Raw genomic sequence first — 144,179 nt, forward strand, 5'->3', positions numbered from 1 at the left:
ACCCAACAGTAAATTCAGTCACTTGCAGACACTCAACTTCAGATTACCTTGCAGAATGCAAGATGGATGTTTGGGAGACCTAAAAGCTAAATAGTTTAAGTGAACCTAATAAATAAAGACACACACAAACTTACTTTTTTACAGGGCAGAAAGCAGCTGCTAAAGCCTGTATGCATCTGCAATATCTGAATCCATAAACAACTCCATGTATATTTACCCCCAAAACGAAATCATGCTATTGGACTATCAGCTAGTGTAGTTGAGGCAGAAAAGTAATCAAGACTGAACCTTGCTTTACCATAGAAATCTTCTCTCTTTACCCAAAAGCTGTAATTTTGTCAATAAGACTGTTTTTGCCTTTATTACAAGATGAACAGACTACATACTATTACTCCTTTGTCTCTGCAAAAATTCCAAACCAAAACACTAGTCTTGTTCAAGTGTAAATCTAAATTCCTTTTTAGAGATTGGTTAGTTACAGCTGTATTAGTTAAACTTTCCTACAAGATGATCACGCATTTTCTTTCAGCTTTCTAAATCCACCTCCAGCTAGAGGAAACATAACTATTCATAACAGGGAAAAACCCACATAATTCTCAAGTTAATTTAATTGGGATGAAAAATAAAATATTTACATTTTCAGGCATCAACAACAAAGCCAAAAGCATTATGCTTCTACTAGGAAAGTAGATTTTAGCTTCTAATATAGACAAAAATAGTCTTCTGTTGAAAGCAAACTGAAGGAATTATGGAGAAAAAAAATCCCACCACTTAGTGCAGTGTCTGTACAGGAATGAAAGTGATTTATTTATATTACACACAAAGATTTTTATTAAAAAGGCTGGTAATGGAACATTTTATTTTAATGCATTAACTTGATAAAAGGTTAGTTACAGAAATTATGTATAATGTTGTATAAGTCACATGGATGGGTTATTTAAAAAAGGATCGGATAATTAGAGGAGACGCTTCTTATTTTAGTTACATTGTAAAGTGCCTTGTGTAGTCATATTCTATTGTTGGAATGACTGCCTGTACAAATTTCAAGAAAATAAGAAGGTACCTGAGTTTCTTGTTAAGGAAAACATGCAATAGATAGAAATCCTGTAAAACAAAGAAAAAGTCACATTCAATGTTCTGCTCAACACTGTTTCTTGCTAGTAGGAAAATAACACCTAGCAATTACAATGTTAAGAGACTGGGAAATTAATACAGAAAAACTCCAGTAATGACATCTGATGCTTGCTCAAACATACGGACTTCCCTGTTTTAAGTTGAAGCAGAGAACCAGGAGTTATATTGAATAGATCTCAGAGAACAGTACACAAACATTTACAATCCCACTTACATCACATTTGTTATTAACAAATGTCAAGGTGAATTAAATCTAGGAAGGCTAATCCCTAGATACCTTTGTGTAGTTGTAGGGAAAGCAAGCTCCTCCTCAGCATCTCAGTGTCTCAGAAAAAGAAATAGGTTCCTGTTCTGAATTACCTTTTGAAATAACTCTTTCCTGTCAATGAGGGAAAGTGGAGAGATTAGCTTTGCTAAGCTAAGAAGTCTGCCTTTGTAGAGGAGACTTTCCTATCTCCCTTGTGTATATCACCTTCAAATGTATGTTGGGCCAGAATCTTCACTGTGGAGTATACGCAATAATTATAAAACCAAGTGTTTGTCCACCTGGGACTGAGGCAGACAGCAAAGCAAAAATTAAAATAAATCACCACTTTCAGCTGACAGTTAAGTACTGGACATAAGTAAACCCTACTATTTTCGCATGTCAGTCTCATGGACCATTTCTTCACAAACACAAACCAGGGAAGAACTGGCTGTTAAAAACCCCTCAATTTGTTAAGCAATAGCAGAAAAAGTAATCCAAAATCTTGAAAATAAGTCATTTCTAACTACTGAGTAGTAGAAGACTTGGACTACCTTGATAGAAAAGTTATTTTCCAGTTCAGTGTCAGCTGCTTGCTGCACAAATTGAGCAAGTCTCAACTCACACAGCTAAAGAGAATATTACAGGTTTGGGGTCCACAGCTGCTCAGTAATGCCCCCTTGCCTGCCTTACAGCAGCAGCATTATTTTGAAAGGACACACTTCATTATCTCCTAACATGGAGATTTTTTTAGTCAGAAAGCATGGAATCGATTACTACAAAGCATAACCAAGATCAGTCAACTTGTAAAAGCAAATTCTAATTGTGAGGCATTCAATATCAAGAATTGTTTCAGTAGATTTTCATTGTTTTTTTGTCAGCTGAATGTTGTTACCAACATACTGCTCACATGCAGAGTAGAGAATGATGGGACCTCGACATCTTTCAGAAATGAATTTCAGATTCAAATCTAATACAGAAGCTGCTGTACCAAGAGTGATTATACTATGGCTGGAGTCTGTGAACCTCCAGCTTCATCCTCCACTGGGATCTTAGTTTCATACTCAGTTTTATACTCACAGCTTCACACCCCTAAAAACAAGGGCTCAATCCTGTCCCTTCAATTCCACCTACTTTCTGAGAACTGATTAACAGAGCTTGTTTGCACAAAGGAATTCATCCCAGAACTCTAGTAAGTGCTACCACAAGCAGTCGTTTACTGCTTTCACACACAACTGCATTCCAGTTTAGGAACCTTGAGATAACAGCTCCTTACAATACAAGAAATCTTTGAAAATATCATGTAGTAACGAAAAAGGATACATATGAACTCCAAGTTCTCCCCCACCTTCTGCAACAGTCTCAATGATTTTCTTCATGACTTCTGCATGCCTGAAAAACAGATCAGAAACAGTGGAAATATTTTAAGGAAAAAGTAAGCTTCTCTTCATGTCAGTAAGATTAGGTTTTGTGCAAGTTAAATAGTTTTGGACTGTAAGCTTCAGAAGCAGCAAGAGGAACCTTTCAGTTTGCTGATGAAAAAAATCCCAATGGTAACTGAAAGGTAGTATTACATGATGAATGTGAAGTTATTCACCAACTCTTTACATTCACAAGGAAAATGAAAAATGTTCTATGCTACAATATAGATGGAGTCCCACAATAACAAGTACACATTGCTTGTCACTAGTGCTATTTTTAATTGCTACATGCCAAAGACGCCACCAGGTATGTCCCTAGCAGGTAATCCTCACCAGCAGCAAGTCACCAGAAGTCTGTGACCTCTGAAGAAGACGCCTAGAAACTGCTGCAACTTATTTAGCTGGCTCTGCTGTACTCTTAGATTTGTAGAGCTTAGGAGGTATCGAACATTTAAACAATTTGTTGTTTCCTAGGAGAGGCAGGCTAAGCTAAATCTGCATAAATTCAGAATTGTTGCTCTGAGACTGACTTAGGGTATGGAAACTTTCTCTGGCAGTAACTTGGGTTCTATGGTAGGTCAATAGTTTCTACGTCAGCTTCTCTCTCACAACTCCATTACTGTAAAACATACAAAAATGATATTGTAAAACTGAACCACATGACATTTTTGTACAAAGCTGATCCTAGGAATATAACACAGACTCACAGAACAGCTAAGGTTGAAAGAGACTGGTCATCATCTAGTCCAATCCTCCTTGCTCAATGAGCAGTAAATTAGAACAGGTTGCTCAGAACTTTGTCTGGTCTTGAATATCTCCAGTGATGAAGACTTTAAGTCTTTTAATGACCAATTACAATTCAGAAGTAACAGTCTGGTCTTCAGGGTATTTATTATGTCCCATAAACCAAAGGATGAACATCGTATCAAATCAGAAGGGAGAACTACTGTGTGGTTAATTGATGTTTTATTTATATATTTAACACAAGATCCCAAGTTGTACAACTCACTTTTCTTTACACTTTAACTTGGTTTTAAATTCACAATTCTGTAGCAATCTTTAATCAGTGACATCATATAGGGCTATGGATATCCACCTATGCAACACTGCAAGCTAGTTAACAGCAGTAGTTTAAAATACCAATCTGTGATTCTACTGAGGACAAGGTTGCATAACTTTCTGACCATGCTTTGATACCATTATGCAAATCTAAATAGCTGACCAGTAACTGGCATTTAGTAGTTACCTCCAAAGTTAATCATCTTGCCAGTGGCTGCAAACACAAGGAAGGAAGCTGTTGCGAAGTTACCAGGACACTGTGAACAGGAACATGCAAGTCTGGGGAAATACTAAAGGTCAGCATCTGCCATTTGCTGTGCTGTTGGTCTTTGACCCCCACAGTTGATTCCAATTCTGGATCTTCATAATAAACCTGCAGCACACATGCCATGTATTGGGCGCCAAGGCCGGCTGCTTCTATATAGGAACCTGGACTGTCAAGCTTCAACCTTACCCATAACGGTGGACTATTTTTTTGTACTGGCACAGGCCACCCTACAAGCTATTAGAAGTCTTTAACAGGATACTGGCTCAAATTCATACATCTGGATGACATTTGCTCTTTTCATTTTTCTAAGGACTAGTTAGATATCTGGAATTCTATAATGGCCACAGTATTGGTCATTCTTACTGTCATACAGTTACTCATGAAAAGATTTGCAGGTGCTTTATAAACTTTCAAATGTTTGTTTCCTGTTTCAATTTCTTCTATAAGAATATTTTGAGGAATTAATATGAAGTATGTACACCTCCCAGTGGAAAGAAATGAGATGACTTTGGAAGAAACGTTATCTAAATTATCCTGCTATCTAGAAATCTCTCTTTTATACAGAAGTAAAAAAAAAAAATCCCCCAGAAATAACTCTTAACTTCAGATGACTAAAATGCTTGTTCCAGGACCTGTCTGTAGATTGCTGGAGCTATCAAACAGATCAGACATTTAAAACATCTATTAAACCCACCTAATTTACTTTCTGGTATAACCACCTAATCAACTAACTCTTGATGTGGTTCAAGTAATGTAATGGACTTATTACTCGCGTTCTAAGTCAGAAATATTGCTGTTACTATTGAAAATAAATTGAGATACACAGAATTAAAACCATATATTAAGGGTTTAACAATAAGTTTCTTTAACAGAAAGTTAAAAGAAAGTTTCTTAGACTGATTAGATGACCTTTTATGCTCTCATCAAGAATGTCCGCTTTCCTGCTGAAGAATCCCTCTCCTGCTCTGCAACAGACCAAAGTTGTCAGTCAAAATATTTAACAGCTTCACGCTGGAGTTCAGCACACCTGACATACTGACATTGAATATCAGCTGGAAGGGAAATACATACCATCGGAAAAGTAAAAAATACAAGCCTTCCCGACATATGAGGAAAAAAACCACCACCAGAAATGAATCAGTTTTCCTGCCCCCTCAACCCCTTGCAATTCACAGAGATACAAGGCCTTCCAGAGGACTTTCAGTGCAGTGAATAACAACTATCAAGCTTCCATTACAGAGAGTAAAGTGTAAGATGTTTTAGGACAGCATATTTTCTAGAAAAAAAAGTTCCCTATTACTTCAATTAAATGTCTGTAACTGCTCAAACACACTAAGACAGGCGTGGATAACGCACAAATGTTATCATCAGGCAAGACACTCAGAATCCATAACAATCAGTTAACCTCAAGATCTACAATCTGCTGATGCTTGCAGCTGCTTCTAGTCACTTCCCTGCAGATATTGAGAGCACATAAGAACTAAAAAGAGTCCAGAAACCCATTGACATTTATTCTGAAGGAGAGGAAAATAAGTGCTTGGAATTAGTGCAAGTAATTCAGATCTAAATGTAAATATGTTCAGTAGTTAACTAGATGATAGTCCCTTCATAATACCCACATGAAAAAAAGGTTGAGAATTGTAATTAAACCAGTTTGCAGGAATTAATGAGGAAGTTGACTGTGTTCCTCCCAGTACCATAAAAATGCTGAGATGAACTACAACTTACATCAGAGGTGCAAGATGAACAGTTTCAACTACTCAAAATAGGAGCGATCTCGAGCAGCTGATGGTGGCACACAACTGCTGTTTGTTTCCTTTCTCTGATGCACGACATAGTGATGTACACGTCACAAGAAACAACCAAGTTTAGGACCATCTAAATATCCGACATTACACAATTCTTGTGACATGCATGGAAGCAATAGCAGCAGAGCTAAGCAGTGGTATTTCCTAGCTAAATTAAGAACAAACCAACATTTTTGGTTACTGTTTTTCACCTCAGAAACCCAGACCTTCTTAGCTATTAGCCTTAACAATTTAACAAAATAGCTCACCTTAGAGAGTAAGAGAACATACTTAAATCCTCCATTTTAGACATACTGTCAGCCTCTTTCTTCACAGTATCAAGATGACCTTTTCAAACCTTTCCAATGTTAAACAGTTGCCAGTTAAACAGATTGCTTTTTGAGAAGCACTAGACAATTTCCTCTGCATTTAAGGCTACCAACAAGCCTGTCTCACCACAATATCTACACCTCTTTCAGGCTTAAAAGACTAACTGGAACAAGTCTCATGATGCAAACCATTTCTTCAGGTGTAGATGTGGATTACATAACAAAGACACTGGCACTTCATTGTCTGAAGTGAAGGAAAGTGACACATGCACACAGAGCTCTCATCCACGAAGACTCTCAATCCAGATTCACAGCCTAGTATTAAATAAGTTCTTACTCTACAGAGGTGTTTGCCAAATTAAAAAGGTTACATCACAGCCACAGCCCAGGATAAAATCCACAGGCCTACCTAGTCAGCCACACCCAAATATCTGGTCATCTCTGTTTCTTCTGAACGTCTTCCCAGCCTGCATCCACTACATGATCTTCTTCCAACTGATTTATTAGCAGGACTTCCAGCAATCACTAAATTAAGCCTTGGCTTCAGGCTTTTTTTCCCTCCTTTTCTTCTATAAATCATCTTCCTAGTCAGTCTGTTAAGTCTCCCTAGATACATCCCGACACTCGTTCAAAAACACTAATTGCACAAAATGCTGCATCCATTTTTCTGCCCAGAACCATGCAGACAGCAAACAATAAGACACTCAGAGTCACTAACAGGTTTACACATTAAGACTGGTATATTAATATAAGGTACAATAATACCTTCTAGACCAAACCTTGCCCTGCTTATTGTCTTAAGAGTACGTACTCAAGAAAAAGGCCAGTGCAAGCACCTAGTAATGCTTCCTCCAAAGTACTAGTTTCCAGCAGTGTCCAACCTAGGGACTTTCTAGTCCTTTCTAGTTGACAAACTTTCCTTTCGCTAACATCATATTGCTTAAATAAACACTTAAATACGTGCTGTGTGCAGAATTTAATCCTTTTTCTGGCTTTAAGCATGCCACCAGAGAGTAGCATTCAATGTCACCAGTTTACTACTAAAAAGAAAAAAAAAAAGAACACTCATTACTTCACTTTCTGTGGCATTTGTAATGATGGTCACTGAATTTGTAACAATCTCCTCAGCTGCCTTTTCTAAAGCTGAAGGGTCCCAGGTTATTCAATCATTTCTTATGGAAAAGAAGGATAACTCAGTTATCCTGAATAATCCATCTGTATCTTTTTCAGTTTTAGTCTTCCTTCACCTCATAGATTACAGAACGGATGACCAGAGCTGTACTGCAGTATTCAATAGGTGGGTGGTTCCACATATTAGCAGAGGCATTATGCTGTTACCTGTTCTATTCTTTTCGGGCTTTTTTCTAGCAGCTTTCTAAGTTCTGCTCGCTGTACTACTCTTGAGCTCTGAGACTGACATTTCCACAGGTGTGGAAATTGTACTGTATTAATGTAGACTTAAACTTGATGATTTAAAGACCGACAATAAAATTTACCACTTTTAGATTTTCTGTAAGTCCACTAACTGTGAAAAAAAGCTATTTCCCAGTTGTACAATGGCTTCTCTGCTCAGATTATCTAGATACAAGCCTGACTACTTGGTGAAAGCAAAGACTGTTGTAAAGCAGTAAAGAACTATGAACTGGAAGAATCAAGAGATATACATTGACAAAGTCCCTGAATATACATCCTCATAAGACCACCAAAGGTAGCCATAAACTCCTTGGTGCAAAGCTCCCTTACTCTCTCTCTAAAGAATAGTATACCCTTCCCAAGACTAATCTTATGATCAAGTATTCCTAAACCAGAAACAAGAATGTCTTGAGTCTGCAAAAACTACCACAAACTTGCAAACAAGCTGATTGACACCTCAGCTAGTGACACGAATCCCAAAGGTGTTTCTTTAAGTCAAAAGAAATTACAAGACTTAAAGTGGCAATTTGGACCTTTTTTTATTATTATTAACCTATGTAAGACTACAAAGGTGTCTCTCTTCTTAAAAAGAGATAGAAGCCAAAACTCTTATCTCTTAAGAACTTCCCACTATCAAGAAGCTGAGGAGTTACATCATTTAAGACATTGGCTCTGTATCATTAAGACACCGAAAAGGATTTTACATATAAGATGACAGGCACTTTTCAAAGACCTAGGAAAAAAAAAAATACCACTGCAGGTAGTCGGACTACAGAATCCCTACGTCTTGGGTGAGAAATGTGGCAAATGCAACAGAAAAAACCCTAAAAGCACACATGAGTTTTGCACTTGTGTTCAACAAGCATTTCAGCACAGCAATTAGAGGACCTCTATCTGTATAAAATTTCAGGGACTTCTGGGGGAGCAGGAGGCAGATATTACAAAATAAAGAGGTATTTCATGTTCAAATAGCTTTTTCTGCTCCCAAAGTATACATTATAATTTTACCCTCCTCAAAATAGCAGCAAATAAAATATAGAAGAACTTCCTTTTAAGAATTCTAGTAGTCTGCCATCTTCTGGAGTCCATAGGGAAGTGGAGGAAAAGCAAGTTGACTGAGAGGAGACAGTTGTAACTGCAGAATACGCTTGCAGCAGTAAGCACTGGAATCACCAAGATCTTCTTTTCATACTGCCTCAGAAGCTGACACACTACTACAGCAGCCAACTGTGGAAGCATCCAGAAAACCTGAACCAAATCCATAACAAGACCAATGAAGCGCCTTGTATCTACATACTGAATCAGACCTGAAACAAAGACTTACCTGCATGGGTGAACTGAGCACATGGGAGGTGGAGGAAGATGAGGATGGTTTTCAATGGTTACTGTTTTCTTGACATGGTCTTGACTAATATCTTCATACATATGCTCTACTGTTAAAGGCTGCCGCTGCTATATAGGAAAATGGAACAGAACAAAACCATTACTAACAAAGAATCCCTTGCTCCTGCTTAGCAGTTTTAACATCATTAACAGATGAAGCACCATAAATTATAAGCATCTAATATAAAACAGGTCTGAAGGAAAGAACCAAGTGTCTTAAGATCCATATGGTTTAGAATAGTACTAAACAAATTTAGTTTTTAATAAACTGTATGAATGGTAAAGTCAATACGTTTTGAGAACCATCTCAATGGTTCCCACTTAGGTTCCCATCTAGGTATTTGAGCTTTAAGCCCTAACCAACTTTAACTCAAGAAACTTCGTCATGAAAGGGAGAGTGATTTATCTAATCCCCTCCCTCTGAAGATCAGGAAAATACATACCTGCTTATTTGACTGAATTTACTAGGGCTATTACTACCTCTACAGAGCTAATTCAGTCAAGTGACAGAGCATGATTTGGCTCCTTCCAAATGCTCCATCACTAAGTACAATTTCCAGTGAAATTGTTCCTACTTCCAGCAAGTATCCTAAGTCCTGTCTGCAACCCTGACTATATAATGATTTTGTCACCATTTTTTCATTTCAATTTTTACTGTGAATAAGAAAAAAAAATAGCCTTGCTATTTGACACCATGAGTCTAATTTTACAGAAGTGGAAAAAACCCAACAGATTTATACCTCATCATATCCAAATAACCAGAGTCTTGGAGTCTGGTAATATTTGTCATAAGTGATGTAGAGGTCGTAAGTTCTAGTCTGTAGAATTGCATCTTCCCCTCCAACATCAACTTTAGCCTTGTTAGCTTCTACAATCTGTCTTGTGTCAAGTGTTGCCTGGTTCAAGGTGAAAATGACATTAGTATAGTCTTGTCTGGATTTCCTCCTTTCTCATCCTAAGTAGTTACATAAAGCTCTAAAACAGAAATTAATGTTCTTAAGCAAGCATTAAAAAAATCCATAGGCTTTTGGGTTTCGTTTTTATCTTTAAATTAGTTGTACCGGTTTGTCTCCCACCAAGTACTTTTCGGTTTTGGTGAGGATTCTTTTGGTTTTTAAAAAACGTATAATTTGCAACTACAAATGCAATTACATTGTCACATTCCCCTCCCTTCTTTCACCAATAACTTTTGAACCCAAGGGACAATTCCAATGAAATTCAGAAGGCACAGGTCTCAGTTTATGCACTTACGAAGACCTTAGTGGAACACCAAGAATAACAATACCCTTTTTTTCCTGACAGTCTGATGCATCAGCATAATCTATTGAACCTGCAAGCCACTCATATTCCACACATAAACCTCAAGAATTATTGCGTATTTTTATCTCTTGCGAGTACAGCATTGTGTGTAAGTAGAGTGAAAAGGATCAGCAAAAAACCCCACAAAATGACTGTGATCTAAATCTATGAGGATTTAAGGTTACTGCAGTAGGATGGCAGGAGACAAATCCATAGGAAACCAAGCTCAGTAATCCCACTGCTTATAACAAGCTTGTTATATAATCCATTTGTGTTACCATTAGTTTTACTTTGCTTGTGCTCATATTGGTAATAAACATTGCAACAGACAAGATAGAGAACTGTTCACTCACATCATCTGTCTCCAATAGCCCACTCTCTTCATACTCTGAAAAGAAGACCCATAAAATTCTGTGTTCAGCTTGTAGCTAGTCATCATATTTCTCATTCATAAACAACTCCTTTAAAACATTCTACATGTATCTAAAGATGTTTAATTCAGGTAAACTTCTGAAACCCCAAACCAGACTATACCTTTTTTAATAAAAATTTGATCAAGACTACAGTAAGTACATGATGAGCAATCCTCAAGTGGTTTTAAGTAGGCAGATTGCAGTTAAGTGTGGGTATGAAGCAGGAACGAAGCTGTACTAAATCCATAATTTACACTTGCTTTGCTCTGTTCTGCTACTCAAATTAATTTCGAGTCAAAAACATTCATGCATGTTTTCGCACACAGGTTAAGAGTAAACACGCATCAATAAGACCATACAAAAGATGATTAAGAGCGCATTTATGCTGAATTTTTCAGCATGTATTCTATGAAAAGAAAGAGCAGTGTTTTCTTAGAGTGTACTGCTTTAGTCAAAGGCCTGAAATAAATCATGTCCCACCCAATTTAAGGAAATACCTTCCATGTCTGCAGCTTCTCCTTCATCTTCATCTTCATCATCTTCACAAGATGCTGAACGATCTGGTGTATTTATAATTTCCTTTATAATTTAAATTGAAAACACTGCTTTAATGACACTGCATTTACACAGTCTTACAGCCCCAGCACATACAGTGAACCAGAAAAATAATTTCTGCAATATGAACTCAAATATTATTAACCAATCTGTTTCAAAGTCCTAATATGACATTAAAAACCCACTTTAAAAGTCCTCATTTGACTTTGTAATCTGGAATGATTTAATTGCTAAGCAAAGAAAAATAAACATGGGATTAAACAGCCTGTAACTGCTTTTCAAAAACCCACCCATCTTAAATGAAAGGCAATGACTGAACAGCTATGACCAATCTACAGGTTAAGATTTTGTATATCCTAACCCAAGCCCTCAGCCAACTTTTTCTTTTGGGGAGTGTGGGCCTATGCACAGCATTTGAACCCAAGAGACAACCCTAATGAAATTCAGAAGGGGGAGGTCTCTGTTTACGTGGGTTTCGTGAAAGCTGCTCCAATTGCTAAGTATCAGGTAGCAGGTTTCCTCATTAGAAAACCAAAACACCAAAACCAGTAAGAAACTAAGTTGTGAAGTGCCTTAGCAAATAGAACATAAGCAGAGAGCTGTCCTTCTGGACTGGACCTGTGATCCAAGCTTTACAATAAGCAAGTTTTTCAACATACAATATATCAGAAGTGAAATTCAATTAATAACACACTACAGCAGTTATGAATCACAATGACATCCTGCAAGTACTGTGTTTTGCAGAAATAGTGATCACCTTTAGGTATTCCTTCCACCCAGATGTTACTAACTTGTGAAAAAGCAGTACTTTCATTTTCAATATGCAGATGCCTGGCACAAGAGCATACTGGCTAGAGGAATTTCAAAAAGAACACTGCCTCAGTAAACATCTCTTAGAAGGAGATGCACATGCTTTGACTAAAATCATGGGCTCTGAAAGTCACTGTATATCTGTAACACATTTAGTGGCAAAGTATAATTTAATCTTTCATGGGCAGTATTAGATTGCTGCAGGTAAGACTTCTATTACCTGTAATAAAGCAAGAGGAAAATTCAGAACCAAGTACCTTACTGTCTAGTGTGATCTCCTTAACTGCTTCTGTTGCACCCACTATACCTGTTAATTGAACAAGAGGTTTGTGTTAAAAAAGCTTTTGTGTTCGTTATAGTACAGAAAAAGGCTGCCAAGATTTCAGAAAGCAGCATATGATCTTTCCAAGTTGTATCTCACAACAATTTTGATACTTCAAAGGCTGTTTATTTGATACTGGTAGAATGCTTGGTGCTGGACATGCATAAACCATACCAGTAACACAGAGCACAATGGCAGAGTTCTCACACATCATACAGGTTTTGTTGATGGAACACTGCAAAGTAATTTTCATTTTAATGAACTTTCATAGAAGTGAGTTCAGGATAGGCATTCATATCACAATTACAGAACTCAACTTCATGAGCAAAGCATGCATTTATGAGTATTTCTGAACATCTTGGAAGCAAGGAACTGGGGTTAAAAACCATCCCAAATCATAGTATCAACTCTTCAGTTCCTGCCCATTTGCCTTGTAGTTTTACTGCTGCTTTCACCCAGTACTGTTTGGGATGCACAGTAAGATTCTGTTCTGACACAGAATTGGAAACACTGAAATAATTAAGTCAGTTGAGGTCATCATCAAGATAAAGATCTCGATGTGCTTCACAAGCAATCTTACAAAAAAAATTATATATATATATATAAAAATTATATATATAATATATAAATAATATAAAAGTATAAATATAAAATATTATAAAATATAAATATATAAATATAAGTAATATAAAATATAAATAATATGAAAATATTATATTTTATATATATATAAAAATTTGCATGTTGTTCAAACAAATAGTTTAAACCAGCATTCTCTTCACAGATCTTACGAAGGAATGAGCCACTACACAGGTCATTTATAAGAGAATATTGAGCAGTCATGTACCAACCAAGTGGGTGGCTGGCAGTGTAACATATTCAAGAAAGACTTTACTTTCTAGTAATGGAAACTGAAAATCCTTCAGATTACTAAATGCAAAGCCTGAAGCAAGGCTGAATACCTGCATTGTGAAAAGTGTCTACCCATCCCCCATCACCATCATCTTCTTCTATAATTGCTTCCTGCTCATCTGAGTACTCCATCTGCTTACACCTTTTGTAACATGGCACTGCAAAAGAATTGCAAAACAAAATTAATGCAATCATTCCTATACAAAGCCAGACTGAAGTAGAAATTATCCTACAGGGACTTCTGAAATGTCTCTCATATATCCTTATTTAAAGAGTCCTAAAGTTGTATTTCAAATGCAAAAGCATGAACTTAAAATTATATTAATGTGCTGTACCACATTTTATTTCATATACAGTACACTTAAAAGTTCATTCTTCTGTAACCCATTAGAGCACATTCATCCAAATTCTTACAAACTAGAAAATAATTAACTTCTCATTTGCTAACAGCTAAAGACAACCTATTAGTTTTCTTCACATTGCTAAGCAACTTCTATCTTAAGTATCATTTTGCCTGGATTAGCATCAGTTTACTGAACTGATTTGTCTTTACCATTTTGCTAAACGTTTGCAACACCTATTTATATACTAGGTATGTTTAATTATAAATCAACACAAGTTTAGAAAGGGTTAGAATTCATGTGTTATTCTAAATAACTTCAGTTATATGCATTACAGAGCCATAAGAGTTCAGATTTATACAAAGTTTTCAGAACACAGTCAAAGAGAAAATGCAGATCTGATTAAGGCAAAACAGACATTTTCCATCATCATAAACAAGGACAATGTAAAAAATGCTCCTATTATACTAATGGGGGGGGGGTGGGGGGGTGGCAGAACTTCACTGCTGCATGAAGTGCAGAACTTGTAAATTGTTCTTAGACCTTTCAGAAAGGGAGGACAGGCGTGTGAAAGTCACAATGAAGTACCCCAAAGACTTTCAAAATGAGATCTGTAGGATGGCTCCCTGCCTCAATCCATAGCCCACCACTTTTACATGAGTGTTAGGCCAGTGTGTCAACATCAGCAGGAAACACATTATTTTGAAATGTGCTTCAAAATAGAAGGATCAGATCAGTAAGGGTCCTGGAAGTGCAGGAAGGGAGAGGGGGAGGAAGGGAAAGGGAGAAAAAGTGGCAGAGGAAAGAGAAACAAAGTTGATCACTTGGTCATTCAGACATCAGGACCACCTTAGGAAAGCATCCAACACTACTGTAAGCATTTTCACATGACAGCAGACTGCAAGACTCCAAAAGCCAGCAAGTGAAATCCAAGCACAAAATACAACCCACTGCGGGTAAAAATCTCCTCAGGCTGTTCTTCAAACTAAAGATTCATCTAATGGAATTATTTTTGACACTTTTTGACATGAGATCTTTTGAGAAAATTATTTCCACATGCTTATTAGCCGTCTTTTCCATTAAAGAGCAAGTCACCACAGGTATTCTATATACATAGCATTGAAGCCGATCCAAATTTTATTTAAAATTGTATTTTATTGTTATTGACAGGGATAGTGACAGTAATTACATATCTGAACAAGAAGCATCAGTGTCACTGTGAAAAACATTTTGGGAACACTTCAATAGTCTGAGTTTACTGAAAGAGGAAAATAAACACAACTTCCTTTTAGACAAGGAATACAAGTTGAAGGAGAGGAGAAAGACACACAAGGAGTTTTATAGGGCTTAAACTACATTTCTACTTCATCAAGGCAAGCTGTATTACTAGTATAAAGCCCTGCTAACAACTGGTCTAAAGAAAAGACTTTAGATGTGCAGGAAAAGCTGTTTTAATATTGCAAAGCCAAAGCATTCAAAATGCAAGATTATTTGCTTCCCCTGTCAATACAATCAGTAGAGTTGATAGCACAGTCAACCATGCTATCAATCCTAAGAACACTTACATTTAAACTTCAGCCTTACCATTTTTAGTTACCAAAAACTGTTTGTCTGTTGGCAGATAAGCCTTGACTTTTAGTTCTTCTCCTGAAGCCCTGTAAAATGAAGTGCACCATAAAAGGTTGAGAATTTGATGATCTGCAAACAAAAGAACCCTTCTATTTTCACTGCATATCAGGAACATTTTATATACTCTTCTCCACCTATTCTCAGAATCTGTTTGCTATGACTTTACTCTTCCCTACACAGAGACTTTGATGTAAGTGAGGGATCAAAAAAGTTGGCCACCCCTAAACTATGGAACCTTGGATCAAAATTATTTTCTGCTTCAAAAACTAATTTCACTATAAGATGGCCAAGGAATGATGGGCTGATGGAACAATCTAGTCTATATAAAATTTGCTAAGATCAGCAACAATAGAGATCCAAATGTTTGAAGAAAGCAACTTCAGAAAAAGCAAGAAATAGACCTCTATAAACATAAAACCTGCCCATAGTCATTAGAGCTCAAGTAATCTTTGCCAAGTTCACATTACTGAAGCATTTGCTTTCACCTTCAGTGGTTTTTGGTTTAAACTAAGACCAACACTCTAAATAGCCTGTTCTAAACTGCTGGCACATAGGCCAGACTCAATATCACGTTTTCTCTGAAGGAGATGGTAAAAGGTCAAGAAAAAATGATTAAAGCATAATAATTCCTCCTTCAGCCATTCGTGTCCCAGTACAGAGCCAAGAAGCTTGATGAGACCAACTGCACAGACAATGCTTATCTAGGCACTAACTGATTCAGTTTTATAATGCAAGACATCAGCAGAACATGAGGAATCACTCTATTTGCACCCTTATTGTGTATGAAAGATAAGGAATTTCCAAGGGCAAGCACTGCTCAAAGTGATCTGATGTGGGCCAACCTGAATATAATCAATTACTAAACGCTTGTTAAAATATACTAATTATAACTACTTCTTAGCTGCTCGTGGCCTTTGCTTTTTGAATCACTAATCACCAAGACAAGCTCAGGGAGACATGCTGCTACCACAGCTAAGCACTGAAAGCATTCATAGTATGTATCGGCTTATTTCCTCTAAAACCTTAGAAAACAAAAATCCCCAAACAAATCCTCATCTCAACTACTCCTACACACAGCAATAAGTAAGTCCTGCCTGACTTAAAGATAGCTTTATCATAAAACCAGCATAAGTTCTACTGAAAGAGTCCACATATTGTTATGAAATGAGACAACTGTATAGTTGCATTCAATGGAAGCACATCAAAGCATAGCAGGGATGCTAGCTTTCTATAATTCTTCTAATTTTACTTACCATTGCCAAGTAGGACAGTGGTGAACTAAGTGATCTCCAGCTGCGACAAACTGTTAAGGCAAGAAAAAAAAATACTGTTAAATAGAGCCTAAGGAAACAATCTCTAATTTTCCTCAATATTAGTATTTCAGTTGCACCTTCCTTGACAGATTAACTGTGTAACTAGCAATTGTTTAGATCAGTTTGATGCTTTAACTCAATTTCTCAGCTAACCATGAAAACCCAAAGACTAAACTGACTTCAGCAGAAGGAAATGTGTACTAAGCACAACAGCAAATGTAGATAGTTTAAAAAGCTGTGGTATAACCTACCACTCTTGAAACAAGCAAAAAAGTTTCTAGACCCAGTAACATTGTTTACTTTGTGATGAAGAATATGTTTTTATTTGCCACTCTTCAAAGTTTTGCAAAGACAATGAAGAGTTCAAAGTAGAAAAAAACCCTCTTTCGGTGTTTAAAACAATTTTGCAGCAAGAAGAAAAGTGAGACTGACATTAATTCATTGTATTGGTGAAAGAACTGCAACAGAAGAATAAATAGTATACATTTTAAGTAATGACCATCACTGTAATAGTTCACCACTGGCATTAACTAAATAAGGATAACCATACCTTGAAAAACCTTATGTATAACTTTGTTCTGAAGAAACAGGTTTAAAAAAAATCTTCAATCTACTTGTGCTTAATGTCACACCAAATGATTTTATAAAATTACATCATTACTTCGAAGAGATATTGCAAAACTCATGCTAGGCTTGCATACGAACTCAAATTCACCCAGCAAGGTCTAATGCACTGGCTTCTTTTTGTATGCATAAATTGAGACAGGCAGGCCTGCACCTAAGAAAAGCTACTTGTGTGGTCTTCTGCACCAGTTACTTTTGAAAATGAGAGGAACACCCATTGCTACAGTTGCTTTCTTGTCTTAAAATGACAGTTTCTAACAACGGAAAGTGAACATGAGCCGGCAGTGTGCGCTGGCAGCCCAGAAAGCTAACCGTATCCTGGGCTGCATCAAAAGGAGCGTGACCAACAGGTCGAAGGAGGTGATCCTGCCCCTCTACTCTGCTCTTGTGAGACCTCACCTGGAGTATTGTGTGCAGTTCTGGTGTCCTCAACATAAAAAGGACATGGAACTGCTGGAACAAGTCCAGAGGAGGGCCACGAGGATGATCAGGGGACTGGAGCACCTCCCGTATGAAGACAGGCTGAGGAAGTTGGGGCTGTTCAGCCTGGAGAAGAGAAGGCTGCGTGGGGACCTAATAGCAGCCTTCCAGTACCTGAAGGGGGTCTATAAGGATGCTGGGGAGGGACTCTTCATCTGGGACTGTAGTGACAGGACAAGGGGTAATGGGTTAAAACTTAAACAGGGGAAGTTTAGATTGGATATAAGGAGGAAATTCTTTCCTGTTAGGGTGGTGAGACACTGGAATCGGTTGCCCAGGGAGGTTGTGAGTGCTCCGTCGCTGGCGGTGTTCAAGGCCAGGTTGGATGAAGCCTTGTGTTGGATGGTTTAGTGAGAGGTGTCCCTGTCCATGGCAGGGGGGTTGGAACTAGATGATCTTGAGGTCCTTTCCAACCCTAACTATTCTATGATTCTATAACACATTTTTAGTTAACCAGAAGCTGTTGTGGCAGTGTGTCAGCCATTTTCTCACCATGTCCTCCAAAGCGAGGCATATCAGCATAGTAGAAAACACTGCAACACACACTGCATATGGATTAGCAGACTCAATCTCTGCAAAAGTGCTTCCTTTCATACATTTTCCAACAGAAGTCTCCAGCATAAGTGAAATCTTCTCTTTTAAGGAAACAGCAACCCCTCCCAATACACACCAAAATTTTAAAACTCATTAGCCTTTACATAGTAACAAACAACACATGAAATTCCAGAATTATTTAGAATTCTCTGGTCAAGGAACTTGAACCAACTGGCAGCAATGTTACAAAATATTCTTCAAGATGAAAAAAAAGTTAAAGTATTCTTTGTGGGTCTAATAGAGGCAAACCCCTAGAACAATAACTGAAATTTCATTTGCATTTTCTTCAGCTTAGGCAGCAGAATTACCTAGCTGGTTTCTATTTCTCAAGCACTAATGCTATCTCATACCTGAACCAATATTGCAAAAGACATCAATTTCAGGACAACATCTTATTTCTGCTCCTGGAAAGAATGATTTTTAAGATTTGCCTGTACTTACATATAAAATTAAAACAGATGTTACCTTTCTGAGGTATTAACTAGTAAGAACAGGCAAGAATTCGTTGCAATTAAATCAAGCAAAAAGGTATATAAAAAGAGGGAGCAATTGATGAGTTTGAATAATGAGTCATCTTTTGGCCTTATTCCTAACTGATTCATCTTCTGAGGCAAGCTACAGGAACCCCACAAAGTCTATAAAACAGCATCTCAGACTAAAATACAGTTGAATTGAGATTCATTACCCAATAAATTCAGTCATTTGAAGACAATATCCTAGCAACATCAATGCTTTGAATCCTTCTTTAGCAATCATTACTACATAAAGACCAAAATCATCAGAAAAGAAGAAAGGCTGTCAAAGGGACAATCAGCAGATCCATGTTTCAGTCTCACCTAAATGTATCAAAAAAAAAAATAAATCCTGCTGTAGAATTGTTTCCCTTGACTACTTCTTTGAAGGATTCAATTTCTTCTTCCTATCAGAATCTAACTTTATACAGAGAATACACACTATTCACATTCTTAAGGACGTTTAAATGCTGCAAATTAATGTAACATACTGTGATTCTTGCTAAGTTCTACAGAAAGACCCTTTTCTTCCAGTACTACTACAAGGTTCTCTCCCATGATCAAGAAGGGATTAAGCATTAGTAGAACATTTATCTAGACTTTCTCTGTTATATTTGGTTTACAGATAATATAAATTGTAAATCTATTATTGTGTAATATACAACATATAAATATCTATATGCACTAACACACACATATGGTTATCCGAACAGCAGAACATCATGTTGCTAAGCCTGTTTTTCTGAGCTTGCTTGCTTGCCATGCAACACAGCAGAAATACGCTATAGGTACCAAGGTTAGGAAAAATACTTCTGCTCATATTAGCTACCTGCATCAGTCGTCATTTGTTCCATCTTTTTCCATCTCATCTTCACATTTGTATATTTTACCTAATTTCTCTTTCATTCTACCTGACAGTTTCAATATAATTTTCTCAAACCTCTCCGAAGACAATGTATTTTCAGAACAGTAACACTTTAGCATGAGAAAAAGTAGAATGGGGAAGTCAAAATAGCACTGTACAATCAGTATTCTTACTATTCTAGAAACAAAAGAGAAAAATCCTGGTTTTTTCTCTTCACAGCAGACTCCTTAAAAAACTACTACTGCTTGGCAGCAATCCAAAACACAACCAGACTGGAGTAAGCTATAGAGAAAAGGAGGGAAAAAATAGTAATCATTGGATACTTGGCGTGGACAAGCATATGTAATGATTTAGCCAGAGCCTTGGAAGGAAACAAAAGTGAGGTAAGCAAAAGACAGCTTTCAAGATACAAGCTCCCTTCTGAGCTGCTTATGGGAAAGACTTCTAAAATCAATATACTCCTGCTTGAGTCCAGAACTCCTGTGACAAATGGAGCTGCTGACCCAGCACAAGTTTCTTTACAAGCTTCTCATGACATAATACAGCAAAAAAGCATTCCACATTCAGATGTCAAATGTCATCTAAGAGGAATTCTGTTGCTCTACTTCATCTGTCCAGTAAAAAGGCCATTTAGAACTTTCACTTTGTGGAAATTGTTTCAAGAAGCAATAATTAAATTGTAAAGCCATGAACTTTTGAGATTAATACAGTCCTTTTGACTAAAATTTATCATTACTTCCCAAATATATTTCAAAGTTTCTAAATACTTACTTCTTCAGGTGTGATTACTCCAGTTTCTTTGAACTTTGACTCCTGCAATAAAAAAAGTTTAGAAATTTTGAGAACTGCTGACAAATCAAAGTACCCCACTTTACTGGTAAGACAAACACAGAATCATAGAATCAACCAGGTTGGAAAAGACCTTTAAGATCATCAAGTCCTGCCTTGGAACTAGCACTGTCCATGGATATCTGTTAATCACCTCCGAGACCAAGCAGCCCTCTGTCAGGGCTGACAGGCAGCCTACTTCCATATCCTCTGATGTATAGCTCAACAAAACTACTCTGTACAGAATGTGGGGTATTATGAAAAAAGATCACACACATTAAATATATTTTTTTGCTGCAGCCAATTAATATATCAAAACTGGAAAAAATATTTCCCAGAATTCAGTACTACATTTGCCAGTGAGAGACAGAAAACCAGTCAGAATCACTGATTCTCAGAATCAGGACTTTGGGACAGTTCTAAGCGCTGAACAGCACTACAATGCACCAGTATGAGGCTTTGCAGTTAAGAAAGGTCATTAAATGAATGACCAAACCAACTTTTACCTGTGGCTGGAAAAGTTATGTAGAAAGACTTGGTTATTAACTTTTTTTTATATATCCATTTTTGTGCCTTCATTATGCATTCCATGGAAACAGTTCAGATGTTCTCATATTGCCATGACTTTTTTATGGATGAGGAATAGACAGCAATGAGCAATATAATTATCTCTACATGGAGAAATGAAGTACCTTTGCATTAAAGGTGATATTTATGAAGTTTAAGGATAAGGCTTTTTTTTACCATATTCAAATCTAGAATATTTTGTTTCATGCTTCTATTTGTTTTGTTTTTTTCTTCAGAGGAGTCACAAGCATCAAAGAAACTTAGTGCTCCCCAACATTAGAACTATCTAAGAATGGCTTTTGAAGAAGTAATTTCAACCATAGCATAGTTGACTTTTCAAGTTCTTCCATCATCAATTACTGAATAATTTCTTGCCTTAAAGAACTTGTGATTATTTTTTTTTTCAAACTAAAAGCAGTAACTGAAAAGCACCTTTCTACTACAACTTCACCTTATTTAATCATTGCAAAATCTTTTTAATGCCACCCGCTGCTTAATTTGCTTATTCTTTATGCTTCACCCCAGTGGGTACCATCACCTGCACTATGTAAAAAGAAATGAGCACACAGCACACCTGTTTCCTTTCTCCCTCATTTCTAAAGATGACACCTTTAAGAACAGTATTAAGATAAGCAAAAGAGCAGTTGCACAAACAGCACTATGCACTAGTTAACAGAAACCAAAGAAACTCAAACAGCCCTAATTTAGCAATTTGGATTGCTATAAAACTGAGAATTCTCAATAACACATTATGCAACAACACAGTGGAGACAATTTACTGTTTAACCTCAAAATACACTATAAGCAGTAGGCAACATGCATAAGCTTGGTTTCTGGAATTGCATATGGAAAATATGTAAAATATCCATCCTCTATTCCCTGAGGGTAAACAGTTCACTTTTTCATCTCTGTACATTCTGTGGTATGCAAGCTAGTGAGAGTCACAGGTATAGTTTCTTTCAAAGTTACCAAGTTGGAGTATTTATTTCAAATGCTTGTAAATGGAACATGCACACTGTTATAAACTTCCATTTGTAGGAGGTTTTACTGCTGCCTCCTCCCAACAGTACATCTGGGCACAAAAATTCCTCTACTGTTACACCAGCTGTGCAACAGCAACCATACCATGGTAAACAAGTCACCTCACTTTTCCATGCCAGAACTGTAGCCCACATATGTCACATTGGTGGGCAACTGTAGAAAGGTCCACTATGCAGGCAAGAGCACACTACATACCACAGAGGAGCAAGTTCAATTAATAATTAAGTATCATGTCTTCTGCCCAAAGATCTAAACTGCAGAGTACAAAGCACCTACATGCCGTAAAACCACAGGTAGAAGCTGCCATCATGAACAATTAAAGCAGAAGTAGTTTTTCAAAAAACATGGGAAAATGTGAAAATCAGTGGTGAAGGAACTGTTGGCAAGTTAGGCATTCACAAAGTTGACTTTTATGTAAAAAAGTATTTGTAAACAGGAGACAGAAGATGGGATGTAGTCTAACAACTGCATAAAAGCACAATCAGTTAAGTATCCTTTATCAAAAGAAGCATGACCAGTAGGTCAAAGGAGGTGATCCTGTCCCCCTACTCTGCTCTGGGGAGACCACACTTGAAGTACTGTGTGCAGCTCTGGTGTCCTCAGGATAAGAAGGACATGGAGCTGTTGGAGCAAGTCCAGAGGAGGGCCACGAGGATGATCAGGCGACTGGAGCACCTCCCATATGAAGACAGGCTGAGAAAATAGGGACTGTTCAGCCTGGAGAAGAGAAGCTGCATGGAGACCTCATAGCAGCCTTCCAGTATCTGAAGAGGGCCTATAGGGATGCTGGGGAGGGACTCTTCATCAGGGACTGTAGTGACAGGACAAGAGATAATGGGTTTAAACAGGAGAAGTTCAGGTTAGACACAAGGCAGAAGTCCTTTACTTTGAGGGTGGTGAGCCACTGGCACAGGCTGCCCAAAGCGAATGCCCCACGCTGGCAGTGTTCAGGGCCAGGCTGGAGAAGACCTTGAGCAACCTGATCTAGTGGAAGACAGGGGGGGTTAGAACTAGATGATCTTAATGTCCTCTGAGCCCAATCCACTCTATGGTTCTATGAAAGCTTAGCCAATTTAACAGAGAACAGCAGTAAGTAAGTTATTTCTCGAGCAACAGGACCAGCAATACCTGACCTTCGAAGGTCCGCACCTCTCCAGTGAATGCTCACCCCTAATGGAATGGGAGCTCCCACTCAGGTTCCCTCCATCCTGTACGCCACAGCTCAGCCGCCGCAAGGCTGCCCCTGCACAACCTCCCCCGAGGCCTGAGGGCGCACGGCGCCTTCTGAGACGCTCCGCCGGTTGCGTAAAGCCGCTGCAACCAGAGTTCTTCAGGCCCGGACAAGCGAAACCGCAGCCGCCGAGCGGCTTCCGGGAAGGTGGAGCGACTCCCGGGGCGGTCGGGCGCTCCTGGCGCCCCACCGGGGCGGCAAGGCGATGCCTGCGCCATAAGAACCCGCGAGGGACCGCACTGCGGGTGACACCCCAGGGAGAGGTGAGGGAAGCTAAACCGCTCTACAGCCACCCGCGACCGAGGAGGCTCGCGGCCCCGGGGGCCACCCCGCTTCAGAAAAGCGGGCACATCCTCCACCCTTAGCAGTTCCAAAACCTCCCCTCACTTCACCCCGCTCCCGCACGGACCGGCACCTTGAGCACGGGGGTGAGGTACTCGGCCACCTCCAGGGCCTTCCCCTTCACTGTGTTGATGACGTTCTGCATGCTGCCGGCGGGCCCCGAGAGCAGAAGGAGAACAACCACCTCCCCCGCCCCTCGGTCACCGGGCTCCGCGGCGGCGGCGGCACCCTCCCCGCGTCGCACACACGTTGACGACACACCGGCGCTCAACACCGCGTCGCGCCCGACCCGGCCCAGCGCTGATGAGCCTGCGCAGTAGCGGGCCCGGGTCAGCCGCAACAACCCCGCCCCTCAGCCTGTACGTGAGCAAGGCGGGAAGGTCCGGAGGGAGGAGAGGGGCGATGGCTCTCGGCGCGCACGCGTGTCCCGCAGCCCATGGGCGGCCGTGGGGCAGGCGGAGCGGAGGGCCGGGGAGGAGTGCGGCTCCCCGCCGTCACGCAGCCGGGAGGGCCGATGGTCAAAGAGAATGAGGTGCGCGCTCCCGCGCGGGGCGAGTGGGCGAGCAAGGGGTGTGTGCTGCCGGCGGGAGAGGGGAGACACCGCCTCAGCCCTGCCTTTGCCAGGTGAGGCCGGTGGAGCAGGGCGGGAGCCGGACAGCGCTCTGGGGTGCGGGCCGCGGAGGAGCTTGCTGGCCGTGAGGTGCGGCTCTGAGGCAGCTGGTGATGGGCGCTGCGGGCGTGCAGCGCGGGTGAAGGGGAGCCGCTGTGCGCTGCGGCCGCGGCGGCTGAGCATCGGCCGCTGCTGCCGCCGCCGCTGCCACCGCCTCAAAACCCGGCTCGTGCCCCGCGGCTGCGGCCCCAGCCAGCGACGTGGCAGCCGGCGGTCCGCAAAGCCAGGCGAGTGGTCCTTCAGCCGAGCGGTGAGCTCGGCCGCGCTTGCTGGCCGCGTTCTCGCCGCCGTTGCGACGTGAGTGTTCGCCCCGTATGTCCGCAGCGGCCCGCGGCGCAGACACTCGGGGGTCTGCTTTGAAGCCGGTCTCCCTGCCGCCCCTGGCCCCTGCTCCCTGAGGTGAAACGGTGCGAGCTGTGGCGGCTGTTAACGAACATCCTGCCCGCAGCCCGCCCGAAGGGGCTCCCCTCAGCCCTCCTCACCCGGCAGAGGGCCCGATGCTGGCCGTCTGTGAGCCAGTTTGTCTGACCTGGAGGTCCGCTAACGGGTCGGCCGAGTAACGGTAACGCTGGAGACGGGGAACCACCGGCAGGCACACCTGAGGCTCTGCCAGCAGCCATCCATATCCCTTCGCTCCTCCCGGGTACAAGCCGGTGCTAAGTGCCAGGTCTTCTCTGAGGTGTTGCTCTCGCTGAATAGCTGTAAAACACTCCCTTGCTGGAATTTGGAACAATATCTTTAAAAATATTAAAGGAAAATAAACATGTCAACTGTTTATTCCTCATAGGTAATCAGTGTTCCATGGATGCAATCTTCTGACACACTGGCCTCCTGTGCCACCTTCTGAGTCATTCTGTGTCCATTGCTTATCCCCCTTTTGCTGCTCCTCGTAGCCTATCCTTCTCTCTCTCTCCCTTAATTTCTTTCTTTTTTTTTTTTTTTTGATAAAATGGAAAAAGATAACTGCAGAATGAGATTATAGCTTGCGATGTAAGCATCTTTGTGTAAATTAAACCAACCAGGTGAAATGTATTTTGCTGCTTTGTGTTAATCAGTTTCTGGAAGTACTATTTACAGTGTATTTTCATTTTGTCATCCAAAGGGTATTGACAGCGAGACAGCAGAATGAAGGCCAAGTGCTGTAACCGAGTTGTGTTTTGCTCCAAGACAACCGTCTATACTTTTCTGCTTGGAGGCGTGTTTATTGTATTGGGCTCAAGTCGAATCCTCCTGATGAAGTATTCTGCCAATGAAGGTGCTGTTGGGCAGTAAACATGATGTACCTCAAATAAGAAGGAGTTGACATTAGGGATAAAAGGGATACCCAGAAGCCTACTTCTCCACCTGCAGAGTTCTTGGGATAAACAGTCAATTGTATAAGTAGTGACATGTATTTCTGTACTGGAAAATCTCTGGTCTGGCATATAGTGATAACTTGGGTTGCAAAGTGTATGATCCATGTGGTGATTCACCCTTAAAAGATGAGGCAGTGAATTATTTTATAGCTGATTTTCAAAGTCTAAATTGTTGTATAAGCAGCATTAATGGTATGTGTCTTGACTGAAATACTTGTCTTGCAACAGGCTTTGAAGAAAAGTGGTATCAGAGTGGGTGTGCTGTAACTGCCTAGAATTACTGGTGCTCCTTCCGCCAAGTATTAGCAAAATATGCTAACAAAGAAAAGATACAGTCCTACAAGAAAGTTGTGTCCTCCTGGAAAGCCATTTTTTGCCAGGAAAAAAATAATCGCATATTGCCGTTTGGGGAAAACATTCCTAATTAAAAAACAAAAACAAAAACAAAAACAAAAAAGGATGTTCTTGAGTTCTCCCCAAAAGTTCTGTAAAGTGGGACCAAATGAGGAAAGATTACAACCCAGAAAGGAGGCTGTTCAGGAAGCTGTATATCATAACAATTGGAATATTTGTAATGAAAGTGCTGATAGAGCCTTTTGCATTTATGGAAAGTGGCTAAAATTCTGACCTGAGGGATTAAAATAGTTTCTTGCTCTAATTACAAACACAGGAGACAGAATCTGATTGTGTACTCTTGATTTGCTGAATCCCACAGATAACAAGTATGATTATCTTCCTACAACAGTGAACATATGTTCTGAAGTAGTAAAATTGGTCCTGTGTTTGGTATTGGCACTATGGGTTAAGAAAAAAGGTAAGTACCTGTGTTTGAAATAACTCAAATGTGTTGACTTTCTAAGATTTGCTGTACTACTTTCTCTTGGTTTTTTTTTTTTTTTTTTTAATGATATATTCACATGTAGTATGCAGTAGGTCCTGCTAGTAAGGTTCTCTGGAATTGTGTCTTCTATGCAGAGTTCCAACAAAACTTTACTTTTATAACTTCTACTTCGTGCTGTAAATTCAGGTGTTCTTCAGTTGTGTGTATGGTGGCTGAAATGGGGGCAGATAAGTTGAATTAGAAAGTGTAATGAAGGTCTTCACATTCTCTGAATTTTAACATAGTGTATGCTAGGATAGTCACTGTTCACATAATAGACTGAAGAGAAGCTTAAAAATTGCACTAACACAAGAACGGGCCTTTATTCTGTTCTTCTGACCACTTTTGTTTAAACAAATCTTCCACTGAAGAGGCTTTGTGTGTGTAGTGGTATTTGAGTCAGAAGCAACATCCCAATGTTATAATTCAAGGTGGCTTTGCTGTGAAGACAAATCTTCGGGCTACTCTTCAGAAAAATCAGTGTTGGGCTTCAGTAGCTACTGGTTTGACGTTGCAGGCTATTTTCCTTTTTTCTTTCTTGACTTTTCTGTCCTGATGTAAAAAGAATGAGATCTTAAGCTTACAGCATTTCAAAATGGCAGGGAACAGCTCTTTAAATTGGAAGAGGGTGTCAAGCACTGAAGACTCCTGTTAAATTGAACTGTTATTTTTGTCTACTTCTCCATCCAGTTATGGCTCTGGCAAGCTGAGAAAATTTTTACTTCCACCATTTAGTACAGACCTACCTAAGAAAGCAGATGCATTCAGTCAGTGTTTGCCATCATTGGCTACTGTTGATTATACATTTTCTGTTTGTTTGGGGTTTTTTCCTTCCAGATGTCTTGATTTTTTCTGATCAATATGTTGGTGGTTCAGAGGAGGATTATAACATTGTACAGTCTTAAATCTGTGCTAACAAAGTACTTCTGTCACCAACTCTAAGTTTATCACAGTCTTCTACCTAAAGTGTGTTCTGAGTACCTAAGTAAATGTCATTCTTTGTGTGTGCCTTGTCCTTTCTTCCTTTTTCCTATATGTTCTCTTTTTACCCAGATCGTGTCCTGTGTGCTACAGATACTGAATTCTGGTTTATTTTGTATTTCTGACATTACTGGATGCCTTTTTGGTGCTATATGAACAGATTCACTGTCTGTGTCATTGTTTTATTTCTAGATTTGATGGATGATCATCAGGAAATCATACCCAGTGATGATGTCACTATTGTGTGGGGACTTTGGGTTGCTTTTTGAGCCTCAAAGAATGGTTGGTAATTGGATTTTTTTCTCCCAGTAGACAAACACTCTGATGGGGGTAACAGGTTCCTTGATGTTTTCTATGTTGAAGCAAGGAGATGAATACCTGTAGCCACAGGATTGCTGTTCTGGCTGTGTGTTCTGCCATGGATCTGTATTCTATTGTTGCCAGAGGGCTGTAGTACCTTAGTTTTTTTTCAGTCCAGCAGTGTTCCTGAAAACAGAACAGTGGTACCTATTCTGTTACATGGGAATGGACTTTTGATAATAAGATGATTTTCTTGCTGATTTCTTTTGCTTTCAGAGGGTTGTTTGGATCATCCCTTTGAATGTCTTTCCTGGAAGAATTTTTGTAATTCCATGAAATGGTCAATTCCTGCCTTTCTCTACTTTTTGGATAACTTGATCGTCTTCTACGTACTGTCCTACCTCCAGCCAGTAAGTATACATAGAATGAATAAAATATCTTCCGATGTCTTAGTGGTAGGTAACATTGCCTTTAGACTATCAACAGTTGTAATACTGGCAAAGCAAGATTTGCAGGTAGAAGAATGATCTTGTTACCTTACCAGTGAGACCTTCTTATTCTCTTGCCCGCTGGTCAGTGTTGTACAGCTGTGTCCTGATTTCTCTGGGATAGAGTTAATTTTTCCTAGTAGCTGGTACAGTGCTGTATTGTGGCTTTAGTTTGAGGACAGTGTTGATAACTGTGTTGGTAACACACAGCTGGTTTAGTTGTTGCTAAGTAGTACTTACCCTAAGTCAAGGACTTTCCAGTTTCCCATGGTCTGCCAGTGAGGAGGGGCACAAGAAGCCAGGAGGGAGCAGAGACAGGACACCTGACCCAAACTAGCCAAAGGGGTATTCCATACCATAGCACATCATGCCCTGTATATAAACTGGGGGAAGTTGGCTGGGAGGTATGGAGCGGGTATCAGTGGTGAGCAATTGTACTGTGCATCACTTGTCTTTCTTGGGTTTTATTTCTTTCTTGGGTTTTATTTCTCTCTTTTTTTTTTCTTTTTTTTTGGATGATGGTTGTTGTTGTTATTGTTATTGTCAACTTGATTTCAATTATTAAACTATTCTTATCTCAACCCATGGGGTTTATGTTTTTCCAGTTCTCCTCGCCATCCCACCAGGGGCAGGGAGTGAGCAGGTGGCTATGTAGTACTTAGCAGCCCATTGGGTTTAAACCATGACAATCCTTTTTGGTGCCCAGCATGGCACCAAAGTATTGAGATAATGACAGATCTGACCAGAGCATGTTATAAGAAATTTGTTATAAACATTCATTGTATTGATTTACTAGTCACTACTCGCAATGTTGGTTTATTTGCTCTCAGGGTTGTTGTGTTTGTTTTCAGGGTTGTGTTACGTAACTCCTCACTTGTTGTACGTGTTCCCTGTTGTGCTGTTTATCACCTTTGGGGGCCGGGCTAAAGTTATCATTTTGCTGTACTTTGTAATACTGGTTTATGATATGATAGAATTCCTGGTTATGAAACTGAGCTGGTATGTGTACTCAGCATTATTATCACCTCTGTACTTTGGGAGTAATCTGTTGGAAACTATTAATAATTATACCTTTAACCTTTTCTCCTTGGAGAGCCAACCTATGGAGAAGACATCTTTCCACATCCTCACTTTCTCCTCCAGGCCAGTTACAATAACATTTGAGAATTCTGAAAATTTTTGTTATGCTTGGGGTGCTCAGATCGGCATGGCCCTATTGCTAGGAACCATGAATGTGGTTCAGGTCTTGTTTAGGGTTAAGCAACTATTTGTGCTACTCCAACCCTGGCAATGGGTGATGCAGCTGAACCAGAGGACCAGTGTGTGCTGACATCAGTCGTCCCTGTACACAAGAAGAAATGGACAAGGAAGTCAGCTCGTTCAGTAAAGGAGGATGAAGCAGGGCCACTACAATTGCAGGAGTGAGCGGAACAAGAAGTAACCACTTGATCACTATCCCTGATTGAGCTGTGCAATTTGCAAAAAGATTTCAGCTGTCATCCAGGTGAGCACATTATCACCTCCGTGCTCCAATGCTGGGATAACATGTCTAGTAGCCTGGAACTAGGGGGTAGGTAAGCCAATCATCTGGGATCACTTTCTAGGGAAGGGAGAATTGAGAAGGCAACTGGGAGAGGGTCACAAGTTCTCAGCCTCTGGAGGCGATTCCTGTGAAGTGTGAAGGAATGATAACTCTTCAAGGAAGATGTTAGATGTCTCCCAGGCAATTGGAAGGCAATGTAGAGAAGTATCCAGTATCTGAGAGAATTGGTTGTGCTAGAGATGATTTAATATGACCTGAAAAATGCACAGTTACCCACAGATCCAAAGTTCAATGTACATGAGTCGTGGTGGAAATACGGAGTGCGCCATCGTTGTATGCCAACTTGATGACCTAGAGAGATGAGATGCCACAGTGGTGGATGAAATGGTTCACCATCTCTGGCAATACAAAGAAAATCTCTCGTCCTCCCAAAGGATTTGTTTCTCAGCTGTGGAAAAGCTGTCCTGGGAGTTCCAGCGATTCAAAGAAGACACATCCTATTCTCTATCTGTATGGACCAGTATTTCATCTATTAAAAGCAAGCATTCTTTTGCTTGAGAGGTACACACCCATGGGTACCCTGTGGTTTTACCTGTGGTGCCACAGAAAAGACATGAGGAATTGGGATGGAAAATTTGCATTGACTCTAGAGGCACAGGTATATGAATTGCAAGGAAAAACCATCACAAGTGGGAGTTCTTCCAGGAAAGTTGCTGCTCCAGTCTCCAGTGGGCAGTTCTCCAGAGAGAGTGGAAGGGCTGATCTTACTCCTGGTCCTATCGAAAAGAATTACAATCCATTTTTTCAAGAAGAAAGTGGGGAATACTGTGACCAGGACTAGAAGAGGTACAGCTGGGTTTACTGGACTGTGTGGATCAGATCGCCTGGCATGTTGGACCCACAGGAACATAATGTTCTAGTTAACACTGATGCACAGTGTACCCTAATGTTCTCAAGCTATGAAGGGGAAGAACTCATTTGTGTTTCTAGAGTGACAGGGGGATCCCAGCAGCTGACTGTACTGGAGGCTGATGTCAGCCTGAATGGGAAGGAGTGACAGAAGCACTCCATTGTGACTGTCCCACAGGCTCTGTGCATCCTTGGCACAGACTGTGGCAGGAGAGGGTACTTCAAGGACCCAAAAGTGCACTGGTAGGCTTTTGGTATAGCTGCCTTGGAGACAGAGGAAATTAAATGGCTGTCTACCTTGCCTGGTCTCTCAGTAGAGGAGTCTGTGTATTTTCTCCATCTGAAATGATTTAGAAATAGGCTAAATTGCTTAAGTACTAGGCAAGTTTTCTGTGCTTTCACTTGTTTGGTTTCTTCAACTCTGTATTTCTCTTTCAATGTTTTTGCTTATCTTGCTCATATTTGAGCTGCACTTTTCTGTGCAGCTTCTACTACTTTATGTATATGACTTCACATAATTACTTGTTTTCTTTCCTCAATGACTCCAAAGAAAAGTGAGTAAATGTAAATCCCACAAATAGAATAAGTGTAACAGGAAGTGAGGAGTGGAGGAGGCAAACTGACTCTTAACTAACAAATTAAACTGACTTAACTAGCAAACAAATGCAAAAAATTATGTTTAAACACAAAACTTAATTGGTACTTTCTTCTACATTCAACCTTTTGGATAAATCTACATATGCTCAGGAAATAGTACAGGTTTTGTGCTTTTCTTTATTTTCATTCCGTATCTATGTTTGAAGTTAGGTAGAAACAGATGTTAGTGCTTGCTATAAGGTATTATGGCTGCCTCTGTTTAACATTAAAAATATGTATAAATATTTCTGTTCCTTTTCTGTCAGAATTTCTCTTTAAAATATTGTTCTTTTAGGTGTACATTTCTGTCATGAACAGAGCAGAGTTTACAATAAGACTTGGCTGCAAAAATGTAATTAAAATCAAGAGTTAGATATCTTAAAATAACATGCCCAGTGCTTGGTTCTGTGGTTTGTTGTGTATGGGTTTTGGCAATGTTTGTTTTTTGGGTTTTTTTGTTGGTGATGTGGTTTTGGTGTTGGTTTGGGGTTTGGCATTTGGTGTGTTTTGTGGGTTGTTGTTTTGTTTTTTTTTTTTTTTATTTTAGGAAGGAAATTCAATTATAATGTCAGTAATAGAAAAGCCTGATGTTCAGAAGGTTACATGAACTCTTGCTTTTTTATGCAAAGGTCATCAGTCTTTTGCAGTATGGACGTGTCCTGGGTTCAGCAGCAGTAGTCATTTTTCTCCTTCTTAGTAGCTGGTGCAGCACTGTGTTTTGACTTTCGGCCTGGGAACAGAGCTGATAATACTGATTGTTTTTAATTGTTATTAAGTAATGTTTATTCTGGCTAAGGACTTTCTGAGCCTCATGCTCTGCCAGGGATGAGGGGAGGCCAGGAGGAAGCAGAGACAGGACACCTGACCCAAGCTAGCCAAAGAGGTATTCCATACCACAGCACGTCATGCCCAGGGTGTAATGAAGAGTTACCCGGAAAGGCTAGTTCACTGTAGGGTTGGACGAGGTATTGGTTGGTGCTTGGTTGGGTGGGGGTGGGGTGAGTTATCAGTTGGCTGGTGATGAGGTGTTGTATTCTCTTCCCTTGTTATTTCCCTTATTATTGGGGGTAGCAGTAGTGATATATGTTATACCTTAGTTACTAAACTGTTTTTATCTCAACCCGTGGGAGTTGCATTCTTTTTGATTCTCCTCTCCGTCCCTCCGGGAGTAGGGGGAGGGCAAGAAGGGGGGGAGTGAGAGAGCGACTGCGTGATTTATGGCTGACTTTGTTTAAACCACAACAGGGCGGCTTTTATATTTTACACCCCCACTCCTCCTCTGATGTGCACACCTTGTCTCTCTCCCCTCAGAACATGTGCTCCAAGATTTCTCTTTTTTAGAACTCTTAGCCTCTTATATCTTTTAACTGGGTATGTTTTATGAGGGTTAGCTGAAATTGTGCATAATCATGGTAAACAAGTATTAAAAGACCAGCTAAATACCTGTAAGATCATAGATAAGATAGAACACCTTGGCAGTGTACAAGACAGTGAAAGTGAAAAGGTAGAGGCAAGGTGCTTGAAAGGAGGCCATACCGCACTGAACTTGGTTTCATGTGGCTTTAAAAACTTAACTAGGCTTGGGACTAATTAGCACCTGGGTGACAGTTGCTTGAAGTATGGAGTTGCTTTTGGGCAAGTTTTTTTTTTTTATTTTTTTTTAAGCTTCAGCTATAACTATGGATACTCTTTAGCAGTTAACATTTTCTGGTGGTAAGAGATTTTCAGAGATTCTGTCTGTGGCATGTAAGTTTGTGGTATGGTGATCTTTGGTATATTTTTTTCTTGCTCCTTCTCATCTAGGACAAAGGTCCCTTGAGGCCTCAGAGAACAAAGCAGCTCAAAATTAATTCCTTGTAACTATCCTGCTATAGATTTTGATCATGTTATGTTACCAAAGCTGTTGGATTTGGGGGTTTGACTGTAAAGCAAAACCAGAGTACTGTGGAACACTTGTACATTTTGCATCAAGCCTCTTTTTTCCAGAGTTGTTTCTGCCAGATTCACTTCTTTATTCAATATTTTTCTTGTTCTATAAATATTTATTGCGTTGTAATCTTGCAAAATGGAAAATTAAGCTGTTGTGTCTTGGGCAGATGTATCATGTCAGTCTTCAGCTTACTTGTGACCCTATGTTGTTTGTTTCATGAGATTTATTATTCAGCAGGGAGTACCTTGGAACAGACTTGAACTAAGGTAGCAGGAAAAGGATCTGTGGTTTTCCTGTAATAAATGAAAGAGGCTGTGTTATTGTGGAATCAGGAATGTGGAAATGCAGATGGGGAAGTTCAAGACAGTGTCTGTGTCTTGCATTTCTGAAAGCATATATGGTTTTGTGTAAAATTGTCTTAAACAGTGATCTCACTCTAAGGCTGAATTGGAGGAATTAGTTCAGATGCCTAGATTTTTCTGTATGTGTACTGACTACACAGGGCAGTCCTGAGTAACACAATTTGGGAAATGCCTTCACCCCCAAAAAGAACTTTTTTTCCCTACTGGTGTTGGTAGATTCTGATCTTTAATGGTAACTGCAGTGCCTAAAAGAGCCTCTTCTTGGTCCAGTGTCCCAGTGTAGAGTGTCTAATACAGAGACTAAAAAGACAGTCCTTGCCACAAGGAGATTGCAGCTTGGGACCGTAGCCATGGAATAAGGCACTGTCGTAATTATACAGCTATTCCCAAATGAGGAGCTTTAGAGTTGTTTTCAGTTCTAGTTTGAAACAGGTGATTTCTTTAGTACAGTTGCAGTCTTGAAAATTCAAGCTGAACCTCCTTACCTTTGGTAATGCAACAAATGCACTTGACATACAAGAAGTTTATTTTCTGACAGTGCCTTGTCCGGGTCTGGGATTTTGTGAATGCTGCAAGCTGGCACTGCAGCCAGCAGCAGCCTCGTCTTCCTCTATTCTTTTCTTTCTTTTTGGAGGAAATTCCTCCTTTCTGCTGGCATAGCTGGTTTTGAACCTGACTGGTCAACCTGGCTGGGGAACTGATCTGGCTGAAAACTAAACCGTTTTGTTAAGTAAGTTTTCTGCTGGATTGGTTTCCTCATACGTTTGTTTCAGTACAGCTTTCCCCACTACAGTGGAACTTGGTATCTGTGGTTTGCTTGAGATTTTGAAATGGTGCTTGAATGTCATTTTAGGGAAGTGTTATTCTGCCACTTCAGTAAAGATGTAAGTTCAGTACCAGGATGATGCTTTTCACCTTGCAGAAAGGTGAGCACTTGAAGTTGGTGGACTTTTGATGTCCACACTATGTCTGGAGTATAAATTTGTTCCCTTTCTTCTCTTTCTAGGCAATGGCTGTACTCTTTTCAAATTTTGTCATTATAACAACAGCTCTTCTCTTCAGGATAGTGCTAAAGTAAGTAGTATTTATGAAAGTGAAAGAATTTTTATATCTTCCCAGCCTTCATGAAGAAGTTAAGCTACATTCTTTCTTTTTATCTAATGGGGAACAGTTATTTGATTTCTTGTGGCTGTACCAACTTGGAGAGTTGGCTTTGTTTTCTACAAAGGTGTTTCCTGAAGGTGTAGGAAATGGTAGCTTATTAGGAGTTCCTACATATCTCTGCACATTTGGTCAACTGTAATAAGAGACAACTGAACCATTGATTATGTAGTTGTTGGATGGTCAGAATTAAGGTTTGGGTACTTTTGTTTATACATTAGCTTAGTATGTTTTAAAAAGTAATTATATATTCTTTCTTTATTGTTCATCTGACAAAAGCCAGACTCTGTCCTATGTATGCCACTTTGCCTGATTTGGGTACTTTATGGTGTGATTTAGGTTCAGAAAAGACAGGGAAATGGATATTAACACTCAAACTCATTTGTGTTGGATGTGGAGGAAAGATGCCTTTTCTACAAGTGTTAATATGCCAAAACAGGGTCTGACAGTCTGACTTGAAATGCTTTTTCTCAGTTGTTTAGTTTGATATGTCTTATGATATCACAGTTTACTTAATTTTCAAAATTTCCGGTTTTCCCCAAGATAAACAGTCATTGCTTGAGTGAAAAATAATATAAATAGTCCTACATTCTTAAAAATTATATTCATAGATTTATATGATGTATCATAAAATAATAGAAAAGGGCACAGAATCATGTGGAAGAAGTGAAATGTAGTAAAAGTTTACTGGAGCAAGAGGGTAATTATTTGAAAGTTTGTGATTACTTTTTTCTGTCACATCTGTTTTCCCACAGAGACAACAGTTGCTTTTAAGTTGTCAGACAGGCAGTATCTAGAACTAACACGATCTTGAAATACTTCCCTTAAATTATCTCTACAGAACAGTTCATTTGTATTTCTGTGATTGCCAGGCTGGGCCCCCCTTGCTGTAATAAAGTGTGCTGCCTTTTGGCATTTAACTGTGAAGTCTGAAAAGCCAAGATTTATCTTTGCTCATGTCTCTGTCTCCTTATCTGTGGCATGATGTCTTTTATGTGTTTTATAGAGTTTGTTCTCCTGTCACTTAATTTATGCCAGTGTGTTTCTAAAGTCGGTGGCTTTTTTTGTCTACTCCTAGGCGAAAAATCTCTTGGGTACAATGGGCATCTCTGGTGATTTTATTCCTGTCCATCGTTGCTCTGACTCTAGGAACTGGAGGCCATCAGCAAAGCTTGGCCGCACATGGATTCCATCATAGTATGTTTTTTAATCCATCTAACCACTGCCTCCTCTATGCCGGACCTGAGGAAGCATGCCTGGAAAAGGGCAACTGTGTAACACCAAGTTTCCTTCCCAGCTTCCATTGGAATGTCACCAGTACCATGGCAGGAGCATTGAAACCTCTTCGCCTCAGCTTGGGCCATCTGCTTATTTTGGTGCAGTGTTTCATTTCTGCCCTGGCTAACATCTACAATGAAAAGATCTTGAAAGATGGAGATCAGCTGGCTGAAAGCATCTTCACGCAGAACAGCAAACTCTATGCCTTTGGAGTGCTGTTCAATGGGCTTATGCTGGGACTGCAGAGTAAGGACAGGAAGCAGATAGGGAATTGTGGCTTCTTTTATGGGCACAACATCTTCTCAGTGGCTCTCATATTTGTCACAGCTTTCCTGGGACTGTCTGTAGCCTTCATCTTGAAGTTCCGAGACAACATGTTCCATGTCATGACTGCTCAGATCACCACTGTTATCATTACCACCGTCTCTTTTATCATCTTTGACTTCAGGCCTTCTCTGGAGTTCTTTTTGGAAGCTCCTGTAGTACTTCTCTCCATATTCATCTATAATGCCAGTAAACCAAGAAGCCTGGAATATGCTACTCTGCGGGAAAGGGGCAAACTCATCAAAGGAGACACATGGGAGAGGTCAAGCGGGGTAAGGCTTTTCAGTTTGTGTCTTCTCTGGTTCCTATGTTGTTTCACCTCAATTTATGCTATGCTATGTTTGGAAGATTCATTTTTTGTGTTACTGGACTCATCCCTCAAGTCAAACACCAAAACTTCTCAGTATTTTTTAAAATCTTTTAAATTGACTGGGTCCTGCTTTGTGTATGCATCTTTTTCAGTGCATGAACCCTAGGTAAGCGTAGCTTTCCTGCTTTGTCCTGTGAGCGACTTTAGCTTTGTACAAATACTCTCTTGAAACCTTTGTAACAAATATTTCACTGGCCTTGGGCATTCAGAAATTGAAACTGATGCCTGGGAGATAACTGTACTTAAGTAGAACTGATAAGTCCTGGCAGCTGAGCACAAATAATGAAGAACCTAATATATTTGATGTTAATATTCTTTCTACCTGAACAGTCAAAGGTAAAAGACAAAAAGGTAATCTTTAAATACAGTGTTTTAACATTTGTTTCATAAGGGAAAAAAAAAAATCCTCCAGGCCCATTCGTGGCTTTTGTCCAAATTTGAATAGATATGTAGTTAACTAGAACATGGCAGGAAGGGCGTGCTCTTCGGTAAGTCATTCAACTCAAGCTGAGTAGTCAGTCTAAAGGGGAAGGGTTAATGTCTCTGTAAAGTTTGCTTTACAGATGTGTTCTGTAATAAACGTTGAAACCAGCAGGGAGCGCTGTCTCCATTTAACTCTAACAAATATCAAACTTGGAAGAGGTGTTTTCCAGATATTCCACAGTCCCTTTTTAGGTTCTTGTATAACAAGTAGTGAATAACACTGTCATATATTTTTGGTATACCAGAAGTTATCTATTTTAGCACTTACAACTGAGCAGCTGTGGTGAAAACAAGCAGTACTGTGTAAGCAGGCTTCCTGTTAAAGGAATGGGCTACAAGCTGCTTTAGTGTTAAAGATACAGGGGTGTTTTTTATAAACATGTGTATCCTAGAGCAAGATTATAACACACTGGTAAATTACAGGGTTTTGACATTATATAAGTGATGCCTTCAAAATAAACTTTGTTTTTGTGTGTGTGTTTTTTTTGTTTGGTTTGGGATTTTTTATTTGGTTGGTTGGTTGGGGGTTTTTTGTGGTTTTTTTGTTTGTTGGTTTCTTTTTTTTTTTTTTGGTGTTAATAGTAAGATAACTTTTGCTCACATTTTTTTCCTTTGCTTTTGATTCCTGTAGGATGGAGAAGAATTTGAGAGGTTGAACAAACCAAGCAGTGACATCGATACAGATGAAGATTCCCTCTAGCATTAGACTGGCTCAGAGCAATTCTATTACTCATAGTGAAAGAATTTTAATATTTTATTAACACAGAGAAGGGTCATTTTTCCCCACTTGCAATTGAAACTGTTTTGCAGCTGGATATCAGAGATGAATGAGGAAAACATTCAATCCGTAGATATGGAGCATTGTATTGTCTCTTCCTATGCATGTAAATCAGAAGTTCAAAATCTGCTGAAAGAAACAAAATTTGTAACTGATGCAAACAAGAAGAGGCCTACACCCTGGACTCGGTGGTCTGGGTGACATATGCTATATTATGGAAGGCAGTCCTGGACTCTATATCTTTCACAACTTTGACTGTCCTGAGTCACTGCAACTTCCTGTATGAATTCCTTGGTTAGCAAAACAGAGATAAAACTGTTCTCCACCTTGCAGCAGTGATATAAGCAGTGATTAATGTTTCTGCTGTATCTTTCAGTGTACAAATTCTCCAGTAAGTTTTCTTTTCAGGACTGAAGATATTACTAGTAACCTCATAAATACCGAGGCATATTGACTGGTTTATTGTATTTTTCCAATTCAGATTGATATATCCCTAGCTGAGTAAAAGAGCCCCTCTGAACCAATCTCATCAAACTTCACTTGAGAATGTATAATGAATCAAATAATTTGGGTTAAGGGTATGTTGATCTGTCAAAAATGCAGATCTCTAGAGTGTGATTTGCATTTGAATGGTGTTAATTCTGTCTTTATTCCTGTCTTTATATCAGTGTAACTGTACTGACTCCTGTGGAGTCCTTTCTTTCTGATTTTTCTCTGATGTGACTGAGAGCAGAATAGATTTCACTGACTTCAGCCACTAGTTCTCACATTTCAGCGTGAGATTCTTGTGTGCCTGTCTCCCAGTGTCTGGGGAAATGGAAATCTGCCATGCCTTTGTAGAAGATAGTGAGTTTTACATGCAGCTTATGTGGCCTAACTTTGAAAGAGCTTGAATAAAACAAAAGTGTGTTATACAGTATAAATGCATCATGGGGTCTCTTTTTTGTGTTTAGAAAGGCTATGTGTAGAGGCATTAGTTTGCACAGAGGCCACTATCTGAAAACTTAATATTAATGCAGCTACAGTGATGCTTTTCACCATCTGGAGCGCTGAGCAAGAGGGTGCGTGTGATAGTATCATTTAGTGTTGCACTACCCTGTCAGACTGCATTTATTTTGCAGAAGGAGAAGTCATTCTGCAGAGTGCCAGGCATAGTGGTCTCAGAATCACTGTTGAGGTGTGTCTGCTGGATTGCATTTTGAGTGAGATGAAAAATAGGTTCCAAATAATTCTGAGAACTTTAAAAGGGGGAAGCGAACAGGGACACAGATAAGAGATTCTTGGTATGTTCCTAAAGACTCTTTTCTCAGAACAGTGAAAAAGATGCTGGTTTATAATTTTCTCCCTTCAAAAATGTGTATTTTGTAGTTGAAAGATACTGTGAATTCTTCAGAAGATAAGCAATGAGTTCAGTGTCAAAGCCTCGTACCACAGTGTATAGTAATCACTTAATGATGCATTTCTCTGTGGACTGGAGACAGTCCTGCCTTTGTTCCCCTGTGCCATCCTATTTCCAGGTTCCATGTATAACATCTTACCTATGTATATTGTATTGATGACTCATTGCTATATTAATTAATATACCTCCTCTTACTGAGCCATCAAGAGGTGCAGCCTGTTTCTATATGTGGGAAATATGACTGTCAAGTTATAAAATCTAAAGCTATTATTGTCATTTCTACTTTTTTTTTTTTTCTGGGAGTATTGACTTATTCTAGTATATATTAAGAATAATTGTACAAAGTGAAATTGTTGTAGTTGAAATTTTTTTACAGCTAATCTCGTTGTGCTTTTACAGTAGGCCATTTCAACAAAAGGAATCCTCTTTGTTTGCGTCTGTACAGAGTGAACAAGAAAGCATATTTCTATGTAAATTCCAGAAACATGGTTTTCATTTGTTTATGAAATCTTCAACAAGAAAAAAAAGAAAAAGAAGAAAAAAAGAAAATAATACTCAAACTGTTAAGGACTTAGTTGCAGTAAGACGTTTTCTTTTTTTTTTTCCCATTACATACAGCTTCGCAATATATACCTTTCTAAGTTCATTGTCTTTTTCGATCATAGCTACCAACTTAAGAAGGTATTTCCAAGAAGAGCGAAAGTACTGTTAGCTTTATATTGCTTTGGATTTACATGAACAGTATCTTTCTATAGGAACTTTTCCAGAGAGCTTTGTGTTAAGTCAAAACATAGAAATCAGCCTCATACCTCTAGTGACAGAGCATCAGAACAGATATGAATGTCTTAAAAATTGTATGTTTGACCTTCCTGCCTGAAATATCTGCATTAAGAGAAATGAGATATGAAAATGACTGATCTGCAGATTTTATAAAGTGCACTTAGTTCTTTCCACTCTTGTTCTGCTTAATGATTTTTCCCTCTGTAAGTTTCACCAGTGCTGTCATGCTTGACTTATTTGCCGAAGTCTTAGATTGCACAAAGATTGCACTCTTGATCCAAGCATTTATTTGCTCTGTAGAGTTGGTCCTGTCTAACATGTAGAAATCTTTTCTGTTGTCTTCAGGTTGGAGATCTCAGAGAAATTCTATTGGATTGGCCAGGCAGGTTTCTTTTAATAATGGAGCAGGAACCTTATATCCCCTTTGAAGCAACAGGAATGTTTACTGCTGTCTAAACATGGGTGAGGATTTGCATCAACTTAGCAATAATAAAAGTGTGTAAAGTAACCCAGAAGTATAACCCTGCAGTTCTGTGCAGCTGTACTATACATGGCAATAGTTGAATTTTGTGTGTACAGGAGATTTCTTAGGAGGTGGCTGTAAACAATTGTCAGCTGGGCAGCAGCCCTAGTTAGCAAGGGGAGCTATTCTATAGAGTTACATGTTTCAAATAGATCAAGTGAATTCCACTTAAATATTTCTACTGTATGGTTGTTGACCTACTCCATGTTGGAAAGCTTACTGTTTTTCTCAACTTACAATAGGGAAGTTTACAAGGAGACTTTTGGAGAGCAGCATTTGTTTGGCACACAGTCTTTAGTGAATACATTAGGCAGAGAGCTCTTTCTAAGCTGTGATTTAGAGCCCCAGATTCACAAACATTTGAACTTAATTGCTGCTGAGGATGTTATGTTCATCCCCCCATGTTTGAGGAAATGGTTCACAAAACCTCTCAAGAAGAGAGATGTGTTCATGTTTCTCTTTTATAACAAGCTAATTAAAGCAATATTTATTTTGGTTAATTTCAGCTACTCTGTGACTTTATTATAAGTGAGCCATGGTGCTTGAAAGAGAGCCTATGGATGAAAACAGCCATCTTGGAGCTGAATGAAATCTCATAAATACGCATAAAAAAGCTTTTTCTTTATAATTTTTCTTTATAATTTCTATAAAACTGTATAAGAAAAAAAAATTCTTTATAATTTTATATCTTTTTTCTGTATAATTAAATATAATTTCTACAGCCTTTACTAAAGGCTGTAGAAATAGGACATTAATCTCAGTGGGTCTGTCCTTAGAGTGATGCTGCAGGGACAGAGCCAGTGCTTTGGATTTGATCTGTGTTTTACAAAATGAAGTCTGAATTTGGAGTATTGTAGCTCCTGAATGCCCTTAGTCTTCTAGAAAACTGTATGTTGCTGCTGGAAGGATTTTTTGGCTTGGTGTTCCTTTAGGTTTTGGGTTTTTTTGTTTTCCATAAGGAAAAGTAGGTTGCAAAGTCAGGATCATAGCTGAATCAAAATCAGAATCATAGCTGCAAATTTTTGATAATTTTGAGCCAGTTTATAATGAAGGCAGGAATCAGCACCAGAATATAGAACAGTCTTCTCCAAATTCTGTGCGTGTTTGAATGCATGTTCTGCTTTAAGAGCCCATCCCAACCTCCCTTATAAGTGGACAACTTGTTTGGAGTTGTCTTTTTAATGCAACTCCCACTGAATGCCTAGACTGGGTTTGGTACTTGCGTAACTTAAGTTTGATTTCTGGAGGGTTGGGGGATAAAAGGCAATTTGGACCAGGTGTTGCATCCTTTTGTAAGTTCACTGTCTCTTCTTCCTGTTCAGCACAGGACATTTAGTTTCTGTGATTTGTAGTGTGAGTTAAAAGGGCTTTCATTTAAAGACTTTACACTAAAACCAAGATTACAGAAAAGTTGAAATGAACACCTGAAAGAAGACACCCTAAAGGTGTTTCTCTTTTTGGCTACAGGAGTGGCTGTTAAACATCTGGTTTACTTTCCTCTGCTTTGCTTTAGGCAAAGAAAGTTAGGCAGTTGACCTTAATACTCTGATGAAATAAGCACTTGCTTTCTAAAACTGAGCTATGGGACCTCCCATTTTCTTCTGTAAATCTTTCAGTTCTGTAATTCTTTTTTTTTAGTTCCTCTTTGTTGTGGGGTTCTTTGTTTGGTGTTGGGGTTGTTTTTTAAATTTCTCTGTCCGCTGCTTTCAGCTGTGGAAGAGCTGTAGTTAATGGCACCTTGAAGCTCTCTGCAGGCAGCAGCCCTATCAAAATGGTTCTGTCAAATGCTTACCCACTTAGCTACAGTCACCTGAGGAAGGTAAGTTGGGAGCTGTACCCTGTGCTGAGTAGACCTTGTGGTGCAGAGGGCAGCCTGCCCCATATGATGACCAGGTTTATAAAGCGAAGGAACAGCTTACCAGGCCCTATGATGTCTTGTGCAGAGGGCAGCCTGCCCCATATGATGACCAGGTTTATAAAGCTAAGGAACAGCTTACCAGGCCCTGTGAATCTCACATGTCTGCTTTTCTGACATTCTGTGACCAAGTTTCTAGAGAAATATCTGGGTCTGAGTGAGCTTGTTTCTTTGCTCAGTTCTGTTTTTGTCTAGGGGGAGCAGGGTGGTGGGAGAGGAAATCAGGAAAATGCTAAAACTCGAACTGTGGGGCATGGTCTGACCAGCTTAGAGCAGTAGCTTCTCCCTATTCCTGTGCTACTGATGTGGTGACAAAACCTAGTAAGAATGCCTTGCAGCATGTATCTATATGCAGCATGTGCACTCATGTCACAGATTATAAAAAGAAATGTGTCTGGTCAGGCATGCCTTCAGCATCAGAAGTGACCACTGTGCGACTATGAAGGCTGAATCTTTATGCAGATCTTAAATGTTTAGAAATCTAATCCAAATGGTGTTGAAAACATGGCTATGCATGCTGTTCCCACCACTGATTTCAGTAGGAGTAGGGTGGTGCAACAGATCAGATGCCCAAAGGGCACTTCTCCAATGAGAAAGGAGAAGAAAACTGTTTCAGCAAGTATGGCAGAAATAGAGCTGGTTTAGTAGCAGATTAAATTATTCCCAAATAGCTTTATAAATGTTTCGTCTAGATATTTTTTCCATGGGGAGGGTATGAGAAGAAGAGGTAGAAGGAAATTTGAAATTTAGAGCAATAGTTTAATTAAGAACATTATTAGAGAGAGCTTGTTACAACTCATTTAAAATATACATGAGTAAGATCTTTTTTCCTATATTTTCTGATGAAGATATTGCTTTTCAGTTTTCTGTGTTTCAGACAATGCTAACTATAGTTGATGTTTTCACCTAGCTCTCATTAACTTCGATTTAACTGTCAAGTGGGCAGGACCTAAGAGAACATGGATCCCAATTAAAAGAGTAAATGGCCATAAAGCAAGCTTTGTAGTTAAGAACTTTACATTGAATTATATTAGAACAAATCCTGCCATAGCTGTAAATTCACATTTTCATTGATAAAGTCAGCTAATTACAATGCTAATGCACCACAGGAGGGATGCTGTCTTTTTAGATAAAGTACTTCAAAAGGATTTTATTATTGTTATTGCTATTATTAAAGAGCCTGCCACATGCTTCCTTCTTATGTTTTCCTTTTCTGGGAAAGTCCTGAAGTGTGATTCTTTGCTTCTCTTCATAAGCACAATGCAATCTCACTTTCCAATAAATATACTTTTTTTTTTTTCTCCTTAGAAAAAGTACTAACAAAAGCATTGCAAAATCTGTTGGACAGTTCATGTTCTGCCCTACAGTAGTGTCCATGGACGAGTTGTGGTGGGTTTTTGTTTGGTTTTAATACAAACAGCACCTGCTGATGCCCTTTGTTTAAAGGTTTAAAAATATAAAGGAGTCTTTACTGTTTAAAGCTTCAATACTACTGGTTTAAATTGCTTCACTGTAAAGGTTTCTGCATTTTTGAGGAGACAAGTGACCAAAGTCCCTTGATTGAACAGTGGAAGAACGAGGCAGGGTTATCTAGGTGGCCTGGGAAGACTTTCTGTGACTGGCCACCTATTGCTTCAATAGCTATTAGAAAACAGACATGGGCAGTCGGGGGCTAAGTTGCACTTTTCAGTATGGATATCCATGGTGGTAACTTCCGTGGTGACGGTAGTCATCTTGGTAACCTTCCTGGTATCCCTGGTGATAGCTATGGTAACCATACCCACCATACTCATCATCTGGGCACTGCATGCCAAGTGATTGCTGAATTGTCATTTCCTGTCGACGAAGCTGCATGGAATCAATCAGATCATACACAATCGCCATAGACCACATTGGAGAAGGATACCAGGATTTGACGTTTCCATCTTTCCCAACTAGAAGCATGGAGAAATATTCTGGGCTAATTTGGAAGTAATTTCTAATGTCTTTCACCAAGTTAGCTGGGATATCTTCTCGGTCTACAGTAGAGCTTCCTAGAAAGTAATCATAAAACCAGCATTGATATTTTGTTTAGGCAGTGATGATGTTTGTTAGCAACATGAGATAGTATGCAGGCCAATAGTTGGCAATGAAAAATTTTTGTCATTTACAAGTTCAGGATTTCCTGCTTCCAAAATGAAACAGTTTCAGTGTAAGCTAAAGATGTATTTTAAACAGTTTTATTAGGTTTAGTAAACTTTATTCTGTAGGCAGAAGCTACTGAAGTGTAGCACACCTTTCTATCACCCATCACACATGCACCTTTTTGGCTTCTATGCAGCTTGGGTCACTGGTTCTCATAATGCACAAGGCATATGTGAAAAACAGTCTCGGTAAAAGAAATCATGAGAAATAAGTGTGGTAGTGTGAAGAATTACAGGATGAAGTTGCTAGGTCATTTAATAGCAACAAACGCAGAGTTGTCTTGGCAGCAGGACTTTTACAAAGTGGCACATGCCTTACAAACTTGTTGAGGCTCTCTGGAGGAGGCCAGTAAGCTAGAAGGACTAGCACGCTTTCATGTTACAGAGCAGTCAGATTGGGGATGGGATAAATCAGCTGATTTTGTTCTTTCACTGATGGAGACAGCTGTTGGGCTTAACTAGTAACATTTGAAATGTGCCCTGACAGTGAGATCTCCTAAGAATAGCTACCTGAAGTAGCCTGCGAAGAGCAGATGGAATACTTACAGGGGGCTTGTAAAAAAGTGGAGAAAGACTTTTTACCAGGGCCAATAGAAACAGGGGTAATGGTTTTAAACTGAAAGAGGATAGATTTAGGTATAACCAAGAGGTTTTTCAGGTTGGGGGTGGTGCAACATGTGAACAGGTTTCCCAGAGAAGCAGTGTATGCCCTATCCCTGGAAGTGTTCAAGGCCAGATTGGACATGGCCTAGAACAACCTCTTCTAGTGAAAGAAGTCACTATTTTTGGCAGTAGAGTTGAACTATATCATCTTTAAAAGGTCCTTTACAGCCCAAACCATTCTATGAAGATGACTGAGGGACCCATATAAGAGGATCTGCTGAGTTGGTGTTCTATTAGCCCTGCAAACTCTTGCACACGTAAAAGGCACAGACATCTCTTCATCTTTGACAGCAAGGCAGGCAGAGAAGTGTACTTGGGATTGCACGTTTAGGTGGGAGATAAAGACGTCAGATGTCTTCCAAATGATATTTGGGCTTTTGTGTCCTGAAGAAGTTATATAATGTTTAGCACAGGAACACCAAGAAAGCTTTTTGTTTGCTTTTATATCGTCTTGTTTCTTGAAAGAAACAAAACAAAAGAGAAAAACATATTTGTACCCATCCCTCTAAAGAAATTACAGCAAAGAAACTATGTAATGTTCTTTGTGGGTAGTACTAAAGAAACTGGAAACAGTTACTTACCATTAATTGGATACAGCTCTAAGACACCTCCAATATCTTCTCCAAGTCCTAGCAATTTGAGTATAGTTATATGGCGCAGACCTATGGAGGAAGTGAAGGAGATTGGGGGTCAGACCAGGTCTTTGCTCATTCTGTGGCAGATTTCAGTTTAATCAGCCAGGTCTCTGTATGCTAAGTTAAGACCCAGTTTCAGCCAGCCCTCTAGGAGGAAGAGTTAGTGATTTATGTGAAATCTCTGCCAGTCACATCACCTGTCCCAAACACGGGGATAAGCTAGTGTGTCAAGTAAATATGGTATCAGTTGCACAAAAGCTGTTGCTAGTGTCCGAAGGACAGCCGCATTTGGAGTAGTCCTAGAACAGGGATGGGGATAAAGATACAAGCATCGAGCACACTGTTAAATTTGTAGAGGCCATTCCCCAAATTCAGAATGTTTCTGCACTGTTTTGTTCAAAGCTCTTACTTGTCATCTACACAGCAACGAAGTGTTTAGGGGCAATGTAACGTATCACGCTAAACTCTAAATGCGGGGAATGCTTCCGCCAGGCATTCGCTTCTTTCATTTGTTCTGGGCAGAGGCTTGAACTGTTGCCTCTGCTTTGAAGAAAGGCCTTAGGGGCTGTAGAAACTGTGTGATGTGAGTCTGTATCTACAAAATCATTGATGTAACTGTTTTTACAACTTGGAGGATAGATGCTTGGAAACATACCGCTTAGTTAAAACACCCATTGAGGACAAATGCTTTAGGAACTCACTGGGTCTCCTTCAAGCTGTCCCTAACAAAAGGTGGGGACAATTAACTGTTTTAATTACATTCCGTTCTTCAGGAAGCATTTTGCGGTAGTCCATCTCACAGTTTACTTCAGTAGTTACAAAGTGAGATGATTCTGATGATCTGAATGAAAGCCGGGTGGTTATGAATAAACAGTGATACTGTGCAGATCTCCAGGCATAACTGAAATGTATTGAAACAGCAGCTGTTTCATTCTGTTGTAGGAGTCAAGTCTACGCCCTGTGTGGGACTTGCATTACCAGGAACCTAAGTTAAGGAGCTTTCTCTGGGCTTTCTAATGGAAAAGCAGAAGAATGTTTCTGGGTCTTGCTTTTAATTGCCTCCTGGAAGATTCCATCTCTCTCCGCTAACTATGTAGTTGGCTCTTACGTACTTAGTTAGGGGGCTGGGATTGTCCTTGTTGGATAATATTTTTACAGGTTTTGGCAATGAAGCAGGACAGATAAAAAAAAAAAACACCAAACCGAAACCTAATGGCCATCATCTCCCTGATACCTGACCTGGTTCTGACCTGGGTATAGAGAATCTGACCTTCCCAAAGCATTGTACTTATGTGTTGATTTGTGCAGTAAGAAAAAGAAAACACCATTGAGCTCCTGAAGCACAAGCCTGGAGGGAAGCTTTGGAGTGCTAACCTTTTGTGCTTCACACAAATGATTCCAGGGAACAATTTAGCTGTCTTAGCTGTCTGAGGGGGCTTGCTGTACTACCTGTTTAGCACAATCTTTTCCATTTGGATGTGGAGTACCTACAGCAAACTATTCAGTTGTCAGACTCCTCAGACTGTCTAGATTCAGACTTGAGCAAAGGAACCCATCGCATCACCAGGAAGGATGTGGGTTTGGGGAGCAAGAGTATAATTTCTTTTGACTCACCAAAATTGCAGGCTTGTCCACTGAGAGCAGCAAGCTGCTGGGAATAAGCCCAGTCCTCATCACTGGGAGCAGAGATCACCACCAGCCTCCTTCTCCATCGGAACCTGGAAGGAGGAGAGAGTGTGACAGTGTACAGTGATAATATGTGACCCGAGTCCTGTCATAATCATAGAATAGAATAGAATAGTTAGGGTTGGAAAGGACCTCAAGATCATCTAGTTCCAACCCCCCTGCCATGGACAGGGACACCTCTCACTAAACCATCCCACACAATGCTTCATCCAACCTGGCCTTGAACACCGCCAGGGATGGAGCACTCACAACCTCCCTGGGCAACCGATTCCAGTGTCTCACCACCCTAACAGGAAAGAATTTCCTCCTTATATCCAATCTAAACTTCCCCTGTTTAAGTTGAATGTGTATCTGTAGCAGATCAGAGGCCGTGTCAAAAGATTGTTCAGAAACAGCCATTTCAGCCCAGGCTCCTGCACACTAGAGGACAGATTACAGTAAGGGCTTGTTCTAACCTTCTTCTCCATTACTTTACTCTGTAGGCTGAAGTATGTCATTCCTCTCACAACTTCTGAGTAACAGCTGTATGGGAGACCTTCCCAGTTCTGTCCATCACTGGGAGAGGATAAAGCCTATTTTGAATTTTACAGCTCTCAAACATCTGCTGCTTCACCAAACAAACACTGCAAAGCTTATGATCTTTGCTCAAAGATCTCTTCAGTAGTTACAATAATGCTGAGAAGTGTATATTCAAGAGAAAGAAACATTCCTGTAGAATTCCTCACTAAACATTGAGCTTTTACATCATTCGCCGCTGCTGGAACTGCACAGTTACTTTGCAGTCCAAGGCCTGTCTGAGAATTAGGGTGTATCTTCATTTCAGACATAGCTCATACTTCTGTGTAAATACTGACCTCTTTTTCTTCTACACCACACTCACTCAAAATACCTCTAACATGGTTTTAAATCTGAGCTTGTTTTTAAGAGTGTGGTTGTGTGAGCCTGTGGCCATATGAGGCATGCATGGGGCAATAAGATAAATCTTGGCTATTTCTTTAATATGGAACACCCCATCTAACCAAACTTTTGCACAAGGAGTGCTTTCCCTTGTCCTCTCAAGGAAAGTCACTGGCATAAGGACATTTGAAGGCTTGCAAAATTCTAACTACTGGGGTTTTAATACTCTCCAAGCAACTCCTTTTTTGAATAAAAGTACTTCTCCACTAAACCTAAATAAATCAGATTTATAGGAATTTGCAAAGCTGCAGGGATATTTTTGTATCAGGAAATGATCTTTTAAATGGATGCAGATGTTACTTTGTTACAATAATAGCCTGCCTTTCTGCAGAACCAACTGAAGGTCTCAAAATAAAGGCTAATGAAAAGGGTCAATTCTATTCCATTTGAGAGAAGCAGAAAATATGGTGGACTTGCTCAAAATCACAGAAGTTGCTGAAAGAATGGGGGATGCTGATGACTTTGTCTTGTTGACTGACTGATACTGCATGTATTTTTATAATTAAAAAAGTAAATCCTTGAAAAGCAAAGCTCCCACATTTTAATCTTACCCCGGAGGAAAAGCAAAGAGACATAGGTGTATGTATACAGTTATGTAAATAGGAGTGAGAAGCATTAAGAATCATATGCATGACGTGAGGAAATGGGGGAAATTTCATGTTGTTATTCTGAAAATAAGGAAAAAATCATCTTGTGATATTTTGTATAGCAAAAGCACCTGGGTACTGGTCTAGTGAAGATGTCCCTGCCCATGGCAGGGGGATTGGATCTTGAAGGTCCTTTCCAACCAAAGCCGTTCTGTGATTCTATGAAATAATAACTGAGAATGTAAACAGTGGATCGTATTTTTTTCCAGGGCATAAATCAGGATGGAATCATATCTGTGAGCTGTTTTAAGGTACTCTTAATCACTTTATGGATTTTTGAGTATCTCCTTTAGAGATGCACAGAGCTGAGAAAGGTTGAAAGCCACTCAAGCTGTTTACCCTTCTGCACCAGGTAATCCCTGTAATTGGTGTGCTTGTCAGGGGCTACATCTTACTGAAAAATTATTCAGTTGGTCTTTCACAGCTGTTATTTCAGCAACACTAATGTACACATTTATGCCTTATTTCTGATATCAGAAGCGACAGGCCAACAATTCTGTCCTAACAGATCTGCCAGAGCCTTCTCTGTGTGCATTCTTTCTTCCTCTTCTACCTATTTTGCATCCCATTCTTGTTTGTGAGCCCAGAGAGTAGTGCAGTCAGTGTCTTAGTGTTACGGGAGGACTCCCCCTTCAAACTCGAGGATCTTCTTCCAATACATGTAGCTTTTAAGCAGTACTCAAGCCACCTCTGGCTCTCATGGTCTCCTTTTACTCCAGCTTGTTAAGAACAATATTTGCATTATTGTAACTGACCTCCCCAGTGCGCAGCACTGGGAGATGATGCCAAGACTCTTGTTCAGCTGGGAGTATAATCTTGGACAAAGTTGGAATGAATCTTGCTGGGAATCTGACCAGTTAACATGGCTAGTGAAGCCCACCCAGTATTTAAAGCCTGATGCTCCTTGCTCAGATGACAAATGCATTCTGTGCAGCTGCAGATGTGTTTAGAAATGCAACATTCTGCATTTTTCCTGCCTTTTTTTCTAATGTGTGTTTATTACTAGGGCTGATTCCAGGAAAGAAGGATTTGGGGCCTGTCACTTTCCAGCATACAAGCTCTTTCTTGTGTTGGTCAGCTGTTCCTAACCTGTGGTTCTCCTTGATGGTCTTGAGGATGAATCACTGAGACCTAAACAGGAGGTGGTGAAGTGGGTTGGGTGAATCTATTTAAAGGTTCCTTCTGTTGAAATGGCCAGTGAATTTTAAAATGTTTATGAACCAAGAGCCTATTCATTTTCCTATTGCTTCTTTCCTCCTCAAGTTATAATCCACACTGCCTCAGTTATTTATCGCTATTTGACATTAACAGTGTATTCCCATGGATTCTGATAGTAGGTGAGGAGGATGCAGTAGTTAAAACCTCGAGTAATGAGTAGCCATAATTTCACATAAATTATCCTGTGATAGAGGGATCTGTATCTGCGCAGGTCTTCTGTGGATCTGAATTCCCACAGTCCAGATATGTTTATTGCCTGGAATTCAGGTCTCGCAGGTAGAGCAGTAACACAGCATATAGCAATTGCATAAGCAAAACTGTCTTACTGCAGAAGGTCTCTCAAACATTTTGCAAGACTTGTGCAAGACCTTTAGTAATATGCATGACTAATACTGGCAAAGACCAACTGTTATCTCAAGTAGGATAAGAAAGAAGTTACAGAGAATTAATTACTGATTCGAGCTACATGGAAAGGATTAGAATGGGATTAATGAGATTGTGATGGTTGATAATTGAAACACATAAACACCGTGTTTCATGCATTTAAAACACTGAGCTAACATCTGTGAATTAATCCTTATTTGCTCTTCTAATACAAATCAGTGTTATTATCTCCATGTCATTATGGGGGAACTGAGGTACAGAAAATTAGTGTCCAAAGAATGTGCAGTCAGGATACACAGCATACAGCCTGACTTCTAGTGCTTTATACAAGACCGCATTCAGGCTATGGCTACACCTCTGAATTTGCTAAGCACTCTAAGTACTGAGAAATCTATATTAAAAAATCACAGAAATAGTTGAATGGGTATTTTTTCAATAAGACAATAATTAGAACTAGCAGCAGATAAAGAACAGAAGGTAATACCTGGATAAGAAGCTCTCAAGGGATTGCTTCTTGTCTTCTTTGCAGACAATGCCCTCTTTTTTCTGTCTTTCCATGTCTTTAATTCGTGACTGGAAAGTGTCGATCAAATCAAACACAGATTTCATTGCTATAGGTACTTCGTAATATTGCTGTTATAAAAAAAGAACAGATGGATGAAAGGATGCGCATATTGGGAGTCTTTCTGCAGGTATCACAGAACTGTGGGATATATAGAGATCCAAGCATTCCTGTTTACACACAAGTAACAAGGCCTAAAGCAGATTAGAAACCATGGAAAATTGTATTAGTTTTTCCATCAGAGTGCTCTTTGGAAATGACATATTTTCAGTATTTTCCCAATGTGATAAGGCCAGGCCATTGCAGGCAACAAATTGTCATTATTCTCTTTTGTAAGCCCATTTAACAAAAGCATTGCCCATATGCAATATGCTGTCATCCTCATGAGCAGTCAAACTGTGGTTTAGAATACCAGGTACTACAATAAAACCCCTGCCTGTGGGAGCTCTTGTTCCTATGGTGTCAGATCAGACGCTAGCAGAAACCCACAATTCCTGAAATCCCCTGACTGCAGAAACCAAAGATAACTACCTAACTCCTGAAAAATTCTCTTACTGTCCTTTTTCTTGTCCTCCAGCAATAACCAAGTCCTGCATCAGTCGCTTATGTGCCCTCACATACAAGCCTGTAGTGTATAATTTACTATGGGGTTTTTTCACTTTTTTTCCTGTTTTTCCAATGCCTTTTCTTCCAAAGAGTTAAAAACCTCACCTTGACCTTCATATCAGTGTCTGTCAGCACCATGAAGAAGTCATTGTAGGTCATCCCATACTCTTTCCTCAACTCACTGATGAGTTGCTGGTCCACAAGATCTTCATCCTCTATCACTTTCATGGGCTTTTCATTATCTTAATGTGAGACAAAGGAGAAATGAAAGTAATCACGGAATCACACAGCACTCTGCCTTTAATTTCACCTGAAACAAGGGGGAAAATTCATTTCCCAAAAGCCTTCTTCCAGCTGCACAGGCAAGATGTTAAAAAAACATCAATATGGCGCTATGCCTTTTAACTGTCCAGTTTTCAGTCCCAGTATTTCCTGAAACAGTCTATCCTGGGGCACATGCACTTCACTATTCAATGTTTCTACTTGATTTTAGAAAATTTTGGTTACCTACTCTTTCCTGGAAAGATCTTTTAGATTTCCTTGTTTGTTTGTTTTCAATATTCTTATGTATGTATATGCATGTACTAATCATTTCACCAGCTCCTGAAATGCAGCCATTTCTGGAACAGAAAATAGGAACAATGTAGGACAGGGGCTAGAAAGCACCATATCCAAATGAAACAGCATAGAGAATCTGGGCCAGTAAAATATAGCTAGAACAGCTTAGGTTGGCCAGGATACTAGAGTTAACCTGGCCAGTCTTAAAAACTTACACGGGAGGCTTAGTAACTACAAGAAACAAGAAACTGTAATGTGTCTTGACTACCACAGTCCTAGCTCTTCAGCTTTCTCTGTGTACCTTGCCACGGCACTCCTCCTACGTCAGCCTGCTGGTGTTCATTTCCTATTCTGGGACCCACACAGGAACAAACTTACTTTTGACAGTGACTTGTATGTACTTACTGCTCTACCCTAAGAAAACATTCAGAAATACCTCAGGAGAAAAAGACCTCTGAAGACAGAGACTTGAAGCCTGTATAAGACAAGCCTGTAGAGGTACTGGGTACCTTACTTCCCCTGGAACCAGGGTGCATCATGTCCAAGTCCTGAAAAATGTTTCAGGGGAGAGAAGAAAGCCACAAATGCTGGCCTGCCTTTCAAGCTTGGAAATGATTTCTAGGGAGAAAAAGAAAAGAAGTTAATCTAATTGCCTCTTTTCAATTCACTACTTGTCCCTGACCTCCACTTCATAAAGAAAGAGCATAAAGATCAGCACGAAGAACAGTGGGAGTCAAGACTGTCTGCTGCTACCCGCAAAGTCCTCACTCTCTTTGCTTTTTCTAGACAGGTCACTGAAAGAGTACAGAGACTTTTCTTTATACTTCCTTAGCAGCTAGACAGGCTGGGAAATTGAGCTACTCCTTAGAAATAATTCAGATAAGGCTAAAAAGAAGTTCAACAGTGTTGTAGCAGTACAGTGGCCTGATAGATTAGGTATTGGCTTTGAGTGTAAAGTCAGACATCAGCCTGGGGCTGGTGTTTAGTTGACTAAAGCCCTGTTCCCATGAGCTGGGGAAAAGACCACATGGCTAACCTGGAGTGAAGAGAAGCCCTTTGAAGTGACAGTCAGTTTTCGTATCATTACAATGTGAAACTGCGAAATGTTCTTTGCTTTCAGTATGAGCTAATCTTAGCTGAACAGTGTTAATGAGCTCTCTTTTATTTACTGCTTCTAAATGTGTTTGAAATTGTGGACTTTTCTATTGTTGTCATGTGTATTTTAGTCCAAAGATGCATCACTACAAGTAAACTTCATCGTGAAGAGTGCTCAGGCTTCTCACTGCATAAATACTATGACCTAATTGGGTTTTAGGAGCTTTTGATGCCTCTGGTGCTGAAGGAGAGTGAGCCATGAAAAGGTCGTGCAAGCAGGAAGGGTAGAGGAGAAGGGGGGATAAATAGAAAGATGTTTATGTTAAACTTTCTTAAAAGCTCAGAATTTGGCTTTTTGTTGAAAAAATGTAAGGTGAACTTCATGTAAGGTTTAACTTGTACTCCTGTTTTTCTTCAAGAAGTTAATTTCTCCTGTGAGAATTCAGTTGTTGTATACAGTTGTGTGGTTTGGGGAAAGTTTGGGTGTAGATTAAATTTGGAACAGGCAGAAAGAGTATGGTGTATGTCAGTGAATGTCTGCTTATGAGCCAGATTGGAGCTAAATATAATCCTAAACAGTTCACTGACAGGCAGATGGATCTCGGTACACAAAAAGTGCCCTTGAGTAACCTTGGCTTGAAGTGAAAAATCCTGTGCCGCTCCAGATTTGTCAACAAGGTGCACAGTCTGGCAGGATTTGTGGCTCACTGTCATTCAGGGACACAAGACTCCTGATCCCCGCTAGGTGCTCTCCCTCTGACTGTAGAGGAGGTACGGCTGGAAGCCAGACATAAATCTGTGATTTTCTGTCCTGTTGTATGCCAGACCTGAAATACCCTGGAGCTGGTGTGGTCCTGAGCTTTCTGTTCCAGCACACATCTCTTCCGAGGGTCTGGTAAAACCAGGTGAACTTTCAGAGGAATGATGGACTTATAAGCCAAAGTAGCAACTTTTATACTATTTCTATGCCTTCATCCCATGGTAGTGTTAACCTTTAGACACACACAACAATGAGATTGTTTGCATGATTCAAGAGACACCTAAGTGTAAGTGGTTTGCTGGACTGGGACTGAAGTCTGCCCAAATCCTACTGTTATGAAAGAAAAGGTTCTCACTGGCTTAGATGGGTGCTTCCCTGGACCTGGACCTGGACACTGACACCAGTTGTTTCAAAGCTGCCTAAGAGAGATAGATGCCCAGTATGGGAATTCTGTACATAAAAAGGTGATACTAAATATGGCTGAATGAGCTGCTTTGCAAATCCTGCGTAGTCTGATTTATAGTCTGAAACTTCTGGCTTCAATTACATGAACCTCTTTAAAATAGCCAGCAATAAGCAGTCACACTGATTGGGTATCTAGCTTTATGCATAAAGAGAGGCAGTAGGACTTTAAATAGTAAACTTTGTAATATCAGGTACGCTGGTGCACATGTGTAAGGTTGTCCCTACCTAAAAGCTATGGTTGAAATCTTCTAAATTAATATCTATTTACCAGTACAAAGGCGAAAATGCACCTGGACCTGCTGTTGCTGTGGAGGAGAATGCTCACTTTGTGGACATAGCGAAATTAGCTCTTAAGCCTAGGAAAGATGATCCTGGGAAGGAAGGGAACTCACAGCAAGGGTTCTAACTGGTGTGCTTCTCTCTGAACTGGCTTTAGCCAGTGCGTGCCCCTGAAAAATGGAGCTTTACCACAATCTCATGAGGAGTGCAAAGGCAAGAGACAATGCTATATGGCAGGGTGGGGAGATAATAATATTGAACTTTAAACCAGAATTAATTTGGGCCAAGTTTTGAATATAATCTTAAACAGTTCCCTTCAGCATTTCCTGCCTCCAGTCTCCTCTCCTTCGTGACAACAGCCAGTTTCTTTAAGCAGTGTTTAAATTGTGCTAGCCAGTATCTAGCTATCCATGGCTGATGTCTTGTGAAAGCAAGGACATGGGGGCATCATAAAAGGGTAGCCATTTAGTTAGATGGTGACGATGGTATTCAACATATTGGTAGACCTGAGCCTAATTTCTTCTTTTTGTCTGATGCCCTCATCATGTTTTTCTGCCTTTTCACTGTTCTACTGGCTTTAACAATTCCCACAAAGAAAGCTAAAGGTGCTCAAGTTACGTCACTGGAAGCCTAAACATGGAAAATACCAGAGACACATACGTAAATACAAAAGGGAGGTAGCTAGCATGAAAGAAGGAATAGGTGTGAAAGTACAACTGAACCCCAACAAATAATCTTGCTTAAATCTTGACCCAAGATGGAGAGATTTCTCCCTTTGCTGTCTGTATTTTGCCCACAAAATGGAAAAATTATTAAAAAAACAAAAGAACCTAGCTGGAAGTGGTCAATTTTCATGCTGCTGTTGTTCATGGTGCCAAAAATTGTGATGACTGAAATCTTCCTCGTTGCCATCTTGCAGAAGCTCTCCAGATACTCATCTCGCTGCTGTACATACATGGTGTTGTCCGCCTTGGGTGTTGTGATCAGCTGGTTGGTGGCAGAGACAAAAGGGCTTGTTTAGTGTAAGGAATGAAGCAGATGGTTATTTTACTGAAGGAGAACTAGTCACTATCTGCAAACTGGGCTTTCTTTACCACAGATCTGTTGACAGCTGTGTAGCCTTGTTTTATTTGTTTGTGTCTGGAGTGTACATTTAGGCCTGACTAACCCAAAGGTCTTCAACCAGCCACAGGAAGGCTTTAGGAAGCATGGCCAGCTGGTGGCACAAACTCCTCCCATGCCTCTCCACAGTGCTGGTAGAAGAATGGCACTGAATTTTACGGAAAATCATGTACTCTCCTGTTATCCCTTGCCCTGCCAATCACACCAGGTCTTCCTCACAGCCTTTTCAATGGTTCCATGATCTAGGATCTCCCCTACTCGCCGACAGCAGGAGCACTGGGAACATGGCAGCTGCAGCAGTATCCAGCAGAAGGTGGAGAAGAATGCCTCAGCTGGAGCAATGTAATCAATCTAACTGGCAGCAGTGAATTACAATCAAGCACCTGCCAGTGATTCCCCAAACACAAAGGGAGTTGGAATCCAAATACAAATTTTGTGATTTAAGGTCATAAATAATCACCAGAATCCTTCAATTGCAAACCTATGCTTTGTTCTGCAACCGGTTTAATCCTTTTGTAGCTGCCTACTTTAAGTCTGTAGGGCCTGGAGGGGAGTTTTTATGATACGCTCCTTTAAAATCCGGTTCATCAATGTACTGAAATGTAAGAGGCATTTCTGGGCTTATAAGATCTTTCGTTTATGCAAAGACCCCCTGGCATGACTACAGCACTGGGACATGAAGGTGAATGAAAGTCAGACACAAAGAGGATTTGATTTCTGGGCCGTAACATGTAACATGTTGCTTTTAAATTGCATAGAAATGCTTCAAATGAGAAAAGGATCATGAGAAGGATTTGAGGACTGAGATCAAAACCAGACCACTGTTTTGTTTTGTCCTCCCTAGTTTTGGATGCCATAAGCAGGAACACAGTCAAGTCTGTATCTGATCTACTTCATCAAACCTTGTAGAACAAAGCAGGGAATAGTTAAGAGGCAAAGCAAACTTAAAATCAAAGCATTGTGCCAGGACTCTTTCAATCCTTGCAGTATATACACTGTCTCTATTTGTATTTGCATGCACCTGTGTATTTGTGAATGTGCATATATATGCACGTGGGTATAAATAGAGTCATATATAAACTCTCAGTCAGCATTTTATCACCACAGAGAAGTAAACCAAGAACCCAAATTCATTAAGCCAAGATTTCTTAACACTAGCAAGACTGCAATGAAAGCCCCACTGTAGAGAGGTGGGGCTGCAGGACTCAAAACACAAACTTTTTTTTTTCAGTTTCTGTAGCTGGGTCCTATATTCGTCATTAATTGAACTTGACCCAGAATAGCCTTCAAAATTCTGGATGTTTGGAATTCACACTGAAATCTGCACTCTGAAATCCTTAATGATGTGTAGGACTTAAAAACCCAGGTCCCTCTCAAGAGAATTTTGAGAGGACTGAAACAATGTCCTTGGGTATGAGTCTATTAAAGAGGTGTCTGAAAGACAAGTAAAGCAATGGGAAATAATTCAGGCAGAGCCACTTCTGCAGCAGTGTGGGCTAATTCTCTAGAGAGGGAGTTCAAAGACTCATGAATGACAAGAGTTCATCTAGCTGAAAGGAGTGACCTTATGTGAACTGAACATTTTGATAGGAAGGGGTGCAAATAGGCATGGCTGTGTATTCAAAGAAGCTTGAGAAGTTGTTTTCCACATGTGCTGTGTGTGGTGAAGCAATAGCAGAGACCAGCCACTGCTTTCACCAATAACTGGCTAAAACTTACTCTTCAAGAAACTTAGAGCAAGAAGGCTGAGGATGGCATTAGATACTGGGAAAATGAAGTGCAGTGTAGCATAATCGTTTGTCTTCAGTGAGTTTTGGTCTGACAACCTGAGATTGTACAATTCTTTTCTTGGAGATCCAGGTGAGAGGTAGCCTAGTACCAGAAGGTGCAAATTTCAGACCGTCTTTTAAGTTGCCAGGACTGTGCTGCTGCAATGATTAGCAGCCTGACATCTATGAACTCTGCTTTTGGCTCCTTTTTCAAATTTGTTTTTATTTGTCCTGATGCTACACATATTCTTGGAAACCACAATGTTGAGATATGTGACCAGATTTCAAAGATCCCAAACTTCTGTGCAGTTTCTCTCTCCGAGCTTTTGATTTGGCAAAGTGTTAGTCAACAAGTAACTTATAGGCATTATTTGCAAAATTCAATGAGATTACTCTTCTCCAACATGACTGCTAGCTCTGCACATCCCCTACAGCTGAAAGAGTGGGGATGGGGAGAAGAAAGTTGCCCTCTGCTCAGGACTGTGAATCATCATCAGAACGATTAATTAAATCCCAGTAGTTGAAATCTTAGCTATTTGTGTTGGAATATGGGCATGAAAAGTAAAAGCTACATTTGTGACACTGACTATTGGACAATAACTGGGAAACAGGCCAGCTGGCAGTGGAATTATTGCAAGAAACCAGCTCCCACAATAATATTTTTAAAGAACTGTTTTTCAAAGTGTACCTTTCAGGGTATGTGCCATCTGCCAGAAAAAACATTGGTACTTCAGTTAAAGCGGTTTCCTGTCCCAGGTGAAGTGGTGTTTTAGGTAAGTTGTTGGAAAAACACACAACACTATTAAACCCTCAGACAAGTAACTCCAGACCATGCAGAGTTTCTCAGACTTGAAAACTTACCATAGTGTTATAGTTAATAAAAACAGCAGGAGAAAAAACCAAACCAAAATGAAGTTTGCACAGGATCTCTGAAGATGTCTAGGAGATTCGAATGCAAAGTTCTTATCAGGAAGAATGGCAGATATAACAATCCTACCTCAGGGCATCTCATCATATGCTTTTGTGCATATCCTCAGTCAGACATGCTCCAGTACTGCCAAGCCGTCTGGCTTGCTTCCAGTTTTAGGACACCAGCACCAATATAAAACAGGTATGCCAGCTGGCAGGACATGCGGAGCGTCAAAATGTGGTAACATTGGCAAGTAACTCAAAGCAATGAATGGATGTAATCCACACTGGGCCCTTGTTGTATCAATCATAACTATACAGATCCTGAGATGTACATATCCACTGGAAACAAAACAATCTGATGGCTATGTGGTTGCTTGTGGAAGTGACTGGAAAGAGGTTTTATCCTAATTCCTGATTGACTGAGCTTCATACAGCATGTAGGATTTCCAACACGAGACTGCAAGACCTTCCCTGATGGAAATAATTGTTTGTCTAGAAATTTTGCCTCCTAAATGAAAGGACAAATCCAGAAGAATACAAAACCACTGTAAGCGTTCTGTTCCACATATCCTTACTAGGAGGGAGATATGATTTCATTTAGGTAGTAAGATTCAGATGAACGAGTTACTTACAATGAGCCGCCTTTTGCCTTCAAAATATTCCAGGAGGTCAGTCACTGATTTCCTGGGAGGCTGTAGGAAAGGCTTCTTGTTGGGCTTGGGGAAATCCTCATTCTCAGTCCTGCTCCCCTTCTTGTTCTTCTTGCTACGGTCTTTGTCCTGCTTGCTCTTTTTCTCAGCTTTGTCCTTCTTGGACTGCTTATCACTCTTCTGCAGCTTGTCAGGTCTGTCCTTCTTCTTCTTCTTCTCAGGTTTATCCGTTCGCTCATGCTTCTTTGATTGTTTTCCTTTCTTTGGGGGAATATTTCCTGCTGTAAACTCTTCTTCTAAATGGGAACTAGAAGGCTTGTTTGGGTCGTATTTATCTTCATATTCATTGTTCAATATCTTTTCTTGGGCCTTCTTTTTTGGTGGTTTAGTCTTAGTTGGTTTGTGTTGCCCTGGTGTAACACTCAGGTCCCTATGGTTATAGTCCTTTCTGTCAGTTCGATTGTCTTTAAATCTACCCACGTTTGCCTTTGTGTAGTGCACTGAGGGAGCTGTTGGGACCTCAGTGAAACTGTCATAGCGGGCAGCTTTGCTTGGTTTCCGTGTGGCTGCTGGGTGCTTCTCCAGGTGGCCACGCTGCCGGTCCCTGCGGTTTGCCTTCCACACAGGAGGGTAGAAATCCTCAGAGGCTGTGACTTGAGGTGTGGTGGTATCTGGGGCTACTGGAAGTCTGTGGTACTCTGTGGTGGAATGTGACTTTGTGGTCCAGGTCCTCTGTGTCGTGGGGAGGGGTGTAGTTGTTGTTGTAGACCGGCTTGCTGTTGTCACTGCCCGGGTGGTGGCACGGGTAGTTATGGTGGTGGGAGGGAGGGTTGTGGTTCTTGCTGTAGGCAGAGGAGTGGCCACTGTGGTTGTCATTGGTTTCCGCACCATTTTGGTCCTTGTTGGCTGATTACTGCTCTTCCTTGGCTCCTCCTTCCTTGCTGACACCTGGACATGTCCACCACCAGGGGTAGGTTGGGTGCTGCCCCCATGACTGCTTTCCTCAACCACTTGTCCCTCTACCCCTGCTGCTTTGCAAGTCTGGACGAAGCCTTTCTGCCTCATCTTCTCAATTTTTCTGATGGGGTTCTGATCAATGACTTCGTACATGGCCTCTAACCTGACTGGATAAGGGTACCTTTCCTCTACCTGCAGAGTTTTCTTCAACAGCACCATGCCAAATTTCCCCTTCTCCAGTTTCAGAAAGCTCATGAGCTTAGGGATGAGGGCAGGATCAAGTGGCTGCTCCAGGATTTTTCCTTCATTGGTTATCCTTCTGACTTTTCCTCCTTCTTCCCCTTCTTCATGGAACAACACAATCTGCTGGATGTGCCTCTCGGCCAGTTCACAGTAAACATCATTTTTCAGCAGGCTCATCATGAGCCGATAGTAGCCCTCAGAGGCATGGGGAGCAGAAATGACCCACACCCGATTTTTCCCAGCAAAGCTGGCCAGAATATTGGGGGAACTTGACCCTGAAGGGAAGCGTGCCACCCGTGACTGTGAAGAAGAGGATATCCCTTCATCCTTAATCATCTCAGACTTGGAGTATTTGGCTGCAGCTGTGAGTCTCTGTACCCATCTCATTCTGGTCCCCATGCCCCTGACCTGGGAACGTGCTTCCCCTTGCGGGAGATTGGCAGGTGGCTTTGGAGGTCCTGAAGAATCCCTTTTGGTGACAGGGTGTCGGGGATTTGCACTTGAATCCCTTAGGGGTGCTCCAGACCTCTCCAGGAGGCTGCTTGGAGCCTTGTAAGCCAGGGGCACTTTCCTAACTCCATGGCTGCCTCCCTCCGCTAGCCTCTCTGCCTTCTCAGAGCTGCACACTAGCCATGCTGCCCACAGCAGGGCTAAGCTGAGAGCTGGCCTCCAGTTCATTGTGCAATCTGCTTGAGGGGAGGAGGAGAAAGAGAAAAAGTTAGATGTTAACAGTATGATGACATCTTGCGCAAGTGGTGAAAAAAACAAAGCATAGGCTAGTGAGATTTTGTGATTTTAAAGTGCTGATTACACCTCAGTCCTGCCTTGGTGGCTTTGTACAGTTTAGAGTTATTTTTGGAAATGCACAAAGTGGATCGTTTTATTAAAAAATGAGATCATCTGTCTGTAACATGACTCTGTCTATCCAAAAGGACACGGTGATCTGCATCCTTCTCTCTATCTCTCTCACGCTTTCACATAACACTCATGCAAACATGCACAGAGAAAGGGTCCAGTACATAGAGCAGAAAGCTAAGAATTTGACTTGAGACTTACACTCTCAGGGAAGTTCGCCTTCCAGGGATGAGGTTTCACGTCTTTTTCCTTTAAAAGGAGACCAGTGCCATACAAGTTTGCTGCTGTGATTTATCTTTAAGCAGCCCAACAGGTCCCAGAGTCTGCTCGTCTCCCCGTGTATCTTTTAACTTCCTTTTTTCTTCACCTTCTCGAGAAATGGGATGAGGTTAGCGGAAATTTCCTTTGGGATCTTTGCTTCTCCATTTACCTGCAAGTCTGGCTTTTTGCTGTACTGGTTACCGACACAGGCAGGGATTTCATTTAAGAAATGGTAACTCCTGGCTGCTCCGAGTCTCTCTCTTTTAAACTTCCCAAGCCTCTTTCCCACTCCTTGTTTCCTCAGTCTCGTTTAGCTCCTTTGTTTCCAGAGAGGAAATCACCAGCATTAATATATTTTCCAGGCTGAAGAAAAACAGAGGAATGTGATGCTGAAAAAAAAAGAGAATGCTTCCCTTTCCCCTTTCTCCACACTTCGACAAAAGCAAATGGAAGAAGACTCGTCTTTTTCCCTTCTTGTCTGGCTGCGGTCCCAGAAATGTCAGGGTAACCCCAGCCCTCCTCCGAACCAGCCTCAGACAACAGTGGCCACTGGAAATGGGGGAAACTTCACTCAGGATTTAACAGCTCAGCAGAACCCGCCTCCTCCCCACTCTGACACAGGGAGGGAGGAGGAAGGCTCTGGGAGCTGAAACACTGCACAGCATCACAGAGCACTTCAGAGGGGGTGACTCCAGCCTTAACTCTTTCCTTCACGTGTCCCAGCTCCCCGACGCTCCCCAGCCTCAGCTTTCTCTTTCCGCCCATTAAACCAACACTGTATGGATAAAAAAATAGTCCTGTGAGAAGTGCATTTCTGAATCACTGTCAATAACAGCATTGAAGTTCAGGAGTTATTATTTTCTAACCCCATTTTTCATTCCCCTTTTCCTTGTTTGCTTTCTGGGAGTTCTGCAGTGAAATCCAATTTCTCTTCACTTTGCAATCAATTTCCCTTGCAGGTCCTCATGTATGTCAGTGTAGTCTTTTCTGCAAGCATCATATGGGCATGGCTTTTTGTTAATTTGAAGTTTTAAAAAGATCAGGATTTTTATTATTGTACTGAAATTAGAGTTGTACATATTTCCCATGAATGTGCACTACCAATGGAAGAAAAATGAGGAAAGGTGCAAACATACCTACAGAGACATGGATAAAAACAGGGTCATGTCCTTTGCTCTCTCTTCATGATGTAAATGACACCATTCTATTGAGCTGACGTAAACTGGCACAGCTACGCTGCCAGCATCTGGTCTTTAGCCGATTGTCACTGGCTTCAGTGTGTCATGCACCTTCAGTGTAAAACACAACTTAATTGTAGCTGATGGACAATACCTGAAAACATCCAAGACCTTAATAAGACTTATACTTTATTTCATTTATTTATAGAGATGCTGTTATAATATACTGGATATTATCTGTGACAACATACTGGATTTGACCTCAGTTATCAAGGTTGGGGGGAGGAGAGGGGGAAAGGTGCACCTTCTACTTCCCTTACAATTATTTTTTCAAGCATAAAAACCTTCCTTTTCTTTCTCTCTTTCCTTATTTGCTTCATTTTTGCATTAAGTTGCCCAATGCACTGATAAGCATTAACAGTGATTTTGCTAATGTGTGCCCACAGTTTGTATTCTGTGGCCAGTGGTTTGCCCTGAAGGTTGGGGAGGATGCTAAATGCCTGTGCTCACATTAACATGAGTACAAAAATGCCCAGTATCTCCCAGAGTATCATATCCTGCATCCACTGGGAGGTAGAAGGATTGTACCTCTCACAAGGATCACAAAGCCGGAGTTCTGCAGAGCAAAATGGGGAACATTTTTCACTTAAATTAGTGTCAGGTTTGCTGGTTTATTAATCTTGAACAAAAAAAAAAAAAAAAAAAGAAAAGTCTCTAAACATTACGCTGTTCCATTGTGACATTTTAAAGAAACTGTAATTCAGAATGAATTTTTCATTTCAATGTTTCCAAATTTCCAGCTTTATTACAAAGATCTAAAAAAGTAGTGACCCGACAAAGCTGAGGCCAAGTATTTAATTTGGGGTAAATTAATTAAAAAAAACCCCAGAACTAAGTGACTTTTTTTTTTTTTTGATGATAATTTGAAACCACAGAGACAAAATATCACTTGTCTGCACACGTCTAATGAAGCCAAAGAAAACACACTCAGTACATGACAGCAAAGGAAGAAACCAGTTTTCCATATTAGCTCTGCTGTCTATCCTATCCAATTATAGATACACTAAGGAATTTCTGTGAAGACTTTGCTTTCCTCTCCCAACCTGATTAACGAAAGTAGCATGCTACAGAACCTGTCTTAAATGTATTAAAGGCTGACAGATAAGTGAAGATGATAGATTGTGAGGCAGCTGTAGGGAGGGACTAGCACACAATAAGACATGGGGCCACAGGGATTATTCTCAAAGCTGATGTTTGTTGGTATCTTTATCTGAGGTGAGGAATAAACTTGAAATGACTGATGGAAATATTTGGCATCAGAATTTCATAGAAAGTAAATAATTTATGCAAGCCAACATGGGACTCCTGGTAAAGTGAACATATATTTTAAAGGGCCAACGCAAGGTCATAAGGCAAGAAGCAAAAAAAATGCACAAACCTTGCATAAGATAAAGAACAATACCGTAGAAGGCAGCTATTCTGTAAGTGGTTTAAAGGTCACAGTATGTAAGCCAATGGAAACAAGCTTTCAATGTGATATTGCAGCAAGGAGAAAGTCTGCCAGCATCCCAATGAGAACTTGGGAAGTCATATGTAGTTCCAAAAAGGTGGTTACTGCCATGCACATCAGGCTTTTCAAAAGGATTTCAAAGTCTTCAAAAAGTTAATTGATGCCTAGATATTATCCTATTGAAATGGAGGTGGGGAAATAACTATATGGAAGGCACAGCCACAAGCTGGTCTTCTCATGCATACACAGGAAAGAAGTTCTGAAAATAAATTGCTTTTTAATCCAGCAGAGGAAGGCAGGAGGATAACCAATGATTAGGGACTAAATCTTGACAAACTCAGACTTGAAGGAATTGCAATTGCTTGACATTTTTAATATTGGTCTCAGTTAACCTCTGGGATAATTTCCTCAAGAATGTGGTGGTTTTCTGCTGCTTAGTCCTCAAATCAAGGCTCTAAGAGACCTTCTTGGCTGGACTGGAAGTCATGGCAAAATGATGGAATGAGATCCCTATGGACACATCTATATAGGAAATTTGAGATCAAAAAGGCACCCACCCCTGAAGCGTGCAGCTCACTGGAGGCTTATAGAAATGAATTCTATAGCCCACTGAACTGACATGAGCAATTTGAGAAAGGTGGAATGCAATGTACAAAGCCTGTAGCCGTCAGAGTGGCTTTAATAAGGAACTGAGAGTTAATGCTATGCCCACAAAGGGAAAATACATCTATCTTTAAGGATGACAGCCTGTGAGTCTATATTCTGCTTTAGGTATCAGACTCTGTCAGGCTCTACGTATCCAGTGTGTGAAGGGGTGTGCATGCAACTACACTGTTTCAGCTGCTGAAGAATTAACAGCAAAGTGTTGTGGTTTAAACCCAGCCACACAGCTCGTTCACTCACTCCCCTCCTTCTTCCTCCCACTCCCAAAGGGATGAGGATGAGAATCAAAAGAATGCAACTCCCATGGGCTGAGATAAGAACAGCCCAGTAACTGAGGTATAACACAAATCACTGCTGCTACCACCAATAATAATGATGATAAAGGAAATAACAAGGGAAGAGAATACAACACCCCAGCAACAGTCAACTGATAACTGGCCCAACCCCAACCGAGCACCGACCAATACCTCATCCAACCCTGCAGTGCCCTAGCCCTTCCGGGTAACTCTCAGGTACATCCTGGGCATGTCGTGCTGTGGTATGGAATACCTCTTTGGCTAGTTTGGGTCAGGTGTCCTGTCTCTGCTTCCTCTCAGCTTCCCCTCCTCCCTGGCAGAGCATGAGGCTCAGAAAGTCCTTGATCAGACTAAAACATTTGAGCGGTAACTAAAAACATCAGTGTTATCAGTGCTGTTCCCAGGCTGAAAGTCAAAACACAGCGCTGCACCAGCTACCAAGAAGGAGAAAAATGACTGCTACTGCTGAACCCAGAACACAAAGTCAGCTACTTCCTGAACTAGGATTCTTTCTCAGTCCTACAAAACCTGGAGAAATAAGGTAGCAGCAAGAGGGAGACAGACAGAGGAGCAAGTGGGAAGATCTTTCCTTTTAAAAAGAATTCCAGCAATCCTTCAGAGTGTGGGAGCTTACAAGGAAGGTGAAAGGACGGAAGGAGCTTAGGAAAACTGGCATTAGCTGCTTTGTACAGTGCTGGGAAGCTGGGAGCCAGATAAGCAGGTGTAGGTTCCCTGCTGATGCTGGTGGGGGGTTATTAGAGTAGAGAGCACCAGAGCCTGAATCCTGTGAAGCCAGACATTGTTGATGCTCTGAGAAGGGACAGGTTTCTTGAACCCTGCTGGTTCCTTGCTTTCCTGAGAGGGGAGGAGGCTATTATTAGTGATATGACTGGGGTCACAACCCAGCCGGCAGCTGGGGAAATAACAACTGGTAGTGTAGACAGGGGAATGGTGCTGCAGCCCCTCATACGGAAGCAGGAAAAGGAGTCAGTACAGAGAAGCTTGCAAAAGCAGTGACCCATAATAAAAAGAGCAATGCCTGGTTAGTCGGATCAAGCTCCTAGAACAGAAAGGCGCTTTTGATAAATAGGTTGGCCTCATTTAAGTCTTCACTTTTTAAATATATGTTTTTCTGAGAAGTCCCCAGGAATATTGCTTAGAACCTGGTGGTGCAATGTGACACTTCAGGCTTTAAAAATATTACAAACTTTAAATTTAGGAGTTTTAAGCTGAGGCTAAGCCTCCCAGATACTGACAGGGTTGCAGACCCAAAGGTTCAGGCTATGTTTGAGATGAAATTCTGAGGTCTGGGTGTTATTATTGGGCTGTGCTCAAGGTGACCTTGATTTTAGCACCTCTCCTTGTCTGGTTTACAGGGTTTCCTGGTGAGAGGAAGGCTCTCACATAGACCCATTTCTTGTTCTACATCTGGTTGACATCTGGGATGGAAACATCAGCCAGGAAGAATAAAACATCATCTGGCCAGGCATGACACAAGTTCTACCCCAAACTGACTGATGCAACTGGTGTTATGTGCACTAAGGTGAAAGTGTTATACATGTGAACATATGAATACAAAGATTGCCATCTGCTGGCCTTGCGAACAGTGTTACCTAGTCACAAGCTAATGGAAGCGATAAAGCCATTGCCGTGTGCTGCGTTTCTTAATGGTACAGCTGCTGACGGATAGCATTCAGAAATAGTCTTGGGACAGTTACAGGCTGTCAGTTGCAGAAATAGTTGGGAAACAGAGAGTTCATTAGCTGCAATCAATGAGTGGGGCCTCTCTTACAGCAATATAACCCCGCAGGGAAGCTGTACTACTGGCATCTCATGATACTGATGTTCAACACCGTCTCACAAAGTGTTGTTAGTCACCTCTCACAGATCACATGCCTGCACAGCTAAATCAATTTGGCCGTGGCAATGAACTCACCAGCTGCAAGGGCATGGATTCTTATCTCACTTTTGCACCTCTGCACCAGAGGGCTTAATGCTAGCCACTCCACCTCCTTTCTCTGGCATGCTTTCTTTGTCCCTCTCCCTTCCTTTGTCTGGGGGACTGCCAGTCGATGTCAAGCCCCTCTGAACAGAGGGGGAATTCTCTCCTGGCTCTCACAGCCCTGCTTTGTGGTACAAAGCAGATTTAAGCTGGTGCTTATGCAACTTCTCTCTTTGCACAAATATTAGGGCTTGCTTTCTTAATGCAGAGCTTCCAGGTCCGATCTCTTTGGTAACTGTTTTGTCCAAATGCAATCACTTATGGCTTTGCACACTTGGAAGAAGATCAAGTAGAAATTGTCCTGAAATACAATCAGCTCATTCACTGACCAGGGAAGACAGCTCTCCTCTGCACTGCAGAGGAGTTCCTTTGAGGAGGAGCTTCAATGGGATTCAGCTAGAAAACAGAGCCCACTGATTCAAATGGGGTTGTTCCTTGCATATTTGTGGGCCTCATTATCTGTCCTAAAATACTGTGGCTTACAAAGGTTTTTCATGCACCCTGTAATTTAAAAAAAAAAAGTGTGTGTGGTTTTTTTTATTTAAAGACTTGTTTTGATTATGAAATTGAAGGGGTAGGAATGGAGGAGGATCATGTTTAAAAACCAGGGTGTGCTACGGTTCAGCAAGAAGAGAGCCTTCCAAGCTGGGGCTGTGCTCAGTGATTCCTCTCAGTGACTACGTGTCAGAATGCTTTGGGGATGAATATAAAAAATTACGAGTTACATGGCTGCACGCAGTCTTGTCTTAACATTCATTACTAGTCAATGGAAAAGATTCAAACCCTCTGATGGTCCTAAGTCAGAAAAGCACTTAAGCATATACTGACGTTTCAACTCACTTTGGTGCTCATATGGCTCTGTGGAAGGAAGGCAAGGCAAGGCAAAAGATTGAAGTAGAATGAGAATTCGATGTTTATGTCCCTTTGCTTCAGGTCAGACTGAAGACAGTTTAAGTCTGAAAGTGACAGCTGGAAATACTATCATGTGCAGATAATGTACCACTCTTCTTGTCAGGCTGTTTATGCTCACTTGCAGGCATTCACAGCCTTTGGCTTTATTTATATGCTGTCAGGGGTATTACAGTATTTTATCTTCAGTGGAGTCACTCTTTTTCCTTTGTGTGAATAAGCCCTTCTGTGTTTTGCTCAGTGGCAGCCAGTGTCTCTCCCTCATCTCCTTTGGGCTGAACTAGATCTTCTCTGCCAGATGCTTTTGGAATCTTTTCCTTGTGGAAGGCAGAGGAGGGGGGAACCCATTGCAGTGGGTGCTCTGACTGGCAAGTGCTCCACAGGCCACGGGTCTGGAGTGGGGTCATAAAAATGTGGTACAAATGGCTGGAAGCCCAGGGCTCTTGAGGCCTTTCCTTGAGCTAGTTTTCAGCACCAGTATCTACTACACAAACCATGGAGAAGCACACTGGAAGAGAAGAAATGGGAAAGTATCTTTTTAAACTCAAGTATTCGGAAAACTGAGTAAAAATCTGAGGAGTCATTTAAAGTGAGGTGAAGATCCACAGCCTCCTTTAAGGGTTTCATTTGTTTTGGGAAGGCTTATGCCAGCCTCCTGAGTATGCTGTTTGGCCGGCAAACTGTTCTTCCTATTTCCTTGCAGAATATTTGTTCCCCTTCTGTGTCTGTGAACCTACTCACCTGGGAGAGGGAGCAAATAACTAATCTGGTTAGTCTCATCGTTCCATCAGGCTACAGGGGCATGCATGCAGTGACCTTCCTGTGCTACTTCTGGAGCAGAAGTATGTGCAGAATGATGTAGGCAGCTGGTTCTTAAACCACAATTCAACATGATGGTGGGGTCAGTAGCTGGCAGTAGAATAGTGCTGACTACTCTGGTGCTTTCAACTAAAACACATCATGTGGATGCAAAGTGGAGTGAGAAATCTTGAGCCATGACATTGGTCCAAAGGGTTTGGGAACTAGGGGTTTTGTTTGTTTTTTTAAGGTTTGTGACCCAGTCTCAGCTCAGATTGGAACCAAACCCAGACCTTTGCCATGTGGATACCTTTCCACCAGGCCGAAAATGAACAATCTAGTTGAATCCTAATGGTTTCCTTAGCAGAAAAAGCAAAGAATAAGAAAGCATCCTGGTCCCTGACACAGTGTCTCACATTGAGAGACATATGTATGTACATATGCATCTCTTTCCTGTTCGGTAATACTGATACTAATTTTTAATCAGACAGTAATAGAAAATCTGGGGGGTTGAGGTTGCTGAGATAGTCCACTTCACAGGCAGCAAAGGCACACAAACAAAATTGGTGCCGAAGGGATTAGGATATACAGCGGAGGTAGGGAGTCATCTCTGCCACGCGCAATCAATGTCAGTATTTTCATTCAGGATAAAAAATACTTTTTAAGGGTGGAAGAACTTATGCACATAAATTCCACAGCTCAGTTTTGTACTGAAGGGTGAGAAACATTCTTCACAGTCATCGACAACGGACATTCCAGCAACTAGTGAGATCTGGATTTCATTATATACTTTGGGCTACAGTGCAAAAGTACTAGCTGCCAGAAAAAATGTGGTCGAAGCATGTTTTATTAATATATTGCTGCTGTTCTTGGATTATGCCCTTATAGAGTTCACATCTGAAACGGTACATCTGATAGGCTATACATTATATAGCATTTCAAAGTTTATTTTTTGGATGCGATTCCCTTACAATGTACAGAGACCATGTATATTCCTGATTTTAAGCATTCACAGACAAACTGTAACGGCCCTTCTGCAACAGATAATTGCTGTCGGCTGTTTATGAAGCACTCTAGTGCCTGTGTTACTAGAGGCACTAGTATTATTATAGTGCAGTACCTAACAGTGAGTTTGGTACCTCTGTATGTACTGTATGATTAGAGTATGACTTCCCAGTCCAGGCAGCTTCTGTCTAAATACATGGGACAAAGTAGTCCAATGTTACCAATGTTTCTGTCCAACGCACGGGCAGAGTCACAGAAGAAACAGTGGCAGGAGACGTGTGCTGAGCAGCCCTGGAAGACCAAGAGAAGTGTATTTATTCCCCTGTGACCTCACCTTAGAGAGTTATATCAACGGTAAAATCTCCCTGACAATTCATGATCTTCAAAAAGAACAAAAAAGAGGGGGAAATTTAGGCGTTTTCTTCAGAGTAGACAGTAAGGACTGATATTTCCATTGCTGGATTTGCTTTCTTATCTTCATGTTAAAGAAAGCTTTGTATGTAAACCTGCCACATGTGTTTCTGATATATGAACCCAGATGCCTTGAAATCAATGGCAAAGCTCCTATCTTCAGTGAAGACTCCTGGATTTTGCTCATATTTATAGGATATAGTTAAGCTGAAAACTTAAGGGAGATCGTAGCCTTCCAAAAATTCAGGAGGAGAGAGAAAGGAACGAGAAAGCAAGTATGTTGTGAAAGAGATCCCAGGTGAAATAATTGGTCCAAGTTTTCATGTCTGGATGTTGTTACTTTTTCCATAATTACTATAGCAAGCTCCTGCTTCCACTGAGGGGAGGTGATCTGGGATTTTTCCAGTAGCAATGAAAATTTAACATACAAACAACCAGAACTGCTAAAGCTTCTTTGCTCATGTGTGTCAGCACTGTAAGAATCAAGATGTAACAGATATGGTTTAGCCAAATACAAGATTTTGAGAGTATGTATGTGTGTCCATGCACTCAAAACAGAGAGCAAGGAGCTAAAAATCACTATCTCCCAAGAAGAGATTGTCTGAAGTACCAAATAATGTATAGGGATATAGACATGAGCGAAACATTATTTAGATATCTAATTTCTTGCAGATATCTTAGAAGGTCACCTTGTTGGAGTGAGGTAGTCTCATTTACACTGATACCACCTTCAGCTGTGAAAATAGCTGGTACAACACATCTACTGTTGGAAATGCCACTGTATTCGGACCTCTAGTTGTCATCAGTGTCCTTTCAACAGAGGTGACTAATCTCAAATGGTTGCATGATGCAGACACTTAGAAAGTAGCCAACTCACTTCACCTCCCATACTGAGTGATTTTCCAATCACCAGAAACATGAGGCCTCGTATCCATGTTCTCCAAAACCATTTGGGATCTGTTACATCTCTGCAGAATACAAAGGAGATTACCAGGTACCCCGTCATTTTAATTTGTTTTCCACAGACTATTCTCTGATTTTCAGTTCTATTGCTACTATTATAGCTGCTAACCAGAGGGGGGAAAAAAGCCAACCAAACCAAACCAACAGGGAAAACAACCCAATCCTATTGTGGACTACCAACATTGCAATTTATAAAAAAAATACCTACTGAAATGTACAGGTTTCACACCTCTGCTAGTGCTTCCCCTCTTGACAGCTGTCTGCAAGTATCAATTGCTAATAGTTGTCTGGTGCTGAACCTGTGACTAGCATGCCAAGACTTTTTGTCCTTAATCTCACCCGTGGAAACATACTGCTACATTTGATAAAACCTTATTCTTGTTGAATGCTAAGAATTCATTTAAGGAGTAGGGGTTTATGATTTTGTCCATGGTGGCTGTTAGTAGCCTGGCTGTGACCAGGATGCTATTGTACCTGCAATCAAATATCTGGGGCATCAAGAAAATCTCTTATTCAGGGAGATAATAATCTCTGTTAAAGACAGTAGGTGGATAGATGGATGCAAGAGCTTAAGGGACAATGACAGAATGAAGGCAGGAGTGCCAGGCGGTTATGGTAGCTCACCAGTGACCAAAATTATGCCAGTTAACTCAGTGACAGTGGTGTGGAGGCATCTTAGCAAAGAGGAAGTTTTAAGGATGTTAAAGGAACAATATGAAGGAAAAGAAAGAGCATATTTTCCTCAAATGTAAGTGGCAAGATGTGATTTTATTCATCAGCAGCAAGAAGCAAAGGGAACCCACTACAGCAGTAACCTTTCATTACTTAGTTCATTTAAGGCAAGATCTCAAGTTTTTGTGCTAAAGAAATATTTTCTTACTGCTGTACTGGTAGCCAAAAATGTCTGATATCTGTATGACTAACATCTGCATGCCATCATGCACAGCAGACGGTGGGCTATAAAATGTCAAGAGGTTTTGGTAATGGAAAGATCAGCAGCAGGCTGGAACACCGACCAGAACTATTTATAGAGGGAGAGATTTCATTCTTTTTGAGAAGCACAGAACAAGTGATTGAGAGACTGAGAGACTGACTTATGAGGAGATAGTGAAGGAAGTAAAGATGTTAAGCTTGGGCAAATGAGAAGCCACCAGGCTGTATTAGGAAGAATCAGAGGGCAGGAGATTCTTTTGCTGGGCAGGCTAGGGCAATGGGATCACTGGAAAAAGGCAAGTCTAGGGCAAGGCTTTTGAGGCTAAGGAGGAGACATATTAAAACTTTGCAAGTAACTCCCCAAGGCACATGGCAAGAGCTCATGGTGCCCAAATCACTTAAATCCGAGCTAAGCAGAGCACTAGAGGATATCTTGTTGGCAGGGGAATAAGTCCTAGATGGCTGCATTGGCCTTCTGCATCTGCTCCATCTCATTCTGTCGTTCCAGTCCTGGAGAGAATTGGATACGTACACACATCCTGTGCAGAAAGAAGAAAGAAACTAGGAAACACCCACCTGAGCTTTAGGTGTAACTTGACTCTATGTAAACAGGAGCCTGCTGGCCCTGCAGAATAAGCACAGCTCTTGATGAGGAAGCTGGGCTCTGCTGGGCTCACACATCATCAGCAAACTTGTGAGCTAAATGGTAAAGGCATGGCTGAATTGTATTTCCCTCTCATGTCTGCCAATTCTAATGCCACCAGTGCAGTTATGCAGCTGTAACTGAAGGCGAACTGGGGAGGCAAGTGGCAGTGCAGCTGTAATTTGGAGCTAACAGCAGCTGACAGCCCAGGTCCAGTTGAAGTGGGAAATGGGATACCAGCTCGATTCCCAGAGCTCCCAGCAGTGTGGCAAGCTAACTCCTTGCTTTTATTTTTTAAACTGTTACGTTTCAATGAGCTGATCTTATTATACTAATATTAATAGACATAGCACCTCCCTGTATAATTTTTAGAAAATCAGCTACATCACAGGCTTTAAGGGAAGGCAGTGAACAAATCGTCTGCTTGACATTAGAAATGTGCCTGGCAGATGTTCCAAGTTAGAGACATACTGTGTGTGGAAACAGCCCTAACTTTGCCACCGTCCCTGGTTTCAGTGGATTAGCTTGGTATGAATGAGTGTGTCACTACACTTGCAGGAGCAGCATGTAGGGCTGTTGTAGGAAAAGAAAACTGATGATTTCTATGCATTGGTTCTTTCAGTGTATTCATATGTAAGTTAAACAAGTTTAAAAGAGATAGAAGCTGGTACCCAAGCCTGTTTTAGTGACTATGTGGACATAAATAGGTTTTCCAGGGAGTTACACAATAACACAGCAGCCTTATGATTTGCCATTAAACTATACCATAACTGTTTTGCAATGCCATCTAGTGACACTTATGGATGCCTCCAACGCATTCAGACTCTTGCTTTTGTCTGATTTTTTCACTGAATTGAAAAGCCAGTGGTTTTGGAAGGAAAGTAAATGTTTGCGTTTAGCAGCAGTGACAGACCAACAGATATGAGAGAAGCATGAGGTCCATAGGATCTCAGCTGTTAGTTTGTTCTAGATGAAAATTGTCCACTGAAGCAATAACCTGTTCCCAGGCAGTATTGGAGTTGAGTTGTCACTCCCAGTCCTACCCCAGCTTCAGGTCTCATTGTGAGGACTCATGAGATAACAAATGTCCCTCTGCTTTCAACATCAATAAAAAAAACACTTCCATTTATGTTTCATGGAAAAATAGCCCCCAGGTAAACATAGTATGTAAATTATACTGGTGCTTTTCTTTCAGAGTGAATTGAAATACGCTTCCCTTAATTAGAGGCCTGTTAAAATGGGAGACTTGCTGAGAAGTTACTGATGAGCCCATTTGATGAGCCTGCAATGTAGCAAGCTTCCAAGATATATAATTCTGTGACAAATGAGAGGAAAAAAGAGTATTACAGACCACAGAAAAGCCCATAACATCCTTCTATAATCTTTAACTGTCTAGAAAGTCACAAATAATTTTTCCCCCATACTTTTTCAAACTTAAATATTTTGGAAAGTGTTGAATTTTTGCTGGATTTTTTTCTTTTCTTTTTTTTTTTTTTTTTTTTGCTTTGGAACTAATACTATTTCCCTCTACTTAAAAAAAAAATAATGAAAACCTTATGTCTGAAAAATGTAATAATTTTGAGGAATGGTGAAGCCCTTATTATTGTTCTGCAAGCTTGTAACTTAATTCTCACCCTTTCTAGTCACCATTCTAACTCTTTCTGCATTTGCCATTGTAGGACAGTTCGTAACAAGAAGTTACTTCACATCTACTGTATTCTTCCCATCTCATCCTTTTTGGAGGGTTCTGGCCATTTCACAGCACAGACATTTGGTGTTGTGTTTTTTGCATTGAACAGAAAGTTTTGGAACAATTCCTTAATCTGAAACAGACTCTTCCCTCATCCCCCTCTCTAGCTGACTGTACAGCTGGAGGAGTGTGTGATTAAGGGATACTCTTTTCTCTCAGCAGCACCCAGCAAAAGCCAAACTTACTCATAGGGAGAAAACGGTACTTGAAAACTTTCCAATCCATGTGTATGGGGGGAAAAAAATGAACACATTCAGATCAGGGGAATTCTCCATCACCTGTGCTAAATACTGGGTGCCCTCTAGAAGGCAGCCTGTGGTCTGGACAGAAGCTTCACGAAGGTTGAATGCAGAGATAACTAGAAGCCCTGTTTGTGCTGTAAGCCTACTTTAGTCATAAAATCTCTGACCATAGATCCACTTCTGTAGAAGGTAAGTTCCCTTCCTGTTATTCCAGGAAGCAAGTGTAATAACACACTATCTAGCAGGTCAGAAATACATGTGGCTAAGCATTGCTAAGTGTTTTTATTAGAATCAAGTGGGACAATGCAGGATAATGCCATGGTCCCTTCATTTAGTACATTCACTCACCCATCTCAGGCCAGTGTTTATATGTGGATCTGTGCAGACGCATATAAATACAAGTCTCAGTCCCTGTCGCGCCATTCACAAAGAAGCTGTTATGGCAATGCAAGTTTTTTTTATCCTGTTTCACACATTGTGATCTATCTTAGAGGATAATGTTGTCTATGTCTGTTATTTCCTATTTGAGATCCTAGAACCAAAAGCTGATATTTAGCAATATGCAAGCCTCTGCAAGGCACTTTTGAAACGCAGCGTGTGCCTCCTGACAGCCTTTCTGTCAGTCACAGCTTGCAAATACAGAAAAAAAGGTGTAGCAAATTTTAGTGGCTTGATCCGTCACTCTTTCTGCTGGGAAGAGAATTCAAGAATGTCGGTTTCCCTTTGCTTTCTGTCCACACAGGACATGGACTCAGATGTGCTGTTCCTGAAAGTAGGTTTATCGCTTACCAGCTCTTCTAGTCCATGAAACAATGGATGATGCAGAAAGGAGAAAAAGTACATGAACAAACGTTTGGATGGTCATCCACTCTTGTGTATTACCTTGAAAAGCTTCCTAAGGATGTGACACAAGTTCTATTACTTTAATTGTAAAATGCATGGTGTATAAGTGCCCATAATGTCATCAGAATCATAGAATAGTTAGGGTTGGAAAAGACCTAGTTCCAACCCCCTGCCATGGGCAGGAACACCTCACACTAAACCATGTCACCCAAGGCTCTGTCCAACCTGGCCTTGAACACTGCCAGGGAAGGAGTATTCACAGCTTCCCTGGGCAACCCATTCCAGTGCCTCACCACCCTCACAGTAAAGAACTTCTTCCTTATATCCAATGTAAACTTCCCCTGTTGAAGTTTTAACCCATTACCCCTTGTCCTGTCACTACAGTCCCTAATGAAGAGTCCCTCCCCAGCATCCTTATAGGCCCCCTTCAGATACTGTTCGGATGTCCTGTTAAAAGCAGCCACTTTTAGGACACTGTGTATTTTGAACCCTGGAATGTGTGATTCATTTTTTAACCCTTTTTTTTCAGCTACTTGTGGGCTTCTCGTCACCGCAGCTGTGCCCTTCCTGTCCTTAACCACAAGAGAGAGGATTCCCATTCATGCAGTTTTTCCATTCCATAAAATGCCACAGCGTTAGCTGTGGTTTTGTCTGTTGAAAAACCCAAAAGTGTCCTGCTCCCAGTTACTGAGCATGTTGCATGGATAGCAATGACTACACAGCCCTAACATCAGGGAAGGTTTTTAGAATTTAATAAGCCTGGCAGGCAGCTGTGCACAGAAAAGAAAACCCCAAAGGAATGAAGATCCAAGATCATACTAGGAAGGCAGTGGGGAGAGCAGAAATCACGCTCCAAAGCTAGATGACAACTTCTAGGCTCTCACCCAGTCAAAGTGGACTGAGAGCTGGGCCTTGCCTACCACAGCATAAACACAGTGGCTGATGGACTGGCAGTTGATGGCAGGATGGAGGATACAAATTGCAGTTCACCACTAAACCTTCGCTTCTCAGCACCTTCTCTTCGACCTTGGCCATGGCTAGGAACGTTTTCCTCTCTCTCTGGCTTTAAAAGTAGCTCTATATGTTCTAACTCTCCACACATGCCACTGTTTCTGAATGTGTTGGCCGCTCTTCCTTTATTCCTTGGGATATGACTCCCTACTCCCTCCCTTTCCCACCATTTCCTAGCTGGGAGGATGGAATTTAAGCTTGCTTATGAATGACTGCATTGCTGCTTCTTGCCCATTTCAGTTCCACTTTTGCAGTGGTCACTTCTTAAACAGATGCCTGTAGCATCCACTGTCAGCATGACTTTGTCTGAGATGACAATGACAGTTCCAGACATGAGAAAACTGATCCTCCAAGTGCAGAGTTTGAGTCCCAGATGTTAGCAAATTAGAAGAGATGTGGAAGAGGAGAAGGAGCATGTTGGAGAGCTGGCCTAAGCAATTAACTTCAGAAAGAGCTTATATACATTTGGACCAGGTCTTCAAACTGCAGAAATGCCTTGGGTATGTGTGATTCATTCATTTACTGTACAGGAAACATTATTAAAGAAGTTTGACTGGTAAAACTGGGAATCTAGTGCTTTTTGGAAAGCCAGGCCCCTTGTGATGGCACTTTTAATCAAGTATCCAAGGAAGCTAGTAATTCATGACATTCTTTCTTATCTAAAACTCAGTCCTCCGTCTTCAGTCAGATGCAGACTCAAAAATCATACTAGAGATAGGGGATCATATTAGGGGTAAAAGCATCCATACTGAGTCACACCTTGGAGTCTGCATTGCTGCTTATGGAGACTGTGTAGATCAAGAGGAGGATTAGAGTCAGGGGTGAGGACAAGGACTGTGCACTGCACTATGTGAATTCCAGATGTAAGTGGAAGTGCTGTGTCCACAGCCTTCCTCTTGAGCTCAGACATCCTATGTGTCATCCTGCAGAGCAGGCATAGTGTGCTGCATTGCCAGTGTCCTCTGTACAGCAACAGCTTTCTGTGTTTTCCCTGGTTTCTGGACATGTGCAGACAGCTGTGCAAGGGCATGCTTTCCCCAAGGGAATGCTGTGGTATATGTAAGATACTGGGATGGGTGCTGGCAATGTCTATGGAGCTCTGTGGCCTCAGATGAGAGAGGAGAGAACCAGAACAGGAAGAAAGAACTTGTAGGTACATTACATTACAATATGCAGCCTTGGTGGCCACAGATAGCTTTTCAGAGATAGCGATTCTCTAATTAAATGCAGGGTGGTTTGAGGAACATATGATTCCAGCTTATTTCAAGGCCTGGGAGAGAACAAAGCTAAAAATAATAATTAAAAAAATGCCCCAAAACGTAAACATTAGCAGAACTGTTGAGGGGAGGGGGCAAAAACATAGTAGCTGCTTGTGATCAGCCACTGCACAGGTTCAAGCTGCAGGAAGCAGGTATTGAAGAAGGAAATGGAAAGCCTGCAAGGGATAGCTCTACATCTCTTGAAACTGGTGGAGTTCAACAGCAGCCTGCAAGCAGTGAGGTAAACTCAGTGAGGACCTTCACTGAGTCAGCACTGGATCTGTGGCATAATCCATTACTGATGATGGAAGATACAGCTACTTGATTTACCAGGAGCAAAAAAGTTAAACACCTCTGTGGCGTTTTCACTGGGTTCCGACTGCCTTCATTGGACTATTTGCAGATGCCAGTGAGAACAAATGCCTGCAGCCATCATCCACCTTCAGTGCTCTTCCTATGTCAGTCAAACCAGGTGCTAGAGGGATTCCCAAGCATTCATAAGGCTTAGTATTTATGAAGAGATTGCAAGAGGCAAATGGGAAGGCTGCAGAATGCTGATAACTGATAATCCAAGATGATTCTGTGGCTCCTATTTGAAGGAACATTTTGGGAGCTTTTTCTCTTTGGAGGAGCCACTGAAGATACATATTCACAGCCCAAATCTCCGAATTTGGGACAGTATCAACATCTTGAGTGATGCAAGTGAGAATGAAAAAGAAGGGAGTAGCTTCTCGTTTGCTTTGTGTTCTGTTCAGTTGAACTGGCCACCTGAAACAACTCAGACGTATCTGAGAACCTCTTTCAGTTTACTTGCTCTTTTTCAGGACAAGAGTGAGTTGTGGAGAAAACTGAACCATCTGTTAAATCATGACATCTGATAGAAAATCCAGCCTTTCTGTTGGTTTACTACCTGGGTAAAAAGTTTATTTATATGTGATTGCTTTGTGAGCTACTTCAGGAGGCTAAGCCAATGTGGTCTTCCAGCACCATGAATTTATGTCCTTGCTGTGGCTTCCTGACAGCATCCTCTCCATTGAACTATATTTACATTAGCACTGTAAAACGTTACTTCATTCAAGCGTCTGAAGTGAAGCACTCACTCACTTCACGCACTTAGTTCTTGATTGTTGCCAGCTGGTGAGAAGTTAGCTGATTGCGTTTCCCAGCTGGGCCTTGCTATTATGAGTATAATGAGAATTAAAGCCACTGATTTACTGGGGTTGCTCAGGTTCAGTTTCTGAGGTCTGTAGTTGGTATAAATGCAAAATACTGGACAATTAATTTCTTCAACTAAGATTGAAGGATAAATCCTTTGTCTGAAAGGTAAGTATCTACAGTAAGCATTGCCTTTGGCATCAGACTCTATATACAGGTAAATGATCTGGATGATGGTTCACTGCATTTCAATCTGGTTTTTTTTTTTTGAATTCTCTAAAAGCTCTCTACAAAGTGGAAGATTTTTCATTTTGTGAAAGAAATGGAGGGAGAAAGAGGCAGATCATATTGTCTAACCTGGTATAGATCTTCATGTGAAGCCTTTCTAGTATGCTGAATCAATGGGATGATCCCAAGGCCTTTCACTGACAGAACTATGACAACTTCTTAGGAATGAAAGATAAAGAGGTCTGACTTTTAGTGTGCTTTTAGTGTGTTCAGAATGGAGTCAAAGTCATATGTTCATCTGTATCTTCTAAAAGGCCTTGCTGAATGGCAAGCTTTGCTCTGTTTATTTCAAGAGAAGTTTTGAATAAGGATTTGTCATTCTTGAATTTCACTGAATATATTTAAATTACTGTGATTGCCCTGTGCTGCACCATATTCCCAAAAGACAGAGGCTTTGCTAGCTTACAAGAACAAGAAAGCAAAACCATCTGGTCTTATGACCAGCACTGGATGAATGATGACAGCTGATGACTAGAATGTGTTTTAATTCATATTTAAGAATAAAGTGCATAACCTGGAAGTTAAAAACCCAACACTTTATGCTTTTAACACTAGAAATATGTGAGAGCTAATTTAAGGTGAATAAGTATTAAAGAGTTTGGAAATTAAATTTCTCATAGAAGTATCCCTGTTTTGGAAGACTAAATTATCTCAGTGTTAACATGCAGACAGGGGTATCTTTTTCCCACAGTGACCAGTTTCTGGTTTAAAGCACAGATCTGGGTGTCAACAGATTTCATTACACACTCTGGCTTAGTGGCCCTTGCTTTGAAAAGGGCAATAGCACTTACCATACAATGTCAGGGCTGTGTGAAGTGCCTTAAAATGCTTGGATACAAGGTTTGAAGGAGCTACTAAGTACTGCTGTCTCTTGTAGTAGTATTGTTTCAATCTTATTCTTTCATCATTCTTGAGTTGCTCAGATTTTATCTTCAGTCTGTGGAAAACACAAGCAGAGAATAAGGAAATGTTTTCATGGCTTTGTGGGAAGCAAGCAAAGGAGGTGTGTTGGAGGGCTGTAAGGATAGTCAGCAATGACAATGACTGGCACTGCCTTCTTCTCTAGGGGCAAAAAAAACCCCAAAGAAACAAAAAAGTTTCTCAATTACTGCTGTGGTATCTACCAGGGGAGCAGTGAGTTTTATCAGGGTTTCTGTACACTATCTCCAGGGTTTGAAAGAAAAATTAAAGTAAATCAATGAAAACCTATAGTTTTAAATTTGCCGTATGGCTGTTTGCATCTTCATGGGAGGAAACCATTTCCACAAACCAAACCCACTGAACAACTGCAGTTCTTCCCAGAGGTACCTCACTGGAGATGAAGCTCACCTCTCCCTTCTGGGTGTACAGGCAGCTGCTGCTGTCTCTCCTGTTCAAACAGCTTCCCAGTGCTGTGAGCCTGTTTGAGAGTGAGTACATTACTGAAGCAGGTCTCTCTGGATCTTGAACATACCAGCTCTGACTCTGTCCTACACCCTGGCAGAAAAATACACCCTGCCTTCCGTGTTACCTGATACAGCACTGGAGCGACTCTCTCGAAGAAAGTGTGGGCGACACCAGTGGAGATGCATTTAAATTTGCCTGGGAACTTAGCCCTATTTCTAGTGAAGAATATATTGACTTTTTTTTCTACTGGGTCATGGCTGGTCAGCAATGAGGGAACTTTAAAGAAGCTGGAAGTCCATTTTGGATCTGTCGAAGAACATGAGCACTTCTGTTTATTTGCTCTCCCCTCCCTCCTCTTCAGTGTAGATTAGATGTCTCCAGAGAGTAGATTCCTCGTTCAGATTTCTGATACCTCCTGGTATGCAGAGGCTGGGATTACTACATGGAGGGCATCCTGCTGTATTTGCCTCTAGTCAAGTCCCTTTGGAGGGACCCTGAAACACTTTACAGTCATGCAGATTTATGAGCACTGAGCAGACTGCCAGAGCCTTTCTGACATGCTCCTGCAAACTAATTATGGGAAACTGCCCCAGGCCTCTGTCATTGAAAATACGTTCTTAGCATTTCATGAACAAAGCTTAGTTTCCTCCTTCTGTTTCTATAGGATATATGTTTCCTGACAGATGTTTATCCTAAAACATCAAGTGATCGTTTCTGAGGAAAGTGAATAAAAGCAAAGCCTGTCACCTAGGATGTGTCATAATGTGAATCCTGAACTCCCAGTGTGATCTGAACTCTGGCAATGCCCAAGGATATTGCCTTTTGAGAGTTTTAGTTTATTTATATTCATTGTAATTAGAGACTGGACACTTAAAGTTCTGTAGTTTCAAGCCTTCCTTTAAACACTGTTTTAGCATGGCTTTTGACTAAAAGCCATTACCTACCTACTGGCTATTTGGGCACCTAAACTGCTTGCGCCTTGCTGGCTCTTAGATGCTACAACATGGGGTGCCAGGAAAGGCAGACAGATATAGAACAAACAAGAGTGGCTGTCTGCAGGAGCAGAGCACTGGCTCATGTAGGCAGATAAACACAACATGTTTTGGCTGACTGAATTGCATATGTGATCTGAGAGCCCTGTAGAGAAGGGTGGGCTGTGTGTGCATGGTCCATGTGTGCTTGAAGCTGGCTCAGAGGTTATGAATGCAGATGTAGATGTTCTCAACTTGCAGATCATAAAAAATGCCCATGAAAACACTTTTTCCCCAGCTAGGCAAGGAGCATGGGGACTAGGTGGTATAGGAAGACCAAATTCAGTTTAGTCTTACAATCCATCCCTATGGTGTGAGTCTGGGGCACCTTCTGGCTCAGACAGGTGGTGACATTACTGCCATTCACCTGCTTATCTCAGGCCAGCTGAACTGCCAGAGCTGTGTATGCATCAGGCTGCCTAACCTGTTAATTACTGTGTTATAGCTCTAGCCTCAGTGACAGGCCTGTTATATGTTGAGTCATTAACCTGAACTGTAACTTGGACCTACATTTGGTCAGTGGGCAGGGTATATGCTGGAACCTCAGTTGTGTCTGAATGGTATCAGCTGGGATTCTAATTCCTGTTAGGACCTGACCTCCTGGGTGTATTTTAGGTGTAACATGTATATTCATAGTGCTCACACAGATCTTGTGTTTTTAAAAGGAGCTTCAGATCCCAGGGTGGTGTTCTTCCCAAGGCTTTCAGCTTGTCCGTAGGTCAAACAGCAGATGATCTGCTATAGCACAAGACTTTGAGCTGATCCCTGAAAATCTACAGCTATCTTCCTGCTAGAAGGTTTTGAGCTGCCAGGTAAAACGCACTGGGAAAAATAATATGCAAGAAGGATGCTCATATTTTCCATCTGTAAATGCTTAAGACCAAGATTCCAGAAGAACAGACATATTGTGATGGTATTATTACTTAAGTTCTGATTTAAATTAATCTCTGCTCCTCTTCTCTTTTAAAGTCTCTTATAAGGGATCTATGTTAACAGTGGAGGCTGGGCCACAACAGGATGCTTACCATGCAGGCCTCTGTTGCACAGATAATCCTCACCACCCCCACCCCCCCCGCCCCAAATGATAGGTCTGAAATTCTCACACAGTAAGATCAAAGCAGTGTCACATATGCACAGCAGAGGAAACACTGAGGAGCCTTTTGTGGGGTGAAGATTTGAAGGGACAAGAAGGCCTCTGACAAATGCTGCTGGAGATGGCAGGAGCTGCAGAGGAGTCAGTGAGAAAGGAAGCTGTTGAGAGATAAGGTGAAGGTACATTCAGGAAAGTGCTAGTACATGTCTAGACAAACTGAGGTGGGCTTAAAGAAGAGTCACAGGGCTCTCTGCCCCCTATTTAGTCCCATGAAGTGGTGTGCAGTAGGGGAGAGCCCCTTGCTAATATGGATGGTGGTTATCTGATTTCCTTTGGCTGAAACTCAGGCTCTTGACCTGGTCTTTTTCTACTCACTCTTGGCATTGGTATAAATGATTAAAGAATTAAAGGAGCAGAGAATCAGTCTGTGAGCTCCTGGGAGTATCGGGGAAGCAGCACAACCTAATCTCCAGTTTGGAGTGGGTTAGGCCATAACTGAGGTGTACAAAGTGAGGAGTGATGTGGCCAAGTAAAGAATTGGTGGAATTAGCTATCTGTTTGTGCATGTGGCTGTTCTGGCTATTTTTCCTTTTCTCAGCAGCATAGTTTGGATCTGACCCTATTCCAGACAATCCTAACTTTCCCCTTCCTTATTTCTCATAGTAAAGGCTGAATAAAATCAAGTAATAAACAGACTCTGTCTCAAACTTTGCTTTAGGGCTTACAGGAAAAACACTGTCTCCTTTTTCCCCTCCTCCTTCCTCAATTTCCAGGACTTTTCCAGCTTGTTCTGTGAAAGATTTCCTTCTGTGAAAGAACCCTAACCCTAACGAGGCTTTGCTCCTGGAAACTGATGCTGATAGATGCCTCAGCGAGGGACCCACTGAATTCCCATGGCAGAATGGGGAAGAGCTGGGTGCATCCCTGTGATTTTTCTGGAAGGGGAGTATCAGGGAGAGGAGTAGGCTAATTCTGTAGCTGAGCTCCACCACTGTGTGAGACTGGTAAACAAAACACTCAGCTTGGAGCCCGGAAGAAAAAGGGATTTTGATGGGCTTTGGATTGGCTGATAAGCATGCCACAGGGGCTCTGTTCTGCAAGAAGCCTTTCTGATTCACCCAACTCTCCAAACTCATCAGCTGCAAGTAAACATAAACCAGGCTTAGACCAGATGTGGCTGGAAAGCTGCACAAGGAGCATCCTCTGTGTACCTAAAAGATGGCATGACAGAGGAGGGGTTTCTGTTTGTTTTTCTGTTACAAAGTTGTGTGGTACAGCAGTACTGCCTCTTGTTCCAGAGTCGGCGCAGCAGACACCAGCTTGAAGAGCTTTTCCACCATGTTCCTTTGCACAGGATGGACATGCTTTTCTGCTATGCACCTTGCTTTACAGGAGGAGGGTGTGCCAGTGATCTGGTATCATCATGCTGCTTCATCATCAGCATCAGACAAAAGCATTTAAGTGCCACTAAAGCTTATAAGCCACAGGCTCCTTCACTCCAGCTTGTCCACTGACAGGTCACTGACTGCTTTCCAGAGACAGGCAAAGAGCTGTCTCACTACTGAATTCTTTGTGAAAGCACGAGTCAATGAAACAGTCACCGTTCAGCCTCTTCCATCTCCTTCCATTCCAGAAGAAAACAAATGTAGAAAAAAAATATTTAGTCTCATCTAATCAATCTTTGGCAGTATGAAATAACTCCTAGTACACTCTTGCTGCTATTTATAGTACTTCTTACAGTACAAGCGCTCTCCCTTCTTTGTAAGTCTATTCCACAACCTCTCCATTGGATGTATTGCACTGTCAGTAAGATGTAGATGAACAGGAAAGAGGCACTGTTGGAGCACAAGAGTGATAAAGAGGCTTAGAAAATTTGAACTGTGAATAAAGGCTGAGAGAATCGGTTTTGTTTAGTCTAGGAAAGAGAACATGGCAGGAGCAGAGGTGGGAAATATGATAGCCTTCAGGCATTTCTAAGGGTGTTACAGATAGGACAATGATCAGTTCTACAGGTCAAGATGGGGTGAGGCAAGAAGATATTAGCCTATGTTCAGCAACAAAGACTTGTGCTAGATCTGTAATAAGGGAAGATAAGAATCCAAAACTCTTTCCAGCCCTAAGGGTAGTTGATCAATGGCTGCCTAGGGACTTGTAGAATTACTGCTCTTAGGAGGTTCATGAGAGGGCTGGATTGTTGACAACTGGAGGAGAGGAACAGGATCCCAAAATTTCACTGCATTTCCACAGTCACTTCTGTGTATCACCACCGATACAAATTCTGTTTAGTCTTTACTAGTTTCTGCTGCTTGCAAGCGTCTGTCTTTTCATCTTCTCCAACCCCCGCCTCTCCCTCCCCCAAATTTACGTGGTTTACTGTATCATCGTCTTGAGCCATTTCATATTGAACCATTCAGATCAAAACATTTGATGACTGCAGACCCGAATGATCCTGTTTTATATGACTGCTTATGTTACAGCAAATGTGAACTTTTTTTTTTCTTAGAGGAGAAAAGCTCAGGATTTATCTCTGGTTTTGTATGGCATCCATCATAGCAAGCTTCTCTTATGTCACTAGAACCCCAAAGGATGCTACAGGAGCAATAGTACACACAGTAATAATAATAATAGTTACTCTTCCACAAATAATTCAGTTCTATCTGTGGCTGAAGTTAAGCATTAAAGCAAGACTGGGATGTTTGGCATATTGAGCTGGATAAAATATTACCTTAATCTAGGGAAGATAGGGAAGGACCTCAATGTGGAAGATACAGTGTGTTTCAGCTGAAGGGGCCGTGGCTGGTTATCTAATGCTACACAAGGCACACATCTGATATTTTATAAGTATTCACCAGAAAGCAGCAAGTCACCATAAAGATCTCGTAGTTTGGAAGAATACACTGTGCTATATTTTGTGTCTTTGGACTAGTGTAGGCTGTTTTGAAAGGAATTGACCGAAGACATATAATGCAGCGAGACCTCATGTGTCAGCTAACCCAAGTTAGCTGCCCAGTGAGAGGACCAGCACTCTGTAAGACTGCGTGAGATCAGCCCCCAACCCTGAAACAGGCTGGAGTCAAAAGGAGCAGAAATCAAGTTTATATCATGTGTCCTGTTTTACTACTTTGTCTTTGAGCAAGCCACGATCATCCTGCACTTGACTTCCCAGAGGCATTACTGTGCCTAATGAGGAAGAAGGGCTGAGTCTGTCCTCTGTCTGCATGGGAGGAGCACATGCTGCTCCAGCACTGACCTCCAGATTTATAGCCCACACATCATCATGCAACACAGCAGAAAATGCAGCCAAGGTTTCCTGTGGACAAGTTGGCAGCCCTCAGGAACCCCCTCCAGGACCTCCTTGCTCTCTGTCTGCAGCCAGCCCATGGCCCACTGGCAGCTCCCCACTCCTTGGACTGGGGCCATGATCCTCCTAGTGTCCTGGGCACTGGCTGTCCTGGGCTTGCAGCTCCTGTGGGAGAGCTCTACTGCAGCAGGCACTGGGACTGTCCCTTCTAGGGAGCAATGCCTAGCTGGGAAGTGTGTGCTGAGTTCTGGGAAAACCTCCAGGTTCAAAACACCAATATCCTCAAGCTGAGGCAATTCAGAAGTTAAGGGTAATTTCTGAGAGTTGAATTGTGGCAGTTTAGAGAGCACAGAGACTCAGCCAGCGCATTCTCCAGTGTTATGTCCATCCTGTTATGACCACATTGTGCCATCCCTGGGAGGCTGTGGGCAAATGCAGCAGCTCAGCTCTACTTGTGACTGCTGGCTACCACACTGCCCTCCCTGCTGTAAGGGGAAGGACCTCCAGGCACCACCTTCATCCCCAGCACAGGATAAAGTTAGTATAAGCCTTCATCTCATTCAACTTCTGCCAGAGCTAGTGGTAGAAGATGTAAAGAAGATGAGGGAAATGTCAGCCCCCATACCTCAATGTAAGGAGACATTATGTGGAGGTCATGGAGAGTCTGCACCAGTGACCTACACAGAGATTTTCATAGGGGAGCATCTGGCACTTAGTGATGGCTGTTCCACTTGGCTTGAACTGCTTCTGCCCAAGTTATGCCATTTTGTAAGTACAATGGTCAAGATTTGGTGGAGTGTTTGGTTTTGAGGCTGATATGTAGAAAATATGAGGAAGGTGCCTTTTGGTAGTTAAGCCCTTTTTAACACATTTCATCCTGCACATATGGACTCTGATTTGTTTTCCAGAGTCCCCTAGAGGTATAAGCCCTTCTGTGATGCTTCCTCCTCCACTTAGAGTTTCCCCCACCATTGAAGTACTTACCATCTGTCATGCAAGTATGTTGTTTTCAGTCTTTGTAGTCAGTGAGGCAATAAGCAGAAACTGGGATTTAAATTAGCCTATAGGATGTTGATGACATTTTCCTCTGCTGTATTTTAGACCATGCTGTCTCAAGCCATCTTGCATCTGTGCAAAGTTATCGCAGACAAGGCAAGCTTTGATCTTTCCAAAACTGCAGAAGTGTATGTCTGCTGTAATGTGATGTCTCTCCTATTATTGCTGAGCCTGGAACACAATAACATCTTATAGAAGGCTTTGGAGTTTAGACTGCAGCCCATTTATTTATTTTTCTGGAGCACTGTCCCATAAGGAAAATCCTAGGCTGGGTTTAAAGAGCCAGACAATGGAGCAGCCGTCACATTTAGATGTTGCTTTTGAAACAATACCCTAATGCTACATCACTTTGCTCTGCTGGGTTCTGCTTCTACTTGTCAACGGCAGAAATCACAAGATCAGACTTAGTGAAAGAGCTTTAGTGATGTTCAGTGCAAAGCATGTTGAAAATGAAAACACTGACTCGACTCTGCTGAAAAAGCAGCTCTCCAGTTCCTAGGTCTCTTCTTGACCAATGGATAGAGGCATTACCTCACAGTCAACGTGGATTCAGGCAATGGACTGCGTCTCAGACTTTTGCAAGGAAAAAGTAATGTTACACTTTGAGTAAATATTAATGGTGCCAAATATATGTCAAAAATTTACACCATTGATTAACACCGAACAGGGCTTGAGACTCCCAGCGTTTATAAAAGACAAAAAGAGACACGTCTAGTCTTACTGTCTGTGAAAATAACCTTAAAACATTTTCAGAGCCTGCAGATAGCCCAAAATAACAACTTAATGAATGGCTTTGCTGTATTTATACCTGATGGCTTTTCAATGATAAAATGAAAAAAAGAACAGCAATTTTTAAATGTTGAAAAAATAATTTTTGATTTTTTTTTAGTGAAAAATTTTCATATTGCTTTTTTTGCTCCATTTGTCAGTCTCTTCCCTCTGCCTCCTGCTCCTTTTTTTACATATATAAAAATGGCAAATATAAACAGATAAAAGCAGCTGCATATTGCAAAGAGCTTTTGGATCAATAACCTTTTAATTTATTAAAAAAATATGGAAACCATGATTCAAATTGGCACACAAAACCCCTAAAAACATTGAAAAAAACCCACGCTTGTAATTTATTCTCATTAGCTTTCTTAGAGCAATTTAGATAACAGTTTCGTTGATGGTTTCCCTGTAATATCATGCGCCTTTTATGGATTGCTTAGTGTAAAGGTCTTGGCTCTTAAGCATCTCTGTAAAACTTTCCAAATCTCACTTGTTCTCTTAAAATCAATTACTTCTACCATGTAATTATGTGTGAGGATTTTAAAAAGTGAAGTTGCGTGTGCATATATCTGTATATATCTATTCAAGATAGATACTAAGATACTAGAGCAAAGGGGATTCTGCATTATTTATTAATTGCAATAATTATTGACAACGTTAGTACTTTTCAGTATCTGTGAACTACTTGAGATCTCTGTAACATCAGATCATTGCAAAACCTGGGAATCTCGCCATGAAAATTAGGGCTAGTTTGACATGGATTACATGTGGTTTTGCTAGTAACTACAGGAATAGCACATTTGGGAAGCTAGCATCTGACATGCCTCCAAGTATGGCAGGTCAGGCAGGGTTATAGGAAGTACTGGGAGCAGCTCTTTCAGCCAGGCTTGCTTTTGAGAGGACCAAGCAGCAATAGCAAACCAAACTACAAGTCTAAACCAGAACAGCCAAGATCACATGACCCTAATTGCTTAAACCTTTCTTACTGATTGCCGCTTTTGGTTTAAACTCTGTGTTTGTTATGAGTGTGTAGGAAGTTTCTGAGCTCTTGTTCTGAATATGGATGCACAGCACTGCTTATGTGAAGCTGCTGAGATCCATTTAAAGCTTACTTTGTGCACAGAGATATTCTATTGGATAAACTGTGAAATATCAGGTGATGACAACTGAAAAAACACACAGGCTCAAGAAACAGTCAAAGGCTGTAGATCCAACTGGAGGGCTTGAATGACTAACTTCTGAACGATTAACTGTGTGGCCTTTGAAGAGCCTGTACTGCAGGAGCCTCCTATCTTCAAGATTTTTGTGAGGTACTGAGTGTGGGTCTATGTTCTCTTTTTATGGACTAATTCAAAGCCTGTAAACCTTACCTTGGAGGTAGAGATGTAAGAGGCTTAATCTATTCATTTTAGCAAAGAGAAGGTGAAGAGGTGAATTGGTCAGGGCCCACAAGACTTTAGTGTGATAGAAGGTTTCTGGGAACAAAGAACCCTTTTATGCAGTAGAGAGAGGCATAACAAACCCTGTGTCTGGAAGCTGCAACTCAGTTTATACAGATGGGAACTGAGGTGCAAAATCATGGGCTTGAGGCAGGAATCACTGGCAGAAATTCTATGCCTGGTGTTGCACTGTGGATCAGACTAGGTCATCACAACCAGCACTCTTGGCTTTGAAATCTGTGTGCCTGTGATTAACGTGATTCCCACATTATATGCACACATCAGCATTACATTTAGTCACTGAAATAAAGAGAGAATGCATCCAATTAGCTCCGGGCTTTCTGCCTAAAAAGGGAGATTTTGTTTAATGACAACCCTGATAACTCCAAAGAGCAGCATTGGGTTATTAGCATTTGGGCAGAGTGGACAGGATTTCAAGGTCCAGCACAAAAGACCCTGCAGAAAGAACTTTGTTCAGTGAGCTGCACAGAAGGAAGGCCTGTACCTACCATACTGGGGCTTAGTTGCAGTCCTAGAAAGCATATGGCATGCTTAAATAAGCAAATCGGAGATAGGAAGTGCTGTACTTCTTTAGAAGCAGCTGGTATTAGAGCCCCTTATTTTGGTAGGATGTTTCATAAACAGAAAGGAGAATATCCTTTTCTCTGAGAATGGTCTTGTTAAAGGGGTAGTATGGATGATAGTGATGGGAGGGAACAGCATCTCTTCAGAGTAGGCCTAGTTTAAATGTTTTGGCTTGCTGGAAAACCCTTAAGTTCTTGGAAGAACTCAGAGTCACTTTCAAGTGTTCCTGACTCACAGGAAAATTTGAATCAAAATGCAATTGTAAAAGCTAAAAAAATATATTATTTTCAAACACCAAATGACTTGTCTTTGAAAAGGTAAGTAAGATACCCGTATTTTAAGACTGCACTCTCAAGATCTCATTAAAGTACTAAATGACTATCAAAATGAAATGTTTTGGTGATTCAGATAGAAAATGTTTTAGTAACAGTTATAGTGCATGAATACTGTTTGCTTATTCAGATTGGAAATACTTTGAAGTTGTTCATGCAAGAAGAAAATCACTTCCTATACAGTCTTAATTCCTGTTGTCACGGGGTGCTAAGGCGTCTGTAGTTGTCACCCATGTGTATAGGTGAGTCCTTCCAATACAGTTGCTTTTTTTTGCTTTTCCATTCTTACCAGCAGTGTGCCCAGTTATCCCAGCCCAACACTTGTATTTGTTGGGCATTTCCTGCCATTCGCCTACAAGGTCCTCATTTTAAGCAGAGTGCTAAGGCATGGATAATTGCACTGATTCATTTAGGAGTTCAGGTGTTGACTTCTCTTTCTCTTCTCTCTTGCATCCAAACTGAGTGACAAAATAGGCTCCTTCTGATTGTCATTTTAAAATACCTCAGTTTTCTTCGTCAAGTTTTGTAACTTGGTCTTGGCTTTTCTTGTTCTGTTTTCCAGCTGCCCTGAGGAGGAAGTATCATGTGGAGTCATGCTTTTCATCTCTTGTAGGATGGTGGGTCTCACTATGCAAATCTGAAATAACTGGTTTAAAGAGTCCTTTCCTTTTTATCTTGTTGCTATTGGCAGGGAAAAAAGTGTTCAAAAGCAAGGTAATTTGTTCCCGTTTGATTTGAAAACTGAATGGCTCCCTGAGGTGGTTTTTTTTTTTTTTGCTTTTCTAAAAGTCTTTTACGTGAGACCGGAGTTTGAGGGCTTGTGATCATGCATGTAGTTTGTTTGCTGTCTAGCCACAGCAGTGCAGTTTACCTCAGTTACAAAAGAGCCTTTCTTCACCTGACCCTATATTCAGGGCAACTGCAACCTTTAATTGTTTAATTAGCTGCTGCTAGCTTAAAAATATTGATCAGTGCTCTTTTAGGTGAATAGGTTATTTCAGGAAGCATCCCTACCAAATATTTTCATTCCAGATTATCTTCCTTTTTCTTTGCTTCTTTACCATGATCTTTGAGGGTGATCAGCCCATCTGCAAATACTTGCAAGTAGCCCTCATCTCACCAACTAACGAAATAAAAACCTCTACCTGAACCCGCTTACACTGAGGCTGTTTGTGTCTCCTGTGCTTTCTGCAGGGGGGGAGAGTGTGTGTGGTGGCGGTAAAAGGAAAAACTTTCCTTTTCATTCCTTCTTAGTTTGGTGGTCAGTGGTCAGTCCTTTCATCTGAAGCCTTGCATGTTCTCTCTTTCTTTGTAAAACTGTGGAGTCAGGTAAAATCCTAACATGGCTATCAAGGTACTTTGCATACAGAGACAAACAGCACACAGAATGAAGGCTGCTTGTCTTGACTTCCTCTGTCAGGAAAAGAAAGATTACAGGTAAAAGTGAAAGGCAGCACTTCTGAAACTGAGGGAAAGGTATCCTTTTAAACATTAGCTGACTGGGGATGGTGGCACTGACAGAATTTGATGTTTTGGTTTGTGTGTTTTCAGGTTTTGATATGATGAGAAGAAAATTACGCTACTGAGAAGTTTTCTTCTCTTAGTGACATCCTGCCACTCCTGCTACAGGAAGATGAGTTACTGCTTGTTTGTTACCTTCATCAGGCTGTTAACTGATCTCTCTAGTTCACTTCTGTTAGTCTTGTCAGCATTTTTAATACCAGAACACTAGCAGCTAAAAAAGTAAGAATAAATTGCCTCTACCCTTATCTTTTCTGTGAGGGGTAAACAAGAGTGAACATAAAGTACTCCAATATCACTTTCACTAAGCTGTGTTTTAGACTGTAGCGTGTTTTTAAAGTAAGCATTGCACTTGGCTCAAATGATGAAACACTGGCATTAAATGCTACTCAGACAGAGCCAGTGTTAATATTTTCAGTGGCTTAGGGAAAAAAAAAAAGGAAAGAATGTAAACTAATTCTACTTCTGTTATGATGAAGTTTGTTCATATAACATCGGAGCAAAATCAAAGCTGTTTGAGGACTTAGGCAAAGTATAATTTTTCTGCTGTTTATTTGGCGTGTGGAGGGAACGATTTTTAAAATGCTTATTGAGAGTCAACTTCCTTTCCTCATCCCTGTTTGAAAGTTTCCAAAATAGGAGCATAAAGAAATCAGGTTGACTGCCATGGTCAACAGCAGACAACGCCAATGAATATATGTACTGTTGGTTAGTGAAATTAATCTGCCAAACCTGAGACAAATGGAGACAAAGGCCACAGCTTTTCAACTCCATATATATCACTGGGCTAAACTTTGCCTGACATGACTCAGAAAATGATTGATCTGAAAAAATTACTATATAAGCAAAGAAAACCCCTCCTTTTCTAGCACCAATCTCTTGTCCTCTCCAGCATCTGGCACTGGCTGGCTAGTCAGTGTACAGGGCCATTAACTGTGTGCTATTATTTAGCCATAGAACAGACATAATTTCTGCAGCAGATGAGCACTTACAGGCATTAATGCTTTAATTCTGGTAAACCCCACTGATGTGGGGATATTGGTGTGTTAGTCCTATTGATTTTACAAATGAAGAAAAAGAGCAATTGTGAGTGTGGCACCTTCACTTCAGTGTTACTTTGGTCTGCCTTGAATCCTACCCATGTCTGTATAGTGAACTGATATATTTTAATTCCAGCAGGCTCATTTGGCACATGCCTGCTCTGTAGCCTGAGCTGAGCTAACTTCTCTGTTCCATGTTGCTAAAGCATTAGTTCAGAGTGTGGTTGCCCTGTATTCTGGCTTCGAATCATAGCAAGCTAGTGGCTCTCAAACATTAGGGACATTGTACTTTATCTGAAGAAGGCTCCTCTTATAAAAATCTGCAACTGAAGACTTTTGACTGGGAAGCAAGCACCAGGCAGTCTGAGAACTAGACTATCCAATGAACTTTGTTTTATCAGAGTATTGGAATAAAACAAATCATTCCATCACCACAGCTTATTGTCTAGAGTCCCTCTTTAGCTTGCAGTGACTAATCTTGACAATTCCATTCCAAATACTCCATGAAAATATATTGGCCCCTGTTGGTTATAAGTAAATTGTTGAGCTAAAGCAATGTTAGGGCAGCTCAATGCTTTGCATTCTATAGAAGTTAAAAAATACTTCTTGCAGTTATCTTTCTTCACTTTGGATGACTTTGGAGGACAGTGTCTTCCTGGAGTGTGGATAAGAATATAAAGTTTGGGAAGTTAAAATGGTAATAGTTGCTGCCATTGGTAGGAGAAAAAAAAAAATCTTGAAAGAATGTGGAGTAGAGCCAATGGGATATATAGAAACTGCATGCTTCTTGTCAAAGTACACTGGCTGAGCAATTCTGTGTCATAACCCAAGTATTGTTTTTGGTATCAGCTTAGCTGCAATTCAGCCAGGTCAGTCACTAAAGAATGGTTGGACTTGAAGATAAGGACTTCATCCTATTCAGTTTCCAAGTACTGGGCAAAATCTGGTGCTGCTGCAGCTAAGGAAATGATACAATAAACAGATATGTTAAATAGAGATGGAAACCAAAAGAGAGCTGTGCACTTGGGGTGAATAACTGAGGCATTAAGAAGATATTTATCTATGTTCCTGACTCCTTCAACAGGAGTCTAACTAGGTGTAAAGACTCATTAAACCTGGCTCTGCAGAGAGACAAAAGCAGTAAAGATGTGAGGAAATAATTTGTTTAGTTTTTAAGCTGTTGCCTTTCACATTCACTGTAGTCTACTCATTATCTCTGTTGCAGTGGGAAAGCGAGATCTCATTTCCCCACCCTGAACATCATAGTCAAATCTTCTCTTTGTATTTAACTGCTGTCTTAGTTCAACAGCCAATTGGGTATTCACCAAATTCTCGTTTCTTAGACTCTGGGCATTTTTGCTGCCTATCTCCACCCAGAGATGGATGCCAGAATCTATCTTCTTGGCTTTGCTACCGACTTGTGTCAGCTTTGACAAGTTTCACTTGGCTAGACTGCGCTGCCCTTGCCCATGGTAAATAGTGCCTTGCTACACAAAAAGGCCTGCTCTCATAAGCAGTGCTGCTCAGCAAAGGAGATATGAGCTAGCTGCAGTAAAAGCTGTTTTCTTGATATAGAAGTCTTTTGTGTGATTAGAATCTTCCCCATATGGATGATGAAACTCTGTTCCTTCCTTCCTTTGCTGAGTATGTTGAACCCTAAAGATGAAAACCTGTCCATACGTGCTAAACACATCTGAGTATTTATAGGCATTTCTGTGGTACTCTAGGTCAACAGTGTTGTGAAAGAACCTGTCAGGAGGTAGAAAAATTATCTCTGGGAAGGTGGAGGTGTTTTTTTAAAAGCCAGAGGAAACAACAGACAAAATTTTGCCAAGAAACAATTTTTAAAACATTTGGTCTAATTTGATAGTTCCTGGACATATTTGTTGAAATCTGTCTTCTGTGTATTAGAAATAACTGCACTGTGTTTAGATGAATATTCATAGAGAAACCAAGCTGTGCTCCTAGAGTGTGTCTCTGCTTTTCTTTTTTAAAGCTTGGTATTTATATCATCTAACCATAGGATAATTTTGGTTGCAAAACTGTGGCTGACCAGAGTCCTGAGGGCCTGCCACAAGAAAGATGACTTCTCTACTGGTTGAAAACGATCAAAACAACTTTTCCACTGGATAGGCTGGGAAGCATCTTACTGAATAAAATAACTTTTCTAAAGAGGGGACAGCTTTGTGCCATGATTCTGCTGACTAGCCTGAACTTCTGCCTCAGAAGTGTTCTGACCCTTGGCTCTTGCCTTTGCTATTATAAAATCTGATTTTTAATGGATAATTGAATGTTGATGAGTTTCTTCTGAGTGATCTTACTCAGAGATAAGAATGCAACAGGATTTTCTACATAGCAGCAAACTGCAAAGAATACGTCACTGAAGTATTTTTCATACAAGCAAAGGGATCAATCATTATACTGCTGTTTGGAAGGCCTGGTAAACTTAGTGTAAAAAGCAGAGACTATCAGGGTCTTTTTGACAAGGTCTACCACTTCAATAGCAAAAAACAGCACAATTCAAGGTAAAGCGCCATTGCCAGTTTCATCTGTGTTTTATAATCAGAAATTATCTAAAATTGGGATTTTACCATTTTACCCATCTAACCACTGAGGTTTAGTTATAAAGGAACACTGGTATGCACCATCCCCTATCTGACCTAGCAGAACAAAGCCAAAACTGGTGAGGTTTTGTGACACCAAACTAAACCTAGCTCTCATAGCAGGGATGATAAACTGAAACCTTTAATCTGAGTCCCAAACTGTGGTGGTTTGGATGAATGTGGACCAGAGGCAAGGTTACCCACAGAAGGTGGAATGCAGCCACCCAGGTCGGAGTCTGGTCTCAACAGGAGAGGTGATTTCTTGCAGTTTCTGGAAAGAAAACTGGAGTATCTCTCATGACCAGAGGGCTGGTTTTCTGCTCAGAGGAGCCCTAACTGTTGACATAATGATACCAAGCTGCAACCGTTACATCTGCAGAACAAGCCCTCTCCTTTGCCAGTCACAGCAGAGCACTGTAGCTAGCTGGTTTTGGAAGCAATAGCCTCATCCATAATTAGTGGCCAAGTGACTACCCATACAAAATATTCTTGTAATATTCTCTCCTTGCATTAATTCTCTTGCTGCAGAAACATGGATAAGTGACCTTCAGGTGTCATTTGGATTTATTCATCTCATGACCACCTGTGGCCTCAGAAAGACACTTGGCACATCTCACCTGGCCCCTTGATGACATCACTGTTTCTCAAGTTGTCCTGTGTTTTTTATCTCCATGTCCCAGATGAGTTCGCTTGGCCTCCATTAGTCTTCCATTAAAAACTGATGTTTCTCTTCATGGTTTAGACAACCTTTCCCAGCCCACCATGCTTCTCTCTGCCAATCTTCAGCTACTTGGAACATTCTTTTCCCCCCAGTACAGTTGTTTTAAAGCCAAAATGTGAAAATGCCTCTGTAAAGAAGGAATATATAAGAAAAACCCCCAATGTTGGTTGGGTCACACAAGCTGTCATTTAGTTTGGGGTCTCCTAGCCAACTGATCCATCTACCATGCTCGAGGATGTGAACAAATAGATGAGAGAGAAGAAGCCTTTATTTTCATATTTGCTCAGATAGCTTGCCGGGAAGTGTTCATAAGATTAGTGGGCTCTAATCAGATCTTGTTAATAGCTTATATTTAAGGCTGGAACAAACAAAGTGGTGTCTGTATCACAGGCTTTAATGAAATAAAATGCTTAGTCTGGCTCTGTAAAAGTGATGAAACTTGCATTTATGGTGTTTATACATGATAGAGTTTTTGACTGGCCTTTGTCCAAGACACCTTGAAAAGCTTTATCATAGAATCATAGAATAGTTTGAGTCAGCTTCTCTCTAGCATTTTCTAATTAAATCTGTGTAACTGTTCATGCTGGATTTAAAACTCGGCAAAAGAAACCTAAAAGTTTGCAGGGGGCTGTGTCTTGATTATCTGTTTTTCTCATCTCATGGCTTATGCTGAATTTCATTCTGCTTAAATAAAGCAATATGCTTCTTACTACTGAGAGCACAGGACCGCAAGTAGCATGATAGTCCACAGCTCTGCTGTTGTTTTGTGCAGTACCAGCTGGTTTTTATTGAGGAAACTGTACTATGTAGTTAAATAATTTTGGTCTCTCTGTAGAGGCCTATTGTTCTGTTTTGGATGGGGTGAATAAGGGATGGGGTGAACTAAATCCTTTGAAGAGTCAGGAAATGACAATAACTGGTAGAGTATGTACTCCACAGCTGATGAACCAGATGATACTTTTTTCTTTTTTTTGATACTGAAAGCACACATTGACTTGTGATGGGTTTACTGAGGGGAAAAAAGAACCCAAAACAAACTGTTGTGGTTTAAACAAAGTCAGCCATAAATCACGCAGTTGTTCACTCACTCCCCCCCTTCTTGCCCTCCCCCTACACCCGGAGGGACGGAGAGGAGAATTGAAAAGAATGCAACTCCCACGGGTTGAGATAAGAACAGTTTAGTAACTAAGGTATAACACAAATCACTACTGCTACCACCAATAATAATAATGATAAAGAAAATAACAAGAGGAAAGAATACAACACCTCAACACCAGCCGACCACCAACTCGCCCCACTCCACCGAACCGAGCACCGACCGATACCTCGTCCAACCCTCAGTGAACTAGCCCTTCCGCATAACTCTCCATTACATCCTGGGCATGACGTGCTGTGGTACGGAGTACCTCTTTAGCTAGTTTGGGTCAGGTGTCCTCTCTGCTTCCTCCCGGCCTCCCCTCCTCCCTGGCAGACCGTGAGGCTCAGAAAGTCCTTGGTCCACTAAAACATTTGTGTTGTCAGCTCTGTTCCCAGGCCGAAAGTCAAAACACAGCGCTGCACCAGCTACTAAGAAGGAGAAAAATGACTGCTACTGCTGAACCCAGGACAGTATCCACCCCTTATTCCATACCATTCACGTCATGCTCAGATCCCACATTTTCAATATACCATCACTCTTATCTCAGTGTACTCTTATCTTAGTGCATGGACCAGTTCCTATAAAGCTGCTGAGTCCATCTGGTCCATGATGTCTGCCTCCATCTCTTGTAACAGTCTCTCAGAGCAGGAGAGGCTGTGTGCAGTGTTCACACTCATGAATAGCCTGGGCAATAATGCCCATTGCTAAGTCCACCCCTCGATCATGAGTCCATCTCTATGTTGCATCTCTGCCCTGATGGCCTGAAGTGCCATGGGCCCACCAGGCTCAAAATAATTCACTGTCCCCTTCAGCAGTTTCTGCAGCTTGTTGCCGGGGACTCCATAGAGCTGCCTTCCATCTCTGATGCTTCCAAAGCACTGGAGGGGCCCACTGGACTAGATACTCACTCATACTGTCCCACACACCCTGCCACTCATGACTGTCCAGCCTTGAGGAAAATCTCCTGCTCCTCCTGTATCGTTGTCTAACGCTAGACAAGACCCAAACCCAACTCTGCTTAACTTTTGAGATCAGACAAAATGGCGGTGGGTAGAACACACTCTGTGTGTGTCCCAGCATGCTGATCCCCATCACAATCAGCACGCAGGTCCCAAGGGTACCCAGAGGCCATTCAAACCCTTCAGAACTCTCAAATGACGCTGCTGTGCTTGTCCCTGGGGCTGGTGCAGCTGCCGTGCCTGCCGGCTCTCCCACCACCAGCTTCTCTTTCCCTGGGTGCAGCTCTTCCTCCTCCGCCGTGCTGGGAAATGCTGCCTAGGCTCTTGCATTCTCTCGGGGCTCGGTGGGCGGCTGCTGGGGGACGCTCTCGGCCGCCACGGGGCTGGGCTCGGCCGCTGGGCTCGGCTCCTCAGCCGCCTCCTCCCGCTGCTCAGCAGCCGCCTCCTTCCCGTCCTCCGGTCCCACTCCCGCTGCCGCCTGGTCCCCGGGGCCGCTCTCCTGGGCCTCTTCGGCCGCCGCCAGCTCCTGGGGCTGCTCCCCCTCGGCTCCCCGCAGCCTCACGAAGACTGAGGCGAGGACAAGGGCCAGGGCGGTGAAGAGCAGCGGGACGGCCGGGTACACGTCCACGGCCGCGTCCATCCCACCCTGCTGCCGGAGCCCGCCCGTATTACAAGTCATTGCCATAAAGTACAGTGAAACAAGAACCTTAGCCCAAGCCCCACACTTGATAAACACTAACACAGCAAATACTCGCTCTAAGTAATGTACAGCATTCTGAAACTGTGAGAGCAAGAGAAACAACTTTGAGAGCCAATAAATCAGCATTGTGGCGAGTGGCTATTCATCCGGTCAGATCTGTCATTATCTCAACCCCTCATGCCCCATGTTGGGCACCAAAAAGAACTGTCATGGTTTAGACAAAGTCAGCCATAAATCACGCAGTCGTTCACTCACTCCCCCTCACTTCTTGCCCTCCCCCTACACCCGGAGGGACGGAGAGGAGAATTGAAAAGAATGCAACTCCCACAGGTTGAGTTAAGAACAGTTTAGTAACTAAGGTATAACACAACCCACTACTGCTACCACCAATAATAATAATGATAAAGGAAATAACAAGGGAAGAGAATACAACACCCCAGCAACAGCCAACTGATAACTTGCCCAACCCCACCCAACTGAGCACCGACCGATACCTCGTCCAACCCTCAGTGAACTAGCCCTTCCGCGTAACTCTCCATTACATCCTGGGCATGACGTGCTGTGGTACGGAATACCTCTTTGGCTAGCTTGGGTCAGGTGTCCTGTCTCTGCTTCCTCCCGGCCTCCCCTCCTCCCTGGCAGAGCATGAGGCTCAGAAAATCCTTGGTCAGACTAAAACATTTGTGTTATCAGCTCTGTTCCCAGGCCGAAAGTCAAAACACAGCGCTGCACCAGCTACTAAGAAGGAGAAAAATGACTGCTACTGCTGAACCCAGGACACAAACCCACAACAAAACAACTTTCTTCTGTTTTCCTTTATTCCTTCTTCTAGTTTCAAAATTATTAGAACATAATATTGCTCTTCCAGAGATTCACCAGCTGCTCAGAACTGTCCCACTATATAGCTGCCTATTTTGCTCACGTTGTTTGCATTATCTGTGTTCATCAGTTTCCTCTGTAAAATGTCTCGATCACTTATAAAGACTTTCGTTTCTCTTTGTAAATTGCTTTGAGATCTGAGAGTGAAAAATGAAATTCAGACTGTAAGTAATAACTGCTGACTGGGCTGCAGTGATACTTCAGTTATAACGCTAATGCTGATAGGTGTCAAGTAAGGCATGTATTTTCTTCCTCTGAGCTCTGCACTGGTGCCTCTCAATTCTTGCTCTGTTAGGTGATGAATTTGACACTGAAGAAAGCTATTTTACACATGCTAGTGGAGAGTTGGATTGGTGCATTCAGTGAAACTTGTTGCTGTGTTGCTATTTACCCTTAGGTAGAGCACTCAGGTTGCAAAATGTGTCAAGCATATTTCATGACATCTTTTGAGAGCAGCCATAAATTGAATGGACTTTGGGCTGCACATCCCTAAATGGGGAGTCTTTCTGTGAGGCAGTGGGAGAGAATCAGCCTGAGAGGTGGCAGAGGTACGAAATGTCTCCTTCTTCTCTGCAAGTCTTTTCCAGGGGCATCGGACAGCTGTCTTGAATATCTTACAACAACAAATTGTATGAGATCGGAGGGCAGCTCTAGATTTTATCACCCAGTTTTCTAGTGGGATTGTGCCAAAGCAGAAGGTTTGGCTTCCTTGAAAGGAGCTTGCTTGTGGAATGGGGACACTTTGAAATGAATGTGGCTGAATGGGGAAGAGTGGGGAGGACTGAGTGCAGCATTCATTCTGTTGCACATTTCACATGATGAAATTTCCCTTGCTAAGGCAAACCAATCCAAAAATGAATGGAGAGAACTGAAGTTTTTGTGGTAGAGTTGTGCTTCACGTGCTGTTCTGCATTATGAAATGAATCCAACTGTATCCAGCAGAGTTTAATTAACTTTTTATTAGAAGGAAAAAATTAGCTCTACAGTATAGACTATTCAAAAAATGGAGTATTTTAGCTATTTTTAATCCCAAATGCACAAAAGAATCAGATTACAATACATTCCAGTGGCTTGAAATGTTTCAATTGGAATAAAAATGTGAAGCTAGTTTTAAGTAATGCAAGAAGATATAGCTTTAGGTTTCATTGCCTTTTTATGCACTTAAATAAATAGAAATAATTCTGTTTTGAAATCAGGAAGAAATTCCAGCACCAGGATGAGGCCTTCACTGTGAATTTTGTCTTTGGGTAAAATACTTAGAGCTGAATTGTTAAACTCGTCAGAAATGATGGTTTTAGGCTTAATATCAGCAGTATATCTGTCCAGGTCAGAAATCATAGAAATACAGCAGGGAGCTTGGACTTGGAAGCCTTCATCATCTTGTTCGCTGTGCTTAAAAAATGGCCAAGTTATTTGTGTGCTGTAGTTAATCTCCTGAACTACCCTTGCTCATTTTAATTTCCTCAGACAAATTCTCTCTGGTATAATGTTTTCTGAATATGAAGTAAAAGGAGGTTGGTTGGGTTGGGTTTTTTTTCACAGAATCTGTCTTTCCTAACCCTGTTTTGGAGTTTCACCTAGTAAACTTTTGAACCCAATGGAAATCTTGAAGATAATAATTTTCCTACAAGTTTTGTGCAGCTGAGAAGAGGAAAAAGGTCCAAAGCAATGCTTTCATGAAGAAAAGACAAAGCAAGCAGTCTCTGTGTCATCAGCAACCCTCTGTCATGCAGGGGTGTACACAGAGGACCATAGAGTAGAAATCAGCTTTACCAAAGTGGGGGGAAGCAGGGGAAAAGAATCTTACAAAGTCACTATACCATGTAATAATTTTTTTACAATTTTTTGGCAAAGTGAATCAAACCATTTTGAAAAGATACTAACACTTTCCTCTGCCCCCAAGAAAAGGTAGACTGTAGCATTTACCTGCTCTTTGTCTTCAGAGTTTCCATCTTGCAACTGACAGGCTAAATTTTGTTCAAACATGGCTTTTTTCTGGATGTATGGAAAGAACAAGGAATAAATCAAATTACAAACATCTGAAGTGATCTTTAAAGCTATAAATTGGACCCAACTTCTTTCAGCTCCCAAGGAGACATGGCAAATAATTTGATGTCCAGGTTCTAGAGAACATGTCTGCTCTCACACTCAATTATCCCTGCAACTGAAGTGTATTATATGATACAAAATCTGTCCTTTTGAAGTCTGCTACCTCTCTGTATTGTTTATTAAGAAATAACAGATTCTGAGAACCATCTTAACTTTTTCTTAATGAAGCCTAGGGGAAGACTGTGGGAAAAAATTGCTTGAGAAGCTAAGCATTTGGCCTAATAGTCAGAATTTATCAACATATCATAAATTTTAAGGATTGTTGTCCAGAATTGATCATAAATTCATAAATTGCAGAACTGAATCCAAAAGCATTTCTATTCTATGGAACAACCATATTGCCAAGGAGCATATTTAAATCCCTCTCCATTAGCAATGTCATGGCTTTTAAAACACAGAATTTGGTCCTTTCCACCAAAGAAGTAAACAGATGTCTTGTGTCAGTGTTAGAACACCCAATGCCTAAATAAATCACTTAGATATTCTCTCTTGATCCTTCATGTTTCAGTGTAGATATAAGCATCTAATATTTTTACATCAAAATGGTACATCAGAATGTAGGGGGAAATTTTAGGCCATAAATATAGAAAAAGGTCGGTAACTAAAAGTCTATAGGTGAGGGATTAAAAAATCCGCATTTCCTTTTCAATCTAAAACATTAACACTTTACATTCTGTTACTCATCCTCACTGGGGAGTACACTGATGTTTAGTACAGGACAGGAAAGCGTGTTATGGGTGAGTGCAGCAATGTTTAGTGGCTGCACACTTTGGAAGGCAAATTACACTAAGGGGCATGTGCCCAAAGGAAGACCTTGCCTCTGCTGTGAAAAGCACACAGTCTGAAACAAGGATCCCCAGGGCCTCTGGCACAGCAGCTGACAAAAAGAGCTGTGCATGGTTCGCCTGCAGAGCATAACTTCCTCAGTATCATTGCCTGCGTGTCAACAAAAGCTGGGGGCCATTGGTATAAGTAGACAAACTGAACTGGGAAAAAGGGAAACTGAAAACTCCTGGCTCCCAGCCCAGGCTTCAAACCACACAGCCATCCTATGTATTTCTCTGTGTATCTGAGCTGGGGTTCTGTTTGGGGTCATCTTTACGAACTGTGTATTCACCCAAGGACCAGTTCTATATATAGCATACTTGCTTATGTTGCCCTGCTGTGTCAGAAGCCTTCTCTTCAGGAGATCTGCCCTGTTGACCCTTTTTGTTATTGTTCTTTCCCATCTCTTGCTGGAAAAGGGCTTAGTTGTTTCCAGCTGGCGCTCTACTGAATTTACAATTCATTATATATCAAATAACTTTCAAAATAAATCTCATAGTTTGATCTTTCCAGTTACACACAGTCTCCAGCTTTGTGCTCCTGTTTCCTTCTCATTGTAAACTAAAGGTGACCCAAAGAGAAGGGGATTTCTTAAAAGACAACCTGTGTGTGTAGGGGAACAGGAAGGAGATATCCCCAAAGTAGTTAACTGGGAGATACATCTGAGACTAAGCCAATTGGATTTAATATGTTGCTTCATTTCCAGAACTTTGAGCTCTTACAAATCCCATGAGCTATTGTTCATGCAAGTGTAAATCTGTAGGGTTTCTGGTGACTTCACAGTGATGGCCCACTGGTCACTGCAGCATCTCCTGCCATACAGAAGGCACAGGTCTGAGCAAATACAGAATATAAGGATAATTCTGGTTTGCAGCAGATTCCATTCTGTGGTTTACAGTGGTCCTCTAGTTTTCATACTCTCCCTTTCATCATCCAAAACTAAGTCTATGGGGATGGATGAAGGCAAGTCCAAGAAGGTGAGTGGCAACACTGGGGCGGCTCTGGATTTCAGGATGAGGATTACACAGTATGTGGGAAAATAGTATGGTATTCACAGAGATGTTGTCTGGCACTGACGTTACCAGGAGCTTTCAGTGTGCAGCTGCAGTGAGGATGGCTTTACATGCTGAGCTTCAAGAGAGGGAAGAATTTGTTGACCTGCTTCTCTGTGAGGGCTGCAGTACTACTTGCATTTCTGGCACTACTGTATGACTGTTTCTCTCTACCTCCCTAAATATGCCTTGTTGAGCAGAAAAATTTGAGTGAAGCTGCAGCACAACAGTGGGTAGTTACAGTATTTTGTCAGTGAAGGGAAAATCAAGCTCACCAGTGGTGAAGGACTAGAGTGCCTTCTTTGCCTTCCCTGATTAGCCTGTACCTGTACAGCGCATGAACACACACATGTGCATCTGGGATCTAAGCTCCGCTTAAGGATGTACTTGGGTTGGAAGAAACAGACACAGAGGGATCCCAGCAGTCCCATGGGACATTTCAAACAGAGGAATAGAAGAATTTGCAAGTTTCTCTGGTGAGGAGCATCAGTTTACGCAGGTGAGAAGTTGCAGGTGAACAGCCTGCTGCAAAGGTATGCAGAGCAAAGCAGCATCACAGCAAGTTGTATGTCCAGGGACAGATGGGAAAGCTGATGAAGGGCTAAAGTTGTTGTGAGATTCAAACCCTGTTAGTAACAAGCTGTTACCATGCAGGAAGGTCCCTGGTGAAGATGCCAAATCCTGATCTGTTATTCTGAACTAGAAAGATCAATGTTTGCTCATCCTGGCTCAGCTTCAGCAAAACCATTATAATAACGGTTCCTGTGTGGTCTGAGATGAAAAAATATCAGCCCAAAATGGTTTTCTGTTCGGGTTCAGCTCAGCACCCTCTCCAAAATGGACTTAGTCTCTGGAAGAACTGCCCATTCTCAGAGTGTACCAGTGTGCCTGGATGGTAAGAGGAAGGGTTTTAATGACTTGGTTGGTTTTGACCTCAATTTTGCCTGTGTTTGGTTGCACCTGCCATTGTGTGAATTACTGTGTTGCTGCTCCCTAGTCACTCAGCAGCCTCACTGAGATGAGCAGGCAGCCACAGCTTGATTCATAGTAGGTAAAAATAGGTAAATCCTAGTAGCATTCCTCTATACAAATTCACCACTGTGCTTGTGCCTTTGCAGCAGTAAAGAGGCCAGTGGCTGACTAGGTCGTGGAAATGGGCTTCCTGCCCTTAAAAAGGAACTTGGAGATTAGGGTTGCAACACTTCAACATGTGCTGTGCTGGCAGTAGCCACTGCTATAGCTAATCTTTGAACACGTGGGAGATATCAGGCTCCAGCATCATCAATCATACATTCATTTATTTTAATGAAAGGAAGAAATGAAGGCTCTAGTTTCACTGGAAAAGGATGAAGAAAAGCTTGACTTAATGCCAGGCTTAGAATGATTAAAGGGAGACTGTCTTTTTCCCCATCTCTGCACATATGTGTGCTGCCAACTCCTGGGGCCCAGTCACTGGAGCAAAACTGCCGTCTTCTGCGCTATTCTCTGTGAAACAAATGTAATGCTTAGACCAAGGTCAGGCTGCGATTACTGTTTTTCTCCCTGAGGGACAACATCACTGTGTTATGCCAGAACCATCTTGCACTGGGTGAAGTTCCTTTACCGGATTATCCCTTACCATCCTGTCTGGCTCTTCATGCTGTGACTGCCCCAGCTTATCCTCAGCAGCGTCCTCCAGGGCACCTGCAACGCTGGGATCCAGCTGACAGCTTTCCCAGAGTTGCTCTGGTAAAGGTTTTGGTGGGCTTTTTTATTCTCCCTTATTCCCACCCTAAGCCATACGCTTTCTCACTTTATGTGTGCACAGACACGTGTACTTGTACAACAATCTGCTTTATCAGCCTCTACCTTTTATACAGTAGAGATTTACACTCATAGCTGCCATGGATACAGCCTGACTTCATTGGTGATGAATTAGACTACCGAATGGTCTCCTAAGTTGTATAGGTATTTGAAAGGCAGCTGCTTTCTACTGAGCAAATATGTTTCGTGCAGAGGGAGGTAAAATGACCAAATCATCATGAGCAAAATGACCAAATCATCAGTTTTATCTTATTTTGGGCCAAATCTCCCCAACTTAAAGCCCTAAAAATCATTGCAGACATGTAACAAATGAGAGAAACTGTACCACAATATTCAGGGCTGCTGTTATAGATAGGGTTACTCAGGCTGTCTGATGTTGATGCAATGTTCTACGTAACAGTTACTTTCAGCTGCATTTGGGTGGTAGAGTGCTGTTTTATTTTGTAACAAGGATTCCCATTTGAACTACAGCTGAATTGGTTCCACTGCTGTCAGCGAACTCTTCCAAAAGAGACTTGATTTTCCTTCATAAAGTGCATCCCCCAGTGACTCTTCCTTTTGCTGGTAAAGTTTGTAAAACCTTTACTGAGAAGTGTGACAAGTTGCAAGTTTTGCTGGATGGGTTTGTTTTCTATGCAGTCATACCTGTACCCCAGGAGAAAGCAACAAGAAGAGAACAATAAAATAACAGATGTAACTGAATGCAGAATTTGACTTACCTGATTTAAGCAATTATCATGTCTTAAATTTTAGCTTATTTTAATTCTTGCAAAACAATGTGAAATCACAGGCAGCCCACTTGAGAACTGAATTTCTCCCATCTGTTGTTATACTTCACTTGGTCTCCTGTCAGCTAGCTTTTATCTAAAAAAATATAAGAATTGCCACATTGGATTTGTTAAACTTTTTTTGGTATTTTGCATCCATGTATTACCACTACTAATTGCTTCAGGAAAGCTGCTACAGTCTCAGTAGTCAATAACTGACTATTGATTGAAGATATGTCCTTCCACCTTTCCCTCCATTGGAGAGAAATTGGTTATGCCCAGCACAATATACTTCATAGCAATTCCTGTCAATCACACCCTCTGTCCCTGGGTGAGTTTTTTTCCCTTATGAAGTTGCCAATTCCTTCCTGTGTGACTGTGAATTCCTAGCCTCAGTGCCTGCCTCAGTGACTGCCTGGGTTCCTCTTCTTTCTGAGATGGGAACTCGACTTTATGTCTTCAGAATACTACTTACTTTTTCAGTTTGATGTTAATCTGGGCCAAATTTTCCCCCACTTTAACATTCCTCAAAATCATTGCACATATGTGACAGCAACAGGACTAGGTCCATGGTACTCAAAGCTGATACTACAGATTTACACAGCCTCTGAGGCAATCATCCAGTATTCAGTAATGGTGCAATATATTTGGATCATTTCCCAATTTTTATTAAGCATCTTTATTCTGACCTCAATAGCGTCAGTCTTCCTCTGTAGAGAAACTTTCTGCTCCTGGTCACATTTGTTACTTAACTCTGGAATGTCCTCTGTGGCTTTTTTGGAGGCAAATAGAGTATTACAGGCAAGTGCGTGCCATTGATTCAGATAATGCTTCTATAATGTTCAATGCATTATCTCTCATTCTGACGTAAATCTTTGTTAAGTCTTAGGAAATGAGCAGGCAATGCAACACTTACTATCTTCTAGTTATCCATCACAGAAATTGTCATGCATAAGGGAAGCCTCATGCATAAGGGAAGCCCATGCTTTCATTTGCAGCTCATCCATTCTGTTCTTTGGTCTCATCAGAATTTTAGTGTGCCTGTTATCCAGCTTCAGCAGCTTGCTTCTCTTTTATATGTACATTTAGAGCTTGTAGTTTCTGACAGTATACTATCTTTATTGTTTGAAGAGACTAAGTCCACAGTAGACTTTTCAGCAGTTTTCACTTTGCCTAAGGCCAAGGTGATGAAGGTTTCCTGCAGCAGACTCCCTTAACCATGCTACATTTGATACACACGGGGTCTATGCAGCTGTCCACAAAAAAAAATAGGTTACTGGAGCATTTTGTCAAAGGTGAGGAGTGATGAAAGGGATTAGTACTAATCTGGAGTACTAATTAGCACTAACATCTGGAGCCTTTCACCTGAAATCAGTAGTTCAAATCTGTGATAAACAAAACTTGGTTAGTCCTTAGTCTCTTTGGTTGTTTTGTTCTCCTTCCTGTTCTAGCAGGCAGTTGTATAATAACCAGCACTAACATCTCCACTTCAGCATATTCTGCAGCAAGGCAGTATGTGCGACCTATGGACAACTGAACCCTAAAGCCCGTTTTGAAAGTAGTATGGAGATAGATTTACACCAGTTCTCTACAGCTTTCATGATGATGAAGAAGTTTATGGAAAGCTGTCAAACTAGAGCTGAACAAAACTTGAAAGGAATGCACCTGCTGCTCACTTAGTCAGATATGAATTCTTGTCCTCATGTAAACACTGGCAAAACTCCCCCTGAATTCATCTGGATTTAGCCACAGTCACCTGGAAGATTCACATGAATAAACATGAAAACTCTTCGAGAAGGCTCCTGCCTTGCAAAGCAGCTGTTAGATGGATTTTTCTGCTGAAGTTTTTACTTTTGGTATTTATCTATTTTTAAATTGCTTGGGAGGGGAAAGTCAGGAAGAAGTAGATGGGGTTGCACCTTACCTAAATTATAATCTGGACCTGACTGCCTTTCTGTAGCTCTTATCAGTACCACCGATTTACCATGATTAACAAGGAAACACTACAGTGCAGTCTGTAACATTGCCCTGACCTCTGCCACAACCTCTCCCTGGGTATGAGCTCACATATATCTGTTTGTATGGTGCCTGCTTTGACTATTTGCAGTCTGAACTGCTCTCAGGCTGGAAGGGAGAGCCAAGGTGCATTACACCATTCGTTAGTAATTCAACCAAGAGGCAGTCCTACCAGCACTCACTGGATTTCTCTTTTTGTCCCTCTTGGGAAGAAACCTTTCTATTAAAACAGGTGGTAATCACTTATTACAGCTTTCCTGGAGGGCCCAGATAGCCTGCTGGCCTAAGTGAATCAGGGAATAAAATATCATTAAAGAGGTAAAAATTAACCACAGCTCTATAGTCAGAAGGATGCTGTTTGATCAAGTTGTTCCCCTATTTCCTGCAAGCAAATGCTCCATGAATATCTGTCTCACAGTTATATACAGTATTTCTGTGGGAATAGCTGAGTTGCGTGTAGACGTCTGTAGACAGTCTTTTAGAATTCTGCACAACCAGTGAGTTTCTGTAGAGGTAGATAGATGTTATGCAGGGAAAAGGTTATTATCATTACTTGTCTTCCAGTCTATATTGCCTAAGATTTCACAATAATCTTCAAATCCTTAACTCTCTTAGCTAACCTAATTTACATTCAAAAGTTTGACATCCCTTATGTTCATTTTTTTTGCATATTATGTTCCATCTAAATTTGCCTCAATATTGATTTCTAGTACTAAGATCTCATGAAGCTGCTGGGCTAGGATTATGCATGCACTGTTTTGGACAGAAGCATATTGTTATATCTTGGATATTCCTGAGATCTGCCTACATATTCTTCATGATGCAATGCTTAGCTGCTGAAAAGTTTGCGAGGAGTTCTGAAGGGATGTGTCCCACAGTTCTTTGGAGCACAGTGTCAGCAACTAGGTTGGGAAGGCTGACTAAACTAGGCATTTGTTTTGCCACAGCGGTGCCATTAGGGAAGGTTTCCTGGAGAGTTAGGGGCAGCACATGTTAATGGAGGAGGCAGATACTTGCTCAGACATCTGGCTGGTATCCAGTCATTTGTTTTGCACAATCTAAGGTCTGGTCCTTTCCCTTTTTTTAATCAGCAGATATAAGTTAATCCTGCTTTAGTGCTTGAGCTATAGTGTATTGTAGAACTAGCAGATCACTCCCTACGAGACTAACTTTACTTTTGACTCAGCATATGTCATTCCATTTGCGCAGGAATGTCTTTAAGGACAAGACATTTTAACATTCAAAAATGGGGAACTGAGGGAGGTAATGCCAGCATCTGAATACCCCAGAGCTTGGAAAGGATGTGTGTTTTTGTAATTAGATCCTGACTTTCACATCTATTGTATTGCATTTACACTTCATGTTTGATCAAAGAAGTATTAGATTTTTATGTAGAAGAGAAGGTTCAAAATCTGAATCTAGATCCAAACTGTATAAATTCCACCCAGCATCAATGGAGATTTGCTTTTGTCAAAGCTGACAGCTTAACTAGCCTGGGATTGTCTTTTATATGCATTCTATGTATAAGGTTATACATATATATATTAAAGATTATACCTTATCATGATTATACCTTATCATGTCCCTCCAATGGCTTACAATTAGTTCTAACAGAACAGTCAATCAATTTAGTGAAAATAAATTATTTGCTTTTCTGCAGCTTTTTCAGTCTTCCACTTGATCATGCAAATATACCTACATTGCATCTTTCCCAGACCAAGTGGTGTTGCAGTGTGGCTTCTAGCTGTACTACTGACAGCTAACCTGCTCTAGTCAAGGCTGGCAATGTGCACACTGAATACAACTTCACGTCCCCAAGGCATTACATGTTTAGCCCTAGATATGGTCAATACTGTAAAATATTTTTTCTTTCCATTCAAAACGCCTGCAACAAGGACTGTATTGTATCATAGAGGGATAATATTTTCATCAGATGAATTCAGTGGTATAAATTACACACAGTGCATATAACATGAGGGTTTGTCAGGATGCTTGACAGCGCAAAACATGCTGAGCTCACGCTGCAGAGGTGGACCTGGGTTAGGTGTAGTTTGTATCTACAGTTTAAGCCTATACCAGCTGTCTGCAGTGGACCATAGAATGGACTGTCTTCTTGAGAGTACCTGGTTTTCTCTTGCAGAGACCCTCTTGCAGAGACACATTTGGCTCACTCCTGAAAGAACATGAAGGGTAATCAGACCTATATAAAGCATGGATGGACAGGTATTCCTAGACTGGCTGGTAAGGAAGTTCCTTGACAGTGAAAGCCCATTCTTGGGAAACTTTATGTGTCAGTTCCTGCTCAGCCATAGGCTTTGTGTATGACCTGAAAGAAATTAATTAACCCTCCTCACACCTTGTTTTCATAGACTCATAATGATATTTGAGTTGGAAGGGACTTTAAAGATCTATTTCCCACCTATAAAGCTTTTAACACTTGTCAATGTGGTGTTAGAACCACTAACAAGGACTCTCCTTCCTTTGTGTGTGTAGAGAATTTACTGGGTAAGACAGCTTAGTTGCAGCTTGTAGGTCTGCTATAATAGAACTGATACCTCTAGTGAGAAAAGAAGACATTTCACACTTTTGTACATTATCACCACCTAAAAAGATTTGCTGATATGGAGAGTACCTATTTTGTTGCTGTGGGTTTTTTTGTTTTGTTTGCAGTGTTCTGGCCTTTTAAGCTGTTACAGAGGACAATCTTTTAGTTTTCTTCTTTCCCAAATGAGCACATATTGTATCAAAAAAGGAAACATCTTTTCGATGCCCAAGCATTCATATAAGCACCCTGTGCGTTCCATGCATGCCAGGTGAAGGAGTCAGACCCACTGAAGCTGTCGGCAGAGGCTTGCTTTGGTTGGTTGCCTACATAAAATGATTCAATCTTTTCTGAGAGTGTTTGAAATCTCCTACAGAGCATCAGTTTTGGCAGCTGATCCAGAATTCCTGAGAGATGACAGTAATACCTGAACTGCCTGATATAGAACCAAGTCACTGATGTGTAAACCAAATTAGTGTAGAGGAAAGAGGACCACAGGGTAGGGTAAAATTTGCAGATTCTCTAGATCTTATCTTCTGATGTTGTTATTCCCTAGTTTTTCTAACACTGTTCATGAACTCATCAAATCCATCTCAAAAGAGTTGTTTAGGGTTTTTTGATTCGCTGCAACCTACTCTTTGACTTCTGTAGAGCACAGCAACAATTAGGAGAACTTGGAATCAATCTCCTTCATGTCTGGGGTCCTGTAACTCACCTAGGAACTATTTAAAGATGTACGTACATTGAAGTAAGAGCATTAATCAGTGAGTCCAGCAGTGTTCTTCAAGATATGAATGTACTTGGCACCATGTTGAATGTACGTCCTTACTTACACACTCAGGTTCCCTTGAAACTAGCTCTGTAGGGATTTTTTTCAGGACATGGTTAGCACTCCTAAGGATCCAAAGGCGTAATAAAGAAGTTCTTTTAAGTTGACAGAGAGGGAGTGGAATCCTTTGCAGTGTATGAGAGGTTTTTTAAATGTTGAAGGACAGGCTGAATTGCCCATTCTGTTTGATTATGTAATGAAAGACCCTATTGTAACAACGTGATACACACAGGGGAAAGGGGTTAGCGCTGCTCTGGGAAACTTCAGCCTGAACTTCCTGACCTTTCTGCAATTAAAATTTCAGACAGCCTTGCATGTGTGCGTTCTTTTGACACTGCATTCGCTGAGAGGGCAGTTGTTTTGATTTTGGGCAAGAGACTTGAAAACACTGCTGGATAAATAAATATAAATCGGCTGCAGATGCCATTGTGTAAAGATCACTTCTGCAAAAGTGCTGCAAATACTAAACATCTGTGTAATGCAGCAAGTGGTTTATGTTAATAAGGTAATTTGAAAGGTGTTAGGGTGAGGTAAGGGAAAACAAAGCAAAGGATCACTGAAGTGCTTATGAAGAGTCTGTTTTTCTTTTCACTGGCAGCGCAGCCAAGTGCTGCACAAAACATACAGTTGTTGGCCTCCACACATTCCAAGCAGGCCTAACGTTTCTGAGTGTTAAAAACAGACCTGTTCTTCAGGCTGTCTACCAACTGCCTTTCCAGTTACAGCTCTCAGGCTCCTGTAGTTTATTAATTACAAGCGGCCTATCTGGTTAATGCTGGCTGACTGTGTGAACTTTCTATGACTTGGTATTTACAGTGTATTAGCTCCCTCATGCCCCATCTGAGTTTGGATAATAATGCAATGTAATTTTTGCAATATAATGTACAAGCATGCCTTAAGGGTAGTATGTTGGAGAGAGACGTGAGCCAGCTGTAAGTAACCTCAGTCCTGTGTATGAAGGCTTCTCATCTTCTCAGTGAAGTCAGCCCAAGTGGGTTTCCATGCTAAAACGTTTCTGAACTAATTTGGGTATCTGGACAGTGCGAAGTTAACTCTCTAGAGTCAGGGCCTGAACCTTGGCTGTGGATTTCTCTGCCGTCCTCCCTACACATGCTTGTAATAACCACAAGCCTCATCTTCATTAACTCTAAGGCACTTTCCAGCCCTTGATGGTGTAAGAGTGCAGGAATACGAGAGCAGGAGACAGTACAGTTTTCTGCCTGAGCAGTGCTAAAGACTTTAGTGTAAATGGTGATTAAGCTTTTTGATTCTGGATAATACAACACAATCAGTGACACTAAGTTCTTGGAATTCATCGAGGTTTTTCTTTCTTGCCACGGAAATGAGAACAACCACCCTTTGAAGTCATGGGCTTCCGAAAGGGCAAGATTTTCAGATGGAAAATGGACTAAGCTCTGCTCAGACAGATGACTCTCTGGTATGGAAAGAATGAATAAACTATGGGGGGAGGGATGGAAGACTACTTGTACATGATCATTGGCGCAAATGCAACTGTTGCCTGGCTGAGGAAGATGTGCTCTTGAAGGCAGTGCTCTTTAGTGCTGAAGAAGCTGGCAGATGAGCTCGCCAAGCCACTCCCGTAATTTATCAGAACTCCTGGTCTAGTGGGCAGGTGTGAGAAGACTGGGGGTTGGCTGACATGACACCTCTACAAAAAGAAGAGGAAGGAAAACTGGAAACTACAGGCCTTTCAGCCTGACCTCAGTGCTGGCTGGAGCATTTGTTGGTGAAGACTGAGGCAAAGAAGTTATTGAGAACCTCTGCCTTCTCCAAAATGTGGTTTTCTAAAGAAAGATTGCTTTAAATAAGATTTACCAGGTAATCATGGTAAATCAGGTAAACCCATGTGATTAGGTAACTGAAGCACCAGCGAGGATGTATCACATCAGGCAGTCAAGCCTGGTTTTTTATCTCTGTTCCAGTTCAGGTTTATCTGGAACTGAAACTGTTCCTGCTCAGTTTCAGTTCAGGCCACTAATGGTTTGTTAACCAAGTTGGTAACTTGGAAGTGACTCGTAATAGTCAGTTGCTGGAAAAGATCCTGCAGAACAGAGCTTCAGGCACAGAAAATACCACCTCCCTTTGCTAATTAACTGAAGTAAATTTTGAGAGGGTTTAGTTCCAGTTGCCGTTCCAGAAGGTTCCAAAACAACACTACAGTTCTGGTTCAAAAAAGAAATGACCTTTCTAAGGGGCTTTTGGTTGGGTTAATTTCTCTGACCACATCACCAGCAAACAAGCTCTTTTCTCAGGTGCCTTAGTTACCTGCTCTAAGACGTGATGTGTTTTGCAAATAGAAAAGCCCTACTGACTCATCTACTCAGTGTCCCTGATGAGATGGGTCTATTTGATTCGTGATTTTCTTAGCCCAGTAAATTGCATTTGAAACAGTCAATAAAGCTTCTGTTACTTAGAGGCTACTGTTCCAGTTCACAGATTTTCCTGTCAGGAAGGTCTCTTAATTTTCTTACTGGTTCTAGCACCACTTTAGATAATTTTTCCTCCAAGGAGGCCAGACCAATTAAAATTCGTGGTAGCTTTTTCTCCCTCTGTGTGACTCCATACAGAGGGCCAGGTCTGCTCCCCTCTTCCCCGTTGATAACTTACTCACATGAGTAGTCCTGCAGAAAGGAACACACTTGTATGACTAATCTGCTCAGCAGCATACAAAGTTCACCATCTGGACTAGAACTAAATGACTTTTCTGCAGAGTGCTACGGAGGTTGCAGAGGAGGTGGATTAATGCTCAAGAGTCCCTTGTGGCAAATGCCATACTTTGAGAACGAGACCATTCTTCCTGTCTAGTTAAACTGAGTCTGGACACCAAATTAGTATTTTTTTCTCAGATGTTTTTTTCCACTAAAAACCAAAATAAAAGCAAAGTTTTTAGTGTTTTACTAAACTGTGCACACACTGATACTTCTGTAAGGCTCCTCTCAGTTGTGCAACTCAGATTAAATGCCTGAAAATGTTGATGGTCTTGTTCCTCTCAGGCATTTGCTTACCAGATTTGTTGAGCTAGCAGATATATTGCTGTATGTTGGCACATACATTACCTCAGCTTAAACTAATTTATGGGATGTGGCATCACTGACACAGTTCCCCTTTCCAAAAAACACTCTTAATCAGTCCCACTCAGAAACATGTGTGATGTTGAGAAGCTGTAACTAGGGGTAGCTTTTCTCTTGATTAGGACTTTGGCACTGGTCCATCATTCAGCCCTCTGTGAACAAACGTGTAAAGCAGCTCACTGAAGCAGAGTTGGCACTGACAGACAGGTCAGTGATATTTTTCAGTTAGGAAGAAGAAAAATGTGGTGAGACAAAGGGGGGACAGGGAGAGTCATACAAGAGAACCCAGCCTATTTCCTTCATAAACAAAGGTGTTTGGAGTGAGCCTGCACTAGCCCATCATAGCATTTATCTGTTATTTCTTGGGATGCTAAGGGGGATGTTTCTTACTGAGGTAGTGGAGTATCTCTGCAGTTACTTCAGAAGATAGGGATGCTGGGGCTGGTTCTCTGCTGTGCAGAAAACTGCAAAGAAGGAACAGCCTGATAGAAGAGAGTAAAAAGTGGATTTGTGCCACTATGATTCCACTATAATCAACATCCACCTCAAAGTTTATCTGCCTCTCAATAGAAGGATACCCAAGGGGCTGCTCCAGGTAGCAGCGAGGTTACAGATCTTTTCCTGGACTACTCTGGAGTTTGGGAGGATTAGCATCTGTACTGTATCTCTCTCCTAGTCGTAGTCTGCTTCATCCTGCTAACAACTGAATAAGAGACCTGCTGGTTATGTGACATACTTGTTCCTGCATAGGCTATGGTCACTTTCTCAGCAGAGTCCTGGATTTAGCCTGACATGCCCTTCAGCACCATTTTAGCTGAGGAAAAGGAAGGAGAAGCAGGAACAGAGGGTTAAGAATTTACAGAGAGATGCTAGATACAGCCAAATATAATCCTCAGTCCATCTATTTCTGCAGCTTGTCTCATAACTCAGGAAAAGAATTAAGGAAATTAGCTAGAGGAATTAACTTTAAAGAGCGGTCAACATTTGGAAGTGTTTTCCTTAAAATTTGCCAAGATATGTTTTCTGTGTAACTCAGATTTTCTCACTGCCTCTTCCTTTATTTTCCAGCTAAACGAGCTGTTGTTTTAAAAAAATATTTGCCTAACCTTTAAAGGAAAAAGAAGGAAAAAAGGGAGGAAGCTAAAAAAGTGGTTGTCAAACCCAAATGAAACCTTGCAAATTTTTGCTTTTTCACTGAATAACTTGTAAAACCTGTATAACACTGAATAACCTGTAAAAAACCAAATCTCTATAAAGTTTTCATCCTAAAATGTGTGATGCACAGTAAGATGCATACCAGGGTGGTGAGATGTATGCACTGGAGGGGAGCTGCTGAGCCAGAGTGCAGCCTCGCATCCTGTCCTGAGAAACTGGCTCGTGTTGAAGGTCCTGCTGGTGGGGTGAAGCAAACTTCTTGCTAAGCCAGCATAACTCACCCCATGGTTAGCAATTTTACCTTACTTTGCACTACAAAGGACTACTCTGAAATACCTCAGCAAGTTTGCCAATGACACCAAGCCAGTTGACATGCTGGGGGGAAGGAATGCCATCCAGAGAGACCTTGACACGCTTGAGAGGTGGGACAGTGCCAGCCTCATGAAGTTCAACAAGGCCAAGTGCAAGGTCCTACACCTGGGTCAGGGCAATCCCAAGCACAAATACAGGCTGGGTAGAGAATGGACTGAGAGCAGCCCTGAGGAGAAGGATGTGGGGGTGTTCATCGATGTAAAGCTCAACATGAGCCGGCTTCAGTGTGCGCTCACAACCCAGAAACCAGCGGTATCCTGGGCTGCATCTAAAGGAGCGTGACCAGCAGGCTGAGGAAGGTGATTCTCCCCCTCTACTCTGCTCTCATGAGACCCGACCTGCAGTACCGTGTTCAGCGCTGGGGCCCCCAGCACAAGAGGGATGTGGACCTGCTCGTGCAAGTCCTGAGGAGCCCCAGATATGATCAAAGTGCTGGAGCACCTAGCCTTTGAAGGCAGGCTGAGAGAGCTAGGCTTGTTCAGCCTGGAGAAGAGAAGGATCTGGGGAGACCTTAGAGCAGCTTCTAGTGCCTGAAGGAGGCCTACAAGAAATCTGGAAAAGGACTTTTTACAAGGGCATGTAGTGATAGGACAAAGGGGAATAGATTTAAGCTGAAAGAGGGTAGATTTAGATTAGATATAAGGAAGAAGTCCTTTACTGTGAGACATTGGAACAAGTTGCCCAGAGAAGCTGACGCTGCCCCAACTCTGGCAGTGTTCAGGGCTGGGTTGGATGGGGCTTTGAGCAACCTGGTCTAGAGGAAAGTGTCCCTGCCCATGGCAAGTGAATTGGAAGTAGATGAGCTTCAAGGTCTCTTCCAACCCAAACCATTCTATTTTTTTTTTTATGATTCACCCTGATTTTATTTGAGATGAAAAGCAGTTAAAAAGAAAAAAAAACATGACTTTGTCCTTGGTTATTTTTGTCAGTCTGGGTAGGTGGTGTTGCTAGCAGTATACCAGACACTGGAGCTGGCAGTGCACTGCACTGAGTTGGGCAGTGAAAAAAACAGCTGTTTTCAAGTGCTCTCAAGCTTCTTTTGCAGAACTGCCACTTCACATTGCACCAAACCCTGCCTTCACTCTCCTGCCCGACAGAAGAGGCTGTTCCGCCCTACTCCAGGGCAATGATGCCAGTGTACAAGGTTCCAGCCCACAGTTTAGGAGGTGTGGGTTACCCCCTGGAGGGCTGCAGAAGGTGCTGAAGTGTTGAAGTTTGCTGATGGGAGGCTGCCACTTTTCCCCACCAGCCCTGGGGAAATAATAGGGGAAGGTTGGAAAAGTCCTGCGGGAGAGGTGCTTCATGGGGAGGTGAGGAGCTGGTTGTTGGCAGCTGGCCATTGGTGGTTGGACACCAAACATAAATCTGATAGCCCCCACTGTGGGCTCCTTCCTCCTTTCTGCCTCCACCCCATCACTCCCCCTTGCTTTTACTTGCTAATTCCTCTGCTGACTCCTCTCCTATGCACCCAGGCAAACCAGCAGCGTGCGACCCAGGAGCTGCTATGCAGCCGGGCACAATTCATGTGGGATTTAGGTAAGGCTCAGGATACTTGGGTGAGAAGGGAAGTCCTGGTTCATTCTGCTGCTCCTTTCAAGCCCCATGTGCCTTGGTTGTATTTTAGGTGTCTGACAAATACCCTGCTGTCATGTCACCTCCACCAAAGACTAATGGGATGTGTAAGTATCTGAACCATCTGTTGCCCATGTATATATCCTGTCTGCCTGAAATAACCATTTTTTTTCAGCCATCTAGAATGAAGTAGAAGGAACCGAGTGGACAATATGATTTTTAAGGACACAGACAAACATAGGTCCATTTTTCTTAGTGGATAGTGTCTTGTCACCTGAGAACTGAAAAAGAGTAACAAAAAAGTACAAGAAAAATGAAGCCTAGAGAGGTTGGAGGTATCTCTGGTTTTCTGCCTATACTCTTTGGAATTACGTGCCCCAACAATTTGCAAACACCTTTCCCTTCCATCTGATTCAATGGGTTTAAAGCAAATGCATTTGATTGTGTACCAAGGGCTGGAGAAAACAAAACACAAGAAGATTGTCAAAAGCCAAACCCCAAAGTTTGTAAGTCAAATGTTCCCACAGGTTTTCCTTCATGTGCCTATCCTCTGTGTGTTAAACTACCTGGCACTCTCTTCTCGCTGGTAACTGTAAGGAGGACTGAGACTCAGGACTTGTACCTCTCAGTTTGTTTCTTTCAGTACACCATGCTCTCTGACTGCTGGCATCCCATGAGAAGCAAATTGCCATGACTAATAAGTTCCATATCACACTTCACATGAAGAGGTTTGGTGGCTTTTTCCAGAGCCCTAAATTGTATCAGGGATAAGCCAACAAAGAGATTACAGACATATCAAGAGTTTACTTTGCGTGATTGCCACATATTTGCTGCCAGATACAGTATCCTGTTTTCCCTCCACACTTCACTTGGAGATCACATCAAATAAATCTCAACTTCTCAGTTATGTAGAAATAAAGCAAGCTGCCCTCCAGTTTGTAAATTCTTCTTGTTTAGCAAGAAATGAAAAAAGCAGGCATTATGCTGAGGGAATTCACTGTGATTTGAGAAGAGATCACAGTGGAATGTTTATTCAAGGTTTTTCAGGAGATGACCTGTGAGCCCAAATCATGACAAATGGGACTGGGGGCAGAGGGAGAGAAAAGCAACTCACTGTGGGCTTTTTCACTTAGAAATACTTTAGTTATTTATGGGAGCTTTCCCTCTGAGACCTGACCTATTTCCACCTGCTGCATGGCATTTGATGAACCAAATTACTATAATGAATCCATTGTTGCAGTTGGAAGTGAACTTCCTCACTGGCAGAGGTTAGATTTTAGGAGGCATTATACAACCTTAGACCTTACAGTCAGCACATACTTGGCTGGATGCTCAGGTTTCTGGAGTAGCTCCCGGTGCTGTCTCTCCTCTTAGGCCCCTTGATGTGACTGAGCACAAATGACCTTTCCTCTTTGAGCTACAGAGACCAGTGGCAGTCTCTGTAACAAAGTTACTTTTTGTTACCCAGCAATGGTGAGCCCGTAAAAAAATGCTTCATCTTTTAAAGATGTCACAATGAAGTCCATTGTGTTGGAATGCTGGTATGAAACCAGATTCAGGTTAATTATGCTGCAAGCATTTGTATATTTTGAAAGTTTATCTGTCTTCAGTTGCAGTCAATAAATAAGAGTGCTAAAATCATCCTACTGCTGAAGGCTCTTGTGATAGGTGCTGGTGAATGCAATTAGCTCTGGCAAATAAGTATGTCTTTGTTGTTTCTAGTTAGAAACATGTAATTCATGTCTTCATATCGCAGATTTTAAAGGAAAAGTTGAAATCCAGTGGTAATCTGAGTTGGTTGGCTCTGACTCAACTGTAATAGAAATAAAAGCCTTAGTGGATATCAGTGAGTATCAAACCTCTAGGAGAGGGGCTTGACCGGGTGGGATGGAGATCACTGTGGCGCGCTAAGGAAGGTTTCATTTGCTGCTTTTTCGGAAATGTGCTGCTGCTTTTTCACTGATTGTGTAACCAGAGAATTTAATTATTGTCTTCAGTGATCTATATTCATGTTACTGAAGCGAATTCTGTTCTCCACGTCCTGATATCACTGGCAGAAGAAATGACGTTACATGATGTTAAAGCCCATTCAGCTTTGTTTCTTCTTGGCAACATGGTACACGGATTGTTAGCAGGCATCTGTTGCTGTCAGGTAGTGATCTCAATGAACTACCGAAAGAACAGTTGTTATACAAAAGATATCACCACAGCAATAGACTCGTCACTGTTTGCCAGCACAGGTTTGAACTCAGTTGCTGTCTCCTAATATCTTATCCCCTGACCACAACTTCTCCATCGCATCAGGCAAGGGCTGATGAAGAGGACGTAATGAGAGAGAGAAAGACCATATTTTTCCTGATAAAAACTTAATTTTTAGAGCTCTCAAGCAAGCAATAAGTTTGTAAGAAAAGAATATTGACATTATCTTTCTTACAAATGCTTTTCTCCATCTCAGGACAGAAAACTGCTTTTCTGAAGTTTAAACTGCGGCACTTGAAGCATGAAGACTTTGTGAGCCTGTACTGTGTGGAGTAGAGAACAGGCTTTCCAGTGAAAGTCAAAGGAATTTGCAGTTTATAAGTATGTAGTGCTTGCAATAACATAAATATTTCATTGCACATCACACTTGCAGTTCCCAGCACGGTTAATATAGATATATTGTCAATCCACAGCCACTGAAGGTGAGCTTGTCTGGAAACTGGTTCATTCCTTTACTGAAAGCCCATTCCCTCCAAAAGTCTGTAGTGAGCTGGTTGTAAAATGCGGGCCCCTGGTTTCCCTTCTAAGCGCAAGGAGATTATTTTTGTTATTTCTTCCCTAGCAAAAACTCTCGTGTCTCTCATCTGACTTCCTGATGTGTTTGTTTACCCTGGGCTTGAATAAGTCCTCCACCTTCATAAGTCACAGGCAGAACCACCACGTCACAGTGTTACATCTCAATTTCCTTAAATCTGTTGCTGGATAGATGGTGGAATAAGTTTTTTTTTTTTTTTGCTGCCAATTTGCTCAGTAAAGCAAGCAGGATTGTAGCAGCAGTAAAACACCACTGAAAATGATGGATATTTTTCCCTTGCAAAGCAATGTCTATATATACACATTAGAATCCCGAGCAAGCTTCCTTAATCCTCTTCTGCTTGTGTGTATCTTAACATTTTTAGAAGTGGTTAGCTATAATTCTAATAATAAACTGCAATGTTTACCTGAGAAATGAGCACAGGTTTACATCTGAAGTTTGTTTTATGTAACTATGATAACAAAAAAATTAAAATCTACTCTTTGCATTGAATCCAGGCAAAGAGGGAGTATGAAAAAGAAGCTGATTTTGCTCATTAAAGGTTTTGATGTGCCAATGTGAGAGGCGGATGGCAAGATCTGTGAGAATACGGGTGCAGACACCTTTCTGCAAATGGACAGAAGCGTGTCCCTGGAACCACTCCATCGCCACCTCTGACAGCTGACTTGACACTCCAGGCTGAGAGCCTCGCGGTGGAGATTTTTACTGTGTTAGGTTGTACACTGTGTCAGAGAGTGGCCCAGAAATTTTAACTGTCATAGTGCAGCCCAGCAACCGCCCTGGCACCACGTCTGGTGGGGCTCAGCTCGAGTTGTGTTTGCGTTTGCAAAGCTCCATGGAAATGAAGAACAGAGGCAGTGATGATGAGATGAGTTTTGCCTAAGAGCTGAGGACATGGCTTTAGGTTCATATCACACAAGCCTAATAATTCAGAGTTTTTGAATAGTCTTGAATGCAGACTTTGGAACCTGCTGGACCTGCTTTTTCTGGTGTGTCATTGAAGGAACTCTTTGGCTTTGCAGCTGTAATCATGCAGAATTTCCATGTTTCATAGTGACCTGCAGAGTCACAGCTCCCACCGAGTACCCAGATTCTACCAAGGACAAAGAGCTTTAGAGCACCAGATTTTCTGAAACCTGCAGGAGCGAGATCTTCAGTGGAATCCTGCAACAGGGAATAAAATTTGACTCTTGTCAAACTTCACCATCTCTGAAGAGAGCATCATCCTGCCTAATGACACAAAGCATACTAGATATCTTTGATGTAATCTTGTGAATTTACAAAGTGTGCAAATAGAGGGACATATTCCCCCCAACACAGTAGGAATCAAGGTGTTTATTTTTTATCCAGTTCATAACATTTCGGTGACAGTATGGTGGAAGGTGCTTTTCTAGACTTTTTCCCAGTTACAGGTGCTTCTGTTTCTTCTTTTGTTTTGCTGTCACTTGCATAACCCCTGCTCCCCACTCTAATCCATAGAAAAGCATGCATACCCTTGTGATACGTCTGATTACCTCGCGAAGCGGTTTTGCTGGTATGTTTGAGGTTTCCGAATGGCTTTTCATTTGCCCGTGCTTTGGGTGGTTATGATGCCTGTGGTTTGAGGTCACTATCAGCAGCTACTTTTGCAGTTATCAGACTTTGATAATTTATTCTTGAACGTCTTTGTTCAGTGACTTTGTCCAAAGGATTCAGTTGAGCTTTAAGCCAGATTTTAAGAGCTCCATTAATTTCAGTCTTTTCCAAATCCAGATACACAAATTAATGAAGCAAATGCTGATTGCTCTGAAAACCCAGCTGGACTTCTTCTATCCCTTCCCATACATTACCACCAAGAAATATTCGGTGAGAATATTACAAGTGAGACAGCAGTTATTTTAGCAGTGGCTATTGCAGACTATACCCCGCCTCATAACAGCAGGGTGGCTAGATGTGTAAACTTGCATATGAGGAAACAGAGTAGTCAACAGTCCAGTCACATGCGGAGTGAAAACAGAGCAGGAGAGAGCTGATGTGGCACCTCAGACTCTTCACAGGGGCAAACCCATGTCCGTTTATTTTGTTGCTTTTCTACAGATAAGCAGGGTTTGGGGGAGATTTTATTTCCTCTCCCAAAGTTTGTCTATTCAGAGTAGTGTTTCCTAACACAGACCCTGTGCTCATCGTGTGTTCTTTGTCCTTTCTTCTCCAGCATTCCAACATTAATATTTTGGTTCTGTGATTTCCTGACTGTACTGTAGTATTATGCACGGATGTCTCCAGTTAAGCTAATGGCAGGGACTTTGGACTATTATTATCATTGTTAATATTGCTATTATTATTTCCCTCAGGAATACAGAGCCCCAGGACAGAACCAGAACGCTACAGCAACAGGTATTTTATACACAAATGCACTGTCTCTAGAACAATAGATTATTGATTTACTAGCAAAACAGAAATCTTTAGTATTTCTTTAACCAGAACTCTTCACTGTTTATTTGCTTTGTAGGGGCTCCTTGTCACTGTGTTTTGCTTTTGTACATTATCATCCTCATCTGCTTAAGTCTCCATAGGTATCTTTTGTCGGTATTCTCTCTGAACTTATTTAGGGAGAAGACCAAATGAGAGAGAGCAAAAGTATTCTCTGTATAATACAAAGCACAACATTTGACTGATACTTTGCACCAGGGCTTGTGTGCATGTGGCTGCTGGTCCCTGCAGCCAGCAAACTTCTTATATTTCATTGTCTAACACAGAAACAAACACCAGCTACATGGGGTATTGTAATCAAATCCAATGCCATTCTGCGTTCTGTGAACCAAGTTGAGCTTAGAGCAACTCTTCAGTTCCTGTGAACAAAAACACTGGTGAAATTTTGGATCCAGGTGTGAATTCTGTAGCTTAACCTGACCTGTAGCATTTTAATTACTGGATAGTGCTAGGACCTGGTTAGTGCCTGATGGTTCAAGTGCTGACAGTGACTCATTTCCTGCTTATTGCCAAATGAAATACGCTTCAACAAAAGGCAGCAAGGGAGGAAGAAAAGATAGGAAAACACCAGTGCACTGCTGTTCAATAAATGGCATTGGACTAAAATATTCTGTCCTGGGAACTGTTTACAAGAATGCATGGTCTGTGAAAACTAAGCTGGAGAATCTCCATGTTGAATCTCTCCAGACCAGAGCAGACTGTGAAAGCCAACAACAAATAAACCACAAAATGAGTTTTAGCCTGCCCCTCAAAATAATCCACTGTGAGGCTTTTGATTTAGCACAGAAAGTGCAAAATACATTAGAATGTCTTTAAAAAATAAAAAAGGCATATCCTGATTAAAGTGAATCACGCATTCACTCCTGTTATTCCAGTGAAGCAGGTTAGATTTATATGTAGTTTTATAAGAGGGGAAAGGACAGATTCTCTGTCAAACCGGTTTGGCTCAGAGTACAGTCTGATGTATCTGTGCTTCATACCAACACTGGTTGAAGCTGATACAGCTACACTTCTTGCCATCAGTGGATGAAACTGTGTTTTTTCTTCACACACAAAGAGCTGCTAAAGGTGTTAATTTATCTTTTGCCAGTTCCCAATTGCTCTTTATACTCTTCTGGATTCACTGCTCTTCCTGGAAGAGCATCCTGAAAGTGCTTATGCCCTTAGCACTTTTGTGATCTTCTTCATTAGAAGAAATATATCTGAGCTATGGCTGTACTTCTAAATATGTTTTTAAGTACTTCCTCCACACATTACCAGGCAGCTGCCTTAGGATACAGCCACACGTTATTCTTTAGAGGACTTTTAATGAGGGCAGCTCAGAGCAGACAGCAATTTTAAAGAACATTTCGTCTAAGACTGAAGTGAGTGCCAATGTGCATATCACTGTCATGGGCATTGAACTGGCTCTTGGGAGAAAGTAACTGGGGTATGTCAGAATTTGGCTTCAGGGGCTCCCTCTAGCAATTTTGATGATGTTGCCTCTCATGAAAATGATTGTTTCCCTGTCTTTACAAGAGCAACTTTAGTGACAGGTTTCAGGAGTAACAGAAGAATCAGCTCTTTTTCATCCTAACTTCAAAACAGGACTTTGAATGATAATGAACTTAATGAAAATACTGTGGTTTTTGTTGATGCACAGATGTAAGGAAATGAAAAGCTGTTGAGAAATATTCAAAAGCTATTAATTTTCACTTTTATAACGTAATTCCTACAATGCTACCTTCTAAAACTTGAGGAAATATTTACTAAGAGCGACTTAATTCCAGTTCAGAAATGCGCTTCATGCTTGTGATCATGCTTGTGTATAAGCACATAAAAATACTCCTAAATTAGGTTGCAAACACAAGGTTCTTTGTGTAAATCAGGCTCACAGTTTTGTGATAAGATTTCCTATTATGACTTTATTACTTTTATCAAGTAAAGAATGTTTACTGTAAATTGGGGGGTTTATGATAACTTAGCAATGATTGCCGAAGTTCTTTTTGTAAGGAGGGAGCTTGGTTTATATCCTTCTTTACTTTCTATGTAGTGAATGTTTGTTAAAAAAATCACTCTTCTGAGCTCTGTCTTCCTGTCAATGTGGATTAATGAAACTCTGCTATATCCTGGGGATTGTCATGTAGATTGCTGTGGAACTTCTGTTACAGGTATAAAATGAACAATTTCCCTCGGCCTCTAAGTGATACACAGCAAAGGGTTTAACTTGTATTACTTATATTCCTTCCTCAAGAAGAACTTTTATTGGTAGTTGGTTTTAACAGAACGTCTTGGGGACAGACGAAACATGGGACTGTCACTCCTGATGAAATCAGGTTCTGCAGCAGTATTGGGTGTTTGAGTTTTATTCCCTTTGTTAAGCAGTTTCTGTAGAGAGTCTACATCCTGAATCTGACAAAACACTAAAGGGAAAAGCATAAAGGCTTGTGAAGTGTTGGAATGAAGTTTCAGCTGCCTTGAGCTGAACAAAGTTCCTAGCGGATGAAAAACATTTTTGTTCACTCGAGATAACTGCAAGGCAGCCAAATGATTACATTCAAACTTTCCAAAGCTTGCAAAGATTTGCTTCAGAGTCAAAGCCAAACATCAGTAACTGCTGCCCAGAAGGGATATTGTTGTTTGGAAAGAGACAGCTACAACTGACTGCAGTGCTGAGCCTGGAAATTCCATACCAACCTTATCTTCAGCATCATGCTTTTGCAGCACTGTCACGAGCTCCACTGCTGCTGAAGCAGCAATCCAGGAGCAGCAGCACCTTTATGATGTAGTGAACTACCCCAATAAAAAATGTATTGAATCCCTATATCAAGAAACATGTAGTCTAGTAAAGAGGTAGCCTGTGGAAGAGAAAGAAGTTGTCCTTACAAAAAAGGAGTTCCATACAAAAAATATACATATGCTGCATAAAAGCCTGCAATTAATAATTTTTTTATTTGAAACACTGTGTGACCAAACAAGATGTCTTGCCAGAATTAAACACAGGTTAGCCTTTATCAAACGACAGTGGATACTTGGCTACCAACAGAGCATTTGGACCTTCAAATCTTGGCATTTTATTTTTGTGTGGTATGTTGTTAATGAGATTTCTTCTGTTCTTTTAAAAACAGTTGCTTTTGGAATCAGAACTAAACTTTCCGAGGGACCGTCATAAATTTGAAAGAAACAGGTAGCGTCTGCAGAAGCAAGTTAGCATAGGAAGCGCTTCAGAACAGTTTAGTATTGGACTGATCTGAGATACTGTTCCAGTATAGCTGTGGAGAATACAAAATGTCAGACATGCAATATTCAGGTTTTAACCTTCCTTAAAGGCACCAACATGTCTCTGTCCAACTTTCCACAGGAAGGCTTTCCTGAAGACCAAGTATAATATTCTCTTCCTGATATTTTTAATGGGAGAAGGAATTACCATTAGAAAACACCAAAAAGCCACTCCCGCCCTGAAAACAGTGCTTTTTCTGTAGTGCTGCTACTATGTATATGGATTTCACTTACCACCAACCAAAGTGTTCCTTTTCTAAGAGGAGGACTGACTCTTGTAAAGGACTGTGAAGATTCTGGGCATCTGGAGTCTCTCCTCGCTGCCAGCTCTTCAGTTAAATATAGGCAGGCAGTCTGTTGTGTGTAGGGGGATAAAAAGCAGATGGCTTTCAAATCCCATGTGAAGTTTCTGTAACTGTCATTTAAAAGAAAACACCTTGGACTTATGCACCAGGCAAGTCTGAACTAAAACCACAGGGAAAGAGTAAATATGATCCTCCTCCTGCCTTTTTAGAGCCTCTTTTCTGTCCATAACTGCTCTTTAAATGTAAATAAACACTGTTCTCTTAATATGTGAATTTCTGCCCTAAGAACACTCTTAGGGATTGCACAAATATTACCTCAGTGTATATTCAGACATTATTAAAACAAATTACTGCAGTACAGCTAAGGCCCATTCATTCATTCATAATGGTGTGCAATGTCCTGCGCAATGTCCCTGAGGTATGCCAGAAACAACCACTCTGTTGTAAGCTTACACAATGAGTTATTTAAAATTGATTTATTTTGTTAATATCATATAATGGATCCCAGGAGGAGATGAAAACAAACAGATCGGAGCTGATTATGCCTCCCGGTTATTCACTCAGTCAAGGCAGTAACTCTTGGGTCTAGAACTCACAGCTACAGAAAGATGCTGCTTTGTGCATTGTGTGCTTTTTTTCTCCCAGCATCCCTTTGAACCTCACAGTATTCATGTGCCTCAGGTCTTAAACCACCACAGGCCTGCATTGTACAGCTTGGCCCACGGTCTCCAGATTTGCTGGGCTGTACCTGGCAGAAGTCCAAACGGGTCTTGTACACACAGCTATAGTTAGTTTTACACCACCCGTTTAAACAGCTCCCCTGTTCTTGGGTTCCTCTAGTCTTGGGCCACCCATTGGCACAAGCTAAAACTGTCCAAAGGAAAAATCTCCAATAGCTGGGGATTCCCAGTGGGCAGAGACAACCAATTTGTTCCCCCTTTTATATTCTGTGTATGGAATACGCAAAATATGTGACCTGGAACACACAGGTCTAGACTGGGTTTGGCTCAGCTTAGAGTTTCATGTCAGATAGAAAATTCGGAGCCATGTTCCAATTTGGCTCCCAAGGGGAGTTTTAAGATCTGGATATATTTCTTTTCCTCTCAAAACCGTTGTTTGTGTGTTCATGACTCTCTAATTTTAGTTTCTGTTTTCCTGTCATATGCAGGTTTCTGTAGACTTTAATCTGCAGCTCAGCGGTATGACTATACAATAGATTTCTCTTGCCGCAGGAGCAGTCATTCCTAACCTTGCTGCTGTGAAGCAGGGAACAAGCAGTCCATGAATTATTTTTGCAGGAACACAGCAGGATGTTGGAAACAGGATGGGAGCAATGTGTTGTGTCCTATGCCCATGTACACTCTGAAGTCCTGTGAATGCTCTCAAACAAGATTTATTAAGCCAGTTGAATATGGCTCACTAGAGACAGTGGCTAAGAATATCACTTACTGAGTAAGACTGTTACAGTTAATGCCATAGTGACTTCTGGCTTAGTCACTACTGCCATAGTGACTTCTGGCTGCAGCCACAGATGAAGAACCTACTGTAGCGGGAGCTGCTTTGCACGCAAAGCAGCATGTGTCATACGTACCGTTCCCCATCCCAGGAGAGCTGTAGAGGGACTGTCAGTTCTTTGCTCTAAACCTAAAATTCACACCTTAGAGCTACTTGACTCCTGATCATAATGCAGCCCCAAAAGAGTAAATCCTTTGGATTTTGTTGCATGGCTGTGGTTTTCTCTACAAGCCATTTTTCAAATAATCCTGAAGGAGCAGGAGCTGCCTGGCCTGAAGCATGATAGGTTTCTGAGAGCCAAGTAGCTCCCTATCTAAAAGAAAATCACAAGATTTTGCTTATATTCCTGGACCCCTGAGTCTTCAGTGGATAACAGGATCTTATTTAAATCCCTTGGCAACAGTCTAGGAATCTGTCCAATAAAACAGTTACTTCCAAACAAGATGAAGCCAGGACAAGGATACATTTCTGATTTCTTAATGCCTAGTTTAACTGTTGGTACTTTAAATGATATGTTTGGAGTTCAGGTTTAGGCTTGATTCAAATCTCCGAGGGCTGAGCTGCCAAGGCCTAGTTGTCCATACATCTCTTGGGTAACTGTATTAAGCTTATGCACGTTAGACTGAGTATGGCTGAAGCAACTATGACCCTAGAATATACTTACACCTGTGCCTGGCATTAGATATTCCTCTGGGAAGCTGGTAAAAAGAGGCTTTGGTTCAACAGTTTTCTTGTCACTGGGGTTCATTTTATCACAGAGATTGCAAACATTCTACAGTGCTGTCTCTTCAGAAAAGGAGCAAGCTCTAGAAATTGCTTCACTCTGCTGTGAGAGTACTGCCTACCATGCATCTGTTTAATCTGTTGCCTCCCATGTAAGATTAATACACCACGTTATCACACTGGGTGTTACCAATAGTGATGGTAGTTTGGGGTCCTGAACCTGTGCCGTCAGTTTCCAGCTTCCAGTGAAACAAGGATGATTGTCACAGTGTGTCCCTCATTAGACTACAGAATGCCCCAAGCTTCCCCTTTTTGCCAGTTTTCTTCTATCTCCTGTGATGACTCCACTTCTCTCCTATGGCCAGAAACTAATACCTCCACTTGATTCAGGAGAATCCTCCAGTGAAAGAACCAAGCTCTCAGTGTGTGAATTGCTAACTTGTAATTCTGCCTTGTAAAGGGGGGCAAAATATTTTGGATTAAATCAGAACTGTATGCTTCTGCATCCTGATATATCTGTGCTTCAGACTTAGAGTTAACTCCCTTTGAGCTGATAAAAATGTGTTTCAAATAATTTATTTTAAGTCTGCTTCTCCTTTGAAAATGGCAAGCAGTAAACTTGATGGAGCCTGACTACATGAGAGCTGAAGACACTGAATAAACACTTCTGAATGAGGTATATGCAGGGAAGGCCCAGACGGCATCTGCACACTTAAAAGCTGTTGGGAATCTCTGCATAGTCTGAGGTCTGCCGAGCCCTAGTTAGAGCCTTACAGTTTGTTTTAGTTATGATCTTCCTTGCACGGGTACAGGGGCCCTGATGCACTAGTGCTACCACAAGCTCCCAGTACAGATGTGTCATGCTGTGCTGACAATGGCTTCATTCTTAGGGCCCTGACTATTACAAGATGGCTTTTTTTTAGTTTCTTATTGATGGGTATAAAACTCACTGTGTTGTTTAATTTGCAAGTTCCTTTTGAACAAAAGGAACCAAAGTACAGAAGGAACGAGGTAAAAAGGATTGAAAGTATACACTCTTCCACACCATGCCTGTTTTGACTATTCAGATTGTAAACTCTACAAGCAAGATGCTTTTCTCCATGATTTTCACTAGGATCTCCAAGTTTCTCAGTATCGCAGTTAAATAATAGCAATCTTACCCGCATACATTTAGAAATACATACAGTATTTAGAAATGCATACATAGCACAGATCTATTTTGTAAACATCAACTTCGGATTCTGCTTTTTTATTCAGAGCTTTTTACCAAGGCAATCCTTTGCTAAAGTTTGAAAGCACATGGAATTTCCAGTAACAGACAAACAAACAAACAGAAAGATAACAGAGCAGGGATAGGCACAGGAAAAAACGGGCAAATAATGAAGTTTGTAAGTGGAGTATGGGTCAGATTTCAAAAGCAAATGGAATAAACTTAAGCAAAACAGCATGTATTCCTAATTGGAATCAGTTATAATATTGTCAGAAATCTGTGTACCTCCTATTGCAAATATTTATACTTTTGAATTTCCTCAGTAAACTGCCAGATATGATTCCCTAAAGAACTTTATTTGCTTGTTTTAGGTTTTAGCCAATTTGCTCTTCAATTCTCCTGTGAGATCAAATTCTCACAGTAACTGAGACATGGAGTTCTTGTATTGCAGTTTAAGGGGAAATACACCTTGTATACACATTACAGCATCATCTCTTTACACATAGCAGACTTCATGACTAAAATTTGACTTTTAATAGAGGATTAAAATTTGGATATGATGCCAGAAAAAGTGCAATAAACCTCCCTGGAATTGAAATCCACTACTTGCCCTCACATAAGTAACTTCCGCACTGTCTTCTCTATCCTAAATTGCTGCCTGTACCTCAACACTTCAAAGGGAGAACATCATGCACCCAGAGATCTGGGGATTTTTAGTGCAGAAATTACTCAGATTTATATATAACTTCCTGTTCTGTCCCAACGTACCTGTGAACATGGAATTCCTGACAATAGCCAGTCTATTGATCTGTCTTGCTCAAGCTGACGGGACAGACCCTGAATTCTGTCCTATAAAACTACCTGATTTATTGTGTATCTGTAATTAGTTCTTGTCCCATCTCTCATGCCTGAAATTCCATCTTCTGCCTATTTGCCCCTCTCCACAGTAGGAATACGGTGAGACTTACATACCTTTGATTTAACTGCCTGGAAGCCTACCCAAGAAAAGTCCTTATAACAACTTAGGTTGTTATTTTTGCTTTGAGCTTTTAGATGGAGAACACTTAAATGGCAGAAGATTTAGCATTTGTTTCTACAGGATGTTGCAACGGAAATGGAAACTATCAGTGAAGAGCATATCAGCTCACAGAATTAGTAATTTAAAGTGAGCTTTCTCAGTGCATTCATGTATCTCACACTCTTTTTGAAAATCTTAACTTTGATCCAGGAAGGTGTAACTGGGCATTATTGTGTTATTGTTATATAAGTATTGATTATGCTGCCGCAATTGGCATGTGCTTTTCAACATCACTGATAACATCCTGGTCTGTCATGTTTGGCATGCCTGTTAAAATTGTAATTTCTTTAGGTTAAGGACTGTCTACAGCTCCCTGTTTGTATAGCAATTACTAAATACTTGTCCATTGTGATTAGTCCTTAGACATTACAGTAATAAACAAGGGTAAAAAGATAGCAGTTAGGAACCTTCAGTCACCTCAAATTTGAGCCAGCAGCATAAAGGCAGGGTCTCATTATTCCTTGTACCATTCTTTCAGTCATGTTCTTGAGCAGCACAAGTCATTTTCCCCTTCTCCCTCCCAGCAATCCTCACCCCCTTTTGTCTTTAGGTAGTTAAAAAGCAAGTAAAGCAACAACTTCAAAAGCTCTTGGGAAAAGTTTGTCTCCTGAGCCCCTCCAGGTCCTGACAGCAACACAAGAATAGAAACTGAAAAAATAAAAAAGAAGTTTCCAGTTTGGCAAAACAGTTTAGATCAAAACAGCGGCAATTAAAAAGGTTGCATTTGGTGTGCTGTCCTACAGAGGTAAGGATTGGACAGTGGCTCTTTATGATTTCACTGCCCTCTGTGCAGGCTGCCAAAGTAAGCATGTTTTGGATGAAAGTCTGAAACAGGGAAAGAAAATTGCTGTCAAAAAAAGTTTTGGTGTCCACCTCCAGACCAACAGCTTCCTTTTAATCTTTAGCCAGGGCATGAGAAATACAATCCTCCTACATCACAAGCAATCAAGTGAGCATATGTTGGACTCTATATGACTCGAGATTTGCCCCCTTTACGGGATGAATAAGGTTCGTGGAATCTAGTTATAAGCTGAAGAGTCACCATGGAAATTTTTACAAACTTTCTCTCCTCCTTTACCCCCAAAATTGACTTGGTCCTTTCTAGATCTTTTTTTTTCTTTTTTTCATGATATGTGAGGAGTAAGGCAATGAGGACACATTGTACCCGGAATAACATCTAAGAACTCTTCCAAGTTATCCTTCTGCATTTTGGTCTCTTTCACGGTCATGTGGTCATCTAAGTGATGTTGTGAGTCCTGTTGTATGGCTACAGATACAAACGATAAAAAGGAAAAAAATGTTTACTTTCAGCTGGTGCAAGAGAGCTTGAAACGGGCACAGAGAGCAGATGACACAACGCTGTGCATTGTTTTTGCAGGTCTGTTCCCTTTTTTTTTTTCCTTATTAAATCCACCCTCCCCCCCTGCATACACGTGGCAGTGTTTGTAGATTTTCAGCCTTGGGAGTGTTAGCAGCTGCGTCTTGTGTAACCTTTCTGCTTTAAGGCATGAGCTCATCAGCTTATACAGCTAAACCGCTGCTGAGCACTGGTCAGTGTGAAGTGGGGAGACCATGGGAAAACAAACATGCAAACAAAGCCCACAGTGTCCTGTGGAAAGTATTTCCTAATAAAAAGACAAAAGACAGTGATTCATTTACTGCTAAGTGACATCTTAAATCAAATACCAAACGACATTATTTTTTTCCCTTAAAAACTCAGTATTATTCTCTGTAAGGATGTTATACACTCTTCTATGACGTGGAGCGAATATGAGGGGTGAAGGACAACTTGCCCACCTAAACTAATTTTGGCAGTTTCAGTTTGATGTTAGAATTTTCACTTTCTTTTCTGTAACTCTTCGATACATTTACAGTTTTCACAGCTTTCTGTGTTTGGGCTCTCAAAGGTGGCTGCGCTTTGATGATAAAGCTAATGCTTAGATTTTGCACAGTATCTATCATGAGTAGAAGACCATGCACCTTCCAGAGTAGGTCAGTATCATTTTTTTATCATTATTTTTCCTTATGCTTGCAGCTGATCTATCCTGATATTTGAATAGGCAAAATGTAGTGCTTGGTGATTGCATCCAAATCACTACGTCCTTATGTCCTTTTATGTCCTTAAAATATTGATGATATTTCAGAAGGGATTAATTAGGTTAAACTTGCAAGTGATGTTGAAGTGCCATTAAGATCTTTGGGTAAGAAACGCTCACTGACAGTCACAACAATATTATTGTTCTGCTACAGTATTCCGGACTGCTCTTGAAACACTGATACCAAGCCCAGAGAGCCATGATTCACTGGTCGCATCAACCTCAATGGATCAACGGGGTAAAGAGAGCTATTTTTGAAAAGTTCACCTTTCATCAGCTCCCATGCTGCTCTGCTGTGGTACTGGCAGCTCCTACATTTGCAGCATCCTTTCGGTTTTTATATTCCCTACATCAGATTCCACCTTGATAGTAGATTTGTACTGAGTTGCTTTCCTGCAGTGTGGGTCCTGGAGCTGGAAAAATGCAGCTGCACTTCACTACAGCCAGTGGTAAACACTCCCAAAAAACATGTTCCTGTAGTCATTCATCTGTAAGCCACCATCATATAACCTGTCCTAAGGTTCCTAGTGTAGATCTATGCTGGTCCTACTAGCACCAGGACTAGCTAGCCCTGTTCTTTGCTGGGATCTCACACCCACCCACTTCCGTTTCCTGAAACAGCACACCAAGGAGCATGATGGATCACGTAAGTCCATGCCCAGACTTCTGTCTGGTTTGTGTTTGGATAAATAGCTTTTCACATCACACAGGTTTGTGTGAACATCTTCAGACCCTTGCAATGTGTCTGCAATGTGACTTGATACAGAAGCCTCATTTTGGTGGTGTTCAACATTTCATCAGCATTTCAGTATTGAGACGTCCAAGTGCTTACAGTGAGGAAAAAAAGAAGAAATGGGTGTGCTGAACTGAGCATGGGAAGTGGTTACTCACTAGAAATGTGAAAGGGATTGAGGCATGTGACTGTGATGAAAGCTTTTAAAAAGTATTTGGTCCTTGATTTTCTCTGTGAGACAGCCATAAAGGTATATGGGAAGGGGCAAAGAGGTGGTGAAATAAATGCTCCTGACAGGTGTGTATGCCTCTGTTTTGCTGTGATCAGAAATTCTTGGCCATGTTTCATTGGGTTTTCTCAAGAAAGAAAGGCCCTCCTTAACAGAGTGGTAATACATTTAAAAGGCAGGGCCAGTGTCAACTCTCCTTAGTTTTCAAGCCCCTCCCCATCTTAGTTCTTCATGGAAGCTTGAAGTGTGGCCACTCATGCTTTCTACACTGTGCTTTCCTCCAGGTTTTGATCACTCTTACCCACTAGGCTTGTATTCAATGATCTCTCACCCACTTCCTGTTCCTCTCCCCAAAATGAAAGATGGAGATTAAGCATGATGTAAACTCTTATGTGATGCCAAATGATCCCTTAAAAGGATTTCACCTTGACAGAAGGTGTGTAATTTTCTGGGTTCTAGATGATGGGTATAAAAGGGAGAAGAGTAGGAAATTCAGACAAAGGTGACTTCAGAGTTTATTTTATCTAGACTATAAGGACCAGTTTTCTAAACAGAGCACCAACCAAAGCAGATGGTATTCTGTTCTGCTGCTGCCTGTACTGAGGCCAGGGGTCTGTGGAAGTGAGGGGATGGCCTTTACTGAACGCGTAGGACATTTAAGGTTTCTACTGCAGATCTGTAGATTTGGTCCTACCAGCACCAGGTTTAAGTAGCCCAGACATCCCTGCCCATTGCTGCCTCTCTGCTGGGATCCCACACACACCTACTTCCCATCTTGAAACAGCAGTCCAGGAGGTAAGGGGACAGTGGGGACTGCAGGAGGGAATTAGCTGCTCTATGAGACCCCAGGTAGTAGATAGATTTTGATGCCTATAAAAAGAGGAGAAGAATGATCCCTCCCACTGAGAAGGTGGAGTGCTGAAAAAGGAGAGGAACTCCTGTCTAACTGCAGTCCTTTGAATTCTCATTCACTTCCTCATCTTCTTCCCAATTTGCCTTTTACTACACCAGCCCTAGACATCCTACTGGCTTTTCCCTATTCTCTTCTCCATATCCTTAGAACCAGCTTAATGTTGCACATTTGAGCGCTGTGTATACCATGGAGATACCCCCAACAGTTTCTGAATGAAATTCTTGGTGAGTAGTGTGTTTGTTTTGTTGATTTTCCTTAGAATTGCATTACTGCTCGATGGTGTCATACATGGAAAACTGCCCTTTTTTTTTTGTGAGAACATCCTGTCACAAACGAAGTTCCACATGTAAGAAAATGAGTCACTAGAATCCCAAATCTAGTAAGAAAGTGTGTGGAGAACTGATGCTTCTCCTCTGGCAGTGTTTTTCAGAGGGTGAGATGAAACTGTCATCTAGTGGTCATAATAGGTGTTCCTGAATTACCATTTTCATTTGGATGTAGCTGGAATGTTTCTTATGGATGTATTGCCTAAAAATGCTGACCTAAATACATATATACTTATATATATACATATATATGTCAGAGGGGCTGTGACGTGAAGGAAAAAACCCCGGAATCATTGATGAAGCATCAACAAATATATGACTTTGTGCACCAGGGCTGTGAAACCCTTTTTTTCTCTCTCCCACAATTTAGCACAGTGAGATATCTCATTCTGCTTTTCCAAACAGCGGTGGGAGGCTGAAGATCAAGATAACTGAAGCTAAAATAGGACATCAAAAGAATTTCTCTTGTTAGACAATTCGATCAGTGCAATCAGCAGTAATTCCAGTGTGCCCACACCCTAAAGAATGTCATTTTCACTGAACAGGTGTCAGCGCAGAAGTTAAGACAGGACGTTGAAAAAAAGTGATGAGGTACCTTTCTGGAGGTTCATCCCGTTTCCTAACCAAGGAGTGTCCCATCTGAGGGCAATGATAACAGGCACAAAGGTGAATTATTTTTAAACTTCACTTGTTGTCAGTGACAGTTGGCATCTCTAGTCAAAGAGAAATGTTTTGTCAATAGCGAATGCAAGGGAGAACAGTGCAAGGGAGAACAGGTTAGGCTATGGAAGCCTTTCTTATGTATTCACTAGTGAAATAGATTCAGTAGTGAAAATTCTTTGCATAATATTTTCTGTGAACAGGTTTTGGTCTGACTGCATAGTTTCTTTCTATGCAAATGTATTTTTTGAGCTTTCTTTCTAGTTATGACTAAATGCATTGCACACTTTTCTTTCCCTGCCAGTTAATATGAATCAGTTTTTACTCTGCTCATAAAGACTTTAGATTTTTTTAATATTTCTTTTAATAAATGTTATTTTCTTAAAAAAAACCCCAAATCCATTTCTTTAGCATTCCCTTGCCAATGCGCTTGTTCTCTAGATTTGCATGAGGAAATTAGTTTTTCATGGGGAAGTCCTTGCTACATCTAGAGGTAGGTGACTATGTCAATGCTCATGTGAAAGTCATCCAGCTCTAATTTCTGTTGCCAATAGGATGAAAGTAGAAACTACCGTAGTCATTTTAATTCATAATTGGAAGTAAGCTGGGCAGAACTGCAGAGCAGTTACACGCTGAACCAGAAGGGTTCAGTGGACAGCTATGATGCACAGCAGGATAAGTAATAAACTACAAATATGAGTAGGTGATACTGGCAGGAGAATGTAGTTGTAAGTCCTAAAACTTACTGGGGTGCAGAGACAGGGTAATATCTGAAACACCACTTTCAATGGATTCTGTTGTTAGGAAAGTGTTTGAAGCAGGTAAGTGATGACACAATGACCTTTCTGCTACAATTTGTAATCTGATGAAATCTTACATGTTGCTGTGATGGGTGATGAAGGGCTTGACTTTGTTCCCATGAAATAATTGCTGGTGAAGGAGGCCCAAGAACTGATGTTTGTACAGAAGCTGGGTTCGGTCTCAGGATTTGTAATGCATGCATTTTTTAGCACTGCCAGTGCCATCTTAGTCTGAAGGAGGCCTGCTGCACTTCAGTGAGCAGCTGCTCTGCGGATGCACAATAGCACAGAATCTGCTGTCTTGATGTGAGCTTGGAGCTCAGGACTCTCTATAGTCATAAGATAACCATGTTTACAACTGCCCGATTAGAGCTGGAATGGCAGCTGTAAATAGTCAAGAGACTGGAATGCATGCATGAAGATGTAATATATCAGCAAAGGTGGGAGATACAAATTTAGCAAAATTAAATGTTTCAGCAAGAGGTAGCATTGGTAGATGTGGTTAAAGACAAAACCTTTCTTTATGGGAGGAACTAAAAAGCTGCTTTCTTCCTGTGACTTTACAACATGCTGGGGAGTTTATAGGGCAGACTTGCCTGACCGCTAAGAGACAGTCAACACAGCACTTTTGCGTGGAGGGTGACTGCAGTACAGTAACAGCACATTGCAAAGAGAAGTAGCAAGTACCCTGATGGAGAAAGAAAAGTGTAGGAAGGGACTTTCTCCTCTAGACCTTCTCTACTGGTAGACACAAAGAGTTTATATGCATATGTGTGTATACATAAGACTCAACTCATATAATTTATCACAGTCACAAACCAAAATCTTGTTTTCTGCCAATAGCAGGCCTGACTGTGGAACAGAGGACAGGAAATAATCAACCAGTTAGCAATTTAGCAACATCCAGCTCTGAAACACCTGATCTAGTCCAGGGTAATAGGTCTGTAAAGGATTATAAAACCCTACACCTACACAGCAGGTTAGGAGAGAGTATGCTTCTGTGAATATAACATATTACATATAAACTGACAAGAATCTACTTTCAAGAGCTGCTGTCTCGTAGGATGAACCCCACTTTATGATCACTGAACAACATAAATGACTTTCCAGTCCACAGAAAGAAGTCTAAGAACTGATGGCACTCTGGTTTTGGGTGGGAGAAAGGACATTGGACACTGTTACAGCTGTTTTAAGTGGTGAATTTTAGAGGATTATGACTAAGTTGACTGACTCTCTTCCTTGGTAAGTCACTGGAAGCTGAGGTTCCTTTAAACTTGTTTGTAGTTGATTGATATTCATCTTTGATCCCTTCTATTCTAACATGATATACAGAAATGGAGAAAAGCAATACTTGCATGCTGAGAGCACCTGGACAAAAGTGGGTGCTGGAGTGAGAATAAATAACCAGTATGTATCAGTTTACATGAGTAATACATTTAGTAACTGCAATTAATTTAGAAGTCTGTTTTCCAGGCACTCAGTTATAGTCCTTGGGAGGCTGTCTCAAAAGAAAGCTCTAGCAATGCGTGGCAAAGACACTTCTATGGTCTAGAGGAAAAATCTGTTTCTTCTGATCCTACTATCAGATCAAGTACCTGGTCAGTCTTTTAAAATACTCAAATAAGAGGTAGTAAACAGAGATTTACAAATGGATTTCTTTACTTTTACGATAAAGCCTGTTCATACTTCAGCTAGTAAGGCATCAATCCAAAAAGTTTAAGAACTGGTAGTATATAGAGGACGATTTATTTGACTTATTCCCAAATGATATTTTGGGAAAGTGAGAAGTCACCTCAATGTGAGACACACTAAGATACATAAACTAATTTACATACAAAAAAGTGAACTTGCAAGTATATTTAAAAGATTATCAATAAAACATCTAGAAATATGAATGAAAAGAAACTTCAGTTGTGGTAGTTAAAATAAATATGACTAGAATTAGTAAGCATTTTATCCTTTTTCTACATTATTGCACAGTTATAGCAGATATCTTTGAACTCAGTTTATGAAATATTTGATGTTTGTTTCTGTTAAAAGTAGCTTACCGGATTTGAGTAACATAATTCTTTTACAGTATCTTAATGCCAATACTCTTAAGGAAGACAGCAATACCATATCATGAGAGAATCTTACGGAAAAATAATCATGACAATCTGAAAAACAGAATGAACACATTTAGTGGAAATACTGAATATGAACCTAAAAAGTAAATTAATGATGCTAGTGAATTCTCTTTCTTAATGGATGACTTTCTAAATTCATCACTCGTTTCCATTTTCAGGACCGGGGGATTAACAGTCTTCCCTACCAATATCTTCCACCGTTTGAGCTATTCTGTGACGATCAGTACTCAGGCCACTATGTTAGTAATTCATGAACTAGAAAGAAGTGGCTGTTGATTGGAGAGTGTTTCGTTTTAGTTCAGACAGGAGACTACTCCAGTCTCTCAAATGTGTGCAACATAGTGTCAAGAGCATCAAAGTAATGCCTAAAAGTGACTGGTAAACCTAGGATCTCCAAGGCAAGAATAGCAAAGGGAGGATCACAACAGCTTTTCCAGGAAAAATTATGGCATGGAATCAGTCACATTTTCCCAAGGAGTAACAGGAAAACTGTTTCCTTTCCTGAGCAGGGAAAAAGAACTATACAGACTCCTCAGCAAGCACAGGTGTCTGAACAGGCCTAGGGAGCTAGGTTGCCCCAAAATCCGAAGAAATCCTCCGAGAAGTTTCGTCCTATAACCAGTCTTTTATAAAGTGTCTCTCTCCCTTTCCAGTGTTGGTGAATCATTCATGTTGCTGGTGACAGTCCCTGTGGCAGATTCTTCCCCACTGTCAGATCAGACACTGAGTTGTAAATTACGTTTTCCTTCTGCACATAAATAGTATAAGGTTCCACTTCCATTGTGTCATCCTAGAAAAACAAAACCAAAAACTGTAAATAGTTTGGCAATACCCTGCAAGTCTTTTGTCTGGACTGAAGAATTTAGTGGGAGACAGTGCTTCCATATTTATTCCTCTTAGCCTCAAGAAAAATAACCCTCTATTGCTTTTTCTACCAAAGAACACGTATTGCTGTTTCTGTCAAAGATTTGGAGAGTAAAGCTGAGGTATTGGTTCACTTGCCTCCTTCTCCTCCCCTTCTACCTCACTTTGGTCTGAAGAAAAAAATGTATTGGGGTGTAATTCTCTAGAAAAAAACAAATAGTATGCTAGAGTCTTGACAGTGACTCTATCAGCCTACAGTTTCAGTCTACAAATGTGCTAATGAAAGTTGTGTGACATGACAGCAAGAACACTGGGACTTAACCCATTATTTTACATTAATGCAACTGCATCTGTCAGCAACTGCTGGGAGGCAAGGCGCCAGAACAAGAGGAATAAGAATAACAACTAGAATTGACTAAGTCTTTTCAGAAACCAGAACTGAAGCACCTTTTTAAGTTGATGACAGAATGTGAGCCTAGTGTGTACAGTAGATGCACAGATATTCACAATATAGACTTGACACATCTTGCCTGCATAGAAATGCTGTTATTTATATTTGGCAGTAGAGAACAGACACTTCTCTTTCTCTTCATCAGGACTATAGTGATAGGACAAGGGGTAATGGGTTCAAACTTACACAGGGGGGATTTAGGTTAGATATAAAGAACTTATCTACTGTGAGGGTGGTGAGGCACTCAGGTTGCCCAGAGATGCTGTGGCTGCTCCATCCCTGATAGTGTTCAAGGCAGGGTTGGACAGGGCTTGGAGCAACCTGTCCACTGTTTGGTCCAGTGAAAAGTGTCCCTGCTCATGGCAGGGGGTTTGGAACTGGATGGACCTTTAAGGTCCCTTCCAACTGAAACCATTCTAGGATTCTATGAACAGAGACATAGAGCTGATGATTGAATTGCTCAGCTACACAGAAAGACTGTAAGAGCATAGACAGTTCAAGAATACCTCCCAGCTGGCAGCTGAGCCATCTTTCCATTGTTTCATAGAATGTTTTGTCTTGAGAATGGTTTGTTATTTGGTTGTGGAAAGACCATACAAGGTAGAGAGTGGCCCTCAAAACCTGCACATTATCATTCTGGAAACCAAGAGGGATATTCTTATTTTTATTTTTTTCCCCTGTTTCTGTTAGTTTCGTTGTTTCATCCTTTCATTTACTAATAGCTTTCTTAATATTCCATAACCCATGATACTGCCTCACTTCCTGAGTTTTGGTCAGCGTATCTCTTATGACCAGGGAGATCCCAGTGGTGGGATTCACTCCTTGTGATAAAGTATGGCAGTTCCTGAGGAACATGCTTCTAATGTTTGCTCAAAGTCGAAATTATGGTGATGATAAGCTTTGTTTGATACTGAGATACAGCTAAGAGCAAACATCTGAGATACAGTAGCACCCGCTGAATGCAGATTAACAATCAGTCCTTTTACTGACCATGTTTTCAGGGCTACCAGAAGATCCATGAATCGTTGATGGTCTAATTTGCATCGTTCTCCTTAACTGCAGGGTTTGCCTGCTTTGGACAGTTTCAGAAGGTTTGGGTTTGTGGCATGGTCTGTGGAAAAGAGAGCAAGTATTAAATCAAATTTCCTCCTAAATCCTAGGTTGGGCTGGATCACAGACTGGTTTCTTTGATCACAAGCCTATGAAACGTTTCTTTTTCCTGTCATCAAGAGTAAAACAAAAGAGCCTTCTCATGTCTCTCCTTGACTTTTGATCCTGATATTATGGCACCCTGACTTTCTTTAGAGGTCTTTTTCTCATGTTTGTGTGTTTGTGAGAGCTTAAGCACAAAGTAGAAGCGGAAGATTTAAAATCAGAGTCTTCTGCAAGGTTGTACAATTTGCAGTTAGAACGGGTTGAACTAATTCTTCACCTTGAGGGAGAAGGTTTGGGAGAAAAAACAGGTTTGGAATAGGGGAAGGAGGGAGCATAGCTGAGGTTTTCAGTTCAGGTGCTAATTCAACCTTTCTCTGCAAAAATGATTTCTGTAGTTTTTCCTTGGAACTGCTCCTTCCTCCATAGCAAATCCTAATGGGGCTACGGTCCAGCTTCAGCCAGGGAGCTCTTTCACAAATACAGATAGAGACTGCTGCCCCGTCTGCTGATATGGCAGGATAGTACTGGTCAGTCCTCTGGCACTCGGTAGAAATTAACAGGCAGCAGAACCAAACCCCTGATCTAAACAAGAGAGACACTGACAGACTATCACAGTATTTGAAGAACAACTGCATTCTGCCAGTTTCCCTATCGGAATGAAGAAGTCCCCCTTATTCTAGCAGGCAACGAAATGAGGATCCTCTGCCAACTTCTGCCTATTTATATTTTACTCAGGTGCATCATTCAGTGAAGATTTGCGCAGCAGACAGTGCTTGCAATGTAGAAATATTTGATATAGTTAATTCAGTTATTTATAGCAGCACAGACCAACAGAATCATTTGATTTCAAGACACAGACAATACTTAAAGATATCTTCTAGCACTAGACAATCTTTCCTTACCTCCCTGTCATACATACCTGTTGCCACGGAGCTTAAAATAGTAAATGACAGCCGTGAAGGTTGAAATGCTCAGGAAACAAAGAAAAATGGAGGCATGCAGGATAAAGCTGTTCTCTAAACACAAAAAAGTTAGTTATATCTTCTCACTGCTCAGGTTCTTTATTATTTCAGTATAAGATTAAAACTTATTAGCATACACACACTTTTTCAGCATGCCTGTAAGATAAATATAGTCCCCTCTGGCAGAAGGGAAAGTCAGTAATGAAACTTGTCTCACAAACACAAATGGAGTTTCCGCCAAAACCCAAAGCAGATCCCAGGAATCCCCCAGTGCACACTTAGGATGTTTTTTCACTAAGCCACACCTGAACTCCTCTCAAGGACTCAGCGTATCCCAATGCTGCAACTTGTTTAGTTCTCAAAAGCAGAAAAAAAAAAAACCAAAATCAGAAAGAAATGTCATCCAGTGTCAGACAGTCCCAGCTTGGAATGAAGTGATGTATTTGTTTCATCTGGCCACACAAGAGTTGGTTCGCTTTCTTTCTCTTACCATGACCTGAGCAAGAGACTTTACATTTGCATCTAAAAACTGTTGCTGATGTTCAGCTTCCAAGTGATTATTTTAACACTAAGCTCATGACTGCTTTGTTTGTGATTCCAACATTTCTACTACAAAACAAATACTACCACACTCATGTATATCCCTGTTAGGGAAGAAACCGTTAGGATATAGTGTCCAGAACACAAACAAGTTGGTGATGTTTCTGGGCAAAGGC

General features: G+C 41.2%; 4 protein-coding genes and 2 long non-coding RNA genes across 13 annotated transcripts in view; 3 read left to right on the top strand and 3 right to left on the bottom strand.

Annotated features, from left to right (window-relative positions):
- Positions 1-775: 775 nt before the first annotated feature.
- Positions 776-24,029, bottom strand: ATG3 (autophagy related 3). Its single transcript, XM_065676668.1, has 12 exons — positions 23,790-24,029; positions 20,479-20,520; positions 16,573-16,622; positions 15,275-15,345; positions 13,400-13,507; positions 12,373-12,422; positions 11,248-11,329; positions 10,691-10,725; positions 9,779-9,934; positions 8,980-9,107; positions 2,702-2,770; positions 776-1,063 (listed from the first exon to the last, which is right to left on the bottom strand). The coding sequence occupies exons 1-12, from the start codon at positions 23,859-23,861 to the stop codon at positions 982-984; spliced, it is 945 nt and encodes a 314-aa protein (XP_065532740.1). The 5' UTR covers positions 23,862-24,029; the 3' UTR covers positions 776-981.
- SLC35A5 (solute carrier family 35 member A5) lies at positions 23,469-39,763 on the top strand. Of its 7 annotated transcripts, none has more exons than XM_065676662.1 (7): positions 23,469-23,637; positions 25,489-25,641; positions 26,457-26,555; positions 28,179-28,312; positions 34,777-34,844; positions 36,010-36,805; positions 38,018-39,763. In XM_065676662.1, exons 2-7 carry the CDS (start codon positions 25,512-25,514, stop codon positions 38,084-38,086), a joined length of 1,296 nt encoding a protein of 431 aa, XP_065532734.1. In that variant the 5' UTR covers positions 23,469-23,637; positions 25,489-25,511; the 3' UTR covers positions 38,087-39,763. The 7 variants fall into 7 exon arrangements, with proteins under 7 accessions (XP_065532734.1, XP_065532735.1, XP_065532733.1 ...); XM_065676663.1 differs by lacking the exon at positions 23,469-23,637 and adding an exon at positions 23,644-24,075; XM_065676661.1 differs by lacking the exon at positions 23,469-23,637 and adding an exon at positions 24,086-24,340.
- Positions 39,764-41,525: 1,762 nt separating this feature from the next.
- On the top strand, positions 41,526-68,220 carry LOC136013184 (uncharacterized). Its single transcript, XR_010612178.1, has 3 exons — positions 41,526-42,685; positions 49,762-49,803; positions 67,272-68,220. It is a non-coding gene; the product is annotated as an uncharacterized LOC136013184 (long non-coding RNA).
- Positions 43,520-62,819, bottom strand: CCDC80 (coiled-coil domain containing 80). Of its 2 annotated transcripts, none has more exons than XM_065676658.1 (8): positions 62,189-62,819; positions 59,915-61,818; positions 56,310-56,466; positions 52,428-52,564; positions 51,639-51,787; positions 47,877-47,980; positions 46,209-46,289; positions 43,520-44,814 (listed from the first exon to the last, which is right to left on the bottom strand). In XM_065676658.1, exons 2-8 carry the CDS (start codon positions 61,808-61,810, stop codon positions 44,468-44,470), a joined length of 2,871 nt encoding a protein of 956 aa, XP_065532730.1. In that variant the 5' UTR covers positions 61,811-61,818; positions 62,189-62,819; the 3' UTR covers positions 43,520-44,467. The 2 variants fall into 2 exon arrangements, with proteins under 2 accessions (XP_065532730.1, XP_065532731.1); XM_065676659.1 differs by having other exon boundaries at positions 59,915-61,821.
- Positions 68,221-134,051: 65,831 nt separating the features above from the next.
- Positions 134,052-144,179, top strand: part of LOC136013186 (uncharacterized) — a 16,555-nt gene continuing 6,427 nt past the window's right edge. Inside the window, exons 1-3 of the long non-coding RNA XR_010612179.1 lie at positions 134,052-134,140; positions 134,399-136,343; positions 136,991-137,111. This is a non-coding gene — a long non-coding RNA (uncharacterized LOC136013186). The remainder of the gene's footprint in view (positions 134,141-134,398; positions 136,344-136,990; positions 137,112-144,179) is intronic.
- CD200R1 (CD200 receptor 1) overlaps positions 139,547-144,179 on the bottom strand; it is a 14,615-nt gene continuing 9,982 nt past the window's right edge. The window contains exons 4-6 of the mRNA XM_065676670.1: positions 143,421-143,517; positions 142,337-142,457; positions 139,547-140,821 (exon numbers count right to left, since the gene is read on the bottom strand). Of these exons, the coding sequence (XP_065532742.1) occupies positions 140,699-140,821; positions 142,337-142,457; positions 143,421-143,517 (341 nt within the window). The 3' untranslated portion in view covers positions 139,547-140,698. The remainder of the gene's footprint in view (positions 140,822-142,336; positions 142,458-143,420; positions 143,518-144,179) is intronic.

Source organism: Lathamus discolor, chromosome 4 (genome assembly GCF_037157495.1).
Source record: "Lathamus discolor isolate bLatDis1 chromosome 4, bLatDis1.hap1, whole genome shotgun sequence".
Classification (NCBI taxonomy): domain Eukaryota; kingdom Metazoa; phylum Chordata; class Aves; order Psittaciformes; family Psittacidae; genus Lathamus; species Lathamus discolor.

Coding starts and splice junctions, on each gene's coding strand:
- ATG3 (XM_065676668.1), bottom strand. CDS start 23,861: ATGCAGAACGTCATCAACACAGTGAAGGGGAAGGCCCTGGAGGTGGCC. Junction 16,623..20,478: donor GAGTAATCACACCTGAAGAA/GTAAGTATTTAG, acceptor TTGCCTTAACAG/TTTGTCGCAGCTGGAGATCA. Junction 13,508..15,274: donor GTTTTTGGTAACTAAAAATG/GTAAGGCTGAAG, acceptor ATTCTTTTGCAG/TGCCATGTTACAAAAGGTGT.
- CCDC80 (XM_065676658.1), bottom strand. CDS start 61,810: ATGAACTGGAGGCCAGCTCTCAGCTTAGCCCTGCTGTGGGCAGCATGG. Junction 56,467..59,914: donor AAGGCAAAAGGCGGCTCATT/GTAAGTAACTCG, acceptor GCCACCAACCAG/CTGATCACAACACCCAAGGC. Junction 47,981..51,638: donor CTTGAGAGCTTCTTATCCAG/GTATTACCTTCT, acceptor TCCTCCTTCCAG/GTTCCGATGGAGAAGGAGGC.
- SLC35A5 (XM_065676662.1), top strand. CDS start 25,512: ATGAAGGCCAAGTGCTGTAACCGAGTTGTGTTTTGCTCCAAGACAACC. Junction 26,556..28,178: donor ACTATGGGTTAAGAAAAAAG/GTAAGTACCTGT, acceptor TTTTGCTTTCAG/AGGGTTGTTTGGATCATCCC. Junction 36,806..38,017: donor CATGGGAGAGGTCAAGCGGG/GTAAGGCTTTTC, acceptor TGATTCCTGTAG/GATGGAGAAGAATTTGAGAG.